General features: G+C 32.0%; 11 protein-coding genes and 1 long non-coding RNA gene across 17 annotated transcripts; 8 read left to right on the top strand and 4 right to left on the bottom strand.

Moving 5' to 3' along the window:
* Positions 1-10,898: 10,898 nt before the first annotated feature.
* LOC108812801 (probable methyltransferase PMT2) lies at positions 10,899-13,894 on the bottom strand. Its single transcript, XM_056989687.1, has 7 exons — positions 13,613-13,894; positions 12,651-13,302; positions 12,322-12,532; positions 11,956-12,250; positions 11,499-11,882; positions 11,343-11,420; positions 10,899-11,265 (listed from the first exon to the last, which is right to left on the bottom strand). The coding sequence occupies exons 2-7, from the start codon at positions 13,290-13,292 to the stop codon at positions 11,040-11,042; spliced, it is 1,836 nt and encodes a 611-aa protein (XP_056845667.1). The 5' UTR covers positions 13,293-13,302; positions 13,613-13,894; the 3' UTR covers positions 10,899-11,039.
* Positions 13,895-22,274: 8,380 nt separating this feature from the next.
* On the top strand, positions 22,275-24,576 carry LOC108810741 (uncharacterized). 2 transcript variants are annotated; one of them, XR_001943171.2, is made up of 5 exons: positions 22,275-23,153; positions 23,273-23,344; positions 23,447-23,482; positions 23,591-23,697; positions 23,792-24,575. It is a non-coding gene; the product is annotated as an uncharacterized LOC108810741 (long non-coding RNA). The 2 variants fall into 2 exon arrangements; XR_008935103.1 differs by having other exon boundaries at positions 23,273-23,482; positions 23,792-24,576.
* A 9,989-nt stretch (positions 24,577-34,565) lies between these two features.
* Positions 34,566-41,086, top strand: LOC130495923 (uncharacterized). Of its 5 annotated transcripts, XR_008934919.1 has the most exons (6): positions 34,566-34,702; positions 34,780-34,932; positions 35,058-35,276; positions 37,951-38,644; positions 38,847-39,001; positions 39,078-39,442. XR_008934919.1 is itself a non-coding variant. In XM_056987539.1 (4 exons), exons 1-4 carry the CDS (start codon positions 34,664-34,666, stop codon positions 40,958-40,960), a joined length of 504 nt encoding a protein of 167 aa, XP_056843519.1. In that variant the 5' UTR covers positions 34,566-34,663; the 3' UTR covers positions 40,961-41,086. The 5 variants fall into 5 exon arrangements, 3 of the variants coding, with proteins under 3 accessions (XP_056843519.1, XP_056843520.1, XP_056843521.1); XR_008934921.1 differs by lacking the exon at positions 37,951-38,644; XM_056987539.1 differs by lacking the exons at positions 37,951-38,644; positions 38,847-39,001; positions 39,078-39,442 and adding an exon at positions 40,868-41,086.
* A 1,589-nt stretch (positions 41,087-42,675) lies between these two features.
* On the top strand, positions 42,676-48,404 carry LOC108806478 (uncharacterized). The gene is made up of 7 exons (XM_018578613.2): positions 42,676-42,864; positions 42,972-43,124; positions 43,732-43,950; positions 44,060-44,175; positions 47,563-47,726; positions 47,829-47,983; positions 48,094-48,404. The coding sequence occupies exons 1-7, from the start codon at positions 42,826-42,828 to the stop codon at positions 48,178-48,180; spliced, it is 933 nt and encodes a 310-aa protein (XP_018434115.1). The 5' UTR covers positions 42,676-42,825; the 3' UTR covers positions 48,181-48,404.
* Positions 48,405-49,405: 1,001 nt separating this feature from the next.
* Positions 49,406-53,586, bottom strand: LOC108806477 (protein NRT1/ PTR FAMILY 4.5-like). Its single transcript, XM_018578611.2, is given in 5 exon segments — positions 49,406-50,128; positions 50,131-50,545; positions 50,640-51,077; positions 52,896-53,113; positions 53,481-53,586. Coding segments are annotated over 5 exon segments (1,710 nt in total). The 5' UTR covers positions 53,584-53,586; the 3' UTR covers positions 49,406-49,592.
* Positions 53,587-64,196: 10,610 nt separating this feature from the next.
* On the top strand, positions 64,197-69,610 carry LOC108811205 (uncharacterized). Its single transcript, XM_056987979.1, has 7 exons — positions 64,197-64,308; positions 64,422-64,574; positions 65,565-65,783; positions 68,493-68,608; positions 68,699-68,862; positions 68,943-69,097; positions 69,295-69,610. Exons 1-7 carry the CDS (start codon positions 64,270-64,272, stop codon positions 69,379-69,381), a joined length of 933 nt encoding a protein of 310 aa, XP_056843959.1. The 5' UTR covers positions 64,197-64,269; the 3' UTR covers positions 69,382-69,610.
* Positions 69,611-82,062: 12,452 nt separating this feature from the next.
* Positions 82,063-85,975, top strand: LOC130496549 (uncharacterized). The gene is made up of 6 exons (XM_056988668.1): positions 82,063-82,556; positions 83,174-84,045; positions 84,130-84,705; positions 85,028-85,429; positions 85,508-85,766; positions 85,837-85,975. Exons 2-6 carry the CDS (start codon positions 83,176-83,178, stop codon positions 85,923-85,925), a joined length of 2,196 nt encoding a protein of 731 aa, XP_056844648.1. The 5' UTR covers positions 82,063-82,556; positions 83,174-83,175; the 3' UTR covers positions 85,926-85,975.
* A 1,020-nt stretch (positions 85,976-86,995) lies between these two features.
* LOC108808331 (uncharacterized protein At4g04775-like) lies at positions 86,996-87,511 on the top strand. The gene is made up of 2 exons (XM_018580494.1): positions 86,996-87,157; positions 87,227-87,511. Exons 1-2 carry the CDS (start codon positions 86,996-86,998, stop codon positions 87,509-87,511), a joined length of 447 nt encoding a protein of 148 aa, XP_018435996.1.
* A 208-nt stretch (positions 87,512-87,719) lies between these two features.
* Positions 87,720-89,843, bottom strand: LOC108808329 (uncharacterized). Its single transcript, XM_018580493.2, has 2 exons — positions 88,127-89,843; positions 87,720-88,024 (listed from the first exon to the last, which is right to left on the bottom strand). Exons 1-2 carry the CDS (start codon positions 89,841-89,843, stop codon positions 87,720-87,722), a joined length of 2,022 nt encoding a protein of 673 aa, XP_018435995.2.
* A 17,967-nt stretch (positions 89,844-107,810) lies between these two features.
* LOC108810159 (uncharacterized) lies at positions 107,811-114,467 on the top strand. The gene is made up of 7 exons (XM_018582290.2): positions 107,811-107,879; positions 107,990-108,142; positions 112,837-113,055; positions 113,156-113,271; positions 113,622-113,785; positions 113,888-114,042; positions 114,153-114,467. Exons 1-7 carry the CDS (start codon positions 107,844-107,846, stop codon positions 114,237-114,239), a joined length of 930 nt encoding a protein of 309 aa, XP_018437792.1. The 5' UTR covers positions 107,811-107,843; the 3' UTR covers positions 114,240-114,467.
* A 2,833-nt stretch (positions 114,468-117,300) lies between these two features.
* Positions 117,301-120,399, bottom strand: LOC108810230 (protein NRT1/ PTR FAMILY 4.5-like). The gene is made up of 5 exons (XM_018582362.2): positions 120,162-120,399; positions 119,912-120,023; positions 119,545-119,762; positions 118,501-118,938; positions 117,301-118,344 (listed from the first exon to the last, which is right to left on the bottom strand). Exons 1-5 carry the CDS (start codon positions 120,180-120,182, stop codon positions 117,379-117,381), a joined length of 1,755 nt encoding a protein of 584 aa, XP_018437864.1. The 5' UTR covers positions 120,183-120,399; the 3' UTR covers positions 117,301-117,378.
* A 4,014-nt stretch (positions 120,400-124,413) lies between these two features.
* On the top strand, positions 124,414-130,597 carry LOC130496368 (uncharacterized protein At1g27050). The gene is made up of 3 exons (XM_056988392.1): positions 124,414-124,795; positions 129,946-130,042; positions 130,120-130,597. The coding sequence occupies exons 1-3, from the start codon at positions 124,554-124,556 to the stop codon at positions 130,390-130,392; spliced, it is 612 nt and encodes a 203-aa protein (XP_056844372.1). The 5' UTR covers positions 124,414-124,553; the 3' UTR covers positions 130,393-130,597.
* Positions 130,598-131,073: the final 476 nt, after the last annotated feature.

Below are 131,073 nucleotides of genomic sequence, written 5' to 3'. Positions count from 1 at the left end.
TATTATCGAAAATGAAATATTTTTTATCGGCCATGTGTTATATAACTTGTTCATGCCTGGATATTTCGAAAACAATTCTGTATTTTAGATGATACAAGATTACTTAGTTTGTATGTGGGGTTGAATCACTTATGTGGAATAAATCATGATCCGTGGTTGGTTAATGACAAGTTGATAATTAGTTAAGTTTAGAAAAAAGGAAGTGTGTAGCATTTATATGGCAGGAGTCAAATTTACTCGAATTTCTTGTTGGTCCTATAAATGCCGAATACCAAAGTATAGAATTTCTCAGCGTTTTCTGCATTTAGTGAAAAATCAAATATATCGTTAATCATTCTTGTGTCTATAGTCAATTTATAGATCAATTGATTATTGAGGCAATTTGCTGAATATTCATAGTAGGTCCATTAATAAAGAATATAGCCATTGCACAGTATTGCTTATTGGATGGGACAATTATACACCCGTTTTTCCGTTTTGCTCCCTGGCCGCGCGTGACACATAAGATAGGTACATGCATTTTACGTATTCCATTCTATTTACCATTTTATTTAGTACAGTTTAACTGAAAATATTTAAATACAAGGTTTGATCATCGGAAACATGCACATTTCTCAAGAGAGAGCTTCAATATTATGGATTTCAATATTGTTGACATGCGAAGGTCACAACAAGGTCTCCTGTCATCGTCCAATATAAGCAATGTAGGAAAAAAGCGGGGCAGAAGAAAAATGTGTTTGGGTCGTTGTAGGTGATATATTCTATATACCGTTACATTATAGTCTAGTAGTACACATCATATCTATTGGTTGCCCCATATAGCCTAAACCCAAACCTTAAACCAAAATCCTAAACCTTAAACCGAAATCCATATACCCTAAACCCAAATCCTAAACTCTAAATATAAACCCTAAACCCTAAACCCAAACCATATACTCTAAACACAAACTCTAAACCCAAAATCTGTAACTCTAAACCCATACCATAATTTGTTCTATACAATTTACTAATATCATATAGTATAGGCAAAGACAAACAAACAAACACAAATCCATATAAACTAAACCCAAATCCTAAACCCTAAACTCAAACCCTAAACCCCAAACCCAAACCATATACCCTAAACCCAAACCCTAAACCCCAAACCCAAACCATATACCCTAAACCCAAACTCTAAACCCAAATCCTATAGCGTAAACTCTAAATCCAAATATCTATATACCCTAAACCCAAATTCTAAACCCTAAACCCAAACCCTAAACCCCAAACCCAAACCATATACCTTAAACCCAAACCCTAAACCCGAAACCAAACCATATACCCTAAACCCAAACCCTATAGCGTAAACTCTAAATCCAAATATCTATATACCCTAAACCCAAATTCTAAACCCTAAACCCAAACCCTAATCCCCAAACCCAAACCATATACCCTAAACCCAAACCCTAAACCTCAAACCCAAACCATATACGCTAAACCCAAACCCTAAACCCAAACCCTATAGCGTAAACTCTAAATCCAAATATTAGTAAAAATGAAAATGTATGGGACCCATAAGCATTAGTTATCTAAACTGCGATTCCGCTAACATCTCATGCTGAAAATTTGAGAATTCTACTTTTACAATTTCAATCCACCTTAAATTGAAGTAGTTATTTATACTATACTATAGATCGTAAATAAATAGTATAGACTGAAACGGCAACTAGTTCTAAGGTTGAGAGAAAGAGAGAGAGAGAGAGAGAGAGCAACTAGTTCTAAGGTTGGGTTTCATCTGTTAAGTAACTATACTATACAAGATTCCAACATAGTATGGAATACTCGATACAACACATGAACGTTGTTATACATAACTAACACATTATACTATACTATATAGATTAAATAGTATAGAGAACATGATACATAGAAACATCACAATGTAAATCGTTTATAGATTAAGAAAGAGTGACAATGATGCCTCGCCGCGACAAATGGGAAGGAGAGGAGGGGGTGGGGAGAGAGGTAGGAGAGCCGCGAAGGAGAGGAGGGGGAGGGAGAAGGAGTAGAAAACATTAAAAAAATGTTTCTATACTATGTTTATAAAATAGAATAGTAGAATGCAACATGTACTGTTTATCTTCTCTGATGGTTCTGCGTATTCTCCGTTTCGTAATCAACATGTATCGAAAAGTAAGAAAAGTGTAAAGCCAACCAAATATATGAAGAAAATTAATCAAATGATCAATTGTTTCATCTTATGATTAATCAGTTGTTGTTCAATCTCACCGGAGCTAGCTTGATTTCCTTTGATAGAAAATTGGGATCCTTTGTAAAGTTTGTTGTCAAATTAAAGGCATTTGTGATATTTGTGATGAGAAGAAAAAAAAATAAGAAGAAGAAGAAGCTCGTGTGCAAAGTGATAAAGGATGAGGACAATTTTGTATATATTGTAGAAAATATATGGTATATCATAGCATCTATATTATTAAAAGAGAAGTACCCATATAAATTACCCCTAAGTTTTCAAAGTTATTTACACTACTATGCCACTGAAAATTAAATAACTTACCTATTTTAATACTTGTCTTTTTCAGTTGAGTTAGTATGATGTCCTAATATAAATTAAATTGCCTATTTTAAAGTTTGTCTTTTTCAGTTGAGTTAATGTGATGTCTTAATATAAATTAAGTTACCTATTTTAATGTTTGTCTTTTTCAGTTGAGTTAATGTGTTGTCCAAATATAAAATTTAATTTTCCTTCTCTATTAAATCAATTTCGAAATTATTTATAGTTTTATTAGTTGCTGTCTTTTCAGTTTAATAAATACATTTCCTAATTCTAAATTTACCACATTTAATGATAATAAAAATCGCATATGGTAAAAAAATTATTGTGCCATCACTATTTTTTAATATTCGAACCAAACCAAATTTTTATGTTAATTTTAAGTTTTTGGCATAGATTATTCAAATTTATTTATATATATATATATATATATATTTTTCTTACACATACATCTAATCATAGATGTTAGATTTGTTTAAATGATCTCCAGTATCAGTGATACATTTTACGTTAAATGCAAAATTATTAAATTACTTAATTTAATATGATTACATTTACAAATATAACATTTAGTACACACAAAAATTAAAATTTAAAATTAAATACCGACTGAAATTATTTTCTTAACAAATTTATATTAATAAAAATTCCAAATATTTGGAATTCGAAAGCATTATGATCCACACCTATACTATTTTAATTATGATGAATTTATATAAGAATATTTTATTATAATTTTAATTTTTTTTTTATAACTGCAAAAAATTAGTTTTTGATCTAAATTTATGATCAAAGATTACAAATATATCATTTAATACAAACTGAAACTAAAAACATAAAATAAATACCCGTGCGGTCGCACGGATCAATATCTAGTATGTCTTATAATGGTTATATGGCTAATTTTTTTTCCAGTAATGATTATGTCCCCTAATTCCCCTTGATTATTTACTACACAATCAAACAGTAATATATCGATTTCCGGAAGTCTGGTAATATACTAATATAGAACATTAGCTGCTACATGACAGGGCAAGTAGAATTTATATGAAACTAATGTTGATTAGCTCAGTAGAATGGGATAGTTTTATAAATGGCACTACCAAGTACCAAGCAAAAGGTGATCAATAAATTCTAGTAAAACAAACATGGGTTGTATAACTAACATAGTTGAAAAGAAGTCTAAACGACGACTTCGACGTGTCCAATCTGTTGGACCTATAAGTTGTAAGTTCGTGGCCGACTAAAGGAAACGTTGCGAGTTCAAGAGATCTATATTGGGCCTTCAGTAGGTTAATCAGCACATAGGCCTAGTCAATAGACATTGTTACAGGAAAATTCAAACACTAGTCATCGTAACATGTTTTGATAAAAAGAAAAGTCATCGTAACATGCCTTTTCATCAAATTTTAAGCAAAAAAAAAAAAAAAACATGCCTTTTCATAGATGGTGGGTTCAACGTTCAGAGGTATGTTCTTCCGTAATTAATAACTATATCTTAATGCATGGGACCGCACAGATATTAGTTTTCAGTTTTAATTTTTATTTATTTATACTAAATAGTATATTTGTAATATTTGATCGTTTTATGTTGACTAAGCTAGAAATGAGTATTTGGGTACCCACTCGAATTCGGTTAAAATATATTCGGGTTTGAGATTTTTGATTTTAAAGATTCTAACTCTATTCGTATATCTATAAATTTTTGTTCCGGTTTGATTCGGATCTTTACGGGTTTGATACCCGTTTAAACTATTTTTAAATTTTCAAAATTTATATATCTTTAAATTTCTCAAAATCTAAAAATAAAAATAATATAACATGTAAATTTGAGTAATGTAAGCCAAAGTATCTAAATTAAAAATTAAAAATAGGTTTAACTTGAATATTTGGATGGAGAATAAATATATATTTTAAGTATTTTGGTGTTTTGATTATTGTTTATCTACTTAAGATGTTTACTTTTGACTACTTTTATATTTCAAATATTTAAAACAACTTTAAAATAGCTTATATCTTGGATATTAACTCTAAAAATAGCTAACATATTGAAGTATATAAATATGATTTAAATACATTCGAATATCCTAAATATTTCGTTCGGATCAGTTTGGTTATGGTTCCCTAGATACCAAAATAGTAAATCTATTTGGATATTACTTAGCTTCGGTTCAAATTTGGTAATATTTTTTTCGTTCAAATTTGTTAAATGAAAAATTGATATTATAATTTCCATGAATTATTTGTCAAATAAAAATATTTTTTTAATCTGACATTGATTTAATGGAGGAGTTAATGAAGTGTATTTAATTCAAATTCAATTTTGGAAAACACATTAATATAAGTGAAAAAGACAAAACATTAAAATATGAAATATTATTTATTTTGTATTTAATTCAAATTTAATTTTGAAAACACATTAATCTAAGTGGAAAAGACAAAACATTAAAATATGAAGTATTACTTAATTTTCAGTGGCATGGTAGTGTAAATAAGTGTGAAAATTAAAGGAGAATTTTAAATGGTATTTCTCTTTTAATGATATAGATTAACTACAAGGAGATGGCGAGAGCGAGAGCGACCGTGGAAGGGCGATTTTTTCCTCTTTCTTATGGCGATTCAGAATCGTCCAATGGGAATGGAGATAACATTCGGAGGAGAACTTTTCCTGCCGCCAAAGGATTTGTTCTTGAAATTTTCCAAAATCTTGTTAATAATATGGCCAGATCTTTAGATACTCACGAGATTTACCCTAAATCTTCAAAGAATATTGAAGTTTATCTAGAGTTCTTATATACGCCGCCTCTTAAACCTTTTTTCCTACCAAGCTCTGACTATCGTCCCCACACTTTGCGACTTGTTTTCCTCTTCCTAATGGACGGTGATCTATCGAAAGTTATGCAAGCAATGTCACTCGAGAAAGATGTTCCTATTGACATACCTGACGATGATGACTTCAGTGTATTGTGAGAAACGGAAGATCACTGATCAGACCTCTTCCCAATCCAGACTGCCAGAACATGGCTAGAATGCTGCGAACCATGCCCCGAATCTGGAAAGTGTATGAGAGGGACAGAGGGATAGCTCTCACGAGGGAAACCTTTCAGTTGATCTTCGAGCTTGAGACTGATATTCAGATGGTGATGAAGCAGGGGTTCTGGACTTTTGATGATTGGGGTATGGCCATGGATAGATGGGTTGAATTCCCGCCTCCAAACTTCCTTCAAAAAACGGAGGTATGGATCAGACTAAGCAAAATCCCAGTGAACTATTTCACGCTGAAAACGATCGACAGTGGCTGGGGTTATCGGTTTTGTCAAGGACATAGAGTATGATCCTGAGAAATCACAGCTACAAGAGTATGTCAGGGTCCTGGTGGTCATGGACCTAAATCTCCCAGTACGTGATAAGAAGTCTTTGAAGTTACCTAAAGGAGGAGGCACTGTTTGGATTGATGTGGAGTATGAGAGAATGAAGAAAAAGTGTTATTATTGTTTCAGGTTGACGCATGAGAAACAAATATGTCCCTTGTTAAGAAAACAGAGAGGCAAAGCGGTGGATGTTGGAAATCAAACCGAGTCAAACCCATCGGGTCCAGGTCCTAGAATGCATCACAAGAACCTATCGGCTACACTGATGGCCATGCTGGCTCCTCTGTACCCCCGGGTTTTGCTCCTCGATCTAACCTGGTGGCACCTGAGGTCTTTGAATAGATGCAACTCTACATGAACTGCACTGATCCGGGGGAGAGGAGAATAAGAGAGTTCAAGATGAAAACGGTTCTGGATGAGCTTTGAAAAGACCCAGTGGCTCAACGATTTGCACTACGCTTAGAAAGTGCTCCTAGAATATCAAACATTCTGAACAAAGATGTGGGGGAAATCTACAAGACTCCAAACGACGAGGAAGACAGAATACAAGAGTTTGTAGAAACCTCAACACCAAGTCCTCAGCAGTTTGATGAGGCAAGTGCTACTCGGAGGATGATTACAACGAAGAAGCAGTTGAGTGAGGCAGTAGTTAAGGAAAGCATTACAACCCCACTGACAATGCCCACCCCAACTCTGGATGTTGATAATAAATATGGCAAGCATCAAAACTTGCCAACGGGAACGATGGGAGCTTTCTTGATGGGACTAAACCCCACCACATCATCTTCTTCCAGTGCTCGTGCAAAGACGGCAGCTCGGAAACCATCTTCATGGAAGAGACAAGCTACATCGGCAGGCTCCAAAAAACGCAAAAAGCAAGGAGACGATACTAAGAGAAGTCATGAGGACAGCATAATGAAACGGAAAGAAAAAAAAATATATATAGAGCTTGGTACTGCTCAAATTACCCTATAGAGCTTGCTCTCTCAAATAAGAGGTTCAGCTGTAGTATTTAGAGATCGAATCACGAGGAGCTAGAGAACCAATTAAATCTAATCAACTAATCAATCCTAGGTGAAGTTGGTTTTAATGATGAAAATATAAATGACAATCCTAAAATGAACAAGGTAGTTGCTCTGACTAACAATATGATGGTTGTTTAAATGATAATGAAGAGTGCTAGACTTAGGGCTTTTATTCAGGAATGAAGAATACAATATCTATAAATGCCTAACAAGTTGCTTGCATGATACTAAAGAACTCAGCCGCTTAACACTCAGTGATGTCTCACTGGTTAAATAATCTAGATCTTTGATCACAACTGTCGTCTGTTGACCAGAAAAAGAGTCGATCGATATCCTTTAGTGATATCAAGTGATACACCTTTCGCAGCGCCGATCGATTCACCCGTCAGTATATCGATCGACTAGGTCTTAAGGAGGGCGGTTAGCTCTTCTCCAAGGAGACAACTAGTTCAAACAGATAATTCAAGATATCAAAGATCCTAGTGATCTATGCTCTAGTTAACTACTCTAGAACAAGCATAGGGTGCAATCTATTTGATGAATATCACAACTTAGCAATTATAGTTTGGAGCTAATCCCACAAACCTATTTAAACCCTAGATCTAACAAGTAGACTACTCAGACATAGTTAAGCAATTCATAATACAAGATAGGTAAAAAAATTGCAGTAGATAGAGAATAGAAAATAAATGGAGCTCAATCACAAATCTCTCAATGATCTCTCCAATCTCTCAAAACATATAAAAAACTTCTAGCTTTCTCTCACACTCTCTGCTTGCTTGCTTCTGCCTTCAAAAGCTTTTTTCAAGACTTGCCGTCAAAAACACTTAGCATGAATATTTAAGCATTTCCATTAGGTTAAAAACTCGTCAGGGGCAATCTCGTAATTTGGTGAAGTAGTCGGTTAAACCATTTCGTCCTCGATATCGGTCGACAACACTAGATGTGTATCGATCGATTATAATCTTCTAGTACGCGGATCTTCTCAGCTACATCGATCGACAACTCTGGATGAGTATCGATCGATTCTTATCACAATGTTGACTTCCGACTTGGTCTTGAATGGTCAACTCTAGTGTATTATCTCTTGTACTCCAAAATGCTCCAAAAGCATCACTTTATCATGAAACGCTCCTGAACCTGAAAACATACCTAACAGGCTAGAAAACACATTAGTTATATAATAAAATACTATAACATTGTAGAAAATGAGTGAAATCCATGGTATATCACCTATTCAACGTGGTCAAAGTTTTGGTCAAATGAAAAACTGACATTTTGTACACTTCCCAAGCAGTGTACATAATGTAGACTGTCGATGAAGTCTACTTTGAAAAGTCAAAAAATCGGTCAAATGAAAAAACTAATCTCTTTTCGTAGACCTCTTATTAAGTCTACCTACTTTTTTGTTTTTGTTATCAAAGATAAAAACGTAGATTTCCAGGGAAGTCTACCTTACAAAAAAAGTTTTTCTCGTCAATTGTAAAACTAACTCGTGTGTTGACTTGTAGACTGTTTTGTAAGTCTACATATACTGGTAGACATACAAAACAATCTACTATCGCGACACAGATCTGAAAAAATGACGAAAACTATGAAAACACTTACCTTTTTCCGGTGTAAAGCTTGTTTCCACTCTTTTTCACCGTCCAATCTCCAAATATGAGCAAAAGGAAGCAACTGTGACTACTCACAACAGTACATTCGAAAATATGAAATTATGGTTATGAAACTAAAAGTTATGGGAGTTTTTTAGATAGAAATGACGAGGAAATGAGAGGAAATGAAAGTTTTTTTTTGTTTAGAATCACAAAAGGTGGTTGAAAATTGAATTCTTGAGGTTTAATGAGCTCAAAAATGGTTGTTAATGGTGGTTGAAAAATTGATGATAATGACATTGTTGTAAATAAGAAGAAATGTTTAGGGTGTAATAGGTTTTTTATCATTTTCGAAATAAATTAAAAATAAATTAATAATGGCAATTTTGTAAATAATTAAAAAAATAAGGAGAAATTGAAATTTTCAAGAGTGAATAGTATTGACAAAAAGAATAGGTTGATTTTGGGGTTGAATTGAATTTGTATGTTAGTTCTGAAAGAAGCCCAACATATTAAGTTGGAGATACGCCGAAAAGCCCAGAATATATGCACACATACTGAAAGTATGCAGATGAGTGAGGCATAGAAGTATATAGCATTAAGTAAAATTCAGGTGTTTTTTTTTACAAAAATGTTTATTTACAATATTGTTTCTATAATTCTTTTTAAATTACATATATAGTTAAGGGTATCAGGATTTTTGGAAGTATTCATGATCTGATCGTTTCGTTTGAATAGTCAATTATCTGTTCAGATTTGATATGTAGCCTTTCAGATATTTTGTGTTCTAGATATCCCGAAAATTTTAGATTTTTGACTAGATATTCGGTTGATATGTAAAAAAATAATAAATTAAATTAAAAATAAATAAAAATTACAAAGTTATATAAGATAAAAATAATTTATCAAAAAATAAATATATTACTTTTTAAATTCTAAGAAATAATTTAATAAATTTAGTAAATAAAAAATACTATAAAAACTTATATACAATATTAGTATTTGTGATTTGCCATTTACTTCATTTCTTACCGAAGATTACATATTAGTATTTTGTAGAATTACTGATATTCCAGTTTCTCGGTTTGAATCGAAACAGAAGAATTGAATCACAGATATTCTGTCTAGCCCTATATACAGTTGGTATAATGACTAAAAATATGTAATATCTTTAGTTTTAAACAGATACTAGATTCTGACCCGCCCTTAAAAAGGCGGGTATTTTTTCTGTTGTTTTTTCAATATAAAAGATTGATAATACTTCGTTTTAATTATATAAACTGTGACATGATCAAATTTCAATTATGCGGGTTTGTTATAGTGTGTATAGTATGACGAAATTTAAAATGCGTCACAGCCGTTTTATGTTTGTAAATAAGTTAAACAATAGTTTTATCCAGTATTTTGAAATCTGACCCGGACCCGCGGTTGAACCGGAAAACCCGATGACCCAAAATAAATTCAGGTTGGGTTTTGTAAAAAAACCCAAAATTTAAAAACCCGCTCAAACCCACTAAAACCCAAAACCCGGTACCAGTTGAACCATCGGTTGAACCAATAGATAATTTTTTTAGTTGTATATCAAATGAAAATAAAAATATAAAAAGTTAAGTTATGTATTCTAAATGTTTATTAAACATAAAATATATACATATCCAAACTATTATTTTATGTTTTAAAGATATTTAGAAAGTAGTAACTTTAGTTTTATATATTTTTATTTTTTTATTTTATTAGCTAATATATTATTATATAATAAAATTAATTCATTTATTAATTTGCGGTTCACCCGCGGCTTACCTGCAGTCGACTCAATGACCCAGTAACCCGGTAAATTGTCCGGTTCAGTGTTTGGTCAGTTTTCAAAACATTGTTATCCGAAATTTTTATTTGGGCTATTATATAATTTTAAAGATTTATAATTTATATAAAATATTGCTAAACATATAAACTGGCCAATAATATTTTTGATTAAGTCTGATCCAGTGTAGTTACAAAATTTCAATCTCTAATATCAACTTATTAAAATTATTGCACACTTTAATTTGTGGTATTGATATTAAAAAGTTTATGGAATTTGAATTTGATTATATAAAAACAGAACTCATTTAATTAGTTAGTAAGTCCAATTGAAATGTTGAAATAGACCCATAAAATCAAAAGACACTAATGCCATTAATGATTTTTTTTGTTTGTTCATGTCATTAAGAATATTTTTGGAAAACTTTAAAACATTCATTAAGAATATAAGTTAGGAATGATTCTGATTTAATGGTATTGATTGATATCTCTGTTGAAAAAAAACCCAGATTTTTTTCTTTCATGTCAAAAACCAAAAAAAAGAGGAGCGGGTTAATTACCTGGTAAACTATTACATTAAATAAATAGGGATACTTGAAGAAGTGTAACAAATACGAGAGTCTAGCTCTCTCACATTCCCTAAGGACGAATAAAGCTTCCTATCATTTGATCAAAATGTCCAGGTCACACTGACACTTCAGTGAGCCGAGGTGGAGTTGGTGACCCAATACTGCTTCACCGCAATCAAAACCTTCTCATTAACTAAAGGACCATCCTCATGATCAACCAGCTTCGAATCCCATCTCATCCCAGAGATGATTCTCTTCACCTTTATCAATGTGTCAACATCATCTCTGATTATAACCGCTCCTTCTGGTCGGAGAATCCTATCCATCTCCAGAAGAATGTCATCCGCATTGCACCTAAGAAGATTCATTAGCAGGCTCAAAACCTCACACAATCAACATGTGTTTGAATAAAAAAAAACAGAAACACTTACTTGTTCTTGTACAGACTGAATAGATGATTCGCATGGATTAAGTCATATGTTCTTGGATATGTAGAGAAAGCCTCACACCTGAAAGAAACAAAGTCTCTCAAACCAGAACACAAAGAGCTTTGAGATGTTGTAAGAAGATGAGTTTCTTTTACATACCAGTCGTGGTAAATTCCAATGAGTCCTCGTTCATACACAACTCCAAGTCTATTCTTTTCAGCAATCGTTGGGACAACATTCATAACCCAAAGCTTTGTAGATTCAAGAGCAGCAGCAAACCCACCAAACCCTGCGTTCATGTCCATGATGTTACGGTACCTTCCAGTATCAAGTAAACTGTTGATTCTCTTGTAAGCTTTCACATGTTTTTTCCACTGTCTGTTATCGTCTTCATATGCATCAACCGTGACACCAGAGATGGAACCACTAGAGATCCTAGGCGGCACTGCATTGAGTCTATCTGGAAACACCTGAAGTTCTCCTCCAGCCACTGAGCTACTAGTCTCCGGATAAGGTGTAATACATGCTTCCATTTTCTTGTACCTAAGAGAAGATGGATGGGTTAGAAGAACCAAAGCTACAACCTTATGGTGTCGTTTTAACTAATGCTACATACCAGACATCATCAGTATCATCAGTTTTGCAGAAGTTGGCTCTAGGGTCATCTTGTCTTGAACGGCATGCCTCATCATTAACTCTCTTCTGCCAGATAGCGATCTCGCCGTGTTCATACTTCTTCTCCCAACAGAGAAGCTTAGCAACCTCTTCAATCCTTCTTTGTTCCTCTTGAAGCTCCTCCTTGGGACGTTGCCATGCCTTGTAGTTGATCTTCCAGTTGATCGGAGGACCAGATAGAATCCAGTACCCACCCGGTCTAAGCACACGGTCAACTTCCATCAAGTACATTCCATCTGCTCAAACACCAAAAAACAACATTAAGTAAGTGAATCATTTGTTAAAGAAACTAGAAACTTGTCTTTACCATTTGCTCCCCATGGAATCAAACAACGAGAGCAGTGTGCCATGTCGAAAGCCCGAGTTGGGTATGGTAACTTTATGGTGCCAAGAACACCAATCACAGCGGGAACACCTCTCTCTAAAGCAAACTGAACCTGAGCCTCGTGTGAATCTCTTGGTGCAAAGGACATTGCTCGCACGTTTCTGCTCCATAAGTATGCTCCCCAACTTGCAACCTACCAAAACATTTCAGTGTTCACCGTTAAACTCCACGCCTTATATAGAGGATTATTGTTTATACGGGCGTCTAGACCGATATTTAGAACACTAGCTAATAAAGAAGACACATATTACCCCACAACCAGTGTCCAAAGCAGTCCTAACAGTTCCATTCTCCATAGGTATCACAGAAGCAAGCTGATCAATATACTTATCAGCCCCCTGAGGGAACTGAGTCCCACCACCAGGGAACCTAAAAACATCACCTTCATACTGAATCCAATTCTGAATAGCTTTCTCAACAGTCAAGGCCTTATACGGAGCATTAGCATAAGGCACGTAATCTCTACTCTTGGGCCAAGAGAAAGGTGTCACATATCCTTTAGGTGCAGGCACAAGGCAACGGAGCTTCTCATTCTCCGGAACGCAATGCCTTTCCCGGTAGATCATACTATCTCTAGGGAAAGTCATCGCACGCCTCTGATCTTGGCATGGAGTGTAATCAGTGTAACGAGCATCACAGGGCTCGAAGGCTTTGACCTTTGAGGATTCAACGATGCTGGATTCTCCTGCGTGGTGAGTCTCGAAGTTTAGGTTTGGGACTATGTTGCAGTCAGCTCCTCCACTGTTTGTCATCTGGAGAGCGATGCTGTCTCCTTTGCCGAAACCGCTTCGTTGCCATGCTCCGAGGATGTAGAAGAAGCAACATAGGCTGAAGACGATGATCTGAACAGAGCTTCTGGTTTTGCCATCGGCGGAAGTAGACTTCAACGCCATGATTATTAATCTAATTAAACATTAAAAAACAAAAGTGAGGAAAAAAAGTTGGAAGCTTTGAGAGATAAGAATCAAGACAATTATACTTAAACTAGATTAAGACAAATGTTCGGTGCTGTCTTCAGGAAGAAGCAAAAGATCAATCCTTTTTATAACGTTGTTAAACAAAGGATCCGTAAGGTTAACGATAACATGTAACCAAACACACTAGGAGAATTATTACGATGGATTGAGCAACAACATAAACAGAAGTAACCCCGATCTGACAAAAAAACAACAAGTAGAAGTAGATTTGTCGGAATGAATGTATAAGAACGTACATATATAGAATGAATCTGGGAGATCCTCTGTTACAATTGGTTAATCAGAAGCGATAGTTGCAGAGATTGGTGTGGGTGGGAATGATGGTGATTGATGAAGATAAGGGTAGGAGGTGACTGGATGAAACGGGTAAGATACCTTGTGAAAAACCCTAGTTTTTGAGAATCATTGTCATCATCTAGCTAATGGGAATATGGGATGTATGTAAAAAGAGAAGAGAGAGAGAGAGAGAGAGAGAGAGACAAACTGTGTAAATCAAATCGACGTTTGATATTTTTTTTTGTATTTTTCTTCACAAAATACAGGAAAGATCAAATTTAGATAGATTTGTTAAATTTTTATTGGCCAAATGGAGAGAGATTACTTTGAGTGTTTTACTTCACACAAGTTAGTGCAGGCATATAATTAGGTGGAAGATATAAACAAAATGAAACAATTAATCATTAATAATGATTAATGAATGCCAAAAAACTTTTGGTTAAAATAAAGTTGTAAATTTCAAAAAAGAAGATTTGTCTAGAGTTAGTTAAGTCAGAACACCCCAAATTACGGGATTGTAACTGAAATATTATAAAATAAGTTAAATATAGTTGTCGCATGAAAAAGTTATGAACATCTAACGGGCAACACAAATTTTATTTAATTTTTTTTTGAACATTAATTTTGTTTAATCTTAGTTTCTAGTATTTATTGTATTTTTTTGAATATCTATCTATTAAATAAAAATATTATATAGAGCCAATTTTATGTGTTATTTACAAATTAGGATATTAAATACTTAAATGTTTAGATATCAAATGAAGTGAATATCGTTAATCAATTTCTAACTTGGATACTAGTTTATTTGTAATCAATAAAAGTAAATTCTATATTGTATGAAAGTTGAGGCAATAAGCTATTGAGAACGTCCACATAAGATTTAAAATGATTATTCGTATGTATTATAACACATCATTATATTAGTTTATTATTTATAGAAAACGACCAATTTGTATTATGACACATCATTATATTTATAGAAAATTATTATTCTGTATATAATTTAAACTAACAAAATAAATATTAACTGCCACAGTAAAATGGAAAATCAAAAATAAAAAGATTATTCACATAAGATTTTAAAACAACCAATCATGATACATCATTATTATTTATAGAAAATATTATTATTTTCCAAAATTATATTCAAACGAAATTAATATTAGTTTATTAATATTAATTTCGTTATTAATAAAATATGACAAATTGTTATGTTAGTTTACTATTTTTTTAAATGTTAATATTCCAAAAATCGTTTATTTCAAAATAAAATATAAATCAATATCAAATAAGGTAAATTTACAAAAATATAAATACTTTGTATAATTTAACATAATGTATAATATTTTTTTAAAAAATAACAAAATAACTAAAATAATAATTAATTTAAAAATGCAAGACATTCAAACAATTATAGCTATATAAGTCTAAATTTAAACTCATGATTTTCAAGTTTAGATTATGTACTATTAAATTATTCAAAAATATATATACTATATATAATTTGATATTATAAATCATTGAGAAGGTTCATATATTATTTTAAAGCACCAAATATCTCAAAACCTTTTTTAAATTTGCTATTTCTAAAAAGATTAATATTTTGAAAATTGTTTATTTCAGAATAAAATATAAATAAATATCAATTAGTTAAAACTTCATGTCTTTTTTTTTGTAACACATTAAAACTTCATGTCTATACTATATAAAAGATGAAGTTATAACTCAGTGATAACAACACATATCTAAGACCATCAACGAAAATATGACAATTTTTTAGTTTATTATAGTTAAAATGTCAGTATTACCAAAAAATCTTTTATTTCAAAATAAAACATAAATTATTATCAATAAAAATATAAATAATAAATATAAGTTAACATTGAGGGTATAAGCCATTGAAATCGTCCACATAAGATTTTAAACGACCAATGAAATATGACAAAATCAGATTTTTAGTTTAATATTTTAAAAATGTCAACATTACCAAAAAAAATAAAAACGAAATTAATATTATTTATATAACTTAAACTAACAAAATAAATATCAATATTTGACAACTTACTTAAATAAATGGTAATTGTTATAGAAAAATGGAAAATCAAAATAGTTATAGTAACAAAAATTACTTTTCTTAGATATAATAAATCTAAAATACTTATACCAAACTAAAATAGAAATTAATGTTAAAATAGTCAAAGTAGGAAAATAGATTACTTTACTATTTTTTAAAATGTTACTATCTCCAATATATAAATGAAAAGAAATCAATATTATATATATAACTTGAATTAATAACCGGATCAAAATATGACAAATCATCATTTTGATTTACTATTTTCAAAAATCAATATTTCCAAAAAAAAAGTTGTCTATATTGGGTTGGTCGATACCATGAGTTAGTTAAACCCGTACTCAAAAATGTTTTATTATTTTCAACGTGTTCAACAAAATTAACATTTTGAGTTTTCTCTTGTGACATAGGCAATTGAATGAAAATTGCTGAAAATAAATTATAGTCAATACTTTCAATAATATAAAACTAATACATTGCAGTGAAGACTTTTAGTAATGTAAAACTAAATGATAAAAATCAAAAACTAAGCTAAAAGTAATATTAAAGGTTTCAACAAAATTTCAAATTAGTTAACTTCAATGGCATGTTGTCAATTTATATATATGTATATGATCTCTTTAAATAGATTGATCTTATTATAATTCAAGCAAGAGAGAAACGAAACAAAGAAATAATGTGTGTCTAGATAAAAAAAATTGAAGCGGTTAATAGATTTGCTCCTATTTTGGTAAAAGAAACATCAAATACAAGTGAAAGATAATGGCTTTGTTACACCGAGATAATATAATAAATCACAATATTTATTACTATATTTGAGCTTAACAACAAACAAGCTGAAGGGAAAGCTGTCAGGAGAAGCCTATAAGTAGTTAAACCTCGATTCAGTGTATCAATTAAAGGCAATGGATGTGAGAACAGATAAGTGGTGAATCTTGATGCTTTTTGAGAAATTATAAGATCAGTTGATCTTGGACTGGATCCATTGCACCAAGGGGTGGATTTAGCAAATTTCACAATATGGGTAGACTTAATAAAATAACAAAATATAACCAAATGTGTATGGAAGTAAGATTATAAGCCATTTAAGATCCTTGCAATGCAACCAATGGAAAAAACATTTTTCTCATGGCACTTGCTCCAGCTAGGACTTGCCTAGATTTACCCATGTTGCACCGGCTTTGAGGTTAGGAAGACGATTGACTTTAATGTCCGGAGGATGAGTGTTGGAATTATACAAATCAAGGTTTAAAGTATGCACATGGATATTAGGGAATGATTGTTGAAACGACGAATGATAGCCTAAATATCAAACTCCTTGTGAAGCTCCCACATATGTTGTACCCTATTTTTGGTTGATTCAACAAAATTTCAACTCGTCTTTAATTTGTATTTATTTTTATGTTTGCTTTAACAGATTTATTGTTGTAATAGTTTGTCCTCTCAGATATGACTGCAAAAGAAAGATCACTGAGCAGCTGAGATCACATAGGCAATAGGCATCAACTATATACAGTCATGAGTTGCTGTCTTCGGTGTGACATCAACATAACATGATCCTTTCTGGGTCTGTAGAATCATTTTGAGAGCTTTTATTTACTTTTGGTTCAGAAACAACATTAGGCACAACATCACTTTACTTCACAATCACTTCATGTGTTCCTTTCTGGGTCTGTAGAATCATTTTGAGAGCTTTTATTTATTTTTGGTTCAGAAACAACATCACTTTCACTTCATCACTTCATATGTTAGAATTTGTAGTATTAAAGCTTCTTTGTCTGTTTTATGTTCATATATCATTTTAGACCTGGGCATCTGGGTCTTCGGATCGGGTTCGGGTTGGTTCTTCTCGGATCCGGGTCTTTCGGGTCCTAGAGATTGGACCCTAATAGGTACTTATAAAAAATGGGTCGGTTCCGGGTCGGTTCTTGTCGGGTCCAGGTCGGTTCAGGTCCCCTTTTATCCTACCCGTTAATACCCTATTTTTTCTGGTTCTTTATAGTATCGGGTCGGGTCCATGTTCGGGTAAATGTCACATTCTCGGGTCGGTTCCTGATATTCCGGGTCGGGTCTACATATTTTCCTGTCTAAAATATGTGTTTCGGGTCTATTTGTACCCATGAACCTGCAATTTACCCGAACATCAAACCTGCAATTTTAAAAACTTGCAATTTCGAAAACCTGCAATAAAAAGAAGAAGAAAGATGAAGCACAAACATCTTCTAAAACAAACATTTTGTCATGAGAAAACCACGACAAAAACAAACAACAAGTCAAACTTGTAAAAGTCTAGTCAAAGTCGAACAACATAATAAATACATAATAACTTAATAAGAGAAAGGCACAGCAAGAAAAACATAAGCAGTTCCCGATCAAGACAAAGTCGAACAAAAAACATGTCGAACTTGAACAAAAGATATTAACAAACTCGAACAGAAAAAATAGGACACGAACAACAAACAACAAGTCAACAATACCAAACTCGAACAAGAAACACATCAAAGATCAAGTCAAACTCGAATTTAAACATGTAATTATACACAATTACACATCAAGTCAAAATCGATTTGAATAATCACAGAGAAAAAACTCCGAAAATGTTTAGGGATTAGGGTTACCCGAGATCGATTTCTAGATGCCTATGATGGAGAAGAATACACTGGATTCTCTGATTCCAGTTTGTTATGTGCTTGATTTTCGGATTTATGGTTTATAAACCCAGTTTCCTTTTCTCCGTCTTCTTCTTCTGGGAATGGAAATGACATAAAATCAAAGGAAAAGGGTAGAAGACTCGTTACGTCTAATATTTTTCGGTTCCAAAAATACTGATCGGGTCTAGGGTCGGTTCTAGACCCGAACCTGCTTATCCACGGGTCCTCCATCATTAGACTCAATAGGGTAAAATTTTCGGTTCCGGACCCGAACCTGTATTTTCGGGTCAGTTCCGGGTCGGATCATCTGGTCCTGGTAAAATGCCCAGGCCTATATCATTTAGTGGCAAGTGGAATTAAAAGATAAGCTTTTTTTGATAAAATTATAAAGAGAAAATAAGGAGCTAAGCAAAAGAAAAGAAATAAGATCGAGGGAATAGCAGATAGAGATCAAGCATCTTTATTGAGGATGATAGATCTCTGCAAGGATCTAGAGAGTCGGGGAGGACTGCTTCGCCGGAGCCCTACCTAGCAGATGGTTGACGAGGCTGATTGTTGCTTACAGGTATGAACGCCGATACTCTTATGTTTGATCGCTACATGCAATGAGACCAACTGGTTATCCTTATATACTAAAGCGCAAGTCGCCTAACGAATCAAATTTTGACATGTGGAAAAGCTTTGCAAATTAAAAAAAAAAAATCAGTTATAAACAAAATAATGGTTTGGAAAAGAGAAAAAAAAGAACCGTCGTTTCCTTTTTCTGAACCGTAACCCACACAACCCACGATCTTCCTCCTTCCTCCACAAACTTTTTCCCTATTCCTATATATTTCCAGAATTTGGTAGACGAATCTCGGTGAAACTCTCAACTGATCGAAGGTTGATTAGGAAAAGGTTAATCTCCTTCAATCTTAATGCCTAATTAATTTCACTCTCTTTCGAACTCTTTCCCATATTTGGACGACAAGTTCAGAAACAAACTCAAGCTAGGATGTCCTAGCTGCTGCTTCCGTCCAAGAAGCACGAGTGTAAGGGTTTCATTAAATGGTCTTCTCAGCGGAATTTTTAAGAGTTTTGATAATGGAGACTCGACGAGGCAACAATAAGCAGGAACCAACACGTCTATTAATCTCTTGGGTGACAGAAATTTTGTCTCTTTTTAGTTAAGATTTGCAGGGGAGAACTGATGCGTTAAAGCAACGAGTTCAACAAGGAGAATCCATGGATTCACTTCTAACTGTAATTTCTTCAATCCTTAAACACTAAATTGTTTTGTTCTAACTGTTTAATTTATAATTTCAGGAAGTGTTTATTGTTGTGAGAGAAGCTTCCAAGAGAGTTCTTGGACTCCGACCTTTCAAAGTGCAATTCATAGGTAAAGACAGTTTTGTGTACATTTACATAATTACTTAGTCAATTTTGTTGGATATCTGCTATGAGACAAGGCATGAAGTAAAACCAGAAACGCTTCAAACTAATAATTGTATCCGGTACACTAATTAAAATCAATGTAATTATTTAGAACTAATCTAATTTAATTTTATGTGTTGTGGTTAATCATTTATAACTATATGATTTGTTTATGTACAAACATCTATTTATTCATTCAGAGTTATTTTATACATGTAAGTTTAATTATATATAAGAGAAACTTTATCTTTTTTTGCAAGCAAAAACATACCCGTACGTAGTACGGGATCAATACTAGTCTTGATATAAAACACGGACTAGTCAGGGAAGAAAGGAAAATCAAATTAGAAAAAGAAACATAGACTAATTACATATCTAAACAACGGTTCATAATTAATGCTTAACTGCTAGATGAAAATGATTTGACGTCACTAATCTAGTTCAGCAGAGATCAAACAACAAATTTCCAAGTTAAATTCTACACATGAATAAAACAACTCATATTCTATGTATAAAAAGTTAAAAACTATACATATGATGTATGCATGCCTCGACCTATATACCTTTTAGCCATTCAAACAACAATTGAAGTTTTTAATATCTAAAAATGTAAGATGGATAAAAAACACAAATTTAAACCAACATAATCTCAACTTGATCAGGTCGAATTCCGTTGAATGGGTCCGGGAGTTCCCCCAAACACTTCAGTGAGTGATCGTCATTGAAAATGTATCCCAATGAAGTGTTCAGAGGATCTCTAGGAGGCATCCAACCAAAAATATTGATTCTTGTTTTATTTATAAACATGTGCATTGCATTGCATTTTTTTTTTTTTTTTGCTAAATTTGCATTGTATTTTTTTCATGTAGATATGGGTAGCAATATGAGTGCAAGAGATTGATATAATTAAGGTTTAGAAGATGGCAGTAGTTACATTTCAATATATAGTTAAAGGCTATGGGTATAAATTGCAACCTTCAATGAGAAAGAGATGAAGTGACAAATAATAGATGATGGCCAAGAAAAGCATTTTGAATATAGACGCAAATTGGGGTTAAAGGAAAGAGTAAAGCGAATAAGAATTTTGAAGAAAAGTCCTTACGGCTTTTCACAAGATAGAAATGATGCATACACGTTGAGATTCTGTTTTATACATTACATGCTTATAATGCCTATACTGGTTTTGCTTGTCCTCACTCTCCTAACTCTTCAATATTTATTTATTATATAATAAATTTGAGGAAGAACTTTTTTTTTGGAGAAGAACTTACTGATATGAAAAAGAAAATAAAACACTGATAGGTTGATATCAATTCATACAACAGATCCATGATGTCTTGCGCTGGTTAAAAATGGATGAAAAACCAAGATCAATTATTATTTAGGGAAATTGGAAACATGAAAAAAAAACTTAATTCATCCAGTAACTATTTTTCCTAACATTCATATACATGCCATTACATTTATATAATAATACTATATTGGCTTTCCTTTTCACCGGCGCAACCTGCAAAGAAACAAAAATTTAATTAATAGTTATCGATCGTGAAACATAAAATGTGGCTTTTTATTACTTACACTCACTCACAAAATAAGTTTCATTGCTAATATTTGAAAAAGTGAATAGAATCCTCTAAAATAGATCTTAGAGATGAAGACATTACGGACTACGTTCCCGGAAAAAATTGTGGAGGAGGAGACCGGTCTAAAAGCCTTTATCGGTGGCAGAAATAAAAGGTTTCTCAGATTCCAAAACAACAGTAGCGAGAACACTGGAACATGTTACGTATCTGAATTTACAAGAAATCGTTGTTGTATTTGGGAGAAAATGAACAATTTTTGTTACTGTATTCTATTCTATTATATGCATATAGAATTGAAACGTAAACAATGTATATTTTTTTCATATTTTGTCATGCATTATATTATGTTATTAAATTATTTTATCATGTTCCATTCCATTTGATGGTTAATAAAAAGTGCTATATTTTGTTTAGAAATATAGTTTGTATTTTTTTTTAAATTCTAACTATCTTTACATGTTTTACTGCTGCGAACAAACATTCGATGGAGAATATTTGTTCAGAGCATCAGTTTGACTGTTTGAGGAAGGGTGGCGATAAATAAAAGAAGGAGAAAAGACATATCAGTGGAAGAGTCCATGCAGAGAATACTTCTGTCGTTTCAAATTATTTCAAACAAATGGAGGGACAACATAAAAGTATTCCGTCAATTATCTAACGAAGCCCATATTTCGACTGGATTCATCTTTCACTTAATCAAAATTTTCGCACGTTCTTTATTTGTATGGTTCGAATATATGATTATTGGTCCATCATCAAAATTCTTATTGGAAAATGAAAATCAAAATGAAGAATAGAAGAGCCTCTGCACAGATATATAAATAAGGCATGCAGTTAGTGTTATTTATCAGGGACAGAGTTAGGAAAAGAGAGTCAAATGTCCCCATGAGTTTCCCTTTAACGCTTCATTGTTAATATACTCAAAATCCACATTTATTTTCTTCCATTTTTGGTTGGTTTTGAATGTAAGTTGTAACACTGAAGTGTTTGGGGGGACTCATGGTGCCATTCTGGCGTTGAAGTGTTAATTAACTGTTGCACAGTTTCTTAATTTCTTAAAGTATTATATTACCAATTAGTTCTCATACTTTTTTGAAATGTCTTCATGGATTTTATATTTTGAATGGTATGGACCGTATGGTATAACCCTATGTGCATGTATATTAGAAATTGCCAAAAATACCATTTTCATAGTACCACTTTTCATGTTTACACTAACCACTATTTTTAATGAAGGGTTTAGATTTTTAATGAAGGATTTAGATTTGAAGGTTTAGGATTTATGGTTTAGATTTGATGTTTTAGAGTTTAAGCTATATAGTTTAGAGTTTAGAGTTGAGGATTTAGGGTTTATAGTTTAGATTTTAGGGTTTAGGGTTTAAGATATTGAATTTAGGGTATATAGTTTAGGGTTTAGAGTTGAAGATTTTGGGTTTAGGGTTTAGAATTGGAGGTTTAGGATTTAGAATTTGAGATTAAAATTTTGAAAAGCATATAACAAAGATATGGTTGGGAGCATCGCAAAATTTGATATCTGGACTGGTGAGTCCTTAGTTTTATCTTGTTTTGAGGCATATATGAGCTGAAGATCACTAGCTGTTTCTCTTCCACACTGCTTTGTTGCATCCGTCAGATATTTAGGGTTTGAGATCAAATTCTAAATCATAGTTCTCATTTTGAGCATTTTCATTCCTTTTACTATCTCTGTCTCCTCCTAATCAATTTGGCATTTAACCTTTTTTTAAAGGACGGGAAACTGGACACGCTGGAATACAAGCAGGTACGTTTATCTTTTATGTTCCATACACGCTTGAAAATCAAATCATAATCATGGTTCCTTAACTGAACCACCCAGGAATTGGTAACTCAATGCTTTTTCTGTTTATGTTCTTGTTGCAGGATGTCGCAAATGTTCGCATGCTACATTTGTATAACTATCTTGGAGGCAAAAGCACAAAACTGTCTGACATGGTAGGGCTTCTCTTAAATAGATTTTTATCCCTTTTGCGTTAATGTGATATATTCTTTTTTTTATTTAACTTTTGGATGCAACTTCAACTTCATGTGAACCAGAAAGCTCGTAACTTGCTTTCAGATGTTGAAACCAAGGTGGTCTTTTCTTATTTGAGTAGTCACATCAGCTTGAAATTACTATACTTACTCGGGAAAACTTCTTCTCTTGCTGATTTACAATATGTCGTGTCCAATCTTTTGCAGGGGTTGAAAAACTTTGCTTGAAGGCAAATCTCACAGAGGGAGCAACAACGGTGGAAAATAATTGGTATAACTAAGGCCAATGACAAGTCGAGGCCATTGTTATCAAGGTTTGATGAGTTTTCAAAGCAACCTTGTGCTGTATCTATCGCTCTTGTGTGTTTTTTGATATATAAAGGCGTGACAAAAGAAATGTGAATGCAGGGTTGCTTCAGCTAGGTGTTGATGTGGAAGTATATAACAACAAACAACAAACTCTTACTTATACAAAATGGTCTTGTGAGCAGGAGAAAACTTTCTTTTATGCGTTGGCTTGGTATTACTTGGGTCTTATGATGTTTTGGTTTGCACTTTGGAGGTACTTCCTTGAACTTGGAGTTTGCTTATTGACATGGGCATTTGCTGTGTCCACTTTTGGACTTTGAACCAATTAAAATAAATGATCTGGGGGAGTTATGATTTATATACGTAGACATTTGATGAGATTACGGTTCAAGGTAAACATATTGGAGTGGACACTGAGACGTTTTGGGACACTATAAGGGAAAGACGTGGAGCAAATTATCTTTATACGCAAGAAATATCACATGAGACAAGTTTGATCGTATGTTCGGATATGCTGGGAGACCTTCTGGATCAAGAGAGCTTCCAAGTAGTATGGGAGAAGCGTCAGAAGCCTAAACGGACCAACTTCATGCAACTCGCAAAGTATATGTTTCAAATTTTTAATCAGTACTCAAATATCTTTGTAGTTAACACTTTGTGATGTTTAGAACTAATTTATTCTTAAATTGTATGTTTATATGAATGGTGAAAAGAATACAAATTTGTGGCATGGACTCTTTATCGACGGCTACATAATGAACCATCTTGCATTTTCGGTTCACCGATTCAAAGACTGGTTCAGTGACATCAATTTCATCAAACAGCATCATGAAGAAAATAGACTTAAACCAATATTCTGAAACCTGATCCGGATAGATATATAATCTGGTTTGAGTTTCAAGAAAAGGTCTTTATTTAAAAGTTGGTTACCTATCGAATCAACATATGATCTGATATGTAATCCAATTTAACTTAAATTGTTATATTTAGAGTATTCTAATATATATATTTATGAATGCTTTCATTTTGCAAAAAAAAAAATTAGCTATACAAATTTTTAGCAAACAAAAAATTTCATATAATTTTAAACAATGTTTTTAAACCTGATCCGGACACCGAATCGAAAAACTTTCCGGGTCATCAGGTTATTGGATCGACTACGGGTAAACCACGGGTTAATAAATAAATTAATTAAATATATAATTATTTATTAGCTATTAAAAATATAAGAAATTTTCCACATTACTTAAAACATATAGAAAATATTTAAATTGTTTTTTTCATTTTAAATTCACATATAAAATATTTTTAAATAAGTTAGAATATTTAATATTTTTCTGTAAAAATTTAGGAGTCGGGACATATAATTAAACATAGCAAGTCTTAAATTTCATAGGTTTTAGATGTATAAAGTCAATAATAAAAGTAATTTTTAAATCAAGATAAACCAAAAATAAACATCAAAATACATTAATAACAACTTTCATTTAAAAAATTTGGTTCTTTGTAACATCATTCGCTATATACATTTCAAGTGGCATAATTAAAGGTTCATTAAAATCAAATATCACAATAAAATAGTTTAGTTGGTTTTATATATGATTTTGCAAAATTGTACAAGATCAATGAATTTGATTCAGGATAAAACATTATTTATGTAGAAACATGTAAAATCAGGAAACAAGATAAAAACATGTGGTTCACAAAAGAATGAAAAAACAAAGTTCATATGATAAAATTTAGATCTTAGAAGGTTAAAAACAAATGCTATTTACAATAAAAAAATAAGATTTTTTTTTAAAAAACTGAAGAAAATATAGAGTATATGCAACAGCAAGAAAAACAATATTTCATGAGAAATTTTCAAATTTAGAAAGGAAAAGATCTAAGTTCTTATTTGGAATACAAACATATTTAATAAAATAAATAAAAGTCTAAGAAAAAAATAATAAAAAATAATAAAAATTACTCAGTAGTTCACCAGTAGCCAGGTTTAAGGGGTTTTAATGGATTCTATGAAATTTTAAATTAATTGATATTTTATTAAAATCCAAATCAGAGTACTTAATGGGTCATCGGGGTTTGTCGATCTGACCGCGGGTTTGGGTCGGGCAGAAAAACACATATTGTAAGTGTAATATATCAATATTTGAAAGGATGCATACTATAAGAAAATTTTATTTTAGAATCAACGATTCATATATATCTATTATAATTTGGGTTTATAGAAAATATAACTTTTTGTTGTTTATTTAATTTACATTTGTTGTTATCATATTATTAGAATCTTTTTGATGTTTTGTTTTTGGTTTATTTTAAATTTAAAGGTCCATTTCATTATTTACTTTAGACATTTAAATATTTTTTAAATTTATTTTTTAAAATTTTTTATTATAAATCTTATTTTTAATTTGTTACAATTTGAATATATATGTATAATTAGATTTTAAAATGACCTAAACTGTGATTGATGGTTCGTCGATTCAATAACCCAAAAAGATCTAATTTAGTGTTTGAATCGGGTTTAAAAACATTGAACCAATGACAGGTGTGTTATCAAAGGTTTGTTTTACTTCTTCTCCTCTCGAGAATTTACTAAAGAAACTAGTGGTATTCCGGCGCTACGCGCTGGGTTCGTGTGTTTTATTTTTATTGAATTTTAAATTAAGTTTATGGTTTTAGTCAATAAAATATTTTCAAATATATGAAGATGCAAATATGTTGAAAAGAATGAAATTTTTCTGATATATTTGATAGTTGTTAGCGAGCGTAATATATCACTTTGTTTTAAAATTGGTTAGGTGAAAGAAGAATCTCATAAATAGTTTTCACTGATCGATTCAATAAATCATCCTAATTACGTGAAAGAATCTAACTACCTATATAGTTTTTATTTGAAATATTTAATTTTATCCAAATTACCAGATATTTAATATGAAAACTAAAATAATCTATTTTTTTATCTGAATTATCCAAAATTAACCAAACATCAGAACCAAACCGGAACCGAACTGGAACAAATATAATCAGTTTACAAAAAAAAACAAAAAATAATCAGAATAATTAGTTAGATAATTGAACAGTTTCTATATTTCTATAAACTGAATGTCTACTTATATTGTGCGGCTGGTGCTGTTGTGGAAGTTGTGTACATGTGATTGAGGAAGAGTGTGTGGGGTAAGGAAGTTACATGTGGCCAAGCTATGGGATGTTGTAGCATGGAAGTCTGTGAGTGTCAGTGACCAATTGTTGTTGTTTATTTGTGTTTGTAATATTTGACTCTCGGACGTGGAAACATTATGTGTGTTGTCTTCCGTTCATGGTATTCCAGACCTGTTATTATTGATGATATAATTTCTCCAGATACAGCCTAGGTTTTCTTTTTCTAATCACAGAGTGTTGGTTGTAATGGTTGTGTTTTGTTTTTGATGTGATCAAATAATAGTGATTGTAAAAGCTCTGGAGCCTATGTTTTAATTACCAAGTTAAAGAGGAAAGTGTAGATATTACGGAAGAGTTCATTCTCTTTAAATATACAATTAACATGCATCTTTGACTACTGTTGGTTGGCCTACATCTCTCTTCCTTAAAGCCTTGATATTTTTAGACATGTCCCTTGAGTCACTCCAGAAAGAGCAACATATAGTTGTTCATGACTGAATACACTCCTAGGTGGATGAAGTATGACTTCTTTGAGAATTTGACCTCGTCTTGTATTCATTGTCATTTAGGTATTGTGGCCCTGCTTCTCGTCGTCTACGTACCAGTCACCAATCCCTTTCTCACCTTTTGCTGTTATATAAGCAGGTCCTATCCCGTATCTGCATAATAAAAACACAACGATTTCCAGTGTAAGAAAACATGGTGGCTAAGGAGGCAAAATGAAAATATAAGAAGAATAGGCAAGAAGCTACAAATTTTCTGTAGTGAAATAAGCAAATAATAGAGAGCAAAAGTACGAATACTATAAAACCATTGGATGTTATTTTTACAGCTCTTGCTTTTGAATATGTGGGTCTGCAACATAAATGCACATAACTCTCTCTTAGTCTGTCTAACTGTCCATGCCTTCAGAATCAAGTAGGGTTAAGGGAAAAATATAGAATCTTTAACTGTTTCTGAAGTAGATGAGAGTGTGTAACTCTACCAAGCTCGACTTGCCATCTGCAAATTCCAGTGAATTAGAATACGAAAAGTCTGGTTATAAAAGGAAAATGATCATACGACAGTTGAAGAGTAGTGATTTTTCCTAGTCGATGAGCTAGATATGACAAGACAAGAGCTTAAGTTCCAAACCAAATCAGGATGCTGCAAAGTGTCGAAAGTTAACAATTTTGTCTGGAATTTAGAGATGCTGGAAAATAATAAGCCTTGCTATCAGAAACATAACACACAGCAAGTAACATGTCTACAAAGACATCTAGAACCAGATAAAGAAGTTAAGTTATATAGGATTTAACAGTCAAAAACAAAAGGAAAGAAAGAACAATATCTCACTTACCAGCATATAACCATATGAAGATATTCTGGAGGACAAAGATCCCCCGCTACAGAAGTACACAGCCTGAATAGTAATAAATTTAAATGGTTAGAGATGTTGATATACTGTTAAAGTCACCAACAATTTAACAATTGAAGCATCATGGAAGTGTTCTCCAGCATCAAAAGTGATAAATCTTAACGAATTAATTGGAATAAGAAACCAGCGAACCTTCCCATCAATGAGAAGCATATCAAAATCAATTACCTCGCCCCCTTTCAGTACTTTTCAGGTCTCCTAAAATGGAAGGGTATGATCTGAACAATCTGTCTGCATCGGCCTATATTGAACTCTGAAAAATGAATTGAGAAGTCACCATGATCGAGAGGTTTCTGTGAGATAGAACACGCACTCTGATTTGGAGAAGTCGCCATGAACGAACTCGTTTGAGCTTTCCTCCTTTCGTGACGTTGGGTGCTTTCCAGAAACGCAGGAGACGCGTCATAACAGTATGGTCGGATTTCAAATCGGAAAGAATGATCTTGGATGACAAATCGAATACAATGATGCGCGTGGAGTTGACGCAAAGAGAACGACGCCCAGAGTAGGCGCAACGCGTGATACCCACAATCCACTGTGGTTGAGACAGGTGTCCCCATTTGCCCTTCTCACAAAATGTCGTGGATATCCTGAGAAAGCAGATTTTCCAACTTTATTGTATTAGATAAGCGATTCACATTAATTTTCTTACTCAGCATTGTTCATCTTCTTCATGATACACTTTAAAGAATCTCTTGGACGCGAACCCTTTAAATTTGATAGCGACAACCACTTAATGGAAAGCATCCGCTTCACAGCATAAGTGTCAAACAAGGTTTGTCTAATTGTTTGACTCAGTATGTCAAATGTGTGTATATGTTGTTTTACGTTGAATATGTGCTTTGTTTTCTCCTTGAGACAGAAACTCTCATAACTAAAGACAAGAAGGATGAAACTTCACTATGGCACATCAGGTAAGAGCATGTTTATTGGGAAGTTCTTAAGGTGGGGTTCTTAGCGGAATATAAGAATCCGTCTCTTAACTTTTAACTAAAAAAGTTAAGAACCAGCTCTTAAATATCTTATTTAGAGCGGCTAAAAATCTCATCCTAAAAACCCCAAATAAACATGCTCTTTAGGCCACATGGGTTACAACTTACAAGTGAATGTTTTTTGCTGAGCGTGCCATGGTTAAATTGTGGCCCGTCGACGAAAAAATGAATGTTTTAGTGTTTTCATTTATGGTCTAAAACTTTTTTTGCTAAAACTCAAAAAGCTACTAAAATAAAATGTTGTATGTCAATTGAGGAACGGTTTTGTACGACAACACTAGGTGATAACCTGCGCCTTGCGCAGGATGAAAGAAATTTAATAGAAATTATAATTTTAAATATATAAGTATTAGAAAGGTAAAAATCATAAGCACAAATATTACATATTATTTTATGTTAAAAGATTCAACGATTGTGGATATGTAAAAAAAGTAAGCTTCAGAGTTTTTTAAATCTTGTGTTATTTGTTTTGTGTGGTTGAAGTATAGTTCGTAGAAGTAAATCTATAAGAGTAACCAAAAACTTATATAAAATTAATGAAATCCGCCATTGATGGTTTTCTAGTGTACTTCTAGTTTTGTTAATAATGATTAAAAAATGATGTGATGAGAAAATGTGTTTAAACTGCTGTATGTTTAGGGTTTTAATGATGAAAACAAATCGCCAAAATTATATTAAATATTTACTAATTAATATTCTTAAACCTACGGTACAAATTTACTTTAGAACTTGCCTTAACACATGTTGTAATAAAAAATGTAACTCTCAAATTACGCAAAATTTGGATTTCGAATTGTATATGGAATGTGTTTCTCAGCGACTATAATTGAGGAAAATTACCTGATGGTTTAAAAAAAAATTAATTAATGAAGATTATGAATTGATTCCAAACTTAACTCCAAAATTTTAGATCTGACTGATATGTTTGTAAAATAAATCAATGAATCCAATACCCTTTTTGCCTGGAAAGAAAAACATAATCAAAGATTATGCAATGTTTACGGAAATTTAATGTATTTTCCTAAATAATTGTCGATTTTAATTTTTATTTTAACAGAGACTAATAATTTTGAACATATATGTAGTTTCAAATTTTGCATAGTTTTATGATTAGTCGAATCCAAAAATTAAATCATTCCAATATAGTATTTTGTAGTAGGTACATATCTCTTTCATTAGTTTTTCGTCTCACATCGTAAAAGATGATTTATGCATAATTTGATCATGATCTTCAAAGTATTAAAATATTAACAAAATACTTGAAAACTTACCTTAACACATGTTGTAATAAAAAAACACAGCTCTCAGATTACGCAAAATTTGAATCTCGAAGTGTATATGGAAATTTGTTTCTCAACGGCTATAATTGAGGAAAATTAGTTGATTTTTTTTATAAAAAAATCAATTAGTGAAGATTATGAATTGATTCCAAACTTGACTCCAAAATGCTAGATCTGATTGATACGTTTATAAAAATAATCAACGAATTGAATATATATTTTAGATAGAAACAATTATCGTCTTTATTTCGGTCAAACATATTGAATTGCATACCATATTTAGTTTGAAAGAGAATGAGATGGAGTAAAAACACGTAGATCACGTATTATATACGAAGTTTTTATTATAACATATAGATTGATATACAAATTTTATAATATTAAAAAATTTGTAACTAATGAATTTTGTAAAGAATAAAAGTTTACGTAATATATTATATTTTAAAACATTTACAATTAAATACTATACAATATTGTTGAGTATACTAAAAATTACCATAACGTTTATTCTACAGATTTTCGAAAGGTTAGGTGGGTCACATATATTCCATAACATATGCTAACCTATATCCCTAATTTTTTTATGTTTAATTAATTTAAATTACTATTTAAAAAAAAATTATGTAATTGTATTTGGTGTAATATGATTTAAGTTTACATTAGTAAATAAACTAAATAGACATACAATTTTATACGCAAATTTATATAAATTGAGATTAAACGAAAAGATATGAGTTTTTATTGCTTCCATAAGATAAAAAGAAACATTGGCAACATAATAGTAAAAGCTCAAATGAAAATCCGAAAAGACAATGCGTACTAAAAATTTTAAAGACAACAACTCCTGTGAAAAGTAGCTCAAGATCTCTCTATTAGCTCAAAAAAATAACTCTTCATCTGCAATCCTAAAAAAAAGTTTAAAACAATATAAATTAAACATTGTACAAAACAATATAAATCTGAATTCAAAAACATTGAGGTAACTAAAAGTTTTAATATCTAAAAAAAATATTACTGTCTTCTGAGATCATCAATTTCTGGTAAATCATTGGGCTCAAACAGAACCTTGGAAAATCCATCTATGTTTGTCAATTTCTTGAATCAACATTTTCATACATATTTGAAAATTTTAAGAAATTTCAGCAAAATAATATCAGCCCTACCAACCCTTTTTTTTTGTTTCTACACTACATTACCTTCACCCAATTGATTTTCCAAAATTGTAAAACACAAAGCACAACATCTGAATCTCTGGAATTCCATAGTTCTGCTTCCACAGTTGAACGATGCTGACTCGGACTCTCCACTTGGTAGTTAGGGGCTTCAAATCGTAAACAGAATTGAAGGCTGCCATTATATGTTTTTAAAAATTCGGATACTCGATGCTAGGTTTTAATTAAAGGGACAGTGGTGTATAGTTGTGTGGTCAATGAAACGAATTTATATACAATAAAGTAGTAAAAGTGGTAACTATTTACTAATTCAATTACCATATTTCTTGCACATCAAGATCAGCTTGAAGTTTTTTTTTTGCTAAAAATCAGCTTGAAGTTTGCCTTGACAAAATCAATAATTGGAAAAAGAAATAGAATCGGCATAAACCATTTCAGTTAAGGGCGCCAATTTCGTGGTATCATCAAACAATTTCGGAAACATTTGTAGATTGATGGTAAAAAAATTAGTAACTTATATTGTTAGTAATTATGACAAAGACAATCCATGATTACACGATATTCAAAATGGTCAGCTGAATAATCAATCAAAGATTAGATGTTACGAATCAAGATGATTGCTGAGTCAAAATGTAGTATATGATTTTTGCAAAATTTATAACGTGGATCAATCATTCTTTTTAATCAAGATACTCCTTAAATAAATTACATATTGTAAAAAAGGAAACATGTGACTGTATTTTCAGGAAACATGTGACTGTATTATCACTTTGGTTCGTATATATTACATATTTTTACATATTTTAAATGTGATAATATGAAAGGTAGTATTTCGAATTAGCTTCGTAAATCACACATAATACCTATAAAATACATATAATAATAAAATGAGTATAGATTTTTTTTGAGATGAACTTGGTGCCATAGACTAACTTTTGTTGGATGTTGATTTTACATTACACATGCCATAGATATACGAATCACAGTGATTCATGGTCCTAAAATGAGTATAGTTTTGTTAGACAAACCCGAACCGTAATATATGAATGGTAACAATATCGTATAACATTATAGATAGCATTGTTTCCATGTGTTATAACTATATTATTAGTTAATGACTGATTGAAATCGATAGCATTGTTTCCATTTGTGTAACATCGGTAATGTCAAAAAAATAAAATAATAAAGGTGATATGAATAACATGAGGCATATACTATATGAACATTAGAGTGGCACGAAAAGTAAATATTCTAGGCAAAGGTGAGCAATTGAAAAAATGATCTAAGGTGAAATATGGAGATGACACCTAAGTAATGGCATGGTTGTAAATAGAAAGGGGATAGATCACTATAGTCCCCCCTAATATTAACAAGAAAAACAACCACTGAAATTTATGTTACCTAGTTCTCTCTCTCGCTACTCAGCCGCCGAACAAAACTATATCTCGTCCCGTTTGCTCCGGCGGCTCTCTACCTCTGCAGGCTTCGTGTTTCCTTTGCTTTGCTTCCTTGCCAGTTCTCCTCTCCTTACCGATATGTTGGCGGCTCTGACGATGATGATGCCGATTGTTTCCGGTGAGATCTATCGTTGTTTTACGAGTGGTTAGAGGTTTTCTCCTTCTCTAGATTACTCCTCCACGGTGAGAGCGCGTGACCAAGCGTGGTGTCTTCTCTCTTCAGATCCGGTCGACCTGTCTGGCATTGTCACGGTGGTCTCGCTTCCTCGGTGTCGAGTTGTGAGCTCCCTTCTTCTCCGGGCTAGTTGGGCTTCGGTTCTTTCCGGAGGCGCGTCCGTGGTGGTGTAGGCTGCTGTGTGGTCTATGACTTGTTCCTTAGTCTCTTCCGTGTTGTTGCTCCGACTGTGCCATCTTGGTTGTCGTCGCTTATGTGGTTCTCACTGCACCCGCTTTTCTGCTTGCCTCGCGTTTACTTCCGAAGTCGAGTCCAATAAGTGTGACTTCCGTTGATCATTGGACTACCCAGAAGGCGCATTATAGAGTGAGTTGAGGCCATTTGCAGTTGGATGCTTTCGGTGTTTTGTGTTTCTTCCTACCGGGGGTGGGTATGAGTCTCGAACTCCGGCGACTAAGTTTGCAAAGCTGCGGGAAGAATAAGGCCAATCATTTGGAGTAGCGCTGCGGGCAAACCAAATTCTACCAAGGCCTGGTCTCATTGTTTATCACAGGTCTCTTTCTCTTGTGGCAATGCTAACGACAATGTCAAGCTCCCTCAGCGTTCAGCCTCAGCTTGCTTTTGCTTCAACTGTTATCATTGTCCTTAGATCATCAGGAGTTGCTTTTTATTTCGTATCTCTGTTGTTGCTTTAGGTTTACATTTCATCTGTTACTAGTGCTCTATGTACTTCTGCCACAAAGAAAATTTGGTATAAAATTTGACATTTACACCCAAAAAAAAAGGGAAAAACAAGCACTTACTGCTGATACCTATAAGATCATCGCCATGTTATATTCATCTAGCACCTAAACCATTTAGATAGCTCTATACAGTATTTTAGAACACATGGTTTACATATATAACTTAAAGTCTTCAACATTGAGAATTGAGACTTCTATGGAGAATGCAAGGAAAAATGTGAAACTAAAGTGGCAACAGATATTTTTGGATTTTAAGCAAAAAAAATCCAGATATTTTGGACTTCGTAATTTTAAGTTATTAGGTTTAAAAATGCAAGCATGACGTCATGGTACATGATTCGTTAAAACTCTCGTGATTTGCTAAAAACCAAATCTGAGATGATTTGTTGATTTGACCCACTACCATTGTGGTACTTTGCTGGGTACTTGATCGGGTCCACACTGTTTTTGGGTAAGATATTGTTTCGGTTGTGACTTGTGAGATGTGGTTATAATTTACTACGATACTAGATAAGAGCACTCAAAGAAAAGCCGGTTCCCATTATCCCATATACAGCTCAAGGATCTTTCCGCATGGGTTCTCTCGACTTGCCTCACGCTTCACCATTCAAGGTTTGTTTTTCAACTTTGATTTATGTGAAGATTAGAAATTATCATTACCATAATAATATATAATTTTGACGTACTAGGGAGGAAGCGAAACATTTCTTAGGAACGTGTTTGAGAACATACTGAAGACGTATCTGAGGAAGAACCCGACCGCGAAGACAATATGGGAACTGGTTCAATCGGTGGACAGTGAGAAGATCTTCTATGATCACTTTACTTTCAGGACACTAAAGGTTAGAATAATACTCTTCAAGATTACTTGAAACTAGTTGTAAAAAAAACTATTTTCTTTGGGTAGGTATTTTTTTTTTTTTTGAAACACTTGGGTAGGTAATTTTTACATACCGTATGTTTTTAGGTAGATGGATATGGAATAGATTCCTTGTCGAGTTTCTTCATGGATTATGGATATAAAATTGGAGGCGGACTTGATTTTCCAAAGAAGAAACTACGAGTTCTCTGGTTTTCTCCACCGGAAGTTCAAGTCCCCAATGATGGTCACGGTATAGCCAACGGTCCTTTGCCACGACTTGTTATAGCTGAGGTTCTTGTGGACGAACTAAACGTTGAATCGCAGGTATTAGTTGCCACAAGCATGACTTTGTTATTATTTTAAAATGGAATATCTAAAAGCTGAATCCATATACAGCATGTGGGAGATTACAGACTAAAGACCCAGAACTTCACTTTAGTGTTAACAAACCATTTTTGTTGTTGTTACAAACTATTTAAGATTTATAATTAGACACTAGACTTTAATCCGCGCTTAGAAAGCGCGGATTTGTTTTCGTAGAAAAAAAATTAACGATTTTTTATAAGATAATATATATATACATACACATAATCATTTGTACGGAATTACGATTAGGAACAGAAGGTTGATTTTTGAAAACTAAACAATATCAATATATAGAGATTCAAGCGAACTTACATTTTCAGAATGTGTTCAAATTTGAAAATGAAATTTGTATATTTAGTTTTAAACATATTAGTAAACCGAAGTAAATCTATATGACAACAATTCTACTTACAAATATTTTTTCTGTATATTAACTATCAAAATACAGAAAAATAAAACCAATAATATAAAATATCTTTTTTATCAAGAATATAAAATTAAAAAGATAAAATATTGTTAGATGTTTGATTTTGTAGACATATTTGTCATTAGAGTTATTATAGATGGACTTTTACTTAAATATATCTTTAACTATTTTGTTTTCTTTAATGGGTTCAGACCCAATATGTTTTAAAGATGGTGGTTTATAATTTCTAAAGGAGTTAATTGGCTTACATACACATAATAGATACCATAATTAGCATCATACACATGATTTGATATTAATAATTATATGACAATTTTATCCCTCCTGCATGTCTATCCATAGACCAATAGCTCTGTCAACTCCTCTGGAACCTATACGTACCTTTATGGCTCATTCTCCAAACACACAGATTATTCTCTAGCCCTCTCTCATCTCATCTTTTATGTCTATGTATTTTTGGACTTATTTTTCTCTGGTTCTCTCTCATCTTCTTCTCTAATCACCTTTCATTTTCTTTCCTATTTTTTTTTGTTCTCCTGCTTTTCTTTCATCTACTATCACTTATAAACAAATCAAATGCTATCCGAAGAAAAGGAAGAATCCCCTCAATAAAAAGCTACTACCGTGAAAGGTGCCTCATTTCAAAATCTGAGAAGTTGATATATGGAAGTTGCTACAGCCAAATATCAAGTCGAAACCATAGAGGAGACATGTTTTTTTATATAGTTGACATTTATTTAGCAAATATTTTACTTGTTACCCGATATTATTCATGTTTTAATGGATCTTCACTTTTATGTCACCATTGAGATAAATATTTTGTTAGATGTTACTTCAGTTTTATGTCTCCATTTAAAATAATATGAGGTTTGATATTGTTAAATAGGTGTCGCTAGTAGATATGGTTACATATATGATACATGATTTGTTAACTGATACATATTGTTTGATACATGATTTATTAGATGATATATTTTTTGTTAACTGATACATGGTTTGTTAACTGATACATATTGTTTGATTCATAATGTTTGTTCTAAGATCTTTCTTCATCAGTATTGATGTCAAGTCTAGGCAATGCTTGTTCTCATTATTAGACTCAAACTCAAAGTTTAAATTTTGTTTTAAGTCACGAAATCTGTTTTATTTTTTCTTTTACCTTTATCAGTTAAGTCCTTTGTTATTCGTTAAAATTCTATATGTTTTGTGTAGTATAAAATTTCCTCTAACTAAATATGAAAATGAGAAATATCTTGCAAATGTATCAATATGCATTACTGTATTAAGATACTACATGTTTTGATATATTGTTGTATCAAATCAGGTATCATCTAGGAGATCATATACTAAACAATATATTAGTTAACAAACAATCTATTAGAAAATGTATCAGTTAATAAATCATATATCAGATAACAAATTGTGTATCAGATAACATGATTATTATCCATTAATTTTCTATTTTGCTGTTACGTTATTTATTAATAGTCCGATTATTCATGTATGTTAACATTGTCATAAAATTATGTTTGCGATATAATAGTTTCAATTCTTGGTTGTAAGCTAAAGAAAACCGCTACCCCATACATTTACAGATAAATGATTTAATACATGATTTGTGAGTTAATACGTTGATTGATAAATAGTTTATTATCTGCTAAATGATTTGTTATATGGTACATGTATTGTTAGTTAAAGAGAGTCAAGAAGCTAAATACGTTCTTCTATCTCTAAGTTTTAATCACACGAAACTGCACACTTAGAAGTTCACTAAGCTACTATGAATATTTGCACATTATCTTTACGGTTAACCGTTAAATGTCCGGTTGACTCTTATGGTAACCAATGTCCTCATACAAATTAACTGCCACCTAATTATGTAGTTGCTAAAAACGCTAATACTATATATTTGTAATTTATCCTGACAATATTACATTATATTAACTATTGCAATAGCTAAAATTATAGTAATGTGCTGGTGCGTCTTACATAAGCCAAATTAAATAAATGTTTCGTTTACTATTTTTTGTAATGAATTAATACAAAGTAGTTTTGTAAAATATTTTTTTTTGAGAAATATTTATTCAAAGATAATTTTTATTGTTTATTTTTTTGTCTCGAAAATTGGAGTGAACAAATGGATAGAAACGAGCCAGCTGGCTACTCTACTTACCTGACGTATTGTTCTGCTCTCTGCTGTGACAGAGTACTTACATGTAGGTTTCATCATAATGCGAGGGCAAAATCGTCAATTCAGAGTGTAATAGACATAATCCAGCCCCTTAATGTCACACCATGTACAAGTTGCTAATATGGATCTTGTTTATGTATATATACCTAATTCTCTCTTTCTAAAGTTGGTACATTGCTTGTTTAAATGTTAGCTAAATACATGTTATATTTTGTTATTGGATATGGTAAGACCAAATAATTATTACTTAAATGAAAGGGTGCAGTAACTTTGCATAGGTAGATTTTTTCAGAATGTCTTTCTTTTAATAGAATAGATTTTTTCAATTTATGGCTAACTAGGGGATAATAAGGAAGTATTTGAAACCACAAGGCAGTAAGCAAGCCATTCTTTCAAGCACTTTAGGGTCTTTAATTTGGGAGAAGTCTACATGGACCGACTTTTACGCAACTTGCCAAGTAAATGTTATAACTTTCTGATCAATAATCAGTACATTTGATGGTTAGAGCTAATTTAATCGTGAATTATATATATGCACGTAAAGAGAAAGTGAATTTGCGGCATGGGGACTTATCCACGGTTATACAATGAACCATCTTGCTTTTGCTATTCATCGATTCAAACACCGTTTCAGCGACATCAAATGTGTCAGAGAGTACCTTGAAGAAAAGGGATTCAAACTCAATAGTGACGGTGGAATTCTCAAAGGTTTCTTTTACTTATTTCCCTCATGATAATATATAACGTATCCTATACACACTCACACCAGTAAATTTTCAAAATTATGATATATACCCCCATTTAGTTTTGCAATTTTCCTTCCTTTTGATAGTATTATTAATTTTTACCCATTTGTCATCTTTTACATCTGTAACATTGCAATTTTCTTCTCACTTTTATTCCCCCTTAGTGAGTCAAGATGGTCTACTACTACAAGTCTCCTCCATATCGGAAAGGCTTGCTGTTGAATTTTTTGATGGAGTAACTAAAATAATCCCGGCTTCATACATTGAGTTCACTCAATGTCTAGTTCTTCCACAGTTCAAAGATATGCCAGTTGATGAGGTAACATACACAAAAAGTCGATTCACGTTAATTGCATTTTGTAATATAATCTAGCATTTTTTCCGTTGTGATGCAGATCAAAGAATATCATAGACGTGAGGCCTTTGAACTCGATAGTGCTAACCACGTAATGGAAAGCTCACGTTTAGCAACACAATTCTAAAACCAAACTTGTCTTGTTCGGCTCCGTATGTCAAATTGGTGCACATGTGTGCTTGTATGCAATATGTTCGAATGTGTGAGTGTTTTCGATAAGATCTTTATGTTGTTCTCTCTTTTGGAGTGAACAATGTTATAGCGCGTGATGGTTATATATATCATTGACGAGTGACCAATTTGTAAACTGGATCATATGGTTGATGAATATGGTTTGTAATATTTGTTTGGGTTTTAAATTTGTTTTCAGTTATAATAATATGTACTATATTATGACTTGCAGAACCGCGCAGATTTTATTTTTGTTTTAACACATAATATGTCATTTTCACATAATGTAGTTTTATATAATTGAGTTGTCCAAAACGTATTGTTTAAGAACAATGTTTTTTTTGACAAATAAAAGGGTTAAATCCGAGTTTATTAAAGACACAGATCTAACCCCCAGATGGAGGTACAACCCACGGATAGACCATTTTCTGGGCATTCAAATGAGCGAAAGCAATAGCCCATATCCGTGTCGCCACGTTTAAGAACAGTGTTAAAACTGTTTTTGTATTAATAATTTTTCATTGGTGTATTAGAAATATAACCGTATGGTACAAAAACTAATATAATATTAACCAATACGATTTGAATTAAAATATCAGTATATTATAAATATCACTAATCTAATAGTAACCAATGCGTTTTGGACTAACATAATAGTGTATTATAGATATAGACTTAAGGTGAAGACACTTATCTAATATTAACCAATATGATTTAGACTAACACAACTGAAATCTTCATTATAATTTTAATAAAATATTTATAAATTATAAGATACATAAACACACAAATTTATGGGAAAAATTAAAAAATAGCAAGAAAGATTAATCGTGCGGGTATATAAAAGTTTTATATTTTTTGTCAAATAATTTAAATGAAAATGTATTAATCCAAAAAAATTATAGTATCAATTTGTTTCTATTAATAGAATAGTATTTTGAATGTGTATTCAAAAAAGTAAATAAATAAAAAATGAAAATGTTTTTTTATAAATTTAAGTGCAATAAAAAATACAATTTTTTTGTTTTATATTTATTTACAATCTAACTATTATACCCAAGAAAGTAAAATTTCATTGTAAATGTCTGTGTCCATATAAAATAAAATTTCATTTTAAATTCCCTAATAAGTTGTGCTACTATATAACTTTGGTTCTCATTAATTTAGGTGGTTAAATCTAATGGACATATAATCCTAAACCCTAGTATTTAGAACCTTTGGGTTTCAGGGTTGACCCTTGGATTTAGGGTTAATTCTAGAGTTTTGGATTGACCCTTAGGTTTAGGGTTAATCCTAAGTTTGGGGTTAATCCTAAGTTTAGGATTTATTGTTTAGGATTTGGAGTTAACTCTAGAATTTAGATTTAGTGTTTTGAGTTTAGAATTTTGATGCCGGTGTTAACAACATCAAAAGTTTTTTTCTTTTCTGCTAATTAATAATATTTTCTAATTATTTTGTTTTTCATAAATAAGAAATGATGTGGCAATTAATTTGTTTGGGAGGTTAATCTGGTATTAATTTGTTTGGGAAGTTAATTCGGTTTGGAACATCCGGCTTTGTTTGTTTTCTCGATAATTCCGTTTGAACACAACGATCATCAACCTTCATTCCTTTTTTTTTTAAAATAATCGATTTTAATTTCAAATCAATGGTTGGCAGGAAGACAATCATAGACAATGCAGTATGTTACGACAATCTGCAGGTGGACATGCAAATTTTGAGCTGTCAATGTCAAATAAATGTACAAAATAATTGGGTACAGGAAAAGGCAAACTTATGTAAAAGTCAGACTTGGTTTCAGTTTAACCATTAAAGCTAGAGCCTACAAACTAATGGGCGTTTGTATATATAAGGCCTAACTTTAAGAAAGCCATTAAGTTGGTACTGTAGACATATGTGATACATATGTGAAGTTGGGCATAAAAGCCTAACCACATAAGCATATGTGAAGTTGTTTACTACGTTTATTAACTGTCCATATCATAGACATGTGTGATACATATGGGTAACCAAGTTGAGCATAAAAGCCTAACCACGTAAGCATATGTGAAGTGAAGTTGTTTACTACGTTTGTTAACTGTCCATATCATAGACCAATAGATATTTTGTTTGTAGGCTCTAGCTTTTACACAATTTGCAAGAGGACAAAATAATTGGGTACAGGAAAAGGCAATAGGTATGTCACCTCCTATCGAGGTTAATCCAGTCATTCTACGCATGACGATCAACCAGTTGGCAAATTATTAAAAAACTTTCACACTTTGCCAATTTTTCTCAGAATTTTGTTATTCACCTAATTAACTCATATTTTAAACAATACAATTTTATTATCAATAACTTTTTTCTACATTTGATTAGGGATAGCATGCGGTACCAATAAGTTCGGTTAGGTTCGGTTCAGATCTTTCAAGTTTGGTTTGAATCTTTGCATGTTTGGTTTGGGTTTAGGTTTGGATAACCCATTTATTTTTTTTAAAAAAACTAAAGTTCATATATGTTTTAAATTACTCAAAATATAAAAATTAAAATAGTATGTAGCATATAAATTTGAATAATGTATACCGAAATGCTTAAACTTAACGTAAAATTGATTTAGCTTAAATATTTGGATAGAAAATGAATAGATATTTTCAGTTTTTTTTTGGTATTTTGAGTAACGTAGTTATTTTAAATATATAATTTTTACCATTTTATATATTTCTAAGTAGTTTGGATAATTTAAAAACATCTTATGTATTTTGTATATTCTTTAGATATTAAATTAAAAAATAATTAATATATTTAAGTATATAAGTCTGGTTCTAATATACTCGGATACCTGAAATATTTAGGTCCGGACCGGGTTCGGTTCTAGATACCAAAATTTTGAACCTGTTCAAATATCTAACTAATTTGATTAAAGTTTTGTACTACTTTTTGGATTGGATTTCGTTCAGTTATTTGGATTCAGATTTTTTGTCCAATCATATATTTTTTATTGTAACTAAATTTTAAACGAATTTGATGATGGTTCATACTGATTTTGGGTATCCAACAATTTTAAACCAAAACACTTTCTATTATATATGTGACTTATTTAGTTAATCATTAAAAATTGTTCAAGACCCATTAAAACCGATGGGTTGAACTAAAAAAATGTTACCATTGATCACAAAATTTTCAATGTAGTAGGACTTTTACCATTTTTAGTAATTTATAGTCGTTTAAAAAAGTTTGAAATATAACATATATGAAAATATTTAAACTTTTTTGTTATATGCTTAATATGATTGTTTAATTTATTTTAACAAATAAAATTAAACAAAAAGTATAGAGGATAAAAAAATTGTTATCAAATCTTTAAAATTTATAATCATTAATTGTGATATATATGTTAATTATATTAGGTAATTCTGTAACTTTTATTTAAGGAAAGAATATAGAATATTATTTTATACACTATTATCTAACAATTATGAGAATAACTTTCGTGATGACACGTGGCTACCAAACAATGTTGTAATACTCGACGATTATATATAGGATAGACTCCTGCGTCTTTTTATCAACGAAATACAATAGAAATAAGAACAACTAAGGCTCAGTTTCTCAGACATAACTCAAAGATCTTTCTACATATGGGTTCTTTAGACTTGTCCCACGCTTCATCTTTCAAGGTTCTTTCTCAATATGGGTTTCTTCGACCCCTACTTTTAGCATTCTGGTTTGTTCATTAAAAATTGATATTATAAAGTTATGATAATTCATAATTACCATGAAACAGGGAGGAAGTGAAACATTTCTTCGGAATGTGTTTGAGAATATACTGAAGACGTATCTGAGGAAGAACCCAACGGTGAAGAACATATGGGAGCTTGTTCAGTCAGTGGACAACGAGAAGGTCTGCTATGATCACTTCACTTTCCAGACGTTAAAGGTATGTACGTCTGTAACTCTGGTGAGAAATCGAGAAATTAGTCAGAAAAAAACCTCTGGTGAAAATATGTGGATATTCAATGTTTTCACAAATCTACTATGAATCAAGCAATTAACGTGTTATTTTGTTGAATATACAGTTTAGTGTATAAGTATATTATTGTAGAGCACTAAGACATTGTTATTAGGTTATATGATATAAATATAACCTCCTTGGATAAATTAGATGTCCAATAAATAAACAACATATTACCGGGATGTAAAATATTTAAGGTTCAGCCTCTAAATAGCAAGTATATGAAGAAATTAGGCTTCAATCGACTTTCCAAGTAAGGTTATTATTAGATGATTACTGAACATTATTGTTGTCACTCACTTGTTCCTGAACTTTTATTTTGTTCTTTTAATATTTTTACCAAAAACAAAACTTGTATTTCGTCTCAAAATTATTGTCACCCGCATAATTATTTATAGCGAAGTGAGTGAAATGTTATCTTAAATTCTGACACATCATTTATAACGAAATGGATGAAATGTCAAACAGATGAAAATCAGTACACCTGATTTGGTAACAGTTCTATGAATTATTATTATTTGGGTATGCGTAGGTGGAGGGTTACGGAATAGAATCCTTAACGAGCTTCTTCATGGATTATGGATATAAAGCTGAAGGTGGGCTTGATTTTCCAACGAAGAAACTAAGAGTTCTCACGTTTTCTCCTCCGGATATTTACGTCCCCGATGATGGTCATGGTCTAGGCAATGGCCCTTTGCCACGACTTGTTATAGCAGAGCTTCTTGTGGACGAACTAAGTCCTGAATCACAGGTATGATTACGAATGATTACAAAAATAATGTTATTGTTACGAATTGATATATATATGATTTGATCTTTAATGCTAAATCCTAAAATTCTTGGTTGGTTTTGTTAATTAGGAGATAATAAGGAAGTATCTTAAACCGCAAGGAGGTAAACAAGCGGTTCTTTCAAGTACTTTGGGGTCTTTAATTTGGGAGAAGCCAACATCCACAGACTTCCAGCAACTTGCCAAGTATATAACTCTCTCTCTAATCATAATGGCTAGAAGTGATCGAGTGTGAAAGTGATGTCTAAGAAAAAAGTAAAATAAACAAAAACAGTAATGTTCAGTAAACAAATATGACTAATTCTTGGATTAATCCCTTGGGTAAACTTCTTATATAACAATACTAGATCTTGATCCGTGCGACCACACAAGTATTAATTTTCAATTTTAGTTTTTATTTATTAATACTAAATAGTACATTGCTGACAAAAAAAATACTAAATAACATATTTGTAATATTTGATCATTTTATATTGACTAAGATAGGGATAGGTATTTGGATATCCATTCGAATTCGGTTAAAATCTATTCGGGTTTGAGATTTTCGAGTTTAAAGATTCTAACTCTATTCGGGTATTTATAAACTTTGGTTCCGGTTTGATTCAGATCTTTGCATTTTTGATAACCCATTTAAATTATTTTTAAATTTTCAAAATTTATATATCTTTTTAAATCTAAAAAGTAACATGTAAATTTGAGTAATGTAAGCCAAAGTACCTAAATTAAAAATTAAAAATAGGTTTAACTTGAATATTTGGATGAAGAATAAAAAAAAAAAAAATATATATATATATATATATATATATATATGTAAAGTATTTTGGGTGTTTTGATTATTTTTTATCTACTTTAGATGTTTACTTTTGACTATTTTTTATATTTCAAATATTTTATTCAACTTAAAATAGCTTATATCTTGGATATTAACTCGAAAAATAGCTAACATATTGAAGTATATAAACATGATTTAAATACATTCGAATATCCGAAATATTTTGTTCGGATAAGGTTTAGTTATAGTTCTCTAGATACCAAAATGGTAAATCTGTTTGGATATTATCAAGTTTCGGTTCAAGTTTGGTAATACTTTTTTCGTTCAGATTTGTTAAATGAAGAATTGATATTATAATTTCCATGAATTTTTTGTCCAATAAAAATGTATTTTTTTGAATTTGACATTGATTTAATTAAGAAGTTAATGAAGTGTATTTAATTCAAATTTAATTTTAGAAAACATATTAATGTAAGTGGAAAAGATAAAGCATTAAAATAGGAAGTATTATTTAATTGTGTATTTAATTCAAATTTAATTTTAGAAAACACATTTATCAAAGTGAAAAAGACAAAACATTAAAATAGAAAATATTATTTAATGTCAGTGGCATGGAAGTGTAAATAACACTGAAAACTAAGGTGCATTTTAAAAGTGTACTTCTATTTTAATAATAGAGATAAAAACTGCCACATCAAGTATCTTGTTTATGAAAATAATAATAATATTAATTGTTAAAATAATTTGACATTATAAAATTTTAAACTTTAATTCAAATTCTAAACACTAAATCCTAAATCATAGGATTAAAACTAAATTCTATAACTCAAACTCTAAACATTAAATCATAAACCTTAAATCTTAAATCCTAGGGCTAATCCTAAACTCTAAACCCTAAAGTTAACCTTAAATCATAGGATTAATCTTAAATCATAAGGTTTAGAGTTTATGGTCTAGATTTTTAGGGTTTAACGTTTTGTTGACAGAGTTTAAGGTTAGAGATAACCCTAGGATTAATGGTTTAGAGTTTAGGATTTAGGATTTTCGATTTAGGATTTATGATTTAGAGTTTGAAGTATAAAGTTTAGTTTAATTCTAGAATTTAGGGTTTAGTATTTTTTGATATCATTTAGGGTTTAGTGTTTATAATTTGAATTATGATTTAGGATTTAAAGTTCTATAATGTCATTTTTACAATTAATATTAGTTTTTATTTTTATATTTTACATAAATTCTTGACATGCCAGCTTTTTATTGGTTATTTAATAAGAAATGAACATGTAGGTTCGTCGTAGGGAGAGTGAACCCAAGAATCATTCAACAAATATTACTTTTTTTCAACACAACTTGTTTTCATTAATTTAATTTCTTGGACTACAATCACGGAAGGGAATTAAGCATTCTCTTGAATAAGAAATACAAACTACAACAGCATAAGAAATTAAACAGGATAATTCTTCAAAGGAATTTGACAGTGAATTCGAGTCGAGACTTGAATGCGTCGGAAAAAAATTTCCGACAGTCTATCGGCGATTACACCTTCAGGCTTTGAACAGACCGTTCCACAAAGTAACAAACAGATAAGCAAGCTGAACACATACTCCGTAAAAGATCCGAGATATCATCTCTTTTCACAGAAAAGAGGAATGGTTGTGAAATACTCTCCTCTTTAGAGAGGATGGTGAACCCACCAAAAAAAATCTTCATGAAAAGATATAGCAATAATTTCAAAAACCTTATGAACCCCGTAGAAATCATTAATTTATCCAGAAATATCAACACTCTAATAGATTATTGTCGCAAGTTCAAAATCATGTACCTGAGTTTTGGTGAGTGGGCATATGGACTTGCATCTTCAACAATAGTATTGGCCCAGGCCAACTACTTTTGAATCTTGTTTCAGACCACAAGACGGCTAAGAGCATCATTACCAGCCATCTTTAAAAAAGGGTTCTTAATTATTTTTTCATCCGGTTTTGAATATAAATAAAAAAATAATAAAAACCAACCAATCGCGGGCCGCCACATGTCAGTGGGACCCGCAAACAGTACAAGTGACAACTCTTGAGGAAGAGGAGAGAGGTGAAAGTTTTTTTTAAAAAAATGTGGGCCCCACCTGGCCCCACCGCCTAAATTCCCTCCTAAGAGGTTGTAGATCTCGGGTGAAAGGGAAGATAGGAAGTCGAATCGAACAAGTACACCGGTGGCTGAGAGAGTGGGGCGGTGATTTCGACGAAAGGGGAAGCAAACTCATATGAGAACCTTCAAACAGAAGCTCATGAGCCACAGATCTGGAGCGCAAATAGGATGAGCTGTGACGGCGTTCGACACATCAAGCAGATGCGCAGCTTGAGACAGCTTTCTGGGAACACCGAGAGAAGCGAACGGCGGAACAAAGGGAGGACAACGAATACGAGCTTGAGACCAAGCGAGTCGAACATGAACTTGAGATCAAGCGAATCAAACCCATCGCAAAATAAGACAGATATGGAGCAGAGCAAAGAAGAACCTGATCAGGAAGCACGACGAATGGACGTTGAAGCTACCAAGGAGAGAGGAGGAGGAACATCGACGTGGGAACTCAGGAACGACGCCTCGGAAACCGCGGCAGAGAGAAAAAAGAAAACTAGGGCGAACTATTAAGACAGAGTCAAAGACAAACAATCACTTTCAACAAATATTACCTATATAATTTTTTTAAAAAAACTTAAAAGAGTTATAGGTGCACAATAAACGTTAAAAGGTGTGATTTTGACAAAATAACATATTGATGAAAGGCTAACTATTATGAAATGGTGCAGAGAGAGTGAATTCGCGGCATGGGTACTTATCCACGGCTACGTGATGAACCATCTTGCATTTTCTGTTCATCGACTCAAACACCAATTCAGTGACATCAAAAGCATCAAGAATTATCTAGAAGAAAAGAGATTCGAACTCAACAACGACGGAGGAATTCTCAAAGGTTTGTTCCCCTCTTGATCATGAGATATTTTGCTTTTCATTAGAATGGTTCTATGGTTTTTGTTAAATAATTGGATTATATTTCGATAAATATGTATTTCAGTGAGTCAAGATGGTCTACTATTACAACTGTCATCCATCTCGGAGAAGATTACCGTTGAATTTGCAGATGAGGTTACTGAAACAATCCCAGCTTCATATATTGAGTTCACTCAACGTTTGGTTCTTCCAGAGTTCAAAAATCTGCCTCATAACCAGGTACTACATTTTCACTATCAAGGCTTTGGATGCAGTCTCAACACTATTCATCATATATGTGTTAGTTGGTCCATTGTATTCACGATCTAGGTATATACCCGTAATTGCAGATTAAAGAGTTCCATAGACGCGATGGATTTGATTTGGGTAACGCAACAAATATTTTGGAAAGCGCCCGTTTCACCTCAGATGTTTAGAATCCGTTTGGTCCAATCCTGCTTTTAATAAAAACCAATAATAAGCATATGGGTTTGTAATGCAAAAAGTGTAGTCAATGTGTGTGTATTGTGGTAAGTGTGTCCTTTTCCAAAAGACTTGTCTGGTGTGGATTGACGCTTACATACCAGTACTAGACTATTTCATGGTATATGTAGTTTAAAGATTTTTTAAACATTCATAAAAGAATTTAAGTTTCCAGTGAGTTTATGCCTTCTCTATAATTGAATGTGTATAACCAAGAATCCAAAGAGGTGTCGTTGGAGTCACTATTACGTTAAGGATTTTTAAAAAGCTAACATGCAAGCTGTGAGAGAAACTAAAGGATAGGAATGAACATTTTAGAGATTTAACTTGACGATACATATGTAACTTTCAATTTGCTAGCCTTGATACAAACTATTCACTACTGTAAGCAGTATAATGCTACCCTTGTAACATATATACAAAGAACAACTATGAGATATAACTTGTAAGAGATATTCATCACCTGAGTCTCTGTTCTAATGCCAATTTTATATTAGTCTCAGATAAAGGAAAACAAGAGCATTGTTTCTAAATGCATCCGCTCGTGTATGAACATCCCGGTTTCCTCTTTCTATTCATTGTTAACCTAATTTCTTAGTGCCTGACATACAACAACACAGATGATTAAACTGGTGGACAAGAGTGTTTGCAATAGACTGCAATTTTCAGAGGGATGCATAGACATGCCTACAAAAAGGCCTGTCAAGATGGTTTGAAACGAGAAAGAGAAAACAGATTTGTTTTATCAAAAATATTAGAAACAATGCAACAGCAAATGTAAAAACGATTTATTTTTTTTGTTGAATAATTTAACATTCCTTCAAAAAATAAGGTTAGATCCAAAAATTTAGTAACTTTCACTAAGCAGGGTGTTAAGATTCTTACAAGACCCTTTACATAACTCCATTCTTGAATGTGTTGCAATTATCAGTCATAATCTACTTAATGTCTAAAGTATCTTCAACTCGAGGTCTCACCATGTACAATCCGTTCAGATTCTGAGGGAGAACACAAAGTAATTCTTCAACCTTATTTCTCTTCAATATTTCACTTACTTACTCCATCTCAAGTTTCATAAGTCTGCCTAAGATATGGTTTCTATGTGATTCTACGTAACGATTAGAATAGATACTGACTAATAAGTATAGGGCGAAGATCAGAGGATTTTTTCAACGTCTGATTAGTTATGCTATTACAACGCTGAGAAATATTAGATATATAATTTTACAACAGACAATTCTACCATCTTCACAACAACAATGCTGAAAATATTAAATCAAGTTACACTATAGTGGGTGATTCCGGAAATCTTTCCCGCTCAGAAATCTAACAGTATTATAAGTTTAATGAGTGTATATATATCAAATCATTTTCTGGCACCAGCTGATATGTACTTGTAACGCATCGCCCAGAAGAGATAGTGTAAGAAGTTAACAACACTCAGAATACACAAGAGCCAATAGAACAAGTCTAGTCTGTAACGGTTAATGCCAATTTTTTCACCGAGCCAAGGAGTTCCTCCTCCACTCTCAGTCATCCAGTTCACAATCACCACCATCGACGAGTTTAGATAAAACCCCATCGCCAAAGAAGCCCATGAGAGCGATGTGGCCAATGATCTCATAGAAGAAGGTGCTTCTGTGAAGAAAAACTCTAGCAAACCGGCTAGTGTGAATAGATCAGCTGATCCTAGAAACAGATATTGAAGCGCGATCCATAAGAAACTGATAGGCAAGGCTTGTTTCGAGTCAAGCAATCCAGCTTCTGAGGCTACTCTCTTCCTTTTTAACTCCACTAGAGCGGCCACCACCATTGCTAGTATTGAAAGTACTAAGCCTACACCGATTCTTTGCAAATGACTAATACCCATTTCTGATTTTGGTACTCTTCTAGCAAATGGATAATCAGATGGTCATAGACTGGAGCAAGAATCAACATGAACACGACCGGAAAAACCGGTAAAGAGGCCGCTGGAACCACTAGTTTTCCAATCTTTCTGTTCATGGAAGCAGCTTGGCGGACAGAGAAAGTAGAGAGCCGAGCTAAGCAGCAATTTAGCATTATAGTGCAGCCGAATATAGGAAGCATTTTGAGCACAATCTTGACGTCTTCCACTTGTTGGACCGTATATTCTAGCAATCTATTGACCATTTTGCCCTCTACCGCTTGGTGTAGACATCTCAAGCTATTGGTTAGTGACTGAGAATCCCTCTTTGCTCCTTCTGATCGATCTTCTCCTACCAAGTTATTAGATGGGGTCATAGAGAAGTTCTCAACAGAATTACTCGAGCAGCCAGTTACGGAAGCTGCAACAAGAACCTGTGCGTAGAGACACGTCAAGAAACAAAAAAATATTCATGACAATCATCAAAAATATATATATATATTTTTGTAACTTGTTTGTTCAAGTTACCTTCAAGATTGTGGTGAGAGGACTTCCACGAGGAATCCTGTTCTTATAAAATCCCGAACCGGAGATAAAGACAAGAATGGAGAGAAAGATTGAAATAGTGGAGACACCAAATCCCCATTCCCAGCCTACATTGTCCTCGAGCCACACAAGGAACGTCACGGCCACGAGTGCTCCACATGAGAGACAGAAAACAAAGTAGTTGAAAAATGTGGATCGTTGTTTACGACCTTTAGGGTCGCTCTCATCCAATTGCTCTGCTCCATGTGAGGGAAACGACCCTTTTATCCCTCCGATTCCTAGAGCCGCTAGGTACAGTCCCAAAAACAAAAGCGCCGCCTTCGAACCATGAACGGCTTCACATGGTGACGCGGGGGAGCTCTTGCATGGAGGTGGCATTAAGGATGGACGACGGGCTTGGATTGTGAGCAGGATTAGTCCCTGTACATGTACGTATATCCCCAATCAATCCCATTAAAATATTGTAAGGATGTGAATATTTACTGCGTTTGAAAAGTAAATTTAAAAGTACAGAAAAAGACAATTTATTACACAAACTCTAAACTAAATAAAAGTCAGTTACACTAACATCACTTGCACTTGTTTGTATGTTCTGACTTTCGTCAAATGTGACAAACTCAAACAGCTCATGACAGAGAATCAGAAACTATAAAGTGTGAATGTCATAAATATCCATCTCAAATGTCAATTGTAAGTGGATCTTAAAGCAGATAAAACAACGACAGATGACATGCACACACAAGAACGAATCCGGCCCCACCTAGAGATAGGGTTCCAGAGCATGGATAGTGGGGACCATAAATCAAACTCTACGAATAGATACGATACCGTAACATCTTATCGCAAAGCATGCCGCACCATATCTCCTTCTGGTATGATCGGTGGTCCAATATAGGGGTGATGATTGATCTGCTTGGTGAGAGAGGGTTTATAGACTTGGGTATTCGAAGAGAAGCTTCGTTGGAGGAAGTTCTAAACAATACTAGAAGAAAGAAACGGCACAGACGTTCTTTCCTAAATGATATAGAAGCTGAGTTAGCTACTATAAGAGTGAAGATGAGTACTGAAGTGGAGGATGTAGACTTGTGGAGGGGGAAAACGGGCTATAAACCGCGTTTCTCAACCAACGAGACTTGGATGCAGATTCGAGAATCAGGGACTGCTTGCACTTGGGGTAAGGGTATTTGGTTCTCGCAAGCTACCCCCAAATTTGCTTTTATGACTTGGATAGCTGCACGAAATCGTCTAGCAACGATGGACCGGATTTCTCACTGGAATCAGGGTGTTGACCCTACCTGTGTACTCTGCAAAGCGGCTCAAGAGACTCGAAACCATCTCTTTTTTGAGTGCACCTTCTCTTCGCAGTTATGGGAGCAGCTGGTGAAAGGCATTCTGCGTAATGCTCACACTCAAAACTGGGATGATATCATTGATCTGATTAGTGCACCGATGATGGAGAGACAAAAGAGCCTCTCTCTCAGATATGCTTTCCAAATCTCAGTATACACGCTTTGGAGGGAAAGAAATAAGCGCCGTCATGGTGAAAGCCCTGTGCCTCTGCAAGTTTTGTTGAAGCTAACAGATAAAGCCATCAGGAACAAGTTAAGTTTGATTCAAAAGAAGGGAGTGAAAGGAATGGACACTATTCTGTAATTTTGGTTTAGCACAAGACTGTAATTATTTTTTTGGCAGGTTCTTTAGGTGGCTAGAGGGAAAGGAAAAATTTCTCAGTTGTAAAGAGTTAGGATTTTCTTTCTTTTTTGCATAAAGTTCCACTAGTTGTAAAAAGGTTTTTTTGATGAATAAATTTAGCATTCATTCAAAAAAAAAAAAAAGCATGCCGCTTTGTCCATCTGGTTTTGCAAAAAAGTTGTGAACTTTTTTCAGTCAACGTTTGAAATTGATTTTTTAAGGTACACACACATGCACATTAATTGAACTACAGTAAAACCTCTATAAATTAATAATGTTGGAATTACATCAAAACTATATTTTTTTATTAATTTATAGAAAATATTAATTTATCGAGGTACTAATTGAACCAAAAACTCAATTTGGGACTATGAAATTATATTAATTTATAGAGATATTAATCTATCGATTATTAATTTAAAGAGGTTATATTGTATATGCATGGAGATATTGTGAAGGTGTTATATAGCTTGAGTGGGTGGCTAATCCTAACGTCTAGTAGTGAAGATTGCGGAAGAAATTGAATTAGTTATGGAGTTTAAGTACCAGAAACTGGATGAAGGCGGAGGCGATGAAGACGATGAAAGTGGAGAAGAAGGCGTCAGAAAAAAAGCCACCAAGGAGAGCGAGGAGGAAGGCAGTGCCCAAGAAAGCGCTCACTTCACTCGCTGCTCTCGACAGCGAAAAGTGCATGAACTCCGTCAGATATGTGACGAAGTTGCTTGCATTCGCTAAAAACGCTAGATTCTCCAATACCTCCACCGCTTCACAACACACAAAAAGAAAAATAAAGTAAAAAGCAAGCAAAGAAGTTAGGGCATCTCCAACCCCACTCCATAATTTACTCCAAATTATGAAATGGAGTTGAAAATGAAAATGGAGTGGAAAATGGAGTGATGACCAAAAAATAAAAGCATTACTCCATAAATAGAGTAATGCTTTTATTTTTTGGTCATCACTTCATTTTCCACTCTATTTTCAATTCAATTTCTCAATTTAGAGTAAATTATGGAGTGTAGTTGGAGATGCTTTTAGTCACGTGATTCCCACAAGATCGATTGAGACAAGATATTTATTAAAAAGTTACGGAAAACGAGAGGGAAGGTGTAAACTTGTAATGTTGAGACTGACCCAAGACGAAGGAGGCGGCGAGCATGCCGCCATGACGACCTTTCACGGCGGCTCTATTCCTCCAGTCGGCGTAGCCTTCCCGTTTGGAGTCTTCTCCTTGCATTTCAACTTCTTATATGTTTAAATATCCACACAGAATAAAGTAAAGTTTAGAAATGAACATCACCAAAGCAAAAAAAACGATGTATTTTTTTCATCAGCTGAACCAAATAAAAATAATTTTTTTTTCAAATAAAAATAATTTAGAGAGAAAAGAGTATTAAGTGCTAGAAGAACCCACCATTTTCTCGATTTCTATCATTATTTGAGGAGGGGAAACAAAGCAGATCTTTGATTTACAGTAAAAGTTAGAAGAGGTGAAGGATATTACAGTATGCTTTCTTTTTTTCCGTGTTTTGTATACTAGTGTGACAAGAAGGAATGAAGAACTATAGGGTCTTGAAGCCTTTTTATATTGCAAATTTTTGCGCTGTTTTAGAAATTTTATTTATTATTGCTCTCTTTTCTTTCGCTAACTAGACTTTAGGGACTTTAAAAGATGATAATCCAAGATTTGATGACGGTAAGCCATCTGGTGCCAGAATTAAGTATGTATGCATGTTGACTTGGAATAAGGTCGTTGATAGTACTTGAATTGTTAGCTATTTATGAATAGTAGATTTTTTTCCTTGAAACTTAATAATATCACTTTTATTCCCCCTTAGTGAGTCAAGATGGTCTACTACTACAAGTCTCCTCCATCTGGAAAGGCTTGCGGTTGAATTTGCTAATGAAGTAACTGAAGTAATCCCGGCTTCATATATTGAATTCACTCAACGTCTAGAGTTCTTCCACAGTTCAAAGATATGCCGGTTGATGAGGTAACATAATGAAAAAGACGATTCACATTAATTGCATTTTAAATATAATCTAGCATTTTTTTCTTTGTGATGCATGTTAAGATAGATGGGCTTATCTTATATACTAGTGAATATTAGTTCCAACTTCCGATGTGGGACAGTTTGTGTCAAATACGCCCCCTCGAGATGATGGCTCTTTGAGCGTCAATCTCGGAATTTATGGGCAAAGATCGATGGGCCAGCTTTGGGCACAGATCGATGTGGATCGGGTTGGACTTTGTGGAACGTGGGCTCTGATACCATGTTAAGTTAGATGGGCTTCACACTTAAAACCAATTGGTGATAAGTAGATTGACCCATCTATCTTATATACTAGTGAATATTAGTTCCAACCTCCGATGTGGGACACTTTGTGTCAAATAATTCAGATCAAAGAATAACTTAGACGTGAGGCCTTTGAACTCGATAGTGCCAACCACGTAATGGAAAGCACACGTTTTGCAACACAATTGTAGAACCAAACTTATCTTTTACGCCTCCGTATGTCAAATTGGTGCTCGTGTGTGTGCTTGTATGCAATATGTTCGAATGTGTGAGTGTTTTTACTAGATCTTTATGATGTTCTTCTCTTTTGGAGTGAAGAACCTTTTTATATTACATTTCGTGATGGTTACATATTATTGCCGAGTAACCAATTTGTAAACTGGTTTATAAAATTATCGACGAGTGACCAATCTCGTGATGGTTATACATGGTTGATGAATATGGTTTGTAATATTTTTGGGGTTTTAATTTGTTTGCAGTCTTTGTACGTGTGAATGTGATTTTGTGTGTGTATAGCTTTATCGTTCAACACAAAATTAGATGTTGTTATGATATTGTATTATTCAGTCTCATCTCTCGTTCAATATCTTAAATGTATCATGTATAGCCATGATCGTTTTTGTATTTGATGCATCATCTAAATGCAACACATGAATACAATATATGGATGTTGTATTTAAATATTGTTCATTTTATAATTAGTATTTGCATTATGATACATCATCGAGATCCTAAGTTGTTTGTTTTTTTAATTTTATAATAACATTTCAATATTAATAGTTAAAATGACTAAAATGGCATGATTATTCAGATAAATATATTTAAAACTATATATGTAACAAATTATTATATGATTTTGTAATTTTTACGGAAACCTAATTTCACCATTCGAAAGAAAAAACCCTAGTTTTCATTTTGTCAAAAATATGACTTTCCTATTTTGACGGGGAAACATGATCTTTGCCATTTTGATGAAAAATTCGATTTTGTGATTTGAACGGTAAAGTCAATTTCTCAGTTTTTGAGGAAATCCCTGATTTTGTAGTTTAGGCATGAAAAACAATTATGCAGTTTTGGCAAGAAAACTCGATTTTAAGGTTTTGACAAAAAAAAACGTTTTTGGTTTGACGGAAATTTTGATTTTTAAAAAGGACTTATTTTCTGATTTTGGTGGAAATTTAAATGTGGATTTTGGCGGAAAAATATTATTTTATCATTTTGATGGGTAAATGGGATTTTACATTTTTTGCATAAAAACTTGATTTTACGGTTTTAACGAGATGATTCAATTCTGCGGTTCTAATGAGAAATTCAATTTTATTGTTTTAGCAGAAAACATGATTTTGCAGTTGGTGAGAAAAACGGCTTTATGTTTTGACTGGAAAAATTGATTTTACGGGACAATTTGATTCTACGGTTTTGGGGAAATTCAATTTATGATTTCGGTGGAAAATATTATTATACAATTTTGCACGTTTGACAAGAAAACTCGAGGTTCTGGTTTTGATGGGTAATGCAATTCTGTGATTTTGGTAGAAAAATATTGTTATGATTGTTGTGGGAAAACTTATTTATATGATTTTAGTGAGAAAATGTGCTTTTATAGTTTTTGTCGAAAACGAATATTTTTAGTTTCAGCAGAAAACTCGATTTTATTATTTTGGGAAGGGTGGGGGGGGGAGGGTGGTGAGATTTTACAACTTTGGGAAATGGCTTAATTTTCAGTTTGGTAATAAAAACTCTATTTTAAAATTATGAAGGAAAACTTGATTTTACAATTTTGCAAAAAACTCGATTTTGTGATCTTAACAGAAAAAACGTTTTTATGATTTTGTTAGAAACATACGATCTTTGAGAATTTTAAAGATCAAATAATTTTGTGATTTTGATGGAAGAACTCATGTTTATGGTTTGGCTAAAAATCTGATATTATGATTTTGACGGAAAATATGATTTTTGACTTTGTCACTCATAATTAATCTGATCCCTTTTATTTTCTATCTAAGGCTCCAACCCAATTTCACCTTCATTATTCAGTTTACCAACTTAAAAATCATATCTACAAATGTAATGTTTTAGTACCCTTGTAAATTAATTATGTTTATGTGTTTACTTAGTTTATATTATTTTAAATATCCTGATAAGATACAAAAAGGATGACAGATACGAAAAAAAAACATCAATACTATATCTTCGGGCTGAGATCCCAATTTTTTTCATGGCGAAGAATATGAAACTTAGCCAAGATTCATACAGAGCCGTGCCTTACATGTTAGCAAAAAGGCATTGGCCACAGGCCCCACAAAACATATGAAATTATTAGGGCCCCTTGATTTTCACTTTTGGTATTATATATGTGTAATTTTTTTTTGTCTTTTGACTAAATATATGAAAATTTAGAGTTTTAAACTAAAAAAAAAATTCAGTTTTGTTGATGTATATATCTACATAGGTAAAAGATCTCATCCAAATGAACTTTTTCCAAAATGATTTTAGATTTTTTTTTTTGTGCTTCTCTTTTATCGTTTTGCTATATATCTTCTCCCCTTTCATGAATATATATTTTGTTATTCTGTAGTGATATTTCCTTTTTTTGTTCTAGTAAATCTTCCTATTCCTTACTTTTTCTGTTTACAAGCTATTTCATATATTTTTTTTCTGTTTACAAGCTATTTCAAATATTTTTTCTTAAATACATTGAAAGGCCTCTATTTTAAAATTTGCCTTAAGCCCCTTCAGAGCTAAGCACGGCACTGGATTCATACAGCCATGCTACATTGATATATGTGATTATTTGAACTCTAAAAGAAACATTTGTATTGGTTTAGTTAACTGGTCGTTCCCGATCGTTTCAGATTGCTAAGATGAATTTGACCGTAAGAAATTTTTAGCTGGGTGGTAATATTAATGCTTGGGACCATTTAGTTTGTCTATAGAGAATCACGTGGGGGAGGTTGACAAAAAAAGAATTCGCGTGGGGGAAGGGGGGGGGGGGTGCGGGGTAGGAAAAATCACGCGGGGGGGGGAAGGGGAGAGACTTCGATAGAGAAAATAACGCGCATCATGCCTAAATATTTGCGTCATTAAATAAATAAAACAAGTGCATAATCTGATGACGAGGATTTTTTTTATAATTAAACCCACCCTACCCAATGAAAATATACTACATCATGACCCGTGCGACCGCACGGATATTAATTTTCAGTTTTAATTTTTATTTATTTATACTAAATATTATATTTATAATATTTGATCGTTTTATATTGATTAAGCTAGGGATAAATATTTGGGTATCCACTCGAATTCGGTTAAAATTTATTCGGGTTTGAGATTTTTCGAGTTTAAAGATTCTAACTCTATTCGGGTATTTATAAACTTTGGTTCCGGTTTGATTTATATATATATATATATATATATATATATATATATATATTTTAAGTATTTTTGTTGTTTTGATTATTGTTTATCTACTTTAGATGTTTACTTTTGATTATTTTTTATATTTTAAATCAACTTAAAATAGTTAGATATTAACTCGAAAATAGCTAACATATTGAAGTATATAAATATGATTTAAATACATTCGGATATCCGAAATATTTCGTTCGGATAAGGTTTAGTTATGGTTCTCTAGATACCAAAATGGTAAGTCCGTTTGGATATTATCTAGTTTCGGTTCAAATTTGGTAATACTTTTCGTTCATATTTGTTCAATGAAGAGTTGATATTATAATTTTCATGAATTGTTTGTCCAATAAAAATGTATTTTTTGAATTCGACATTATTTTAATTGAGAAGTTAATGAAGTGTATTTAATTCAAATTTAATTTTAGAACACATTAATGTAAGTGGAAAAGACAAAGCATTAAAATAGGAAATATTATTTAATTGTATATTTAATTCAAATTTAATTTAAGAAAACACATTAATTAAAGTGAAAAGACAGCATTAAAATAGGAAGTATTATTTAATATCAGTGGCATGGAAGTGTAAATAACACTGAAAACTAAAGGGCATTTTATATGTGTACTTCTCTTTTAATAATATAGACTAGAGCTGGACCCGTCCGACCGGACGGGTACTTATTTTCATTTTTATATAAATAAATATTATTTAAATATCTATCGGTTTATATTTGTAAGTATTTATCATATTTCTAATTTTTTATAAACACAACAATCAAATAGTTTATGTGCTGTAAAAATAGTAACCTATACCCGTTATTAAACATTTGACAAATTAATATTGACCTATTAATAGTTTGAGTAATACTTCTTGTAACATGAAATTGTTTGCCAAATGTAAAAAAAAAAAAAAAAATTTGATCAGATATGAATAATATGGTAAGATTTAGATACGTTAGAAAAAATATTGGATTATAAACATTAAACATTTTTTACAAGTAATTCAAAGATATTTAAATTTCAGTATTAATTTTTCTTGTTGAAAATAATTAATAGCAACCAAAATGATTAAACATTTATTTTAGAATTTCTTAAGAAGTATATAATCTTAGGTGAGATTTGATTATATTAAATAATATTCAATTACAAATATTTCTTTGTTCTATAAGTAGTTTAAATATATTTAAAATCTTAGCATGTATAGATTTTAATGTTAAAAATAATTAATGGTAAGTTAAACATATATTTTAGGAATATTCATAATATTGTTTAATATCGAATTTAAATTTGAATTTTGTTCAAAATAATTAATGATAATATTATCCAAATTTAATATTGTTATAATCGATTTTTAAATATGAAATATTCCTAAAAATCAGCTCATTTATTTTAGAAAATATATCAAACACAAAAATTAAGCTGAAAGTGATTTAGAAAATTGTTTAATAAATAGGAAAAGACAATAATTACTTAAATATATGTTCATTTAATACTTCAGTGGCATGTCATTGTAAATAAAAGTGAAAACTAAGGGATATTTTATATGTGTACTTCTCTTTTAATAATATAGATAGATTTTAAATATGAATATTCCTAAAAATCAGCTCATTTATTTTAGGAAATATATCAAACACAAAAATTAAGCTGAAAGTGATTTAGAAAATTGTTTAATAAATAGGAAAAGACAATAATTACTTAAATATATCTTCATTAATACTTCAGTGGCATGTCATTGTAAATAAAAGTGAAAACTAAAGGATATTTTATATATGTACTTTTCTTTTAATAATATAGAATATAGATTATCTCGTCAGAATATCACAGTAGTGGAGCTCATATTACATTGGTGCGCGCATAAAGCTGATAATATTAAAGGAGAGAATAGTTATATGAACACTGAATTCCCGTGTATCATTTCTAAATCTTTTATTATTGAGTGGCAAGTGCTCAAACGTGCCTTTAACTTTTCTTTCTTTGATCTTTAGGGACTAGGGTTGATTGGTTTGTGTTGTACCTTTGAGGTTTTTTTTGTTAAAATAGGCCATGAATTTGTTTTGCTTTAGCTTCAACTTTTTTGCTGTGAATTTTATTTTCAAAACCATTAATAAAATCTGTGGAAAAATTGATTTTGAGAACTAATATATTTTCTTTTCTATTTTTTTGTTATAGCTTTATTTCTTCAAACTAAAGCATATTACTTTTTAAAAATACTTAAAAAAAAAAGAAAATGGCTATCCAAAACATCTATAACTTTTTTTAATCCATCTTTCTATTTGTCATTCCGCCTTAGAAATACTATGGTTATCAACATCTTTGTCGGAGCTTGTGATAGGTCTATACTTCTAGACTTTATTCAACAAGACGGAATAATTCTAGATCTAGTACTCTTTAGAAGAATCTCTAAGTTATCTCCTTAATTTGGGTGGGATTTTTTTTGGCGTGGCTGAACCCTACTAAAATTCAGTCACTTTAATGTGGGTGCTTGGTTAGAGATAACTGGAAAGCTGTTGGAAAACTCATGTCAGTCATCGGGGTTAAGATTCGTCTTCTGATAGTTGAAAATATTTCAGGAATGGTGGATCTATCATCCTGAAATAGTGGTTTCCTTTTGTTATATTTCTCTCCCCATGGAGTCGTTTTTTCACCGCATTGAGAGCGGTGAAATATGAAATACATATCTTGGACATATGAGGCGGCGAATCTTGTGTAGATTGTGACGGTTAAAATTATGAGTCAAATTAATATTCGCTTTAAAGATGACATGTTGGAGCCACGGCACGCTGCGATAGATGGATTTTTTGATGAAAAGTGGTGACGAATCTTGTGTTGAACTTCGACACTTTAGCTCTTAAAATTTTCTACTATCGAATTTTATTGTCTTCCTATTAACCGTAGGAGGGAAATTTACTTCCCATTTCTTTGTTCCCTCGGGCTTATATTCTATCTGCATAGATTTGTCACTCGTAGATTTTTAGCTAAATTGTACGTAGCATATCTTTGTCGTTTGTCCGGTTTGCTGAAAATTGCATTTTTTATTTACTATTTTTGAATATTAATGAATACTAAATTTTGACTCGCACTTAAAAAGTGCGGGTTTATTTCTTATTAATCTTAAACTTCTTCACAAACTACCGTTATTTTTTTCAAATGATAACAATTGAGTTTTTATGTTATTATCATTTAATCTTTTCAAAATATAATACTTGTTCGAAAAAGATTTAAAGATTATATGTGTAATTTAATAGTATAGATGTTATGTATAGAAAAATATATGTTCTCATTATTGAAATGTAATAATGATATGAAGTGTCAGTTTTTAAACCAAAATTAAGGTTTTTCTTGTTATATATTTGTATCATAGTTCTAACCATTAAACTACACTATTTTTATCTCAATTTGATTTAGAAGCTACTATTATCTTTGAAAGTGCATATACTATTATCTTTGAAAGTGCATATACTATTTTATTGAACCATTTTGATAAAATTTGCATGAATTTATAACTTTTTATTAGAAAACAAATAATTAAAAAGTTGTTCAATGCTAATGTCTGAATTTTAATAATTGTTTTCATATCCGACTCATATCTATGGTTGAATTGGTAGATCCACTTCCTAGTATATAATCTGGTTCGGATTTAATGAAAAAATATTCGTAAACTAAAAGTTTGATAGAACCCGATAAAAACCCAAAAACCTGCTATTATCCCGTGATTTAATACCTATTGATCCCAAAATAAAATAAAATAAAATATATGATATTATTTTTATTAAATTGCGCACATAATTTTTAATATTGTATAAACTTGTGATTCCTGGTCATTCAACGGAAAATTTATCATTACGGATAGTCTTCTCTCTTCTCTCTCTTCCCCCCCCCCTTATCGTCGGAAAAAAAAAAGCAGTTCTAGATCTGCTCCGGTGTCGAGGCCGCTGTCTTCGGTCAGCGCACGTTAGGCTCGGCGCCGGAGGCTACTCTCTTCCTCTCCTCTCATCTTCTCTTTGCCCTCGTTCTTCTTTCTCTGCGGCTACCGATATGTTTGGAGTCCTGGGGTGGTTACGGTGACGGAAACCTAGGTCCGTCGTTCCGGAGCTCGCTGCTGGTACTACAACGAGGCATCTCAGGTTTTAAGGGCGTTGGGTCGGCTTTTAGGGTTTTGGTCCCGGTAGATCTGATTTTACTTTGTAGATCTCCTTGGCGTCCTTGGCGGTGGAGGCGCGTGGTGTTTCGAAGACGTCTCTCTCCTCTGTTCTGTCGCGTTTGGTATCTCGAGGAAACAGTCCTCGATGTGGAGTGGTGACCAAAGGCTACTTTCTCGCCATTGCTTGGTGTCTTGTCATGGCGGTGGGTTTTCTTTGGCTCAAGAGGGGCGGTGGTAGCTTCCGCCGGTTCGTGCTCAGGCGTCTGATGGTCGTGTGGTCGTTGGTTTCTTGAGGTTTTGCGGATGCAAATCTTCAGAGGTGTGAGAAGCTTCGTCGTCTATGGCTTGGACTTCTATGCTTCTTGAGTTTGCTCTCTCTTTGTTGGTCTTGTCCCATGTTCTGGTGCATCTTGTAATACACTTCTCGAGGGTGTCTTCTTCAGTTCCTCTGTTCAGTCCTTTCCATCTCTCCAATGGGTTGTGACTGCGCAGTGCTTGGTTGATCGCAATAGGTTCTCTTGCGCGGACTAGGACGTCATTTGTGCTCTTGATTTTGTCAGTCAGAGCTGCGTTTGGCGAGGAGACCTAGGTTGAGAAGAGCTCATCCCAGTGCTAAGGAGTCTTCTTGGTCTCCTTGGCAAGCTCGTCTCTTTCTTCTTTTGCAGGAACTGGAGCATTATGTATCTAGGTCGCCTCCTTTGCAACCCGTTTGTCGGAGGTTGTTGTGTCGTCGGTTCTCTTTCAGGTATCTGGCGCTCCTTCTCTCCATAGTCCGGTGGAGGAGTATGGCTCTGGTGGCTTTCCTTTAGGTATGCTATCTATCATCTCTTTCCATCCTGTCAAAAGCTTCATGGACAGATAAAAATTATGAGTTTGAAGAGATTATCGAATCCAGCTACTCTGGTAATGGCACGGGAAGACCGGCATCTGAGGCTTGCCTCGGTAAACCTCACATTCTCGTGGTTTCCATTAACGGTTGAGAACGGGGACTGATATTCTAAGAATACCCAAACTATCTAGCGGATGGCGTCGGTTTAGTGAGCGAGCGAAGCTAGTCATGTGAGGGTTGAATTAGAACATTTTGGTTGATTCTTGCTTGTAATTTGATGCTGTAATTGCCGTTTTTCGGATTATGAATGAAATCTTAAAAAAAAAAAAAAAAAAAAAAAAAAAAAAAAAAAAAAAAAACTTGTGATTCCTCAGACTTTTAATGAAATTTTTATTATGTTATTCAAATAAAAAAAAATATCATATAAAAACTTATTGATATGACACTATTAATTTATTTCGTTATTAGTAACCTATTATAATTTTTTATTTTTTATTTTAGATTTAAAATTTAATGTTATGACTATTTTAAAAATATTATTATTGCTGTATCAATTTTATATATAAAATAACATATTAAGAAATATTTTAAAAGAAATTGTGTATATATTCAAAATAGTCTAGGAATTCAAACAAAAATTGTCATTAAACAAAAAAGCGTTTAGTCGTCATTAATGATAACATAAACGAATACAGTTAGCTGAATAAAGAATATAATATGAATGATCTTAAAGTTCTAGAAGTATATCCGTAGAATCTCTATTTTCTTTAATTATGTTGCAAAATTTGGTCACGCATGTGGTTCTATAATCATAGTAATCAAATCTTTGCAGTACGTTTCAAAATTCTGACATGTCAAATGTTGAAGTATATTTTCTATCGTGGACCGCAATGCTTCCACTTTTAAATGTAAGACAGACTCTTACCGAATATCATTTCGTATTTCTATAAGTTGAACTTTTTCCAAGCTGTCTAATGCTAATGCTGAACTGTGTTGTAGATTGAATGTATTGATTATATTAAAAATGTAAAAGAAAGATGTGCATAATCTGATAAAGAGGATTCAATGATAATTTATATATATTTTATTGTGTAAAAGAAAGACGTGCATTATCTCACCATGCCCAATAAAATATCAACAATCCAAGTAATGAACATCACGACTCCTTTTCCTCGCACAGAAATGTGTTTATAAATAAGAACAATCACGCAAAACTGTATTTCTCATTCACAAAGTCAAGGATTTTCCCCACATGGATTCTCTCTACTTACCTCAGACTTCATCTTTCAAGGTTCTTGATTCATCTAAAATTTGAAAAAAAAAAAGAAGATAGGGTTTGAGAAAAATAGAGAGTTATTTCCACATGTGTACACTAATGTATAATTCATGGTCTGGATGCCACAGGGAGGAAGCGAATTATTTCTTCGGGATGTGTTTGAGAATATATTGAAGACGTACTTGAAGAAGAACCCAACAACGAAAAGGATATGGGAACTGGTTCAGTCGGTGGACAATGAGAAGATTTGCTACGACCATTTCACTTTCATGACACTTAAGGTATTCTCCATAGAGTTTCCAGAACTCACTGTTATATGGGATTTAGAATTCTCACTACAATAAAAAAGACTAATTTGATTAAATAGAATCACAAATTCTTTTAGGTTTCTACGATATTGAATTAAAATTCATTTATAAATTATTTTGGATTTCACAAGTAACCATAATGAAGAAAATTATCAATCTGGATTCAAGCAAACGCAACGGTAACTTTAGTCAAAAGTCCGCCAATATATGTTGGTATACCGTGTAATAAAAGGAAAAATAATATGTTTTTTTTGCCAAAAGGAAAAATAATATGTTGAAGGTCATTTTATCTAGAGAAATTCTCTACCATAGCTTTTTAATTTATTTTTTACAAAAGAGCATTCAAATAAAAGAATGAGTAAAATATGTTTCATTAAAGGATAAATATATATTTATAACACTAGGGTTAAATAATCCAAAATTTAGGTTTTAGAGTTAAAAGCTGAGGTTTTGGGGGTGAAGTTTAAGTTTTTTAATAAAAAATTAATATAAAAGTATAAAATATTTTCAAAATATTTTTCGAATTTCAAAAAATAATATAATTAAGGAAAATTTATATAAAAGTTCAAATTTGAAAACAATAATTTGAAACTACAAAAAAAATTTCTTTTTTATTTTCTTATTTATATGTCAATAAATTAAATGGTAGAAAAAACATTTTGTCTTTTTAATGAAACCTTTTTTTTCGAAAGTTCTTAGTGAAATATTTGAAAATAAGCTGTTTAAGATGATTGCCCTTTAATCTAGTAACATAATAAAAGAAATTAACTAAGGAGCTGCGAATCTGACTCTATAGCTATAATCTTCTTTCCAAAGCAATTGTAATGATAAATACAAACGGAAGAACGTTTCATACAACACTAATTACTTAGAAAATTAATGAAAATAAACCTTTTATTTTTGTGTTTCAAACAAAATTCTCATAAAATGAATATCTTGAATTGTTTTTCTTTGTATGGATAGATCGATGGTTATGGAATAGACTCAATGTCAAGTTTCTTCATGGATAATGGGTATAAAATAGGAGGTGGTCTTGATTTTCCAAATAAGAACCTGCGAGGTCTCTGGTTTTCTCCTCCCGATATTAACATCCCTGAGGATGGCCACGGCCTAAGCAATGGACCCTTACCCCGACTTGTTATGGGAGAGATTCTTGTGGACGAATTGAGCCCTGCATCACAGGTATGAGTGATCCACAAACACATTTAAGAGAGGAAACTATTATTATTGAGTAAATTTTCAAATCGTAATAACTGTAAAAGAAATTAGTTAGTGGAAACTGATGTAACCTACTACTCTCAAATAGTGTCGATAAATTTTAGTTTAAATTTTGTACTTCATTTAACTGTTATGGGAAGCATGACTTTTCCCATGATATATCATGTTAGTTTTCATGTAGTGTTTAATTGATACTCTTAGTCTCTTAGATACTCTCTAAGTGATTTGCTCAAAAAAAAAAAAGATACTCTCTAAGTGTAAAACTTTTAAATCGTAATAATTGTAAAAGAAATTAGTTATTGGAAACTGATGTAAGTGTAACCTACTACTCTCAAATAGTGTCTGATAAATTTTAGTTTAAATTCTGTACGTACTTCATTTTGTTATGTGAAGCATGATTTTTTCCATATCATGTTAGTTTTCATGCAGTGTTTAATTGATACCCTAAGAGCATTTTTAATTTAAAATTCCATCTTTTCTCCTACATGGAGTAAAGAAAAAATAGAATAAAATTGGGCAATGTAACCATATTTTGTTCCATAATAGAGTAATGAACAAACAAAATTAGATTATTATATTTATGAAATAAACTCTATTAAGGAATGAGATATGAAACTGAGTTTGAGCATTTCTTATTTCATTCTTTATTTCACTATATTTTAGAGTAAAAATAGAGTGGGTTGGAAATGACATAACTTCCATCTAACTAATTAAGTTTCCACATAACATCAACTAAGTGATTTTTCCGTGCTCATGCACGGATATAAATATTTATAAAATAAATATACTATAATAACTGATTACTATATACATTTATTTTAGATTAATTTATAATTTTATGCATAATTTATATTAATAGTATTACAAAACTTTAGTTAGACATATGATTTTAGATATGTTATATCTAGTCGATTTTGTTTACAGTCGATTAAATTATCATCTAGATATATTGGATTACATTTATTTCTCTGAATTCAACTATAATATTTTTTATTCTAAATATATTAAAATTTTGATTAACTTTCTTATTTGCATTTTGGTTAATTAGTCGAGTCACTCATATTGTTAGTATATTGAGTTACATATATTCTTTCAAACTGAAACTGAAATATAATTATTTTATTTTTTATGGTTTATGTGGTCGGACTAATAAAATTAGTATACATGCTCTGTTTAGAAAAAAATACAATTGATAATTAATATAATATATATATATAATTCATTTAAATCAAATTAATTTTATTTATCATTTAAATGTGCATGTATGTCATAATATTTATGAAATTATATGTTCATTTAAAAAATAGAAAATAAAACGATGATCAATAGGAATTTACATACATAAGTAACTGATACATTTTTAAAAAAGTTCATGAACACATATCAATATTTAAAATAATTAAAATATTTTATAAATTCTAAATAATTAGATTTATTGAAAGGTAAACTAAAATTTGTTTTAAATAATCTAAAAATGAGAATTCATATTTACTTTGGTATTTTGATAATGGTTATATTAAACCCCACAAACATAAAAACATAAACCTTAAAAGCAAATTAAATATTAGGAAAACATATAATTGTAATTATGAAAATATAATATATTTACCTCGTTAAATTATATAGTGTTATGTCATTTAAAATATTTTATATTTATTTGATCAAAAGATGTTTATCGTTAAAATGATAGTTTTTAACATCTCTTAAAATAATCAGAAAATTTTGTATTTGTATTTGAGAAATAATATTATATTAGTAAAAATTCATTTATACATATTTTTTTGCTGTAATTGAAAGATATTATAGTCAACTGAATATATAAAAATAAATAAATATTTCAATAATACTAATTTTAAACTATTTTTAGTCAATTAAACATATATCAGTTTATGTTACTTAATTATTTTATGTAATCATCTAAGAAATTAGATAGATATATCAAAATATTTCTATTACTTTGAAAAATATATTCTGTATTCTTTAAAATTATGTTTAAAATAAATAAATTTCCTTTTCTAATATCAAGATTATCTTTCTGAAATTAATTTTTATGAAAATACATTTTATACAGATATATATATATATATATATATATATATATATTTCATATAAGAAACAATAGATATAAATCAAGTATTTTATCACTTCAGAAGTATATGTTATGTTATTTAGAAATATTTTTAAAATAGAATGTTACTATCTTTATAAATTTCCTTTTTAATGAAATCATATTATAAATACATATATTTGTCTTTAAACTCGATTTTTGAAATTTATAATTTTTTCCTTTCTAATATATATGTTATATGAAAATTTTAAAAAGGAAACTAAATAAAAAACAATAATAATATTTAAATGTAATATTTTTAATTTATTAAGTGTATCAATGTAATCAACCATCGTGAAAGTTAACGTGAGCGCGACACATAGGAAACTGGCTTCTCAAATAATATAATATTATAGAGATCGTTAAAAATGGCATGCCATATAACAACAAGTCACACTTTCCGTGATAATTAAATGAAAGGTATATTCATTCAAAGAAAATTTAAGTCACCTCATTGTCGTTTATTTAATTTGTTTCTAAAATATTCTCCTCCCACCCAATCATTCTATTATTTGGTGATATCTCTTTGTTGGTTCTACTTCTAAAACTATTCAATGGTTAATCAGGAAATAATAAGGAAGTATCTGAAACCAGCAGGAGGCAAGCAAGCCCTTCTGTCAAGTATTCTTGGGTCCTTAATATGGGAGAAGCCAACATGGAGCGAATTTAAGCAAATTGCCGTGTATATACTATACACTCTCTAAATCATTTCTCTTTAATTAGTTACTACATATTGATTTAAATTAATTAATTAACTGCTGTAACCCTGAAGAGAAAACGAATTGGCGGCTTGGGCGTTCATCAACGGCTACACAATGAATCATCTGGCGTTCGCTGTTCATCGACTTAAGCACCGTTTCAGTGACATCAATTGCATCATACAGTATCTAGAGGAAAATGGATTTGATCTCAACCAGGACGGAGGAGTTCTGAAAGGTTAGATATCTACATATATATATATGTTTATAGATAAAATCTCTTCAGTCACCATTGATTGGATTGTTGATTAATATCAGTGAGTACTGATGGGCTACTGATGCAAGTGTCGTCACTCTCGGAGCAGCTTCCGGTAGAATTTTCAGGCGGTGTAGTCAAATCGGTCCCTGCTTCATACATTGAGTTCACTGAACGTCTTGTTTTGCCACAGTTCAAAGATCTGCCTCATGATCAGGTACGCTACATAGAGGATGCGATGCTAGTGCGCAGTATTGTAACAAAACTTTTACAAATTGTTTATACTTTTTATGATTTTAGTTTGTTTATAAATAAATACAAATAAAAGGGATCTACAATGTTTTTTCTTGGATGGTATTTCATCTTTTTATTAATTACATATGAGTAAGATCTGTATCTACTGTTTGGTTGCAGATTAAAGAGATCCATAGACGTGAAGACTTTGCGCTCAATAACGCGGACAACATTTTAGGAAGCTCCCGTTTTACGTCAGATGTTTAGAATCACTTTGGTTTGGTCCAATCCTGTATGAAACAAAAGAGTATTAAGTACTATATATGTTCACTCTGTGTGCCTTTCTTCTCTATGAAAACGTGAGTCTCGTGTTGAGTAATGATTACTCATAAGTTTAGTTACATACTAGGTAGTAACCCGCGCCTTGCGCGGAATGAGATGGTTAGAGCAGCAATTTTTTTGAAAATATTAGAAAGTATATATATGTAGTTTGGAATTTGGGTTTTGTGTGTTTATCTTACTCTCGAACTCATTTTGTTTATCTCTCTATTGCTCTCTCTCTATGTCTCTCTCTCTCTCTCTCTCTCTCTCAGATTTTATCAGTATTGATGAGTGTTTTAAAAATAAGATTAAGATTTTAACATATTTTTATTTTAAACATACGAATCGTATTAATGCCCGCACACGGACATTAATACGATTCTTATGTTTTATGTATAAATATTATTAATATCTAATCAAATGTTTTATATATTATTAAAACTAAATTTGTTCTTCATATGTTTTATATATTATTAATATAAATATGTATTATTCAAATACGATTCATATGTTTTATGTATTATTAAAACTAAATTTGTTCTCCATTCAGTCTTGTGGTTCAAAACTATAAGCATTTTAGACATTACTTAATCCAATATACTTTGAGGTTTAAATTATTATCATATACTTTGAAATATGAAATAAAATCATGCATGTGCGGGCATCGATATGATTTATATATTGCATGTATAGCTATTATTATTAGTGCATAAGTGGATCATAATTATATTTCACTCTCGTTGTATCTTTGTATCTTACTCATTTAGGTTTATCCACATATAAGTCTCTCTCTCTCATTATAAACATTTTAGTTTTTTGAAAAGGACAAAAAGGTAATTACGATCATATCATGCGTGCGGGCATTCATATGATTCATATATTACCCATCTAGCTATTAGTATAAATATAAGTAGATTGTAATTCTTTCTCAATCTCTATGTATCATTATGTCTAATTCATATACTACATGTTATATTATTATTATAAGTGCATAAGTGGATCGTAGTTCTCTCTCTCTCTCTCTCTCTCTCTCTCTCCTCTCTTTCTCTCTCTCTCTCTCTCTCTCTCTCTCTCTCTCTCTCTCTCTCTCTCTCTCTCTCCTCTCTCTCTCTCTCTCTCTCTCTCTCTCTCTCTCTCTCTCTCTCTCTCTCTCTCTCGGTATCCCCTCATCGTAAACCTTTTTTTTTGAGAAATATAAAAATGTAAACATTCTTTTAATTCATCGATTATCTTTTAACTACCACAATTTTGTTTTATATGGGAATGTTTCCTAGTTTAATATTTTATGATGAATTTTTCTTGGGTGAATTACCAACTAATCATAGTTTGCCAATTAATGTACAGTTTTATAAAATATAATAAATAAAATAATAATAATTTTGTGTTAAGTTTTTAAAATACAAGAAAATATTATTAGGTGCAAAAAGATGATTTTTTTTAACAATTTTAAAACCGTCACAAAAAATTAAATCATAAACACTAAACACTATACCCTAAATCCATGGACAAAGTTTAAACCCATGGGTAAAAATCCAAACACTAAACCCTAAATTCTTGGATATACCCTAAACTCTCTCTCTCTCTCTCTCTCTCTCTCTCTCTCTCTCTCTCTCTCTCTCTCTCTCTCTCTCTCTCTCTCTTCTCTCTCTCTCTCTCTCTCTCTCTCTCTCTCTCTCTCTCTCTCTCTCTCTCTTCTCTCTCTCTCTCTCTCTCTCTCTCTCTTCTCTCTCTCTCTCTCTCTCTCTCTCTCTCTCTCTCTCTCTCTCTCTCTCTCTCTCTCTCTCTCTCTCTCTCGGTATCCCCTTCATCGTAAACCTTTTTTTTTTTGAGAAAAATAAAATGTAAACATTCTTTTAATTCATTGATTATCTTTTAGCTACCACAATTTTGATTTTATATGAGATCTAGTTAAATATTTTATCATGAATTTTTCTTGGGTGAATTACCAACTAATCATAGTTTGCCAATTAATGTACAGTTTTTTTAAATATAATAAATAAAATAATAATAATTTGTGAAGTTTTAAAAATAAATGAAAAAATATTAGTAGCTGCCAAAAGATGAAATTTTTTTAACAATTTTAAAACCGTCAGAAAAAAAATAAATCATAAACACTAAACACTATACCGTAAACCTTTCGACAAAGCTTAAACCCTTGGGTAAAAATCCAAACACTAAACCTTAAATTCTTGGATATACCCTAAACCCTTGGATAAATCCTAAACACTAAAATGTAAACCTTTGGGTATACCCTAAACACTAAATCTCTCTCTCTCTCTTCTCTCTCTCTCTCTCTCTCTCTCTCTCTCTCTCTCTCTCTCTCTCTTTCTCTCTCTCTCTCTCTCTCTCGGTATCCCCTCATCGTAAACCTTTTTTTGAGAAATATAAAAATGTAAACATTCTTTTAATTCATCGATTATCTTTTAACTACCACAATTTGTTTTATATGGGAATGTTTCCTAGTTTAATATTTTATGATGAATTTTTCTTGGGTGAATTACCAACTAATCATAGTTTGCCAATTAATGTACAGTTTTATAAAATATAATAAATAAAATAATAATAATTTGTGTTAAGTTTTTAAAATACAAGAAAAATATTATTAGGGTGCAAAAAGATGATTTTTTTTAACAATTTTAAAACCGTCACAAAAAATTAAATCATAAACACTAAAACACTATACCCTAAATCCATGGACAAAGTTTAAACCCATGGGTAAAAATCCAAACACTAAACCCTAAATTCTTGGATATACCCTAAACTCTCTCTCTCTCTCTCTCTCTCTCTCTCTCTCTCTCTCTCTCTCTCTCTCTCTCTCTCTCTCTCTCTCTCTCTCTCGGTATCCCCTTCATCGTAAACCTTTTTTTTTGAGAAAAATAAAAATGTAAACATTCTTTTAATTCATTGATTATCTTTTAGCTACCACAATTTTGATTTATATGGGATCTAGTTTAATATTTTATCATGAATTTTTTTTGGTGAATTACCAACTAATCATAGTTTGCCAATTAATGTACAGTTTTTTTAAATATAATAAATAAATAATAATAATTTGTGAAGTTTTAAAATAAATGAAAAATATTAGTAGCTGCCAAAAGATGAAATTTTTTTTAACAATTTTAAAACCGTCAGAAAAAAATAAATCATAAACACTAAACACTATACCCTAAACCTTTCGACAAAGCTTAAACCCTTGGGTAAAAATCCAAACACTAAACCCTAAATTCTTGGATATACCCTAAACCCTTGGGTAAATCCTAAACACTAAAATGTAAACCTTTGGGTATACCCTAAACACTAAATCTCTCTCTCTCTCTCTCTCTCTCTCTCTCTCTCTCTCTCTCTCTCTCTCTCTCTCTCTCTCTCTCTCTCTCTCTCTCTCTCTCTCTCTCTCTCTCTCTCTCTCTCTCTCTCTCTCGATATCCCCTTAATCGTAAACCTTTTTTTTTTTGAAAAATATAAAAATGTAAACATTCTTTTAATTCATCGATTATCTTTTAACTACCACAATTTTTATTTATATGGAAATATTTCCTAGTTTAATATTTTATCATGAATTTTTCTTGGGTGAATTACCAACTAATCATAGTTTGCCAATTAATGTATAATTTTTTTTTAAATATAATAAATAAAATAATAATTAATTGTTGTTAAGTTTTTTAAATACAAGAAAATATATTATTAGGTGCAAAAAGATGAATTTTTTTAACAATTTTAAAACCGTCACAAAAAATTAAATCATAAACACTAAACATTATACCCTAAATCCATGGACAAAGTTAAACCCATGGTAAAAATCCAAACACTAAACCCTAAATTCTTGGATACACCCTAAACTCTCTCTCTCTCTCTCTCTCTCTCTCTCTCTCTCTCTCTCTCTCTCTCTCTCTCTCTCTCTCTCTCTCTCTCTCTCTCTCTCTCTCTCTCTCTCTCTCTCTCTCGGTATCCCCTTCATCGTAAACCTTTTTTTTTTTGAGAAAAATAAAAATGTAAATATTCTTTTAATTCATTGATTATCTTTTAGCTACCACAATTTTGATTTATATGGGATCTAGTTTAATATTTTTATCATGAATTTTTCTTGGGTGAATTACCAACTAATCGTAGTTTGCCAATTAATGTACAGTTTTTTTAAATATAATAAATAAAAATAATAATAATTTGTGAAGTTTAAAAATAAATGAAAAATATTAGTAGCTGCCAAAAGATGAAATTTTTTAACAATTTTAAAACCGTCAGAAAAAAAATAAATCATAAACACTAAACACTATACCCTAAACCTTTCGACAAAGCTTAAACCCTTGGGTAAAAATCCAAACACTAAACCCTAAATTCTTGGATATACCCTAAACCCTTGGGTAAATCCTAAACACTAAAATGTAAACCTTTGGGTATACCCTAAACACTAAATCTCTCTCTCTCTCTCTCTCTCTCTCTCTCTCTCTCTCTCTCTCTCTCTCTCTCTCTCTCTCTCTCTCTCTCTCTCTCTCTCTCTCTCTCTCTCTTGATATCCCCTTAATCGTAAACCTTTTTTTTTGAAAAATATAAAAATGTAAACATTCTTTTAATTCATCGATTATCTTTTAACTACCACAAAATTTATTTATACGGAAATATTTCCTAGTTTAATATTTTATCATGAATTTTTCTTGGGTGAATTACCAACTAATCATAGTTTGCCAATTAATGTACAAATTTTTTTAAATATAATAAATAAAATAATAATAATTTGTGTTAAGTTTTAAAATACAAGAAAAATATTATTAGCTGCAAAAAAGATGAATTTTTTTAACAATTTTAAAACCGTCACAAAAAATAAATCATAAACACTAAACACTATACCCTAAATCCATGGACAAAGTTTAAACCCATGGGTAAAAATCCAAACACTAAACCCTAAATTCTTGGATATACCCTAAACTCTCTCTCTCTCTCTCTATAATTTTTCTTTGTGTTTTTAATAAAGTAATTATAGTGTTTTAGTTTATATAGTTGCAATATTATTGCTAATAAGAAAGGAAATACGAAAGTAAATGCAAAATTAGATTATGTTAAATAGATATCTTATAAGTTCGAAGTTTAGATATTTAACTTTTTTTTACTGATTTGAGACTTGGTAAGGAAGAAAAATATTTAGTAGGTAAATATGGTAAGCAAGAAAAAAATTTATAATTTTTTTACTGATTCAATTCAATGCAAACAACTTTACATGTACAACGCAAGACTTCCTTTGAATGCAAGCAACTTTACATGCACAACGCAAAACTATTGTTATACCATAGCAGCAAATGTTTGATCACAATGCAAGACTTCCTTTGAATGCAAGACTTCCTTTGAATAGCGTATGACTTATCACCAAAGCAGCAAACGAACCCGAGTAAAGTCTTGTAAGATATCATGAAAACTGAAAACTGCAAGGTTTAAAACCGGTCGATCTCGAAGTCAAGAACACGCGACAGAAGAACACACGTTTAAGATATCATGAAAACTGCAAGGTTTAAAACCGGTCGAACTGAACGACATATCCTCACAAAATCGAACCCGAATAAAGTCTTGTAACAAAAATTTGTAAGGATGGTTTGTTGTTCGATAGGAGTCGGTGGATAGAGAAAGTTGAAAATTATAGAAAATCTTCGAGTCACCTTCTAGGATGTTGGATTCAAATGTAGGAACTAATTCCTCACTAATAGTTGCATGAATAGCATCACCCTGATAAAAATATTAGTAGAGTTGAGTAAATATATTTGTTTTAATCATGAAGGCTTCATAGAGTAAAAAAGATCCCACAATATACTTACATGGGAATCAACTAAAACCATCTCAATACTCTGGATACCTGCTACGGTGAATTGTCTCCACATACGAACAATATGGACCTTTATTTTCCAGGTCGTTTTACCAGGTTTCAGATCAATCACCTTGTCAAAATATGAGACCATCGTCGGCATTATCAAATGTCTAAGGGTTTTATCTTTTTTATGGAGTTTAAGATACGTGAACCTCAACTTATATAATATACTTTATGCCATACAGTTGATGTTTGCTCGTCCCTTAACGCAACTTATATAATATACTCGGGACTGATGTTTGCTCGTCCCTTAGCTCTCCCTTAACTCTCCTTGTTTGCTCGTCCCTTAGCTCTCCCTGTTTACAAACGGCAAACTCATCCGATTTCGCCTTCGCAACTGAAGTTCAAGCCAGTTGTATGTTTTCCCTAACTTTTGTCATCCTCGTCTACGCTAAGGGCTGCCTCATCGATCTCGAAGTCAAGACGACGCGACAGAAGACGGCAAGACTCTCAGGGAGAGAACAATGACTCGGATCCTTGAATCATCGAGAGATAATGCTTCAAAGTGTTTCGCATGAATGAAAAAAAAAATTGGTTACGTTTCTTCTTATGGAACCAAATAAGGAAATAAAGCAAAGAATTAAATGATCCGTTTTTCTTAAACTCCCTCACAGAGTGACACGTGGATCCGAGCCTTCTCATGCATTCTCACCAAAATCATTTAAGGAAAGCCTTAAAAATGCTTCTCCTTTAATATATAGGGGATATAAGAGCATCATCAATGTTCAGAACAACATTTGTTTCTTAGTATATACTAGCTAGATACCCGCGCTAAGCTGCGGAAGTTTTATAAAAATATATAATTTATTTAGTTAAAATTATGTTTAATTTGCTAATGTAATTTCTACTATTCACAATAATATATATGTATTTGCTTTAAACGTTTAGGAAAACTCAAATACACATCAACAGATAGTTATCATAATTTACTCAAGACTTTTATCAATAAAAAAACCGTACAAAATAGAAATATACTAAAATTGTTTTTTCGACCCAATCATTTTGTAGCTTTTGAATAAATCTTATAAAAATGATAAAATCTATAACAAATTTTGGAGATTGTTCAAAACTAAAGAGGAACGGAAATAGTGTACTTGACTACTTGTAGCTTTTGAATAAATCTTGTTCATGTTATAAATTTTTCTCCTTTGCATTAAATGTTCTCTGAATAAAAAGAAAAAGGCACACAGAAATGCTCATCCTCCCTATTTCCATAAACTGCTTGTAGGAAAACTAACATTTTGTCCAAAGTCTATTAAAGTAATACCACTTCCATAATCATGATTCATAGAGCTGTTTTCGACTTCGTTTCTCCTTTTCCTTTCATATACTTACCATGGCTGTAATATATTATTCACTTAATAATTTAATATTGATCAAAACGTATTTGACGTTTTGAAATTGTATAATCTAACATTATATCATAAATGTACACATGGCACTTGAAATTCATGATCTAAATGCTACCAATAGAAGTTGATCAAAAAAAAAAATGCTACCAATAGAAATATGTTAGTCGAAAACAAAACATGATTAATTTGTTGGTATCTCTTAGCCCCTTCTAGTTTATTATTTACAATGAAAGTGAAAATGAAAAACGAATCTGAATCACCTTTATGGTTGTTTCTTAATTATTTTAGTTTTCATGCTTAGTGAAATTTATATTTCTGCACAAACCTAAACGGGTTTCCATGATTGAATTCCCTCAGCATGAGAGTCTTCAAAGCTTAATATTTTTTGCTTAAGTGCTTATCAATTTGTTTACGCTCAGGACAAAACTTCGAAAGAATAAAAGCTTTTTTTTTTGTCAATCAGAATAAAAACTTGTATATCCATATTTTCAGTTGGATTACCAATTCCAGATAAAAAAAATCAGCATAACATAAAAGCGTAAGAGAGAAACAAAACATACTCTCTGAGCTTCAACAAAACTAAACCGGTACATATGCTCTGTCATTGAAACTTTGTTGACCATCCAAATGCCTAATTCATCACTTTTCTCTGAAAAATATACAAAAGTAACATCAGTGTATAGCCCAGTTAACACACTTTGATGTTCTATTAGGCAGATACAGTCTCTGTGTTTTGAGAAATAAATGGTGAACCAATTCTTCAATCAGGAAATCCTTGATGTTGTTGAAACTGGATCAATGTCATAAACAAACAGCTAAGTGTAGGGACTGGATTTACATCTCCCCACAAGGCCCGAGAGATAGCTGGCCCGGCCCACCAACGACTCTACATCGGCTCGGTTTGGCGGCTTGAAGACCCCTCTCTCGCTCACTCGGCTTGGGAGTACTTTTAGCCGGTGGCTCGGCTCCCGAAGAAGCGCGGCTCTGAAGTCCGCCAACAGAGTTAAACGCTCGGCCCAATGAGCAAAAGCCCACAAAGTTTAGGTCACAAGGATTAGGTCATGGGATGAAGGGACGTCAGCTATAAAGGGGATAAGGGAACAACGAGGAGAGGATCCGAAATCACACACACTCACCTGGCGGCTAGAATTAGGGTTTTCATCTTGTATTCTCGCCGTTATACTTTTCCGACCGACAGCTTTCCGAGTTCCGGTCTATCTTTTTCACCGCTTGTTTCTTCTTTTGTACACTGACTGAACTCTTTCTCATCTGAATAAAACGTCTTCGACTAAACCCACAATCGAATCTGTCTATTTTTAGCATATAACCGTTTTCCGATCAAACACTAAGAATGATTCATTGCAATAGAAACTCTTGTCACTTCTTATATGCGATGCTTTAGTTTTGACAAGGAACTCTAAAAATTCTAACTTCTAAAGAGGAAACAATTACACACAAGCTTATTTCAGAAAGGTAAGACTTTTGTAGAGATCAAAATGATTAAAAGATACCTATGATCTTTTTTGCCATTTCTTTTCCAACAGTAGTTTTTATCTTTACCACTGGAGAAACTGCAGACAAGGAGAAGCAAAGTAATTAGCTGGGAAAATTATATATAACGCCTGTTCGTTTGATAAACGCCGAGTCTAGCGTCTGCGTCTCTTTTTAGTTATGTATTTCCGTTGCTTTAAAAGGAAGATTGCAGAGAAACCACTGATCCGATATTAATTACAGAGACGCAGTGTTAGATTTTCGGATGTTAATTGATCGCTAAAAATTCTAGCGGCAGTTACGACTCACGGCGGCAACTACTTTTACGGTTATGGCTAGATTCAGCGTCTATCGCAATTGACGCTAGATTCTTGAGGACGAAGCAGTTACTGATTCGGAGCCGCTGACGCTAGATTCAGCATCTATCAAAATAACAGAGGTATAGTGCTTCTGCTAACTATTACTCCCTCCGTTTCATATTACATTTCGTTCTAACCTTGTGCACACAGATTAAGAAAACATTTAATTTTACATATTTCCAAAATAAAAACACTATTACCAATACACCTAACCATCTATTAACCAATAGAAAAATATAAAAGAGAATATTGTCAATAAATTTTGCATTGAAAACCGAAAACGACACTTATTTTGAAACAAAAAAAATTTTCTAGAACGACATATAATTTGAAACGGAGGGAGTACTAAATAAATATAAAAACTGTAAATTAACTGAGTACATTGTGTATATGTAAGAAAGTTGTATACACATACATAAGACAGTAAAGAGAAAGGAGATCTCAAAACGTATCTACCCACTGGAAAAGACAACTCTTGCCATTGTTATCATCATCATCTATACCCTCTTTGAAATCAATAAACAGATTATAAGAGATTAATAATGTGTTCTTGTATGAAAAATTGTATACACGGACAATAGATTGATGACGATGCAAAATTCTATCCGGTTGATTTGTTCCCACTTTACAGATTGAACGGTCTTTGTCATCGACTTTTCCTCGCTAGTTCTGATTACGATCAGATTGAAGCAACATCAAGTTCGAACCCTACCAAAACGACGGCGCCGTTGAATCGATGACAAGAAAGCAGGGGTTTGGTGAGAGAGAAACATATTATTGATTCTGGATGTGTGTTTCTTCCCAGGAGATCAATGAATTTCATCAACGCATAAGTGACTCTTTGTAGTTTTATTGAGCACATCTTGATTGGTCTATGTCTCTTTGATTGGAGAGTCTTTTTTTTTGTGCAACCTTTGATTGGAGAGTCTGAAAGCGGGGAAGATGAAGCTTTCTTCATGTGAGGATCGAATCAAAATTAAATTGGGAGAAAAAATTATTCAGAAAAGAAAGATGTCGATAAGTAAAAAACAGAAAAACTGATCAGAAAAACAAAACAAAAAAAAACTCATATGGATTATATGATGTGTATAAACTAAATGTTTTTTGGTTTGCTAATTTTTTTTTGATTTGGCAGTTCTACAATGATTCAGAAAGATCGTGTGTCAATTGATGGAGAGAACTTAGCCTTATTTTTTTTTTCATTTTTTGATTTGGCAGTTCTACAATGATTCAGAAAGCTGATGTGTCAATTGATGGAGAGAACCTACCCTTATTATTGTGTTGATTTTTAATAATAAAAAGAATAGTTCTACTAAAATCATTTTGTGAATTTAGGTTCTGAATGGTAACTCCGGTTCTAGTAAACAAATAGTGCGGTTTTGGCACAAAAAATAGTGTGGTTTTTATTGGAAAACTTATAAAATAAATATATTAATACAATTAGAAATTAAGTTTGTTTTCTTATTGATAGTGTCATAATATTTTCATTTCTATAATTTTAAATATTAAAATTAATTTACAATAAAAATTCTAATATACATTTAATAAAAAATTTAACTACTATTTTGAACTATAAATACAATTTAAAAGTATTATAAATAAAGTGTTAAATACCAAGAAAATAAAATATAAGAAATTTTAAGTCTTTATATAAAAATATACTATATATCTTGCATAATAATATTTTTGTTCCTATATAAAAAACATGACTACAACTTATTAAAATAAATAATAATTTTTAATGTTAAACGTACAGTATAAATTGTGGTAGAATATAAACTATTTTCTAAGAATTATATATCTTATTTTAAGTAATATGATATTATAGTTGAATTGTTTTTATTTAAATTTTATAAACTAGGGTTAACATGTTTGAAAAATAAATACATGAAAAACCTATACACATGAATATTTATACATGTGCCTTTAATTTGCTTACAAGGATGTACGTATAGTTCTAGTAGTTATGATATATTTTGATGTCAAAATAATATAAACTAGATAATAATCCGCGCCTTGCGCGGAATGAAATTTTTAATATATGTCATATTTAAGTATTAGAAACAATATACATTTTGTTATCGATATTTTTTTACATTTGATTAGAAGTGTATATTCGGTACCATTTGGTTAGGTTCAGATTCTTGTGGGTTTGATTCGGTTCGGATCTTTGCTGATTCAGTTCGTGTTTAGGTCCGGATAACCCATTTAATTTTTTTTTTAAAAAATCATATATACTTCATATTTTTCAAAATCTAAAAAGAAAAATAATATACAACATATAAATTTGAATAGTGTATGTCAAAATAATTAAACTTAATATAAAACTAGTTTAGCTTAAATATTTTGATAAGAAATCAATAGATATTTTAAATATTTTGGTATTTTGACTATCATTTAGTTATTTTAAACATGTACTTTTAACTATTTGTAAATATTTTCAAGTATTTTGGACAACTTAAAAACATCTTATATATTTTGTATATTCTTTTTGATAACAAATATACAAATAATTAATATATTTAAGTATATAAATCTTGTTTGGATATATTCGGATGTCCGAAACGGATTCAAAATTTTGGTATCTAGAGAACCGAAATTGAATTCCATCCGATATTTGGCTCGGTTTTTTGGATTTTGATTTTTTTGCCTAACTCTATATTTTTGTTGTAATAAAATTTGAAATGAAAGTAATAATAATTCATATTATTGATTTTGGGTATGTAATAATTTTAAAACCAAAAAGCCAACTTCTAGCCCAAATAATATAATAGATTTATATAGATTGCAATAGTTATTATAAGTCTTAGATACAATGTAACAAACTATATGAAATCTCCTTCCCCAAGTTAGTAGCCCCCTTGTCTACAATATACGAATATACGAATCCCCTATAATCCCTTATATATCCTTTATATCACTTATATAAAAATTTAAATACTGAAAATTTTACTTTAAGCAAAAAAAAAATTAATACTGAAAATTTTAAGATATGATCGTTTACAACGCAATTACGTTCGATGTCTTGTAATTGGAGATGTTGCATAGTAGTGTAACTAATGTAAAACGAATAGTAAAACCAAACGATTTGTACTATTTTGTTTCATAGCATAAGTTTAGATAAAAAAAATAAAATATAAGCTATAGTTAAATTTTTCATCTTTTGCTGAATATATACCGTCGGGAACTGCTTTTTGAGTCGTAATTATCTATGCTCTATATTAATTTGTATGTTCATGACGATATTATTGTATTTTTCTTTCTTTATCTAAATTATACACTTAAGAAAACATTGTATAATGGTTACAGTATCCTGATATTTTAGCCAAGGACAGCTTACTGCTTTGACAAAAAAAAAACAGCTTACTGTACTTGTAGATATTCGAAAATCTACTAAATTCAATTGTTTGAACATGATAGATATAGACATATAAAGCTTTGTAGGTTATTATTATCAAATTTTGCGTACACAGTTGCAAATTGCAATTACGGGTTTTCTAATACAGTTAATTACCATATTCGAACACACGGTTCTATATACTATACAGTAGTTTTTAGAGCAAATTGGATTTAAGAGACACATTCATCTTAGGTTTGTTACTATAGGATTTTTAGAACATTTTTTGGGGAAATAGGATTTTGATTTTCTATAAATACCATAGTACCCTTCATTTAGCAATTAAGTTAAATAATTTTTTTTTTTTATAATTTTCGTTTCTGATTTACGAAATTAAAATAGTAAAAATAAAAATACTTAGTAAAAATTAAAAGAATCATTCTTTTTACTTAAGTCAAAATAGTAAAAAATTAAAAAAAAAAAAGACAAAAGGGGAAAAGGGATTTCCCCAACCCTAATTTTCTTCGATTTCTTCTCTTCTTCGCCGTGGAGGTCTCCTTCAATGGCGATTCTTCACTGACACTCCCCTTTCTCTTGTGTTCTTCAATTTCTTGTGTTCTTCGATCTCTCTTGTCTCTAATCTCTTCTCACCGCATCTTCCTCTTCAATATCTTCTGTTCTTCCTCTTCGTCTCTTATCAATCCTGACGAAATCGGACTCTTCCTTCTCACAAGGTATGTGATTACTTCTTTTGTTTCTCATTTTACACGATTTGAACTTTGATTTGTTTGTTTAAAAGATTTGTCTTTGGGTTAGTTAATCATCTTCGAGGGAAAGAGAAATCATGTTTAAAGGATTTGTCTTCGATTAGCGATTTGCCTAGCATCTTGTTTGTTCTTGTAATTGTTCTTGTGGGATTGTTCTTGTCTGATTGTTCTTGTCCGATTATCGGGTTAGTTACTTATCTAGTAATAAACTTCAAAACTTCAAAACTTGTAATTGTTCTTGTCCGATTTCTTATATCTCAATCGTAGCTTTGTTGTCTTTGAATGAACTTTGTTTCTCGGGGTAGTTAATTATCTAGTACACCACTTGACATCTTCTACTTGTTAACTTTGATTGAACTTTGTTCCTCGGGTTTGTTCCTTGGGTTTGTTATTCATTTCACATCCTCTAGTTGTTGTTGTCCGATTTTTTGAGATATTGTTCTACTTGTTGTTGTCCGATTTTTTGAGAAATTTTTTGAGATATTGTTCTACTTGTTTGTTCCTCGGGTTTGTTCTTCACTTGACATCTCGGGATGTTGATAATTTTTACATGATGAACTAACAATTGTTTTCATGCTTTGTAGATATGTCTGAGGAGCTACCAAAGAGGATTTTTAATGAGGGCGACGAGCCCCAAGTGACTCAGATCAATAACAACTGCAGGATCGACTACATTATCAAGAAGTTCGAGAAGTGGATGCCAAAGGAGTTTGCTGATGTGAAGAAAGATCCGGTTTTCTCTCAGGTTTTCAAGCTTCATGAGAATGGTCTTGGCTACTCCGCGAGAGTGATACACAGCATCTTGTGCAGGGAGCTTCTGACTTACATGATGCACGAGCTGTGGTTTGTTTTCGCTCGAAGGCCACATCGATTTTCACTCCAAGAGTTCCACGCAGTGACCGGGTTTGAGTGCAGGACTAGTCTTTCACTTAAGATTGACTTAGAAGACTATGCATATGACGGTGGTTTCTGGAGCAAGGTCTTGAAGAGGAAAGATGAATCCATTACACTCTTCAACCTGTGGAATAAGGACAAGGCAGCTGTGATGAAGTGGAAGAATGCAGATCGCATTAGACTGATCTACTTGGCCATCATTCTCTGTGTGGTTTTGGCGAGAGATGAGAAGGCCAATATCCCCCTCAAATACATCACACTGGTCATGGATCTCGAGAAGTTTCGGAAGTATCCTTGGGGAGTTGCGGCTTACGACCTTCTCTGCAGTTCGATAGCCAAAAACCGTCACAAACTGAAGGAGAAGACAACAAGTTATGTGTTAGATGGATTCTCCTATGCCTTGCAGATTTGGGCTATGGAAGCTGTTCCAAAGATTGGGAAGCTTTGTGGAAAGAAACTGGACAAAAGCTTTGCTAATGGTCCTAGATGCATCAACTGGAGGGGAGCTGCAAAGGTTTCATATGATGAGATCAATAGGCTGGAGCAAATCTTTACAACAGAGGTAATTTTCTGTATTTAAAATCACTCTTCCATGCGGCTTGAAATGAGTTTTTAGGATCTAAATTTCATAACTTTTCTTGTGTAGGATGTCAGCTACCCATACATCTCATGGGAAGGGAATATGGTTGTAATCCAAAGTCAGGAATTTCGCAGAGATGATGATGTCGAGGATGACAGGATCAATGTTGTGATGGAGTTGATACGGGCTAAGCATGACTTCAGTGAGCATATTTGGGAATTTGAAGAAACTGAGGTTTCTTTAGATCTTAATGATGAAGCACCAGCGAATGTTGAAGCAGCTGAGAGTGAGGAAGAGTTCGAGACTCCACAAGGATCAAATAACGTAAGCTCTACATCAAGAAGGGGTAAGAAGAGGGTCCCTGATCGTGGTATGGAAAAAAGGAAGCATAAGGTTCTCTCTAGTGCACCAAAGCAAGCGCCTTTTAACGAAGACATGAAGGCTTTCGTGACACAGTTGTTTGAAGACAACTTCTCTGCAATGGAAAAGAGGCTACAGAAACAGATGTCCGAGACTTTTGAGCAAATGAAGTCGGACCTCATTGCTTCCCGAAAAGAAGCAAGCGTTGAAGTTGAGCATGGAGGGCCTTCACCTTCCAAGGCAACAACGAGCCAACCACCGTTGAGGAGGTCCACACGAGGGGTAAAGAAACTCTAATCTTCGCCAATCTCTGCAATGTTTTTTTCTCTTGTTTATTAGATGGTTTCGGTGCCTGTTTGTGTTATTGTCTTATATGATATCGGCCTGGATTTTGTTGTGTTTTATAAGGTCTCGGTTTGGATGTGTGCTTGATGTGTAAGTGTCTTGTTTGAAATTTATGTAATGGTTGTGAACTTGTACTAAGATATTTATGTAATGTTTTATTAATGTGATGGATATGTGGTGTTATTTTTGTGTTGTTATGTAATGGTGGTGAACTTGTACTAAGATATTTATGTAAGTGTCTTGCCATTGTGTCTTACAGGAAGCAATCGCGAGTCCAGTTAAATTCAGTCAAAATGATGATATCTTTCGAGGGATAGGTACTCAAGGCGTTGAAAATCTTTCTCAGGCTTCGCATGTGCCTGAAGTTGATCCATCTCAGACAGATAAAGAAGAAGATTGGTGGACTCCAATGACTACAGCACGAGGTTCAGCACAGTGGAAGAAATGGTCTAAAGGAAATGGCAAAGGACCTCAGCTTAGTGATACACCATTGCCACAAGATGATTCTCCTGAGTCGCAACTGTATTATTTCTCTGAAGAATCATGGGACAGATTCACGCAATGGTCTATGAATCCCATACCTTTGCAAATTGGTCCTACAATCTTCAATTCGACTGTAGCTACAAGGATAGTATGTGCTGGAAAATGGCTTGGGAACGACGTAATGATTTCTTTCTTTTGCTAATTTGATGGATATATCTTTCTTGGTGCTGAGTTTATTTAAATTTTCAATGTTCAGGAAATGGATGCTTATATGTTTATATGGAGAGTTAACACATCTTTGGGACGTTGGGGCCCAACCCGTGTTGCTTTCATGTCCGCTATTTTCAGCCTCCAACTCAACGCCGCATACAATGTGTTCCACCCTGACAAGAAATCTTACCAATTGCCTGAGTTTCTTCTTGGTTACGGGAGAGGAGAACTTCCATCTCATGGGCGGACTGATCTAGTTTGGGGCGTTGATATTGATCGTTTATACTTTCCGTTGTTTGTGAACGGTAATCAACTTTGTCCTCTACACTTCCATGTTCTCTTTTCTGATCTTAAATTTACTTATGTCCATTGCAGGTAATCACTGGATTGCTGTCACCGTAAACATCATTGAAAGAAAAGTGGAAGCTTTTGATTGCGGTGGGAGAAGGAATAAGAATAGGTAATCCCTTGAGAAGTTTGCTCACATGATTCCTAGGATAGTGAAGGCCGTTGCACCACCTGATAGACAGAAGAAGCTACTCCTGTCACCATATACTATTGTGGAAGTCCCTATGAAGAAGAGATTGAACAAGTCATGTTGTGATTGCGGTGTATACGCACTCAAACACTTGGAGTGCCTACTGCTTGGTGTCGACATCAGCTTAGTGGATGACGAAATCATCCAGGGTTGCAGACAAAAGATTGGTGTGGAATTATGGGAGGCTACCCAAGATCCCATTTTCGCTGATGCTATGACTCGATATGTACCTTCACCATGGGAGAGGTCTGAGGTCTTTGACCTTGAAGAAGACTGATTTTTTTCTATTTAGTGGTGTATGCTATAATTATGTGGTAAAACTCTGTGTGATAAAACTTTGTGTGGTAAAACTCTAGCTATTTTATTTTTATGTTTTTAGGAACATGTGCGAAAATTCTATTTTGGCGGATTTATCTGACTATTATAACAGGGGTTATGGTTATGAATTTTTATGGAACATGTTTCTTGTTCTTTGTTTTTTCCTAAATAAACCCTAAACCCTAAATAAACCCTAAACTCTAAATATACCCTAAACCCTAAATAAACCCTTAACCTTAGTAAATCATAAGATGATAACCTAAATATACTCTAAATCATAAGATGATAACCTAAATAAACCCTAAACCCTAAATAAAACCTTAACCTTAGTAAAGAAAACTAAACTCCAAACATGAGGTAAATATACATAGGTCTCTAATCGAAGGACACTCCAAACCTCAAACATAACCAATATAGTCATCGGTCAGTAATTCATGGCCACCTCAAACATAATCAACATATACATTGGTCACTAATTCATGTACACTAATCTACATTGCCGATGATGATTTTGTGGTTTTTTTCTTATTTTTTACTGATCTGCCTTAGATATAGTACATCTTATAGGAGTATCAAACGGCGTCGTTTTGCCTAAATTTTTGACCTACTCTATTTTCTTCCTCATTCTTCATCGACAGAGAGAAATACAGAGGCGAAAAATTGGAGATCGAGTGAATAATGTCTTCGGTCAATTCTTCATCCTATTCAACAGATCGACTCGACAGACAACGTGGAATTCCCACAAGATGCAAGTGCGGTGAGAAAGTGGCTCGTTTCACTTCGAAAACAGTGACAAATCCGGGAAGATTATTCCATCGTTGTCCGATGGGATCTGAGATGGTAAGTCGTGTACTTATAGATATGTGTCCTTGTTTTAATCTTACTAACTGTTGGATGTTTTTGATGAAGGACAAAACCCATCTGTTCAAGTGGACTGATGAGTCAGTTGTTGAGGAGGTTGAAGATTTCCAGGAACTGTTTGACGTGCTGCTCGTCGACACTTCCGAGATTCAGAGATCAATGCAAGCTTGTGAGACGAGGCTGAAATGCCATGAGAGTAGAATTGTTGAGATGGAAGATGCTGTTTCACGTTGCCAAGAGAAGACTATCAAATGCATTAGCGACTTAAGGATCCTAAAAGCTTTGTTTCTGTGTTGTTTGGTGATGATCTTCATCTACTTTAACTATGCATGATGGTCATGTGCGACCTCAATTTGTTCTGTTTTATTTTGTGAAATAAGTTCTATACTATGTTGCTTCTTCTTTGTTGGTGATAAACATATAATAGAACCAATATTGGGCGAAATACGAGATTGTCATTAACAAATTATCAACTTTTTTCTAAATCAAAGATCCATCTGTCTCAAGGGAAATAAGAAAAAAAACAGAACACACATAAAAGCTAAATGGGTAAATCGCAAGTTCCCCTCTTGTGTCCTTCGTTACCACAACGGCTGCACTTGTGCTTTTTATTCTTGCTTGATCCTTGAGAAGCTCTAATCTTGTCTTCTACTGTTTCATACCTTCTTTTCACGGGTCGACCAGCACTCTTTCTTGAATCTGGTGGCAACACCTTTGTACTTTTAACCTTTGCTGGGACATTCCAGTCAGACTCTGGGACTGCTATTGGATTAATGGACTCCTCATAGGCTTTTCTCCACGTTGCAGTGGTGTATACATCATCAGTAAAACTGTGTACTTCTCTTCCTGCGAAAAAAATAGTGTAAATAAATAAGGTAAATAAATAGGTCCCAAGCTGCCAAAAAAACATTAAATTGGTCCCAAGTTCATGTGTTTATACTTCTATACCTCGTGAATAAATTGCAGGAATGGCGTGTCTGCAAGGTATTTTTCCTATATCGTACTTCCCACATGTGCATGTTCTTCTTCCCAAATCAACATGACAATCATACTTGTCTCCTTTCACAAGCGATCTGAAGTCGTCAATCTTGTAAACCTGAAATCCTTTTGCCTTCACAATTCTCCTATCAATCTTTTTCTCCACCTTAACGGTTAAAGGATCAAGATGTTTAGAGCTTAACAGGCGACGCTCGTAGAACCATCGAGTCATGAATTCTCTTATACTATCCAGTAAAGGAATAACCGGATATTCTCTAGGTATTTTCAGAAGTGAATTTATGGATTCTGCGGGGTTTGTGGTCCTAATGTCATACCTGGAACCAGGGAAGACAGAACGAGCCCATTTTCGCACATCAGCCTCCCGTAGATATCTTCCGAGCTCAGGATTCATATCAAAAATTTCGGTGATACGTTCCTGAAATTCAGTGTACCTATATGCCTTTGAAGCTTGTTCGACCAAGGCAGTCAACCCCTTCTCCTTAAAATGTTTAACCACATTGGTCAGCAAGTGGTGAATGCAAATTCCATGTGCTGATCGAGGGTAGACAGTGGCAATAGCTTTAGCGATTGATGAATTTCTATCCGAAACAAAAGCTAAGTCGTTGGAATCAGCAACAACCTCTTTCAATTGTCTGAAGAACCACCCCCATGAATCATCATTCTCTGAATCAACAACTCCAAATGCTAACGGATACAGATTAGAGTTACCATCAACAGCAGTAGCAACAAGTAGAACTCCTTTGTATTTATTTTTCAGAAACGTTCCATCTACAACGATCACCCTACGCATTGTATTGTAGAATCCTCTAACTGATTGCCCAAACGACATAAATAGATACAAGAATCTCCCATCGTCAGCAGTTTCATAGTGAGTATGCGTACCAGGATTAGCTTCTTTGATCATATGCAAATATTTAGGTATTTTAGCATAACTTTCATCTGGTATACCTCTAACAGCTGCTATTGCAAACTCACGAGCTTCCCAAGCGTGCGAATAAGTGATCTCAACACTGTGCTCCATTCTCATAAATTGAATGATCTCGTTTGATTTTGGGCCTTCATTTGAATCATCAAATCGATGTTGTATCAGACTCCCAATTGTTCTTGCCGATGCTGTTTTCCCAAACTTGCTTCTCTTCGAAGGAGCACATGTATGTCTTCCCTCGCACTTGTTGATCATGAAGTATGTAGACCCATCCAGACATCCCGCACGCACAGCCCAGTTGCACAATCTATCCTTACATCGAATGTACCACCACTTTCTAGTAGATTTGTTAACAGTGTAATCAAAATGATGCTTCATCGCCCAAATCTCCATTGTTGCTTTAAGAACCATTTTACTTCTGAAAATTTGATCCTTCTTCACAAAATCTGGGCGCAAAGATTTACCATCCTTTTCAGTAAGGATTTGAAAACTTTTGTTTTCACTGTCTCCATTTTCGTCACCACAACCATCCCCAGCGACTTGCTCCTTCCTTATACAAGGCTCCTTTGACGCTTTGACAAAATCTGCTGGATTTATTTCAGGAACTTCCTCATCCTCAATATTACTTGAATCCCACGGCTCCTTATTCAAATCGATGTTGACTCGTTCCTTTTGATTCACACCACTACTAGAGAACGTGACACACAAGGTAGGACCTAAACCCTTCTTCGCATAGCCCATAAAGTTAGCTACTTGTCAATCATTGCTGATGATAATGGGAGGATTCCCTCTCTGATTCACCATCTCATAACTCAACTCAACATTAACAGAATTAGGTTCCTCGCCATAATCCTCACACACCATGATCTTGAGCCGCTCCAACACAGTTGTAGCATCTAATGTCACCATTCGACCACGCATGTCTTTGTCTACCACGAAACTCCACTCCTCGCTGGAACTAGACATCCATTCACCAGATTTGACATATATTAGAACCATGTTGATAGAGAGAAGAGGGAAGAGAGAAAGAGAGAAGAGAGAAGAGAGAAGAGAAGAGAAGGCCGCGATAAACACAAAAAACAAAGAGAAGGGGATCGTGGGAGGAGGAGGAAAACGTGGGATATCAAGAAAATATTTTCCAAGATTTTTAGGTTAGATTTAGGAAACTTCTAAAACAGAAAATGGAAGTTTCCATTTTTTTCGGATTTGCCTAGAATACGTAATATACCCAATCCAGAATATAGTACAACACGTGCAACCCCTATTCTTCCTTAGGCGTCACATAAGGTAAAATGCATAAGAGCCTATGACACAATTTCTATGTTAGGTACATCATAGAGTTCAAGATATATATCGTTGTATATCTGCTGGTACACTGAAGACATACTGCTATATGTTGACGTAACCAAATCTATCTCAGATATAGGGATGAAGAAACATTAGTTTACATTATATAACTGAGATATATCTATGTATTATACTTAGTTTCGGTTTTCTGTACTAAGCAGACTAACGGAATGTGTATTCTATTTTGGCTAGAAGAGAAAATAAAATATGATTCCCTATTTTTTAAAAAATAAATTTAAACATATAAATTATCATACATATGTTTCCAATACTTTTCATATTTTTTTATATTTTTAAAGTTATGTTTACTATTTTTCTCATCAACCAAGGGCAAAACAAGTCAAAAAATGACCAAAGTATGAAAAGTCCTAAATTGACAATAGAAAATTCAAAATGTCTCTTTTTGCCAATTCTCCCTAGTTTTTATTGTTCCATTTAATGTTAACTAGATACTGACCCGCCTTTTTCAAAGGCGAAAATTATTTTAAACAAATCTTTCTAATGTTACCAAGATTAGAATATACAAATTATAAAAAACAATAATTTTTTTATATGTATAGTTTTTGAATAATATTGTTTTTGGTTATAAAAAATACACATTTTTTAAACTAAAACTTGTACAGTGAAACCTCTATAAATTAATAATGCTGGGACTACACCAAAACTATAAATTTTTTTAATTTATAGAGGTTATTAATTTATCGATATAATATATTGAACTAAAAATTCAATGTTGGGACTATAAAATTATAATATTTATATTAAAAAAATTAGTGTATATTAATTTATAGAGTATTAATTCAAAGAGTTTATACTGTATATAAACGTTAATATGGGTGAGATTCAAAATTTATAGGTAAAATATTTAGACAATGCTTTTAATTGTTACTGAGAAAACGAAAAAAAATCAAATAAACTTTAATTCCACAAAAAATAATGTATTTTTATTATAATATTGTTTGTGGATATATTATATAGTCTTTTATTTTTAACTTTCAAATACAATGTTAGTTGGTTAAAATCCAATATTTTTAAGGCCTAATGTAAATTGATTTACATAATCGTATGGTCCTTTATTTGCAAAGCAACACAATTTTAATAATTTTCCAAAGCCCATTAGTTAAACCATTTATAATGTGTATTTATGTTGGTTTAAATTAAGTTGTTAGTTATGTTGATATATTCAAGGAACCAAACAGATTTAAGTAGCCAAACACCTACTAATCTAGAGAATGTCTAAATTTAAATGACAACTTCTAAATGGTAGATAAATTTTAGGACCCTAAATTAATATAATAGATGTTGAGAAATTCTTAGTTTCACCCTTAGAGTGAACTTTTAGGTTCATCCAACCAATAGGATTTCGTTATTTCATATTCAGTATCTTTAAAAAAAGAAATGAAATATTGTCAAATTATATTCTATTTTTAAACTAAAAAATAGAAATAAATAAAAAATAATATTAATTGCAAACAAAAACACATTAAAGAAATATTTTTAATACCGTCAGCTAAACACTAAACCCTAAACTTTAAATCCTAAACCCTAAACTCTTGGATAAATCCTAAACCCTTGGTAAATCTCAATCACTTGGATAAACTTTAAATCCTTAGGGTTTAAGATTTATCCACGGTTTAGAGTTTATCCAAAGGTTTAGGATTTAGTATTTAGGATTTAGGGTTTAGTGTTTTGCTGACTGTGTTAGAAATATTTTTTTTTTTTGAAATCCAAAGATTTAGATTTATCCAAGGGTTTAGGTTTACCAAGGATTTAGGGTTTAGGGTTTAGTGTTTTGGTGACAGTATTTTAAATATAATTTTTTTTGCGACAACTATTATTTTCTATTTACTTTTTATTTTAAAAATATAATAAAACTTGACAATATTTTATTTCCTTTTTTAAAAGATAATGAATATAAAATAATGAAATCATATTGGTTGGGTGAACCTAAAGGTTCACTTTAGGGATGAATCCAAATATTTCTCATGTTGTTCCGCTTCTTCCACCTCTAGTAAATCGGTCGACTTAAAAATTAAGTCTGAGGAGCTCTGTGAACATGACGCATGTTCCTCAATGTTTTCATTTAACTAATGTTCCAGGATTAATATATAAGGGATATATAAATGTGCGTTTTTTAAGAAACCACAGCATTTCTATTGTGTTCGCGTTCGTGGATTTCGTAATAACACTGTATATCTGTGAGACATCGAAAATAGTGTGTGTTTTTGTGATTTTTTCTGGAAAACCGCAAAAAGAGAAGTCAATGTGTGATTGGTGACTAACGCATTTTTCAATAAAATCCGCAGCGAAATCCGCAAATTAAATATCCCCATTCATAACCTTAATTTTGTGACATCTGTAAGAACATGTTTTTAGGGGGTATCAATAAGGACTGGTCCGGTTCGGTCCGATCCGGTCCAAACCCGATAAGCTTTTAAATATTTGAGCCTGGTCCGGTCCGGTCTGGAAATATTTTGAGCCTAGAATTTAAAGTCCGGCCCGGCTTTTATAGAGTTATAGAGCTTTTCGGGTTTTTAGGACTTTTCGAAAAATAATTTGTCATTATCATTTCTACCGTTTTAATACATATGAATTTTATAAAAAAAGATCAGTTTTAACAAAAGAAAATGTAGTGATTTTCAACTTTTCTTCTTTATCAAAATATTTCATTTTTTGTATTTTCGTATGCTTTAAAAACATATTGTAAACTAACCAAATTTAATAAGATTTAAATAATCAAATATAAATTTAAACTAAATATATAAGAGAACAAAATTTATGATAAACATGATCAAACGTTTCATTGAAAAAACTGTTATAACAAAAGAAGTCACATTTGCAAAAAATAAATATGACATTGTAATGATCAAACAATAAAATGCATTAATAACTTTTATATTTTTATTAGAGTTTGGATTAAAAATATTAAAATAATATGTTAATACTAATAAAGGTTTTGATTACAAGAATGATAATATTTAAAGTAAAATACAAAGTTTTAGGTTTTCGGGTCGGCTCTATCACAGACGGGCTTAACCCCAATATATACAAAGTCCAAGTGGGCTTAACCCGTAAAATCCGATTTTCTTTTGGACTTGTAAAACTAAATCCAAACTCGATAATTTTTAAAACTAGACGGGTTCGGACTGCGAGTGTCAGCCCTAAATTACATGTCTAATGTTCTTAGATGTTTGTTTAACGCTCTCGTGGGAGAACACTGCTCTTACTGTTCTTCCGTCTTTTGATTATTGTTAATTTTTCTAATTGTTAGAAACTTGGCAAAAAGAAACTTGGCAAGAGAAACTTGGCAAGAGCAGTCCGTTGCTGGTGGCCTAAGTAACTATTTATTTCTAACTAAAACCTAAAATCCTTGTTTTGGTATTTTCGTCATCCAATGAATTTTGAATTTTATTTACTTTTGTTGTTGTAAAATATTTCTATAATAATGCATCATTATACTTTGCCAAGTAATTAACTTTGAACAAAAAAAACTTATTTACAATCTAATCTAATATATAACAATTTGTTTTAGTAAAATATATCATATACTCATCAATAAAATAAGTTATTTAATTAATACTAATTTCAATTATGAAATTTGTATAAATGAAATTACTATATTATTTGGATGTCCATTATGAATTTTCTTCTGGACAATTGACACTCTAATTTGTTGACAGTTGTAGAATCCCTTTTTCATAACTTATCTTTATTTTCTCTCCCATTTTTTGATTAATTTTATTTTCTAAAAAGATGGAAACCTGGGTAAGAAGCCTGCGTTAAAATGCTATGCCGTTTGGCTTAGTTCTTTCGAGAGTTTTTAATACTCAGAGTCACATTATGAGTTTTACTACGTTATAAGACACTTTGTGTTCCTATAACATTCAGAGTTTAAAAAAAGTAATTAATATTAATCAACTTGTAAGATTTGTTAAAAAATATTCATACGAAGTATAGAAATAAACAAGATAAAATTATAAAGAAAAATATGAAGTAAAGAAATAAAGAAGAAGTTAACTTGTTAATGTGTATTTGTGGTTTGTTATCAAGCCAAATAAAATGAAAAATGTATATAAAATATAAGATGTGGTCTAAATTTTTCTTTTAAGTGTGGCTTAAAGCTAATGCTTTAGCTGCCTTATAAGAGGCACGGACCTGAGCTCAATAAACATAACCCAAAACAAACAACAACTCTAACAACTTACTAATAAAAAATGGGATAAATGGGCTGTCAAGCCACCACCATGGACACATACCAGAACATGGATGCACAACGATCACTATAACTTCAGTTCGACACACACCTATATACTGTCAGATAAAACATTAACGACCAAACCAACAATAATTCCAAAGGCACAAACATCTTACAACTAAATCATGGACATCCCCAGTCCCCACCTCGCAACCCGAGATTTATAATCAAACACTCATTACAACAACAGTATAAAAAATAAATTTCAATTACGGACACAAGCATCGTAGACACAGGAAGAACAAACACTACCAAAAAGACATACACAAATAGAAACCATATAGGACTATACAAAAAGTAACACCCCGCGCGAAGCGCAAGCACACCCCTAGTATAGAAAAGATTGAAGGAGTCATGAGCAAGTAGCAACAGAAAAATAGGAAAAGGAGGATACAGACCAGTAAGGCACACTTGATCACACCCCCTCCATGTTGGCATTAAAATCCTGAAACCTGATGCTGCCCAGGACATCCTCACAAGGTTCTTCTCCTTCTTGGTGTATGACTTCATAGAAAAAGTAAAATTGGGAACTCAGTCTCAGAGGTAAGTCTTTCAAAATAAATTACATTACATGAAATACACAATACAATTACAAATTATTAAACCAAGATCAGATTAAACTCCCACAACGTAGACACATTTCCCATAACATATATACTCTCTTCTCGACAAATGACACTTGCTAACCTAATAAAAAGAAACAATCACAGCGTTGACACATTTGAAAAAAAAATTGTCCAATCGCATCTCCTATTTCAGATATGAACAACTAGAACTAATACAATATGGAAACAAAAGTTTCATATATATATATATATATATATATATGTGAAAATAATGTTTCACAATTAATAAATTTGAATCTTTTCTTTTTGTGATGGCATTTTATCAAGAACGTTGTCTAAAATTTTAACACTATAATTTTAAAAAGTTTATTAAGTATTCCACATTTTCATCATCTTATTGTTTTAAACCAAATTTATTTGTAAATTATTTAATAATCCAGAATTTTTTGATCAGTATATTATTTTAGATCTAACAGAACATTTGACATCAATCTACAATAATATTTTAGCACATAATTAACAATGTAATATCAAATACATAAAACTAAAAATATTCATAAGAAAAAAAAAAGATAATCCAAAATTTTTGTATTAAAAATTATTTTATTTATCATCAAAACTATCATAATTACAGTAGAATAAACAAAGAAAATATATAAGATTATTATGTATTCATGAACATTTTAATATTAAGATAATCATAATTTATAATAAGAATAACGAAACATACACATTGGAATAAGCAAAGCAAATAAATTGCTAACCGCCTTAACCAAGTCCTTTAAGTTAGAAAGAAAGTAGTATCTATCTAATGTATTAAAATTGAAATACAAAGTGGAATTAAACCTTAATTTTAAAAAAATATTACAAGTCTATGCCACTGGTTTTTTTTGTTTGTCATTTAACATCTTTACATAACAACCCTAATTCATTGAATACCCAACAATAATTCGTAAATCTCTCTAACCATATATAATCCCCGAATTAATCTTTCACGGCTGACATAATGTAGTGTAATCATTTCATGTAAAACTGTGCATAAATTAATTATCTATGTTAAAAATATTAAAGTCATCACTACTAAAACACTGTTTGCATGTAATAAACTAAATATATACCATACCAAACTATAGAATATGTGATTAAATATAGTACATCCAATTGTGAAATTGTATTTGGTTTTGTCACTGTATATAATAATATCATATGATATTTTGAGTATCTAATTTTTTATATATATCATGTCCCAACTTTCATTTTTTAGAATATTAATATGCATTTTATACATAGAATTGTATATATCAAAGCAAGTGAAACAAGATCTCCGTTGGTTTGTATCTATACTATTAAAACACAAGGCCCTTTTTGAGGTGTCATTAGTTTTCAATAGTATTTACAAGTGAATGCCACTGTATTATATTTTAATCTATGCTTTGTATTAAAGTGATTTTTTTTTTCAAAAAACTACGTATTTTGTTTACTTATCTATCGTGTAACTGATCCCAAAAAACAGGACTTTTGAATGATGGTTATTCAAACCATAATTGAACCATATAATCCAATCCAAACACAACGTGATTCCTATGATCAATCGGTTAACAAAAAAAAAATTACCTACCACATAATTCATGATGTATCAACATGGACATATTAACTACTATTAAATTATCATAGTAATGTTATTTTCCAAACCGCTCATGAATTTTATCACTCTGTATAGTTTTGTACAAATCTGTATAATGTAATTTACCAAGTGTAATTTTATATACAACATACTCCTCTTCTTCCATATAAAATTCAGCTGTAACAAATACAAAAGTGACGATATATATTGCCAACCATAATTTTGAATGCAAAAACTAAATCATTTTAATATCATTGTAACCATAATCGGGTACAAAATCGCAAGTATACAGTCATATCTTATATAATCTTAACACCTAAAAATCCAACCCATAAACAAAATGTTGTTGTACCTAAACAGAGGAAGATAGTTCATATCCCTACAAATTCTATTGATTAATCACAAATATATTATATTATCCCTAGAATATTCCATAAAATCAACGATTTTCTGAAAAATTCTATAATTTCTGATATCACGACTTTATAAATAACACGTTCAACACACATCTTTCATTATATTTACAAGGGAAGGGAATGCCATTTCATTATGTTTTAATCTAAGCTTTTATTAAAGTGTTTTTTCTAACAAAAAAATAAAACAAGAAACGGTTCCCAGATTTTGTGTAACAAATCTTGACCATTATTTTTAAATTGTTTTTTGTTCATTATTTAATATTTTAATTAATATCCTATAATCAGATTTCGAAAATATCCAACATAAAATCAATCTACCGATTTTATTGAATTTTGAGAAGAGAAAATTTCAGGAAACTAATAAATAAATGTTTTAGCAATATATTTAGTTTAGGAAAATAAATCATAATATCCTATAATCGTATCCGTAAATACCAAACCTGAAAGATTTCGATTAAACTTGATCATCAAGATACTTTTGAATTCTCTTCCTATCTAACCTACCCAACCTAACTAGCCGACTACTTACTCTATAAATAGTCATTGAACCGTTTTTTTAGTCAACCATCTTCGTTCTCTGTCTGTTTTTTTTTTTTTGAGTTCTTAATTTTCTTTTTTTTTGTTTCTTTGTATTCTAATTATTTGTTCATCATCAAATAAGCTAATAATTAGTGTTTGTTTGTTTTTTTTGTTTGTGCAGGGACTAAACTAATGTGAATGATAGATGCCTAACCAAAAGAAGATAAAGAGGAAAAGTATAAGAATGATATTTCAAAGAACATGTTCTGGGTTGGGACTAAACTAAAGTAAGTTAGAGTATTTATGTTTTCGTGGTATTTGACTATTTTTTTATGTTTGTCCTTTTTTGGTATTTACAGTGATGGTAAAAAAAACTAGTGTATGATGAGGTATGACACACTAGGAACAAGTTTTACGAGTTGTTACGATGAGGGCAAACATACAGCGGAGACGTTGACCAAAACTACCACAGATGCGCTAATGTTGAGGTATGTATGTTTGAATTCAACCTAATATAGGAATTTAAAATACAAGATTTTTAACAAATATTTTGACTGATCAAAACTTACAAGTTAGTAGTTAGTATTTCTTCGATCTTAATAGTGATGGACTAAGGATGTGTATATGTGATTGTTCATGCTGTTAAAAACCTCTAACTATATACTATATTTTTTGAATGCCATCTAACGTAACTTGTGCTAACCATATTTTCTGATGTGAATTGATTGTATAAAGAATTTCTGTTCTAAGTTTTGATTTGGGTTTCCATCTTTTCTGTCAAAGTAGATGGGGGCATCAATCTCCAAGATTAGAAGTCCAAGAACAGTTCTTGAGTACTTTAACATGTGTACGCCATCAGATTTGAGAGTTGCTATATAGAAGCCATATTTTATGTATTTTGAGGAGTGATGATGAAAGATGTTGCGATAGGTTTGATTATGTTGTATCAATACTGAGTATAAGTCTTAAATTTCAGTTATTAAAGAAAGAAATATATTTCCGTATATTAATTATATATCTTGAAAGCGTATATTATTAATTTTATTTCTTTTGATTATAGTATTGTTGTTGGCAATGTGGAATATTCGTATTAAAATGGGATTATTAAAAACTATCCAGTTAGATTCAAATTGTCATAAATGTAGGAAGAATTGGAAATAATTTTTTTTTAAAGCATTTGGAAAGAAATTTTTTAAAATCATGGTCAAAATTTGACATGGAATATGAAAATATATTATTTGGAATTTTTTGTAAATATTGGTCAAATATGTGAGATATCTATGATTATTGTATATCTATACTATTAAAACCAAATGGTCTTTTTAGGTAACCTTAGAGTTTCAAAGTATTTACATCTTTATGCTACTACATTATTTTTAAGTTATGTTTTTTTCATTTAATATATTAAATCATGAGATCTTTTTTTGTAAAAAAAAAAATCCCTTGCTTTTCTTCTAATATTACAACATGAAAACTGCTTTTAATAAAATATTAATGTTGTTTATTCAAACTAAAATCCTATTATTCCCTTGATCTATTCCACAACGTTACATATTTTGCATTTTTTCAAATAGAAAGAAAAAGTAGATATTTTGGCTTCTTTGGCATTTTTATTTTGTCAAATATTTAGCAGAATAAGTCATTAATCTCAAGCTTTTTTCTGAGATCTGTGTTCTTCCTTCTTCATTTTTAGATTCGGTTGGTTAGTTATATAGCAAAGATTATACTGTTATTATTAATAACAAGTTAACAACTGATCTCCCCTGTCTAGGTGTTATTATATAGCAAATATTAAATTCTCAGTCGGTTGTTTCCGGAAGAAAGAAAAGTCTCCAACTTTTGAAACTGTTTTCGAATAGCAAGATTGTATTTCATCTATAATATTAAAACAGAAAATCCTTTTTAAGTGTCCTTTTGCTTCAACAATATTTACCAAAAAATGCCACTGATTTATTTATAAGCTATTGTTGGGAAAATGAGTTATTAATTCCCCGAGTATTTACAATTAGCATTTTTAATCTCCAATTAATGCTTGCGCAGATTTAATCCTCATGTGAGTGATGACTACTTAAATTCAGACTTTAAAATGTCACAAGTTAACTTTTTGACAGAAACGTTAGTTCTATAAAGAATAAGATCGGGTTTGTCTTTTGAAACCCAGAACCCCCTAAAAATTGATTCTTCAAGTAATTTCTAACATCAATTTCTAACATCCGTTGAGCTGATCCATTTAATCTTCCCGGATTCAATGAGCGATTACAAGATTGCATCGAGCTCGACACGTAAAGTTTGTCAAACTACTACAATTGAGCAAACCAGTTAATTAAGCCAAACCATTCTGATCTCAAGAGTATTTACAGATCTCTGCCACTGGAATATTTTTAAACTATGATTTTTATTTAATTCTGTATTTTACGATTTTTTTTTAATTAAATATTTCATTATTTTTAGTAATTCTGGTAACTATACATTCGATGGAAATCTAAGGTTTTGCAATCAGCACAGATCTGCAGACGATGGGTTTGGGAGTGTATTCAATCATTTCTTCGATAACTAAGGTACTGGTGTTGAGTTTTTCTAGTGTGACTACTGAGATTAATATATCGTAATAACACCATAGAGTTTCAAAAGGGGAAAATATATATCATGGCGATGTTTTCAGGTTTTTGATGAACTCTATGAATAAGAAGATCTTTGCAAATAATATTGAGAGGACTATCGGGATCTATGATTTTATTTACATATATTCACACAAATAAGCTTTTTAAATTCAACAAGTTAATATTTTTTTCAGAATCGGAAGTCTTTTCTCTCTATATGGCGTGCGTTCACTTTTCTGACCATACCATCTTTATTATACAATATCACTTTTTATGACCATATTTGTTTATAAATAAACAGTCGATTGTACTTATATTTATTTTATATAAAAATAATATCAGCAAAAAGTTTATACATAGTTACCCTAATATTATTTAATGTTTATAATTTTTTAAAGTTTTTAGTCAATATATCAAATATTAAAAATCAATACTTTATATAACCGAATATAACTCATAATTCTATCGTGCCCCTAAAACGAATAAAAATAATCAATCCTATACCACATATTATTTAATATATATATATATATGTCGGACCAAACCAAAATTATTAACGACAATTGATCTCAACCCGGATACTCATGCCTAAACATATTTATGAAAAATCGAACAAGAGCATAAATTTAAAGCAAAAACGATTGTCCCGCCCTCTAAAAGGGCGGGTCAAAATCTAGTATAATTTAAAATGTATACCCTAAAATTTACTTATCCCATAAATTCCTATAATTTTTAAACATGGCGTAAATTGATCACAATTTTCTTTAACCGAGATTGTTTTCCATCTATACTAGATCTTGACCCGCGCTTTGGAAGCGCGGAATATTTTACGATGAAAAATTTTATTAATAACTTAACAAATATTTTGGTAATTTTTAAAGAGTGTATTTAAAATATTTTTGCATTTAAATCAGTGTTTTTAAATCCAACCCGATTGTGATTATACCGGTTAATCCGAAGATCTGACAATTCAATTTAGATTTTAAAAATATTCATATTAAAAAAATCACAAAAATCCGAGACTAACCGATTGAACTGATGGATGACTGATATGTAATCTGATTTGATTTAAATTGTAATAGTTTCATAATTTGTAATCTTATAATCCAAATTTTAAAGTTCATTATTTTGCAATTTATGAATTATGACGTTTCTACAAAATTTTAAAGAGAAAATGATAGATATAAAATAACAAAAATTAATAACTAAGATTAATTACTAAAAAATATTAGTTATTTTATAAAAATATATTGTTTGGAAACATTGATAGTAGTATAAAATATATTGTTTGGAAACATTGATAGTAGTATAAAGAAATAAGTATATTGTTTGGAAACATGAATAGTAGTATAAAGAAAGGAATATTAGTGATTTAATGTAGGTTTAACTATAAAGTAATAAATGTGTATTTAATTTAAAAACTTACAAAATAAATGTTAGGTCCAACAGAATGTTTCTGTTTTAATAAGATAGATATAGAATAACATCATTCTGGATACACTAAATTTAAATTAATTCCACAAAATATCTTTAAAATTAATGAAACTTTATACCAAGGCCTATTTTTAAGCAATAACCATAAGCGGTAATATAATACGAAGTATCTTTTTTTGTTTTTCCTTTTTGTTTGGTATAATATAATATTTTTTCTTAAATGAACAAACGAATATTCGTTTCCTATATATTAGGCTCGAGATGAAAATATGTCAACTAAAGGTTTTACTTTTCTGATTTTTTAATTCTGTAATTTCAGTAGTAACAAATTCATTGAGGAATCTGCAAGAAAGTAACTAAGGGATGTTACCATGATAAGGAAATTCTAGAACGTATGCCATTTTCTTTTGGGCAGTTTCTTATTCTTCTATTTAAAATGGTTTCATGATAGGAGTCATAACTTTTCTTCTAGAGAAACCAATTTTATATAATTCAACTGCTTGACATGGATGGTTGATACATGCTGAGATAAATACTTTCTTATCGGTAAACTTGAATTTGATGCTTAATATTTCCAGGAAAGCGAATAATTTCGTATAAACGGTTGGGTTAGTGTTTACAAAGAATGCCACATAAGCCTTTTGCATAAGGTAATTATAAATTTTGGCTCTAAACCATGGGGTAATGATCTTTCCTTTGCTTTCATAATTTTGCATCAAGAGATAGATTCCATAGAGACTTCCGGATCTAAGATGGGCTCTCCTACCGGTATATTTCATTTACTAATCAAAGCTCACGAATATCCAAAGAATATTATGTATTATACACTAAGTTTAACTTTATTTTCCAAAAGGTATTTTAACAAGAACCAATAAATCTGTGTGAAATAGAAACAGGGATACATGATTGGTTTAGCAGTGATTAACCTTCAGTCTAAATTATAAATTATCTAACTTGGACATGATATGAAAATTGTCCCTCATAAAACGTTGTAAAAAATAAAGCTATAAAATTGATTTAGTTAGATTATTGGAATGTATCAAAAATGATAAAATCATCCGTCTATGTAAATGCTAAAATATTCCTAAAGTTTGTTTTCAAAACATTCACAATTTATTGCCCGATCTAGAAAACAGCAACTTCAAAATTACAAAAAATACCAACAAATCCTGGAAAGGCCTATTTTTAATGGAGTTATTCTTGGGTTCACTCCCTAGGGTGAACCTAAAGGTTCACCAACCAATAGAAAATTGTCATTTTAGATTTAGTATCTTTTAATTAAGGAAACAAATAACTTGTCAAATTATATTATCTTTTCAAAATAAAATTTAAAAATAAATAAAAATAGTATATAAAAACGAATTAAAAAATAATGTTGTCAACTAAACCCTAAACTCTAATACTAAACCCTAAACTCTAATCCTAAACCCTAAACCCTTGGGTAAACCCTAAACCCTTGGAAAAACACTAAACATGTTGTCAACAAAACACTAAACCCTAAATTATAATCCTAAACCCTAAACCTTTGGGTAAACCCTAAACCCTTGGGTAAACTCTAACCCTTGGAAAAACAATAAACATTTGGATAAATTCTAAACTATAAATCTTAAACACTAAACTCTAAATCTTATAAATAAATATTTTTTAAAATAATATTTTTTAGAACTATTGTTATTTTTATTTATTTAATCTTTTTATTTATTTTAAAAGCATAACATAATTTGGCAAATTATTTTGTTTCCTTAATTAAAAGATACTAGATTTAAAATGACAACTTCCTATTGGTTGGTGAACCTAAAAGTTCACCCTAGGGGGTGAACCCAAGAAAAAGTCTTTTTAATGTACTGTGCCCCTTAATTAATGTTCAATCTGTGTGTAACACTTATATAAATCCCAAAATGTAAATGTTGAAAGCAGGTTAAATATATATATATATATATATATATATATATATATATTAATATATATATATATATATATATATATATATATTTGTTAGTGATTTTAAAAGTTTGATCTATATATTAATAATACATTTTAATCATACAATAAAACATGTAAGTAATTTTTATACTATTAACTAGAGTATATTGATACATAGATCCAAATATTTTTGTATTGTTACATAACTAATGTTATTAAAACCAACCGGTAACTAACCCAGTTTTGTTTTAGACCCTGGGTAAATATGATTCGACTGAGTTCAACCAGGTTCTACTGAATTCAATTAAGTTAAACCAAAGAATTAAAATAGATTTGGATCTAAATTCTTTGGTAATTGTCTTCGGTAAATTTTATAAACATAATAAAACTTAGTTATTGAAGTTTTTAATAGAAATCATTATGAAATAATTGAAGTATAAACCAAATGAAAATTAAATATGATACCCATGTTTTAAATTTAAATATTAAATCGATATTTTTACTCTATATATTTAGCTTTTGAGTAAATTACAAAGAAACTCAGTTTATCCACCGATATAAATGTGTGCCATGTTCACAGTTTAACCGGTCCAGTCGTTGGTTTGATCCGGATTTAAAAACACTAAATTAAAACAACACACATCCAATAATATAAATTTATAAGACGAATTCAACATTAAACTAAAGTAGTAAAGAGTAACTATAAAATTATCATGTTTTGATCTGCTTATATATCTATCAAAAAAAGCAAACATCCGTGTGGGCGCACGGGTCAATCACTAGTTTCTCATTATATAGAAAAACCTTCAATCGGGTAACTCATCATGGAAGTAAGCTAAATATTTTGAAATACTCTTTAACTGATATATTTATGTAATTTTGGTTATTAACCCACCCGTAGGGCGAAGAGAGAAAGAGAGTGAATAAAATTATGCTAATAGTAAAAATCAGTTGTTTGGTTAATTTTTAAATTTTTAAAATTAGTATATCTCATACATATTTCTTGCAAATTTAAACCTAAAATAAAAACCATAAAATCATATAAAAATGAATAACCTGGATCACAAGTAAAGTATATCCCGTTCGTAAGGCGGACTCGCCTAGTTTATTAAAATTTTAAAAGAGGCAAAGGCCTCTTCCTCAACCCTAGTTGGTTTCTATAGTATGTTTTTCTGGCCGCCATTCTAAAAAACGAAGAATCTTCATCAGAGTTAAAAATGGGAGTCGAACAAAATGGTGTAGAGGAATGAGTCTTCTTCACTACGATTTAGGGAAGAAACACCGAAGTAGTTCATAGGGTTTTGTTATTCCGGCTAACCGTCTGTTCATCCTAACAGAACTGATCCGAACCGAAAACCGAAGATATTTTACATTGCTGCCGATCGGTTCCATTTTGTTAACTGAAACAACACCGAAATTTCAAAACCTCGGTTCGATTCGGTTCGGCAGACTTGGCTCGGTTTAAAATCTCAGGCTTAGGTACGATCCATTCCAGACTGGCGGATTTTGTCACTTTCTTTAATCATTGAACACGTTTTTGAAAGAAAAAAAAAGGATTAATCATTGAAGATTTTGTCAGTCAATTTGGCAGGATTATGGGATACGGGATATCACAGAATTTATAAGCTTCTGTTAGATTTATTGAATGATTTACTGTTTTTTTAGAACCAACTCCCAAAGTCCCAATGGATCCAATCTGCCCATAACGTGAATTATGTGTTCAAGATTTAAAGATTTTGTCCCTTTCTTTAATCATTGAAGACGTTTTTGAAAAAAAAGATTAATCATTGAAGATTTTGTCAGTCAATTTGGCAGGATTATGGGATACGGGATATCACAGAATTTATAAGCTTCTGTTAGATTTGTTGAATGATTTATTGTTTTTTCTAGAACCAACTCCCAATGGAGCCAATGTGCCCATAACGTGAATTATGTGTTCAACAATAATAGTGAAACTAGATTTGACCCGCCCTTAAAAGGGCGGGTATATTTTTTGTTTGAAATTTAATTTTTGATATTTTTTTTCTTTCTGATTATATTTGTATCTGTTTTTGTAATCATATTTTTGTATAAATTTTAATCAAAATATATTTTATTAAATAATAGCAATTTAAAAATTGATCCGGTATACGCAAGGCTAAGGCTAGGTTGTGGGTCGAACTCGTCCGCTGACCCGCTAACCTGCGGATTTTAAATTTTCTTTTGGTTAAAAAATATGATCTGCACAACCTGCAAACAAATAATTTGGTACCCGCTCCACTTAATTTTATGGTTATCCGCGGGATATATATATTTTAAAAATCATTATTTAATTTAATTATTATAAAAATATATTTATAATAAAAATTTATACGTGATTTAAATTTTAAATTATTATTTTTAAATTCCTGTATTTTTTTAAAAGTATTTAAAAAGAACATATATATTTTTTGTTTAATATTTTTAAGAAATATAATTTTTATAAAATCCAGACTGTAACCAGCAACAAACAACAAAATATCGTCTATTCAACAAACTGCCACATGTCAGTTCGGACTCTTTTGAAAAAAGTTGTGCAACTGTTTATTTGACCAGCCAGTTATTATCTGCGTATTCCTAAAAAATAGTAGTCTTTTCCACCAGTTAGTTGTTGGCGTATTCTTTTTTCTAAATAAGGTTAAAATTAAGTAGTTATATTTATATGAGCATATAAGCAGTTGTATATATATTTTTTTAGTTGGACTGAACTAACACTAATTGGACATGTTCCAAATTTAATAGTATTGATATTTTTTTATTTTGATTAAAAATTATTTATTAAATATGATTTTATTAATATATATAATTAACAGAATATTAAAAACAAAATTTTCAAATTCAAAAAATTTGTTCGGTTTTTGGTGCGGATTGAGTATAATTGGTTTTCAGATATAATATTTTAATAACCGTTTCGAATATATAAGCATGTCTAATAGAGTATGAAATTTCGATTTTCGAGTCGATTCCAAATCAGATTTTTTGAATACAAATATTCTTGACTAATTATATTAGGTAACTAATAAGAAAATATAATATATTGTAATATTTATGAACAAAGTTTAAAAATAATTTTTTGAAATGCATATAGCAAAAATGTATAGTTATGCAACTTGATATCCAAAATTTTAAAATAAAATTATATACCCACATATATTAATTATATTTAATTTCTAAATAACTAAATATACGTACTAAAAATATTATTTATAAAAAATGACCCAGAAACAATTTTTATCCATAAATTTAAAATTATTTGAATTGTTCTATATTTTTATTCAAACAGTCCGATATTTAAAGTTGGCATAGTTATGTATTTATTTTTATCACAGTTCTTGATACTATGAATATAAATGTTATTAATTGTTATTGATAATAATATATATAAAAGATGGTATCAGATTATGTGGAAATCAAAGCATATAATAGATGTGTACATTATTTTTTTTTCCTATTCAAAATAGTGCATCCCTAAATTATAGGAAGTAAATGGGAGGGAAAGTTATAAAATATCACAAGCCATGTTATATTACATATGTTAAATATTGGCAGTTAATTATTTCAAAAAGTAGATTTTAAATAATTGGATCTAACATTTATCAATTGGACATGTTGAAGAATTAATAGTATTGATAGTCACGAAATACAAAACAAATAATAGTGTCATTTTAATCTATAGTATCATTTTCGAAACAAATAATAATAATAATAAATTATTATTATTATTATTATTATAATAATAATAATAATAATAATAATATTATTAATAATAATAATAATAATAATAATAATAATAATAATAATATAATAATAATAATAATAATAATAATAATAATAATAATAATAATAATAATAATAATAATAATAATAATAATAATAATAATAATAATAAAATAATAATAATAATAATAATAATAATAATAATAATAATAATAATAATAATAATAGAGACTCTTTGTCTTTTTATCAATGAAATACAGTACAAATAAGAACAACTAACCAAGGCTCAGTTTCTCAGACATAACTCAAAGATCTTTTCAACATGGGTTCTTTCGACTTGTCCCACGGTTCATTCAAGGTTCTTTCTCAATATGGATTCTTTCGACCCCTCCTTCTAGCATTATGGTTTGTTCGTTAAAAAAATTAATATTATAAAGTTAATGATAATTCATAATTACTATGAAACAGGGAGGAAGTGAAACATTTCTTCGAAATGTGTTTGAGAATATACTGAAGACGTACCTGAGGAAAAACCCAAGGGCGAAGAACATATGGGAGCTTGTTCAGTCAGTGGACAACGAGACGGTCTGCTACGATCACTTCACTTTCCAGACGTTTAAGGTATGTACTCAGTACCTGTACGTCTGTAATTCTGGTGAAATTATGTGGTCATATTCGATGTTTTCGCAAATGTATTATGGCTACGAACGTGTTATTTTGTTGAATATTTTTTTGCTAAGAAATTTTTGTTGTTGAATTTACAGTATACTGTATAAGTATAATTGTAGAACATTGAGACATGGTTGTTAGGTTATATAGTATAAATATAACTTCCTCGAATAAATTAGATATGTACAATTAAATAAGCAACCGGGATGTAATATGTAAGGTTCAGTGAGTGCCGTCCCAGACTATCAAGGCTTAAAGTTAAAGCCGTTTTAAAAATGTGGCCTTATATATAATGTAGTTGTTGTCTAAAATTACCTATAAAATTATTTAAAGCTTATGCAGTAGTCACATTCAAACCGGAGATAAAGGAATGAAACTTCCTTTGCTTAAACCATCTAAGCTACAAACATCTTTTGATTTGTGGCCAATATTTTGCTTAATATTACGTGGCCTGAAACTATTGCTTGATATACCTTAATACAGAGATGGGCGGCCCGTTCAACCCACTAAAATCTTTATTCGATAAAACAGACATTTACATATTAAACTAGCAAGTATATGAAGAAATTACGCCTCAATCAACTTGCCACTACAAAAAAAAACCTTGTATTGCATCACATAAATAGCATCAGAAAAATAATCGATACTATTTTGAATTCACTTATTTATAAATGATGCAAATTTGTGTGTTTTCAACATCAGTTATAGTAAATGATGTTCATATCAATTTATTTAGCATCATTTCCATGGAATTGATTCAAATTTATATTTATTTATATCATTTTTAAAGAACTGATACAAAATATGAGTTTACATCATTTAAATAACTGATACATATACTAATTTATGTTAGTATTACTTATAGAAATGATACAAATTTAACATCATTTAAATAAAAGAAGCAAATCTTGCATCAATTATAAAATGACACTAACATAATTCAGTTAAAAATAATATATACTAGATCTTGACCCGTGCGACTGCACGGGTATTAATTTTCAGTTTTGGTTTTTATTTATTTATACTAAATAGTATATTTGTAATCTTTGATCGTTTTATATCGACTAAGCTTGGGGTGGGTATTTGGATACCCACTCGAATTCGGTTAAAATCTATTCGGGTTTGAGATTTTTGAGTTTAAAGATTCTAGTTCTATTCGGGTATTTATAAATTTTGGTTTCAATCTGATTCGGATCTTTGCGGGTTTGATAACCCGTTTAAACTATTTTTAATTTTTTCAAAATTTGTATATCTTTAAATTTCCCTAAATCTAAAAATAAAAATAATATAACATGTAAGTTTGAGTAATGTAAGCCAAAGTACCTAAATTAAAAATTAAAAATAAGTTTAACTTGAATATTTGGATGAAGAATAAATATATATTTTAAGTATTTTTGGTGTTTTGATTATTGTTTATCTACTTTAGATGTTTATTTTTGATTATTTTTTATATTTCAAATATTTTAAAGAACTTAAAATAGCTTATATCTTGGATATTAACTCAAAAAATAGCTAACATATTGAAGTATATAAATATGACTTAGATACATTTGAATATCCGAAATATTTCGTTCGGATAAGGTTTGGTTATGGTTCTCTAGATACGAAAATGGTAAATCCGTTTAGGTATTATCTAGTTCCGGTTTAGATTTGGTAATACTTTTTTCGTTCGGATTTTGTAAATGAAGAGTTAATATTATAATTTTCATGAATTATTTGTCCAATAAAAATGTATTTTTTTTTTTTAATTTGACATTGATTTAATGGATAAGTAAATGAAATGTATTTAATTCAAATTTAATTTTGGAAAACACATTAATCTAAATGGAAAAGACAAAGCATTAAAATAGAAAGTATTATTTAATTGTGTATTTAATTTTGGAAAACACATTAATCTAACTGAAAAAGACAAGCATTAAAATAGGAAACTCAATTTAATTCTCAGTGGTATGGAAGTGTAATTAAATTTGAAAACTAAGGGTATTTCTATATGTGTACTTCTGTTTTAATAAGATAGATAGTTTGTGTTGGTTACGTTAAAAAAATTGAAGTTAAAATTTTTAATATTAATAATATAAATTTATTTCGTTAAAATATATATATCTAATGGATATCTTATAAAAATTGTATTACCCTATAAGTAATTCATAAAAAATTGAATTTATTTAGTAGTTTACATATATATATATATATATGGGTGTGTGTACAAAAACATTTTTAAAAGTAACTGAAATAAATATATATTTTAAATTACTAAACTTTAGTTAAGTACATATATGTACAATTTTTTATAAATATCGAAATAATTAAAATAAATGAGCTAGCTAAAAAGGGAAAATTACTATAAACACGCCACAATTTGCCATAATTAAGTATTAGCAGCTAATTTCACCCTTTTCTATAATAATTCTTGTATAAATATGCCATTAAAAATAAATTTGTTGCCATAAAAACAGGGATTAGTTTTCCAATTTTATCTCAAACTTTAACTAAATAATATGTTTTTAAATCTCCCACTATCCTTGTACCACGCCACAATCTTCTTCTACTCTTTTACTTAAGAAAAAAAAAACGTTCTCAACTGTTATAAAATTTGTTTTTGAAAACTAATCATGATCTCTCTTACTCATCTTCACAAATGTTTTCTCCTATTATATCATATTTTTTTCTAGATTTCTTCATCTCTTTTATATACCTTTTATAAAGATTTTCATATGGTGAATTTATGACTACGAGATCTACATACTAATCATTGAAAGAGTATGTATCTACATCTTTGGAGAAACAGAAAATAAAAGTACTTCCAATTTGTTATGATATCTTTACTTTTGAATGATTGTTCTCATTCTAAAGAGATTTGTCAAGAGTTTTTATTCAAAAAATTGTTTTGATTTTGTTTTACTCTTTGTAGGTTGGAAATGCATTGAAATGTGATGGTATTCAAATGATGTATTTTAAGAAATTCACAGTTCTCATTCTCTTAGCACACCTCTTTTTTTGTAGTGTGCCAAGTAAAGTTATTATTAGATGAGTAGGTTAAGATAGCTGATTTGCTATAAAAAAAAGATACCTGATTGCGAGGTGAACATAGTATATAAAAATTATTTTTACATAATATTATTTATTTTGTTTTACCTATTATGAAATAACAAAATAAAATATATTAAATAATTGAGAATTCAGGAACTAGTACATATATAACTAAATTGTGTGAACACATAAATAAAAATAATCAATCTTATTTATTTACAACTGTTTATGGTAAATAAATCTAAACAAACACTTTTCTATATTATATGAGCTATAATTAATTTTAATAATATTAATATAGATATATAGTATATCTATTTTATTATATAGTTATTTGATTATTTAATTAACGTAATAATATAAAATTAAACAAAGATTTTTTTTATCAAATCTTTATTATTCAACATAATTAACTATCAAATATATTTTAATCATATTAGTTAATTCTATAACGTTTATTTAAGGAAAGAAAAAGAATATTTTGTGTATTAAAACTAATTTTATATTAAGTTTAGTAAGAAGTATAATATATGTTTAGATAAACTAACATATTTCTCTAAAAATCATCACTATTAGTGATGATACATGTCATAGTTTTCATATGTTATAATAGTTCTCTAATAATATATAAGAGATTACCAAACCTTATTGTTGTCACATGTTCTTGGACTTTTATTTTGTCTTTTTAACATTACCAAAAACAAAACTTGTATTTGGTAGGAGTGGACAAAAAACCCAACCCGCCGAACCAAACCAACCCAATCGAATTCAAACTGAGTTAAACTAAACCAAATTATATGTCTAAACCATTGGTTTAAGATTTGATCAACCCAAATAGTTCGATTTGGTGTTAAACCAAATCAAACCGAAAAACCGAAGTATTTTAATTTAGATTAATTAAATGTATTAATAATATTAAAATTTAATATATTTAAGCTAAACAACTAAACAAAAATTTATTCATTTCACTTCTAAAAGAATAAAATAAACATAACTAAAATTAAAATAAAAAATCTGAATCTCATACATTAATAACAAAAACAATAAATTGTTTATGATATTTATATTAGGTTTGAAGATACTAATATAAAATTATTGGATTATATTTTCTAGATTTTTATTGTGGTGTTTAGCCATACATGTAAATATGAAGAATATAATGATTTAGTATCAAATGATGATTTTTAATGTTTTTATAAATTATATTTTTGTAACAAAACTAGACAAAACTAAAAAATCAATTCTATTGAATTAAACAATTACAAATAAAATCAAATTAAATCGAACCAAACACAAACCAATCCGAACTAAAACCAAACCGAACATACTAAACCAAAATAAAATTGAATCAAACTGAACACAAACCAAACCAAACTAAATTGGGTTGACTTTAGTTAAGATATTCCTAAATCCAAATAAATCAAACCGAACTGAATCCAAACTGAAGCCATAATTAAACCGAAATGCCTATCTTTTGTCTCAAAATAGTTGTCCTTTTAATAAATTCTGACACATCATTTATATCGAAATGGATGAAATGTCAAACAAATGAAAATCAGTACACCTGATTTGGTAAACAACAGTTTTATGGATTATTATTATTTGGGTATACGTAGGTTGAGGGTTACGGAATAGAATCCTTATCGAGCTTCTTCTTGGATTATGGATACAAAGCTGAAGGTGGGCTTGATTTCCCAACGAAGAAACTAAGAGTTCTCACGTTTTCTCCTCCGGATATTTACGTCCCCGATGATGGTCATGGTCTAGGCAATGGCCCTTTGCCACGACTTGTGTTGGCTGAGCTTCTTGTGAACGAACTAAGTCCTGAATCACAGGTATGGTTACGAATGATCTCAAACATAATATTGTCGCAAATCTTGATATATATAATTTGATCTTTAATGCTAATAATTATTGATTGTTTTTGTTAATTAGGAGATAATAAGGAAGTATCTAAAACCGAAAGGAGGTAAACAAGCGGTTCTTTCAAGTACTTTGGGGTCTTTAATTTGGGAGAAGCCAACATCCACCGACTTTCAGCAACTTGTCAAGTATATAACTCACTTTCTAATCATATTTTCCCTAGACGTTAGGGGTGGGACGGATGGTATTTTAGAAAATCCGGATCTGGATTCGTATAATTGCTATTCAGATCTAGATTTTAGGTTTTTCGGATATCCGAACTAAAATTTTAATATCCACGATATCCGTATCAAAATTCAAATAGCCATATGATATCCGGATCTAGGTTTAAAAAATAAAAATTAAACTAAACTAATTAATTATTCGTTTATTAATTAAAAGTGCTATAGCTTATAAAACAATAAAATTTAAAAGGTATTGACTTTAACAAAAAAAAACAACTTATTGAGGAAAATCTAACTATTATGAAACGGTGCAGAGAGAGTGAATTTGCGGCATGGGTACTTATCCACGGCTACATGATGAACCATCTTGCATTTTCTGTTCATCGACTCAACCACCAATTCAGTGATATCAAATGCATCAAAGAGTATCTAGAAGAAAAGGGATTCGAACTCAACAACGATGGAGGAATTCTCAAAGGTTTGTTCCCCTCGTGATCATGAGATATTTTGCTTTTCATTAGAATGGTTCTATTGTTTCTGTTATATAATTGGACTAGATGTCAAAAAATATGTATTTCAGTGAGTCAAGATGGTCTACTATTACAAGTGTCATCCATCTCGGAGAAGATTGCAGTTAAATTTGCAGATGGGGTTACTGAAACAATCCCGGCTTCATACATTGAGTTCACTCAACGATTGGTTCTTCCAGAGTTCAAAGATCTGCCTCATAACCAGGTACTACATTTTCACTATCAAGACTTTGGATACAGTCTCAACACTATTTATCATATATGTGTTAGTTGGTCCATTGTATTCACGATCTAGGTATATACCCGTAATTGCAGATTAAAGAGTTCCATAGACGCGATGGATTTGATTTGGGTAACGCAAAAAATATTTTGGAAGGCGCCCGTTTCACCTCAGATGTTTAGAATCAGTTTGGTTCAGTGCTGCCTTTAATAAAAACTAATAATAAGCATATGGGTTTGTAATGCAAAAACTGTAGTCAATGTGTGTGTATTGTGGTAAGTGTGTCCTTTTTCAAAAGACCTGTCTGGTGTGGATTGACGCTTACATACTAGTACTAGACTATTTCATGGTTTGATCAAAAAAACGAGAGAAAAAAAAGACTATCTAATGGTATATGTAGTTTTAAGATTTTTTAAATATTCATAAAAGAATTTAAGTTTCCAGTGAGTTTATGCTTTCTCTATATTTGAAAGTGTATAACCAAGCTAGTCATATCGTACATTTTTATACCCAAACAAAAGATAAGTGCTAACTACGACCTAAATTCTGAAGTGTATGCATAAACCTATTTTGACTAATACCACATTAGTCAACCGTTATGTTATACAAAATGATGTTGTTTTGTAATGGAGAAACTTATTAAAAATTACTGGGAATCGATCCTTGGTCCTGGAACTTAGTTAAGACTTACTTACCACTATGCTACAATATTTCTATTGACCATTTAATAGATTTAAAACTTCTACCTTTTGATTTGTATATTCTAAAGAAAATTTTATTTTATTTATTACAAATTGACAATTTAATGTTACTTTTGCAACACATTGTTTTCAGTTGGTGAAGATGGTTTCAAAACCAGAAGAATAGCCAGCCTGTACAAATTATCTGGAGGATATAAAGATTTTGAAGACGAGTTTCAACAGCTCGGAAATCATTCATATATCACGGACGCATAACTCAAGGACGGACAGTCTTGCACAGAACGCAAGAAAACAAATGTTGTTTATTGCCCATATAGATGAGAAGTTACCATTTTGGGTTTACGGAGTGTACATGAGTCTGTTTAGGTTGCTGACAAAGAAAAATTACTACAAATTATAATTGCATCAATAATAGTGAGTATATTTTTTCTTAAAAATCAAAACCTAACTTTTAAAATAAACAATTTACAAAAATATAAATATAGATTTTTAGATTTGTGTATATTTGTATTTTAAAAGTTAGGTTTTAAATTCAAGAAAAAATTATAATCCTTATTATATATATTTTTAAAAATTTTAAATATTTTAAATTAGATAACTATTTGAGAAATTTTATTTTAAAATAGTTCTAAATAAAATTTGTAAACAAAATTGAAACAAAAGTAAAATTAGATAACTATTGATGCAATTATAACTTGTACTTAATAAAATTTGTAAACAGAAATTATTTTTTCTTTAGAATATACAAATGAAAATATAGATGTGTTAAATCTGATAAGGGAGAATAGACTTGTCATAGAAGAGTGGTAATTAGAATTGTATTATGTCTGTGGGACCAAAGTTCGATTTCCGGTTGACTAACATCACAGTTGACTAACGCAATGTTAGTCAAGGTAGGTTTATGCACACAATTCAAAGTTTATGTCTACAATTCAAATTACTATTTATTTTATGTCATATTTATCATTTATCTTTTATTTAGGTGTAAAAAGACACGACATGAATAGTTGAGGTCGAAAAAGACCATTTTCTCGCCGTTGGAGTCACTGTTACTTTAAGGATAAAAAGCCATCATTCAAGCTGTGAGAGAAACTAAAAGATAGGAATGAGTAGGACTGGGCATAAAATCTGGAACTCAAAATACAAACTGAACATGAACCGAAAAACCTGACCCGTTATCCGATCCGAAATGTAAAAATATCTGAACGGATATTGTAGGATAGTACCAAAAATATCTGAACCCTAAGTGTTATCAATCGAATCCGAACGGGGAACTAAAAAAATCTGAAATAATAGTTAATATAAATATTTTAAATATATATAAGTATTTAAATTATTAAATTCAATATTTGTGGTAGTATGATATATAATAATAAATATTAAAATTTAAAAATATGCGTTAAGTACACAATTATTTATAAATAAATAATTTATTATTTGCTAATTGTTTACAAATGATGTTTGTTTTCATGTTTGATTTAATATTTTATTGTTGTTTTATCAAATTTATGTGTGATAGATTAATTTTTATTTAATTTATCTGCTTTTCTTTGTGTTTTGCTTTTAGTTTTTGTTTTTTACTTCGATTACATCCGAAGTGAACCGATATATTCCGAATCCGAACGATATATATGGTTACTTTATGGGTTTATGATGCAATACAATTTTGAATCAAACCCGAAGTGTTATTATCCGAACCCGATTCGTAGTAATAAGATTTTAGTATGAGAGTTTAAACCCGAAAGTTCAAAAAATCTCATCCGAACATCAACGGATACCCGAACATCCAGGCCTAGGAATGAACATTTTAGAGATTTAATTTGAGGATATATATGTAACTTTCAATTTTCTAGCCTTGATACAAACTATTCACTACTGTAAGCAGGATAATGCTACCCTTGTAACATATATACAAAGAACAACTATGAGATATAAAAAAAAGAACTATGAGATATAACTTGTAAGAGATATTCATCACTGAGTCTCTGTTCTAATGGCAATTTTATATTAGTCTCAGACAAAGAAAAAAAAAACAAGAGCATTGTTTCTAAATGCATCCGCTCGTGTATGATCCGGATTTCCTCTTTCTATTCATTGTTAACCTAATTTCTTAGCGCCTGACATAACTTGAAAATAGTTAAGGTTAGATCAAAACAGATTGCAACTTTCACTAAGCAGGGTGTTAAGATTCCCTATAAACCCTTTACATAACTCCCTTCTTGAATGTGTTGCAATTTCTGTCATAATCTCCTTATTGTCTAAAGTATCTTCAACTCGAGGTCTCACCATGTCAGTTCAGATTCTGAGGGAAAACACAAAGTAATATCTTCAACCTTATTGCTCTTCAATATTTCGCTTACTTCCTCCATCTCAAGTTTCATAAGTCTGCCTAAGATAGGGTTTCTATGTGACAACGTAACGATTAGAATAGATACTGACTAATTAGTAGGGCGAAGATCAAATGATTTTTTAATACTGGATTAAATTTAACTTCAATAGTAAGTTTTTATTAAATCAAGTTATACACTATATATAGTGGGTGATTCCGAAATCTTGCCCCTCTCAGAAAACATAAAATCTCTAACAGTATTATAAGTTTAATGAGTGTATATATTTTAAATCAGTTTCTGGCACCAGCTGATATGTACTTGTAACGCATCGCCCAGAAGAGATAGTGTAAGAAGTTAACAACACTCAGAATACACAAGAGCCAATAGAACAAGTCTAGTCTGTAACGGTTAATGCCAATTTTTTCACCGAGCCAAGGAGTTCTTCCTCCACTCTCAGTCATCCAGTTCACAATCACCACCATCGCCGAGTTTAGATAAAACCCCATCGCCAAAGAAGCCCATGAGAGCGATGTGGCCAATGATCTCATAGAAGAAGGTGCTTCTGTGAAAAAATACTCTAGCAAACCGGCTAGTGTGAATAGATCAGCTGATCCTAGAAACAGATATTGAAGCGCTATCCATAGGAAACTGATTGGCAAGGCTTGTTTTGAGTCAAGCAATCCAGCTTCTGAGGCTACTCTCTTCCTTTTTAACTCCACTAGAGCGGCCACCGCCATTGCTAGTATTGAAAGGACTAAGCCTACACCGATTCTTTGCAAATGACTAATACCCATTTCTGATTTGGTTACTCTTCTAGCAAATGGGATAATTAGATGGTCATAGACTGGAGCAAGAATCAACATGAACACGACCGGAAAAACCGGTAAAGAGGCTGCTGGAACCACTAGGTTTCCAATCTTTCTGTTCATGGAAGCAGCTTGGCGGACAGAGAAAGTAGAGAGCTGAGCTAAGCAGCAGTTTAGCATTATAGTGCAGCCGAATATAGGAAGCATTTTGATCACACTCTTGACGTCTTCCACTTGTTGGACCGTGCATTCTAGCAATCTATGGACCATTTTTCCCTCTACCGCTGGGTTGAGACATCTCAAGCTGTTGGTTAGTGACTGAGAATCCCTCTTTGCTCCTTCTAATTGATCTTCTCCTACCAAGTTATTAGATGGGGTCATAGAGAAGTTCTCAACAGAATTACTCGAAGATTTACTCGAGCAGCCCACTAGAGAAGCTGCAACAAGAACCTGTGCGTAGAGACACGTTAAGAAACAAAAAATATTCATGACAATCATCAAAAATATATATTTTTCTATTGTTTTCTATGACTTATCTTTCTATTTTTCAATCCTTTTCAAGTTACAAAAAAATATTTTTTTTTGTAACTTATTTGTTCAAGTTACCTTCAAAATTGTGGTGAGTGGACTTCCACGAGGGATCCTGTTCTTATAAAACCCCGAACCGGAGATAAAGACAAGAATGGAGAGAAAGATTGAAATAGTGGAGACACCAAATCCCCATTCCCAGCCTACATTGTCCTCGAGCCACACAACGAACGTCACGGCCACGAGTGCTCCACATGAGAGACAGAAAACAAAGTAGTTGAAAAATGTGGATCGTTGTTTACGACCTTTAGGATCGCTCTCATCGAATTGCTCTGCTCCATGTGAGGGCAACGACCCTTTTATCCCTCCGATTCCTAGAGCCGCTAGGTACAGTCCCAAAAACAAAAGCGCCGCCTTCGAACCATGAACGGCTTCACATGCTGACGCGGGGGAGCTATTGCATGGAGGTGGCATTAAGGATGGATGACGGGCTTGGATTGTGAGCAGGATTAGTCCCTGTATAAGGATGTGAATATTTAGTGCGTTTGAAAAGTAAATATAAAAGTACAGAAAAAGACAAAAAATTACATAAACTCTAAACTAAGTAACAGTCAGTTACGCTAACATCACTTGCACTTGTTTGTATGTTTTGACTTTCATCAAATGTGGCAAACTCAAACAGCTCATGACAGAGAATCAGAAACGATAAAGTGTGAATGTCATAAATATCCATCTCAAATGTCAATTGTAAGTGGATCATAAAGCAGATAAAACAACGACAGATGACATGCACACACAAGATCGAATCCGACCCCACCTAGAGATAGGGTTCCAGAGCATGGATAGTGGGGACCATAAATTAAACTCTGCGAATAGATACGATACCGTAACATCTTATCGCAAAGCATGCACGCTTTGTCCATCTGGTTTTGCAAAAAGGTTGTGAACTTTTTTCAGTCAACGTTTGAAATTGATTTTGTAAGGTACACACACATGCACATTAATTGAACTATATGCATGGAGATATTGTGAAGGTGTTATATAGCTTGGGTGGGTGGCTAATCCTAACGTCTAGTAGTGAAGATTGCGGAAGAAATTGAATTAGTTATGGAGTTTAAGTACCAGAAGCTGGATGAAGGCGGAGATTATGAAGACGATGAAAGTGGAGAAGAAGGCGTCGGAGAAAAAGCCACCAAGGAGAGCGAGGAGGAAGGCAGTGCCCATGAAAGCGCTCACTTCACTCGCTGCTCTGGACAGAGAAAAGTGCATGAACTCCGTCAGATATGTGACCAAGTTGCTTGCATTCGCTAAAAACGCTAGATTCTCCAATACCTCCACCGCTTCACAACACACAAAAAGAAAAATAAAGTAAAAAAGCAAGCAAAGAAGTTAGTCACGTGATTCCCACAAGATCGATTGAGACAAGATATTTATTAAAAAGTTATGGAAAACGAGAGGGAAGATGTAAACTTGTAATGTTGAGACTGACCCAAGACGAAGGAGGCGGCGAGCATGCCGCCATGACGACCTTTCACGGCGGCTCTATTCCTCCAGTCGGCGTAGCCTTCCCATTTGGAGTCTTCTCCTTGCAATTCAACTTCCTATATTTTTAAATATCCAGACAGAATAAAGTAAGGTTTAGAAACGAACATCAGCAAAGCCAAAAACGATGTATTTTTTTTCATCAACTAAACCAAATAAAAATAATTTAGAAAGAGAAAAGTGCTAGAAGAACCCACCATTTTCTCGATTTCTATCATTATTTGAGGAGGGGAAACAAAGCAGATCTTTGATTTACAGTGAGAAGAGGTGAAGGATATTACAGTATGCTTTCTTTTCCTGTTTTGTATACTTGAGCGACAAGAAGGAATGAAGAACTATAGGGTCTTGAGAAGCCTTTTTATATTGCAAGTTTTGCGCTGTTTTAAATATTTTTTTATTTTTGCTCCCTTTTCTTTCGTTAACAAGACTCTAGGGACTTAAAGATGATAATCCAAGATTTGATGACGGGTAAGCCATCTGGTGCCAAAATTAAGTGTGCATGCATGTTGAATTGGAATAAGGTCGTTGTTAATACTTGAACTCTTAGCTATTTATGAATAGTAGATTTTTTATCATCTGTGTTACAAAAAAAAAGATTCTTTAGAATCTGTGTTACAAAAAAAAGATTCTTTAGAATCTAAGTGAATCTAAATGAATCCTACTATATATATATTTCCTTCAACGTTTAATAAAGAATAGATTGTTCTGGAAAATAAAAATCAAATCGTTGTCTGATGAATATGAATGTCTACACAATTTATACATTAGTTGGTTAATAAATAAATAAAACCACTTAGATAGTACTTCCGACCAAGATATAAAAATAATCAGAATTTTTTTGAATCACAATAATTTCAAAACTAACTAAATATCTAAAATTTTAGATAGTATTATTTATTCTGATAAATATTATAAATATAGTAAGTATGCTGTGTACGTAATTTTCAAATTATTAGACTTACTGTAGTTTACATAATTGATGAATAAGTCATAGAAAATGCGATGTGACTTTTAATAAATTTAGATACAAATAGTTAATGTATAGGTTCGTGATTATTATTTTTTTTGGTCAAATGGTTCGTGATTATTTTTATGTAGTTAAATACATATACTTTACTGTTTCATACTTTTCCAGTCTGTTATTTGAATCTAGATGAGTAGCACATTTGTGGATCTAGTTTGTTTTAAAGGAAGTTTAGTTTTATATTTGATTTTTGTTGGATAAGGATGCAAACCAAATCCAAAAAGGTTTGGACCATTGATAAGTGGCGAATCAAATCCTTCCACTCGATGGGTACAGAAAAGGGAATCCAAATTTTGACCAAATGGTACAAATCTCTTAACAGCAATAAAGGATATAAATCAACGTGTTGTTGACAAAAAAAAAAAATCAACGTGTCATCAGTGTCAAGAGCTAGTGATTCCTTTCCATGTTACTCAATTTCTTGATAGTGTTGACCTTGCAATGTAGCCACATGTTGAACGTTACTCTTATTGGTAAATGATTCCAATTTTAGATCTTTTTTATCACAAGAAAGAAACCAATTTTAGATCTTAAATAGTTAGATTGGTAAAAGAATTCTTAATTTATATATCACAAATATAAAGAGACACTCTATAGTATAAAATATTTTTTTTATTTTTTACTAGATAAAAAAGAAATAAAAACTTTCAGTTTCTATAAAATGGAAGATATTTTTCTTTGACTTTGTGTGAATCATTTGTCATATAATAAAAAAAAATTAATGACATTATTGTAAATTTATTACCATGCAAATTAAAGTCATTCTCCAAACACTTGTCTCCACCTATAATAAGTGTATTCACATACTATATCTCACCGGAGGAGAAAGATGACATAAAGAAGCAATTGCAAGTTAGAATTAAAAAGCTTTGCGAAACGTGATATTATATTCTTAATTTGTTGATGCCATTTTGAATAAAATCACTCTTATCATTACTTGTTGTATTCAATAGATATTTATCCTAAACTACCTAAACATTAATTCAGCAATTATGAAAAATTTGTTAAACCACTAGCTAGGATGGGAGTTTAGAAAAACAAAAAAAAACTAGCTAGGATGAATGTAAGAAAACCCATTTTGTTTGCCTTGATTACAATTCATATATACACATATTCATCGATATTAACTTGAGTTATACAGTAACAGACTACAAGTTTTGGTGCTATCCAGTGGGATGTAAGAATTAACTTTTTAATGATACATCCCCACGAAAATGAAAGAATCACAATGGGCTGTATACTTATTACATTCTTTCAATTCACCAAGTTATCAAACCCAATATGCCACATGATGTCCCTGAGTCTCTGACTCGTCAGTCAGTTTTTCAAAACAATTGTTTTAAACATGGTATCACTTTCATATCAGGGAAATTAGGTGGAATAACTAATAAAAAAACTATAATTCACTAACTATCTAAAAACCCACTTTCTTTCCTACTTTCTCTTCCTAGTTCTCTCTACTCTTTCCCAAAAACTTTTTTTTTCCATCTAAAAGATTTTATTAATGGGTCAGAACTCAACAACGAAATACAAGCAAAAACCCGAACACAAGGACATACCTAAAACCAAGCTGGGCAAAAGGCCCAAACACTTTTAACTTACGATGCCACGCGTCCCTCTCACTCGCCAGACCCCCCACGCGCTGCGCTCTGTTCACGCGCACGACGCGAAACCCACTCCCCACCTCGAGATCCGAAACATCACATCAATGTTGAAAACGTCGGTGCTTGCCGAAGACCGCGACCGATTCGCCGGATCTCGCCGCGTCTGGAGCTCCTGAAACCTTCTTCTTCGCCTACTCTTCCACGGAGATCGTCATCGGAACCTTACCGAGATCTCCTCAAGGCCAGAGATAGACATCGTTTGCAAACTTTTAAACACCCCGTCGCTTCTTACATCGGAGCAACTCTCCGCCGAAGCCTCAAACCTTCACCGAACCACCACGCACAGAACCCGGAGCATAACAAGCCTCCACCTTTCAAGACAACTAGAGCCGATCGTTCACCTGAGAAAGGAGCCACGGTGGTTATAAAAGCCGAGCGTCCACCTCGAGAAAAGTGCGACGCCGGAAGCACGAGAGCTACTCAAAAGAAAAAGAAAAAAAACCTTAGACTAAGAAACTACTTAACGGAAACAGGAGGAGAGCAAATGGAAACCGGGCCGACGGTAGCATAGGGAGCTCCTCCGTCGGCCGGCCGATTAAAACCGTCGGTGAATTTTTAGAGAGAAAACAGAGGATACTCTCTCTCTTAACCCAAAAACTTTTTTTTTGGTTATTTAGCAAAGAAGCCCTTTTTCTATTTTTTTAGTTTTTGTAATTATTGAAAACTAATATGAAGGGTTTCCTTGCTAAATAACTAAAAAAAAAGAAATTAGATTTTGGAAAAGAGAGTAGAGAGATAGTTTTTTTCTTAGTTACTCCTGTGCTACTCAAGGATCAAAGGTATTATGTTTTTAATTATTTTACAAGAAATCTGTTTTATACTATTAGTAGTAAATCTATTAAGAAAAGAAACCTATGTACTTTTTGAGTTTAAATTGGTTACTATTGTGTACATTTTGGTCCTCAAAAAACTTCCAAGCAAAATTGTCAGATCAGTTTTGTTATTCTTCACATAAAACGCACATCCTCAACATGTTTTCTGCGTAAAGTGTATTCAATGATTGTTAAGTACTGAATTAATTTCAAAAAAAAAGAAGTACTGAATTAATATGCAACCAAAATTTTCATAACCCTAACAAAAGAATAAATTTGTGTAACTAAATTACTAACATAACTAAAATATTTCAAGTACTGAATTAATATGCAACCAAAATTTTCGTAACGCTAACATGAAAACAAGTTTGTGTAACTAAAATACTAACATAACTAAAATATTTTATACAACTAACCTCAGATCTCACAGTTGAATATCAAACACTTTGTTAATCATGCATAGTTTCTTTCGGTAATAATTTCATCCAGTATGTCTACATAAAAAAAATAAAAAAATCAAGCTAAGATTAGCTAAATAACGAATGGAAAAACAATATACTAACTTCACTATCTATTGAAATATATACAACAAAAGAGAAAGAACAAACCCATGAAAACATCATCAACAACTGACTGAGATAAAATATCTGGAAAATGGCTTAAGTTGAAGCGGGATAGATTTAGAACCTTCTCGGATGTCTTTACATATATAGTAAATATAAAATTTATCTTGTAAGAGTGTGCGGTTCCTCTGCAATCACCATTGTTACCCAAATACTTCAAAATTAGGACATCTGGATACTCTCTTTCTTTTGTATTTTTTAATCAATTTCTGTTTCATAGAAGCTTGAATCCATCTCCCTGTCAAATGTGAAAATTACGCAAGCATATCAACATTTCAGGAGTCTACGATCTATCTCGTCTGGCTCGTCTCACACATGGTGACAGTAAACTAGTGAAGACTTCAGATAAGTTAAGTTACTATATAGGACTTGAGCCGGCCCATTTGCAGTAAACCCAATATTATTATTTCTCTTAAAAAAGAAAAAAAGGAAACAAATTTTGAAGGACCAATCGAGTAAAGCGAAAATGAGGCGCAAGAGAGACAAACCCTACCGCACACCGTCGCGAATTTCGAAACGCCGGCGACCTTGGGCTCCTCCTCCTCCGTCATCAGAAACCGACGAGATCAACGACAAGCCGACGGCAAAACTTCCACCGCCACCGGCGCTGCTCGTCACCGGACTTCCCTCCAACTGCTCAGTCCTGGAGCTAAAATCTCGATTCGAGATCTACGGTTCGATCTCCAGGATCCGAATCGACAAAGACGGTATTGGGATATATAGAATAACCGGAACCGGTTTAACCATGTTGGTTATTAGAATAATAAACCGGGTATTAATAATAGTATATAAACTCTATATCGTTGTAACAGAACGTTAAGTCACATCAATATAACAAACTTTATCGTCTCTCTCGTCTTCGTTCTCCTGAGCTTAGGCTCAGGTTCTCTACATCGAATATGGTATCAGAGCATTTGCTCGTATCTTCCGCTTCCTCGTGATCGAATCAGAGTACAGATCGAGCTCAATCACAACAAATCGAGTGTTTTGAGCTCCGATTCGCCTCTAGATTCAACGTTTGTGACTTCATCTTCTCCGATTCACTTTGCTTCATCTCAGATCTTCATTTTCACTATTCCGATCATCATCTTCATCATCGATGCCGATTTCATATGCTAACGTCGTCGCCTCTACTCCACCGTCAGCTTCGAATCCATCTCCACGAGTTTCCGCTTCTCTTCAGGATCCAAATTCTAATCCACTCTACGTTCATGTCGCCGATCACGCTGGTATATCTCTCGTCTCAGATAAACTCACTGGATTAGGGAACTTCAATACCTGGCGTAGATCTATGTTGATGGCACTAGGAGCTAGAAATAAATCTGTGTTTGTTGACGGAACCTATCCAGAAATAGATGATACTCATCCTGATTTTGGATCATGGACTCGTTGCAACAATATTGTTTGTACCTGGATAGTGAATGCTGTTGACAAACAGATTGCAAAGAGTATTATGTACCTTGATACGGCTCGGCAGATGTGGTTAGACATTCACGATCAATTCAAACAGAGTGATGGACCACGTACTGCTGAGATCAAACAACAGATATACTCAGAAGTTCAAGGCACACAGAATGTTAGTGAGTACTATACTCGTCTCAAACAACTGTGGGAAGAGCTCAAGAATCATGAGAGTCCTCACACTTGCTGCTGTGGAAAGAATGATTGCGCCAATATGAAACGACTTGTTTCCAGAGATGAACAAGATCGTGTTCTGAAATTCTTAATGGGATTAAATGACTCTTTCACAGCTACAAGGGGTCAAATACTCATGATGGAGCCAAAGCCTGCTATCTCTAAAGTTTTCAATCTGATATCTCAGGAGGAAAGACAAAGATCCATGAAGCAATCCCAAACCACTCCTGCTACATTTCAGACTTCTCCTGCAGTGAATGCTTCAGATCAAACTGTGGCAGCATATAATCCTGCTTACAAAGGAAGAGGTCGTCCTATGTGTTCTCATTGCGGAGTGGCTGGACATACTGTGAATCGCTGCTATAAACTTCATGGCTATCCTCCTGGATACAAGCCTCCTGGTTCTAACAAACCACCTGCAGCTAACTCTACTCAGAAACCACAACAATCTTGGCCACCTCGTCAAGAAAATGTGGCTAGTCTCACGGTTCGAGACTCTGGTGATATATCTATGCATGACCAACAGGGAGTTCACTTGGGGAATGTCACAACTGATCAAATACAGATGTTTCTAAAGGCTTTGAACACCAAACCCCGTGAGGTTCTCAGCAACGTCTCTCAGGTTTCAGGGAGCACTTTTACTCTTTCAGATGGAACAGCCTCAACCTCTAAACCACAACCTCATCTTATTCCACATACTTACTCACCATCAGGTACACAACCTATAACCTATCTTATCTCATCCACTGGTTTTACCTCTAAGCCTAGTTCTTGGGTTATAGACACTGGGGCGGGTTGTCATGTTTGCTGTGATCTGAATCTCTTTACTAAAACTGAAACCATAGAAAACACCTCAGTTACACTTCCTGATGGCACGCGGATTCCTGTCACCATTTGTGGAACCATTCATATTTCTTCTGAGCTTACTCTTCACATGGTTCTCTATGTTCCTAAATTCACTCTCAATCTTCTAAGCATCAGTGCTTTAACCAAAAACAGTTCCATTTCAGTTCTCTTTTCTTCCACTTCTTGTTATATCTTTCCTCATAATCCTTTTCTTCTTCAGGAGCATATTCTGGCCTCCACGATTGGGAAGGGTGATTTGCGTCAGAATCTGTATATCCTTGATGCTCCTAATTCAACTCCTATCTCAAATATTCATTCTTCCTCAACAACGTCTTCTTTGATTTGGCATCAGCGACTGGGACATCCATCTCCTCAGAAAATTCTTTATCTTTCAAAAATTCTTCAGTTTCCTTTTAAACATGATCATGAATCTCTTTGTACCATTTGTCCTTTAGCCAAACAGAAGCGTTTATCTTATTCTTCTTTAAACAATATGTCTAAAAACCCGTTTGATCTAATACATATTGATACTTGGGGTCCATTTCATATTCCTACTGTTGAAGGCTTCAAGTACTTCTTGACAATAGTAGATGATTGTTCTCGAGTTACATGGGTTTATCTTATGCAAAACAAAAGCTCTGTTTCTCAAATCTTTCCTGAATTTCTTCAATACATTTCAACCCAATACAATGCTTCTGTCAAAGCAATTCGTTCAGATAATGCCCCTGAACTTGCTTTCACTTCTCTCCTTAAAACCAAAGGCATTCATCACTACTTCTCTTGCCCATACACTCCACAACAAAACTCTGTTGTGGAGAGAAAACATCAACATATCTTAAATGTGGCAAGATCTCTCCTATTTCAATCCAAAATACCTCTAGAACATTGGGGAGATTGTATCTTAACCTCAGTGTATCTCATAAACCGTACACCATCTCCTTTACTTGACAATAAAACCCCATTTGAACTTCTCACATCTAAACAACCCGATTACACCCACCTAAAAGTCTTTGGTTGCCTCTGTTTTGCTTCTACCCATTCTAAAGATCGTCATAAATTCTCACCCCGGGCTGAACCATCTGTCTTTCTTGGATATCCTCAAGGATACAAGGGTTATAAAGTTCTGAATCTTGAAACCAAAGTTATCAGTATCAGTCGAAATGTTATATTTCATGAGACTGTTTTTCCATTTGCTAATACATCTTCCTCAGAATATTCTTCTTTCTTCTCGCAAGATGTATTACCTCTTCCTGTTCCTGATTCTCCTTTTCCAGCCTTCTTTGATTTGAGTCAAGATCATCTTCAACCTGATCACTTCACTAATGTCCCAGTCACAGAGATGCCTTCCTCAGAGGACGTTGTTGCTCCTTCTAGCTCTTCTTCTTCATCCTCTTCTTCTTCTTCCGCGCCATCAGGAAGTTATATTCCAGTAACTAGAGCTAAGAGACAGACACGAGCCCCTACTTACCTCGATGAATATCATTGTTACCTATTAGATCCTTCTAGACCATCCCCTTCCCATCCAACAAACACTACTACCTACCCTATTTCAGCTGTCCTATCTTATGATCACCTTGAACCTTCTTATAGACGTTTTGTCATTGGGATAACCACTGTTTCTCCTCCTAAAACCTTTCATGAGGCTATTCTATCTGAGGAGTTTAATGGCTCCATGAAATCTGAGATGACATCTTTGGAATCAACTGGAACTTGGTCAGTTTGTGAACTTCCACCGGGTAAACATCCTGTTGGTTGTAAATGGATACACACCTACAAATTTAATGCAGACGGCACTGTTGAAAGACCGAAATCGAGATTGGTAGCCAAAGGTTATACACAACTTGAGGGACTTGATTATTTGGATACCTTTTCTCCTGTTGCTAAGTTGGGTACTCTTCGCTTGTTACTCGCTCTGGCAGCTATCAAAAATTGGTCTATTATACAGCTTGATATCAGTAATGCTTTTTTGAATGGTGACTTGGATGAAGACATATATATGGTACTTCCTCAAGGTTACACTGAACTTACTGGTAAACAAGTGCCTCCCAACTCGGTCTGCAAGCTTCATAAATCACTCTATGGTTTAAAGCAAGCTTCCCGACAATGGAATCAAAAGCTCACTTCTGTTATCATTGGTCAAGGTTTCACTCAAACTCACTCTGATCACTCATTATTTGTGCGTTGCTCAGAGACAGATTTCTTGGCTATATTGGTATACGTTGATGACATTTTGCTTGTGGGAAGTGATGATGCTAGTATTACTGCGTTTAAAGAAGTACTACAGGCAGCTTTCAAACTTCGTGATTTGGGTCAGGCTAAATATTTCTTAGGCTTTGAAATTGCGAGGAATGAGACTGGCATTTCTATTAATCAGAGGAAATATGCTCTTGAGTTACTTGCTGATGCTGGTCTTCTTGGGTGCAAACCGGTGTCTACTCCCCTTGATCCTAATCAGAAAATCTCAGAAACTGATGGTGATCTTTTGACAGATGCTTCAGTGTATAGGAAACTCGTGGGCAGACTTCTCTATTTGACTCATACTCGTCCAGACATCACCTATGCCGTCCACAAGTTAAGTCAATACATGTCAAAGCCGCGTACAACTCATCTTCAAGCTGCTACTCGTGTCTTGAGATACTTGAAGAATGATCCAGCTCAGGGTCTATTCTACTCTGCTTCTTCTTCAGTGCGTCTCACTGGTTTCTCTGATGCCGATTGGGCATCCTGTCCAGATTCCCGAAGATCAGCCACTGGTTATTGTATGTTTTTAGGTGACTCACTCATATCTTGGAGATCGAAGAAACAACCTACAGTGTCCAGAAGCAGCTCCGAAGCAGAGTACCGTTCAATGGCCGATGCTACTTGTGAACTGATCTGGTTGACCGCTTTACTTAACGATCTCAAGTCTCCACCTGTATCTCCAGCTACACTCTTCTGTGACAACCAGTCGGCTCTCCACATTGCCTCCAATCCGGTGTTTCACGAACGCACTAAGCATATTGAAAATGACTGTCATGTGGTTCGTGAAAGGATACTCAGTGGGTTTCTTAAAGCTCTCCATGTTCGTACAGATAACCAGCTTGCAGATCTCTTCACTAAAGCTGTTCAACCTGGTATCTTTGCGAGACTCATGCTCAAGATGGGAATTCACAAGCTGTTCCTTCCATCTTGAGGGGGGGGTATTGGGATATATAGAATAACCGGAACCGGTTTAACCATGTTGGTTATTAGAATAATAAACCGGGTATTAATAATAGTATATAAACTCTATATCGTTGTAACAGAACGTTAAGTCACATCAATATAACAAACTTTATCGTCTCTCTCGTCTTCGTTCTCCTGAGCTTAGGCTCAGGTTCTCTACATCGAATAGACGGAGTCGGATCCGTCTCGTATCGCACCGCCGAGTCGGCAGAAGCCGCAATCGCCGGTAGTCACGAGCCTTCTTTCGGTATCTCCATCGATTCCAAGAAGGTACTCTTCACTTTAGTACCCAAAACCAAAACTAGTTGTGAAATTTGGGAGTTTATATAAGATTTTTGTATTTGCAGTTGGAGGTGGCTTGGGCGACGGATTCGTTGGTGACGTGGAAGGAAGGTGTGAAGGTGGGTGAAGAAAAGGATAAAACGTCGCCGTCTTTGTCCTCTAAGCTTCTCCGAGCTGAGATGTCATTGAGAAAACATGGGAGAAGAAGAAATAGGCTAGCATCCACCATTGTCAACCCGAGAAGCAACGATACTGACGGTGACGGTGGTCCTTCATCTCTGGCGACGAGAAGGGAGTTTAAGGACAGAGATATTGTAGCCTACGACGATATTCTTTAACAGCTTCTTGTAGAAATAGATAGCTACTTTTTTCTTCTTCTTCTTCTTGTGAAAGGAAGAACTCTGATTTTTTTTTTTTTTGCAATTCTATTCTTGCAAGATGTGTGTTAATTTAGTGAAGTCCTTCCTTTCCTTTTTAAGCTTTCACTGTAGAGCTCTGTACCATTGTGTAATCTGTCAAATGATTTATTTACTTGACGGGTAATTTCTGCGTACATAGATGCATCAAATTACCTTCTGTTAGGTAATTGAACTCATTCCTCTGTTCATGGAATTGTTGAACAGTTGTTTCTTTTGCGGTAACAGGTAAAACGAGGAGGTGGACAATTCTGTTAATCTTCTTCAGACCCAAATATAAAGAAACCACCTTTGAATATGTCTTGCAGAGAGTGGACACTGTTAGGTAGGCTTCTTCACACCAACAAACCCACCGGAAGAAATTTCAGCAGATATACAAATCTTTATGGCTTTTAGATCTCGCGTTCCTGAAACGAAATTTGCTTCTTGATACATACTTTGTGCATGTTCACCTGAACTTCTACTACCGTCAACTTCTTGAAACAATCCACTACCTGTCTTTTGAAAGAAAAGGTAGTGACCACCCCAATTTTTTAAAATACATCATTTTAGTATAATTCAACAAACTAATCTTTCTCTATGAGTTTTTAACATTATAGGTCA

Source organism: Raphanus sativus, chromosome 6, assembly GCF_000801105.2.
Source record: "Raphanus sativus cultivar WK10039 chromosome 6, ASM80110v3, whole genome shotgun sequence".
NCBI classification, from domain to species: Eukaryota; Viridiplantae; Streptophyta; class Magnoliopsida; order Brassicales; family Brassicaceae; genus Raphanus; species Raphanus sativus.
This window is presented reverse-complemented; position numbering and strand designations above follow the sequence as displayed.

Excerpts from the sequence above, each read along its gene's own strand:
- LOC108811205 (XM_056987979.1), top strand. The coding sequence starts at position 64,270 with ATGGATTCTCTCTACTTACCTCAGACTTCATCTTTCAAG. Across the intron at positions 64,309-64,421 it reads CTCAGACTTCATCTTTCAAG|GGAGGAAGCGAATTATTTCT; the intron begins GTTCTTGATTCA and ends TGGATGCCACAG. Across the intron at positions 65,784-68,492 it reads AATTGAGCCCTGCATCACAG|GAAATAATAAGGAAGTATCT; the intron begins GTATGAGTGATC and ends ATGGTTAATCAG.
- LOC130495923 (XM_056987539.1), top strand. The coding sequence starts at position 34,664 with ATGGGTTCTCTCGACTTGCCTCACGCTTCACCATTCAAG. Across the intron at positions 34,933-35,057 it reads TTACTTTCAGGACACTAAAG|GTAGATGGATATGGAATAGA; the intron begins GTTAGAATAATA and ends GTATGTTTTTAG. Across the intron at positions 35,277-40,867 it reads AACTAAACGTTGAATCGCAG|GAAGACAATCATAGACAATG; the intron begins GTATTAGTTGCC and ends AATGGTTGGCAG.
- LOC108808331 (XM_018580494.1), top strand. The coding sequence starts at position 86,996 with ATGTCTTCGGTCAATTCTTCATCCTATTCAACAGATCGACTCGACAGA. Across the intron at positions 87,158-87,226 it reads GTCCGATGGGATCTGAGATG|GACAAAACCCATCTGTTCAA; the intron begins GTAAGTCGTGTA and ends TTTTTGATGAAG.
- LOC108808329 (XM_018580493.2), bottom strand. The coding sequence starts at position 89,843 with ATGGGCTATGCGAAGAAGGGTTTAGGTCCTACCTTGTGTGTCACGTTC. Across the intron at positions 88,025-88,126 it reads TCCTGCAATTTATTCACGAG|GAAGAGAAGTACACAGTTTT; the intron begins GTATAGAAGTAT and ends TTTTTTTCGCAG.
- LOC130496368 (XM_056988392.1), top strand. The coding sequence starts at position 124,554 with ATGAGGCGCAAGAGAGACAAACCCTACCGCACACCGTCGCGAATTTCG. Across the intron at positions 124,796-129,945 it reads ATCCGAATCGACAAAGACGG|AGTCGGATCCGTCTCGTATC; the intron begins TATTGGGATATA and ends TCGAATAGACGG. Across the intron at positions 130,043-130,119 it reads TCTCCATCGATTCCAAGAAG|TTGGAGGTGGCTTGGGCGAC; the intron begins GTACTCTTCACT and ends TTGTATTTGCAG.
- LOC108812801 (XM_056989687.1), bottom strand. The coding sequence starts at position 13,292 with ATGGCGTTGAAGTCTACTTCCGCCGATGGCAAAACCAGAAGCTCTGTT. Across the intron at positions 12,251-12,321 it reads GATTCCATGGGGAGCAAATG|ATGGAATGTACTTGATGGAA; the intron begins GTAAAGACAAGT and ends GTGTTTGAGCAG. Across the intron at positions 11,266-11,342 it reads TTCAGTCTGTACAAGAACAA|GTGCAATGCGGATGACATTC; the intron begins GTAAGTGTTTCT and ends GAATCTTCTTAG.
- LOC108810230 (XM_018582362.2), bottom strand. The coding sequence starts at position 120,182 with ATGATAGAAATCGAGAAAATG. Across the intron at positions 119,763-119,911 it reads CGCCGCCTCCTTCGTCTTGG|CGGTGGAGGTATTGGAGAAT; the intron begins GTCAGTCTCAAC and ends TGTGTTGTGAAG. Across the intron at positions 118,939-119,544 it reads CCGCCTTCATCCAGCTTCTG|GGACTAATCCTGCTCACAAT; the intron begins GTACTTAAACTC and ends ATCCTTATACAG.
- LOC108806478 (XM_018578613.2), top strand. The coding sequence starts at position 42,826 with ATGGGTTCTTTAGACTTGTCCCACGCTTCATCTTTCAAG. Across the intron at positions 42,865-42,971 it reads CCCACGCTTCATCTTTCAAG|GGAGGAAGTGAAACATTTCT; the intron begins GTTCTTTCTCAA and ends ACCATGAAACAG. Across the intron at positions 44,176-47,562 it reads GACTTCCAGCAACTTGCCAA|AGAGAGTGAATTCGCGGCAT; the intron begins GTATATAACTCT and ends GAAATGGTGCAG.
- LOC108810159 (XM_018582290.2), top strand. The coding sequence starts at position 107,844 with ATGGGTTCTTTCGACTTGTCCCACGGTTCATTCAAG. Across the intron at positions 107,880-107,989 it reads TGTCCCACGGTTCATTCAAG|GGAGGAAGTGAAACATTTCT; the intron begins GTTCTTTCTCAA and ends ACTATGAAACAG. Across the intron at positions 108,143-112,836 it reads TCACTTTCCAGACGTTTAAG|GTTGAGGGTTACGGAATAGA; the intron begins GTATGTACTCAG and ends GGGTATACGTAG.
- LOC130496549 (XM_056988668.1), top strand. The coding sequence starts at position 83,176 with ATGTCTGAGGAGCTACCAAAGAGGATTTTTAATGAGGGCGACGAGCCC. Across the intron at positions 84,046-84,129 it reads AGCAAATCTTTACAACAGAG|GATGTCAGCTACCCATACAT; the intron begins GTAATTTTCTGT and ends TTTCTTGTGTAG. Across the intron at positions 85,767-85,836 it reads CTTTCCGTTGTTTGTGAACG|GTAATCACTGGATTGCTGTC; the intron begins GTAATCAACTTT and ends TGTCCATTGCAG.